General features: G+C 43.4%; 3 protein-coding genes and 1 long non-coding RNA gene across 12 annotated transcripts; 1 reads left to right on the top strand and 3 right to left on the bottom strand.

The window, feature by feature from the left end:
• Positions 1–6,901: 6,901 nt before the first annotated feature.
• Positions 6,902–20,956, bottom strand: LOC111837738 (vitellogenin-like). 2 transcript variants are annotated; one of them, XM_023800050.2, is made up of 35 exons: positions 20,927–20,956; positions 17,464–17,484; positions 17,191–17,342; positions 16,768–17,019; positions 16,244–16,405; positions 16,013–16,161; positions 15,774–15,924; positions 15,331–15,488; positions 15,040–15,205; positions 14,828–14,953; positions 14,484–14,702; positions 14,157–14,374; positions 13,970–14,067; positions 13,704–13,828; positions 13,514–13,615; positions 13,270–13,389; positions 12,963–13,152; positions 12,762–12,855; positions 12,492–12,677; positions 12,188–12,323; positions 11,858–12,077; positions 11,598–11,743; positions 11,126–11,473; positions 10,968–11,012; positions 10,218–10,343; positions 9,913–10,119; positions 9,530–9,672; positions 9,291–9,429; positions 8,983–9,109; positions 8,490–8,670; positions 8,305–8,399; positions 8,077–8,171; positions 7,827–7,992; positions 7,582–7,743; positions 6,902–7,432 (listed from the first exon to the last, which is right to left on the bottom strand). In XM_023800050.2, the coding sequence occupies exons 5-35, from the start codon at positions 16,277–16,279 to the stop codon at positions 7,329–7,331; spliced, it is 4,578 nt and encodes a 1,525-aa protein (XP_023655818.2). In that variant the 5' UTR covers positions 16,280–16,405; positions 16,768–17,019; positions 17,191–17,342; positions 17,464–17,484; positions 20,927–20,956; the 3' UTR covers positions 6,902–7,328. The 2 variants fall into 2 exon arrangements, with proteins under 2 accessions (XP_023655818.2, XP_023655817.2); XM_023800049.2 differs by lacking the exon at positions 20,927–20,956 and adding an exon at positions 17,822–17,861.
• Positions 20,957–26,864: 5,908 nt separating this feature from the next.
• On the bottom strand, positions 26,865–54,444 carry LOC111837698 (evC complex member EVC). 4 transcript variants are annotated; one of them, XM_023799981.2, is made up of 19 exons: positions 53,990–54,444; positions 53,165–53,278; positions 51,636–51,722; positions 43,795–44,018; positions 42,379–42,463; positions 41,022–41,120; positions 40,033–40,170; positions 39,012–39,173; positions 38,599–38,815; positions 38,314–38,462; positions 38,057–38,155; positions 35,806–36,018; positions 35,498–35,607; positions 35,222–35,420; positions 34,474–34,686; positions 31,029–31,170; positions 30,693–30,795; positions 28,249–28,375; positions 26,865–27,938 (listed from the first exon to the last, which is right to left on the bottom strand). In XM_023799981.2, the coding sequence occupies exons 1-19, from the start codon at positions 54,155–54,157 to the stop codon at positions 27,864–27,866; spliced, it is 2,724 nt and encodes a 907-aa protein (XP_023655749.2). In that variant the 5' UTR covers positions 54,158–54,444; the 3' UTR covers positions 26,865–27,863. The 4 variants fall into 4 exon arrangements, with proteins under 4 accessions (XP_023655749.2, XP_023655748.2, XP_023655746.2 ...); XM_023799980.2 differs by having other exon boundaries at positions 30,693–30,801; positions 35,222–35,417; XM_023799978.2 differs by having other exon boundaries at positions 30,693–30,801; positions 53,990–54,443.
• A 9-nt stretch (positions 54,445–54,453) lies between these two features.
• On the top strand, positions 54,454–127,106 carry LOC111837697 (limbin). 5 transcript variants are annotated; one of them, XM_023799975.2, is made up of 24 exons: positions 54,454–54,691; positions 55,019–55,183; positions 57,178–57,232; positions 57,458–57,630; positions 58,854–58,910; positions 59,768–59,954; positions 60,673–60,773; positions 60,903–60,968; positions 62,165–62,290; positions 70,494–70,645; positions 75,234–75,558; positions 78,461–78,700; positions 79,378–79,553; positions 90,091–90,250; positions 98,656–98,832; positions 99,055–99,326; positions 99,418–99,589; positions 101,171–101,314; positions 103,555–103,782; positions 106,082–106,284; positions 107,205–107,292; positions 112,176–112,348; positions 114,370–114,468; positions 123,679–127,106. In XM_023799975.2, the coding sequence occupies exons 1-24, from the start codon at positions 54,557–54,559 to the stop codon at positions 124,070–124,072; spliced, it is 4,068 nt and encodes a 1,355-aa protein (XP_023655743.2). In that variant the 5' UTR covers positions 54,454–54,556; the 3' UTR covers positions 124,073–127,106. The 5 variants fall into 5 exon arrangements, with proteins under 5 accessions (XP_023655743.2, XP_023655742.2, XP_023655741.2 ...); XM_023799974.2 differs by having other exon boundaries at positions 54,564–55,183; positions 59,771–59,954; XM_023799973.2 differs by having other exon boundaries at positions 54,564–55,183.
• Positions 117,292–118,134, bottom strand: LOC140593605 (uncharacterized). Its single transcript, XR_011994014.1, has 2 exons — positions 117,799–118,134; positions 117,292–117,550 (listed from the first exon to the last, which is right to left on the bottom strand). It is a non-coding gene; the product is annotated as an uncharacterized lncRNA (long non-coding RNA).
• Positions 127,107–144,179: the final 17,073 nt, after the last annotated feature.

Here is a 144,179-nt window from a genome sequence, read left to right as displayed (position 1 = left end):
GTACAATTCTTTGTGTATGGTGAGTCCAGTTTTCTTGAAGAGGCATTCCAGTTGGTGTCCTTTAGCTTTAGGATGGCACAAGGTGGGAGTGAACCATGGTGCTGAGCGGGTGAAGGAGACTGATCTCTGTATGGAGATATGATTTCTCCACCATGTTCTGGGTCTGCCCCAGGGTGTCTTCCTGGTTGTTATTTAGCAGTTATTCTGACCCCCCACCTAGGACCAGTTTATTGCGGGAGTCCCTACCAGGGGAAAATAGCTTCTAGGATCACCGGGACACAGAAACACCTCCACGATGATAAGGTGGCGATTCATATAGGGGATATAAGCTCAAAATGACAAAAAAAATGTTTTAGTGGTAATATGAATGTTGTTGATTCAACTACATGATACAATGGAGATTTAAACAGGGGGGTATTCCAGAAAGCTTGGTTAACTTACCATTTGGTAAATCTTAACCTCTGGGTTGATATACCCCAAACCCGCATACCATGAGTATGTCGGTTCCAAAACACCTGAGAAGAGTAAGTTCAATCAACCTCCTATTGCTTACCCAGAGTTAATGCGCGTGCACCGTGCATACATAAAGACGTTTTCAATTGATCGCCGATTTCACGAGTCAGAATGGAAAATCAAAGTGAAAAAAAGAGAGCGGCATACTTCACAGAGGCGGAGTTGGAAGTTTTAATGCACGCATATGAGGAATTCAAGCCAATAATAATGAAAAAAAGCAATACGGCTGCATCGGCTAAAGAAAGAGTTGGCTTGGCAAAAAATAACGGACAGAGTAAATGCGTGTGTATTAAATTGCAAATTTGACATCGCCTCCCCTTTTATTATAATGCAAAATAATTAAACACATAACCCTTCCGCATCCTTTTTACTGTTAAATCACTATGAAAGCATTTACTTTTCCTGCCATTCATTTCTTTAGGTTAAAATAACAATGTGTATCGACTAGGAATATATGGTTTCTTATTTAATAAGGTGTAATCCTTCTGGAGACAGAAGAACTTTGAGCCAAGTCAAAATGAAACACAAAAACATTCTGCAAAAAGGTAATTGTTTACACGATCACTTAACTATTTATTAAACACGATTTAGTATATTCTTTCTGTCATGTAGCTAATAGAAAAAAAGCTGAAGCCCGTCTAACTGGCGGGAGCCCACCACCACCTCCCCTCACCCCATCTGAGGGCAACCAGTGGTAACCAGCATTGTACTGTCCTGTAATGATTACCTATAGTTAGTGGAAAAAAGTAATGAGTTTGATGATTTTAACAAGGCAAAAAATTAAGGATACAAAATCAAGTTACCTGCACATTGATACTATGAATAGATTTCCTCCGCTATCTCGCTGTACTTGTATAGTGACAATAAAGACATCTATCTATCTATCTATCTATCTATCTATCTATCTATCTATCTATCTATCTATCTATCTATTAACATAGTCTCCCTCATTTATTGAAGGAGCTTTAATAGGAATGTAGGTGCCATCAATGCACCTAATTATGAATGAATGAATGAATGAATGCCTTTTATTGTCACTATACATGTATTACATGTATTCCAAATTACATTTGGAAACCCTGAAATAGAAAGTCATATAGGGAAGTATCAAGTGTGTGTGTGTGCAGGATGAATACATGTAGGCTATAGATATAAATAGTATGACTATATATTAAATATGCATCATAGATTTTACTACAAAGGACAAACCTACCACTCTGTGGAATTCCTCTTTAATAACACGCAGAGCTCTATGGACAGGGAACTGTACAAACGTGTGTAAGAAGCGTTAAGTACCAGACATACTGTGCGAACGGCTCTACACACAGTTGCCTTTCCTATATGCTCTGCGTCGCCCATATTGTACAAAAAATGCCCTGACGCAAAAAACCGAAGTGCTATGCACAGAATGTTTTCTGTGCTAAGCGCAGACCCGCGGTTTGGGTTTGTGACATTTGCAATATGCGGTTTCAAGAGATGTTAAGTAAATGAACGATTCTTTTGAAAACTGAACGCTTTTTCAAATAATCATTAGGAAATTAAAAGACATCAATACGCGGTCTTATAACTCTCTCCCGGCGAAAAAAACCTTGTATAATTTATGCCTCCACGTTCACAGGATCGTCATCAAAAGGGCACGCCATGCTCAGTAACCTTCTGCAACAAACTTACCCTGGAACATAACCTGATCAGTAGCAGGTTATCTTCAGAGAGGAAGCTGCTATGGTTACGTACATACCCAGAAAGTTAACCTCCGTTTTTGGAACCGAAAGTTGAGGTTATCCACTAACTTACCCTTAAACTTATCCGGGTATGTCACATAACCTGCTTTCTGGAATACCCCCCAGGTATCATTGTGTTTGATTAATTCATAAAAGTATAATTTAAATAATGGTCAGTGAAAATCTTTTCATAATATAAACAGTGAATATAATAGTGATAAATACAATCTATTAAAGATTCAAGATTTGGAGCGTTATTGTAACGTGCACAGAACACAATGTTCTAAGTAATAATACATTTGGTAATAATAATAATAATAATAATAAATTTTATTATTTTATTTCTAATGCACTTTTCATTAAAACAAATCTCAAAGTGCTACAGAGTAAGTAAAAGAAAAAAAAACATCAAGGGAAAGCCTTTTTAAAAAGGTGGGTTTTCAGGCCACGTTTAAAAGTGTGCACGGTCTGTGGTGCCCTCAAATGGACTGGGAGAGCATTCCAAAGGCGGGGAGCGGTTGAGCAGAAGGTCCAATCCCCCATTGTGCGGAGTGTAGTCCTAGGAGTTTTAAGGAAGTAGGAGGAGGAAGAGCGAAGGGAGCATGAAGAAGAGGTCTGAACAGTGATGAGATCTTTGAGGTAAGAGGGGGCAGTTCCATGAACACATTTATGGGTGAGGAGTGAGACCTTATATTCAATGCGGAGTGAAACAGGGAGCCAGTGAAGTGTCTTGAGAAGAGAAGTGATGTGGTTGAATTTTCGGACCCTCATCAAAATTCTAGCAGCCCTGATCTGGATGTGCTGGAGTTTTTGAATGTTCTTACTAGAACATTCAATGAGAAGTGCCAATGAGAAGTGCATTGCAATAGTCCAACCTGGAAGAGACAAAGGAGTGGACCAATCTTTCAGCATCTGCTAAGGTCAATGAGGGACGTAGTTTGTTCTTGAGATGAAAGAATGAGCTGTTGGATGTGGGCTTCATAAGTGAGGTGGGGGTCCAGTTTTACACCAAGATTGGTTATAACTGAGGATAGTGGAATATCTTGATTAGAGAAAGTGATACCAGTGACGTTGGAGGTGCGAACCTGGTGCTGAGTGCCGACTGCAGATTTAAATAGTCGAGTAGATGGAGGAACTCAGCAGCAGAGTGGCAGGAGGGGGTGTCAACATGAATGTTAAAGTCACCGAGTATCATAATGTTGGCAGAGGTTGTGTAGAGTGTGCTGAGAAGGTCCTGAAACTCCAGGAGGAAAGCTGAGTTGGGTTTAGGAGGGCGATAAACAAGAAGAAATGTTAATGATAAAGGAGGCTTGCATTTGAATGCAAGGCATTCAAATGTTGAAAGTACAGGTAGTGGAATGGAAGATAGCTCTAAGTCCTGACCAGTGCTGCGTGCCTTCTCAAGGTAAGAGTAGCCAGGGGGGCAGGATTCATTTAAGGTAAGAAACACTTCTGGCTCATGCTATGTTTCAGTGAGGCACAGGAGATCTAATCTATTTTCAAGGATATGATCCTGTAAAAAGGATGCCTTTTTTGACATGGACTGTATATTGAAGAGTTCAATTTTGACCAATGGAGGAACAACATGTCTCTGTAGGGGGTGCAGTACAGTCCAGTCCGCTCCGCGAAACCCACACTCCGCCGTGTTACATGTATCAAGCGCGACAGTATTCTGATGACGTCTCCAATGTGCGCCGGTTACTGACCAGAGAGCCGGGATTTTTGAAGCGAAGCGTGGATATGGAGCACAGTGGTTGGAGTGATGATGATAGATGAATTTTCTCCGGGAACTTCTATGGATGTAACGAGGTCGGCGTAGAAGTCCAAGTTCCCCGATGATGGACATACACACTGGACGAGTATATGTATCGAGGCTAAGTAGCTGTGCGGCGGTGTACGTGAGCGTCATGCCGCCAGCCGCTGAAGGGGTCCGCCGGCGAGAGGTACGGGAATCTAGTATAGTATGGGGGCTGTTTTTTTTTATTCACCTCCACTCTCCTCACGTAATCTTGTTCCCCTGTCTTCCTGACCTGTCTACCCCCTGTAACGCCTGGCATTCATACAGATACATGTACTCTAAATGTGCAAACTGCAGGGAATGACAGGCTGAGAATAAAGCTGCCATTTCTATGGCTGCACAAGGCAAAGTCAGTTGGCAAACATCCAGTTTTTCCTTAGAGTCAAGTTTTGTTTCTCTCATTAAAGAATACTGCACCGAGAGCCGATGCTGAACCCCATTTGTAATTAGCAGTGAGGTATTTACAGAGACAGGCATCAGAGCTTAAACACAACGTGACACCATAAACATGCTGGAGCTGAAGATTGTGAGCAGTGAGGATTTATTCAGAATGCTGGCGACAACTAATTTTAACAATGCAAACAGCAAGCAAAGGTAATTCAGATAATCATCAAACAATGTACAAATATTCACATAGGAAGTTTCTGAAATACTGTCCCGAAACAGTTCACTTAATAACTTTCCAGTAAAACATTGTTTCGATAAGCAGAGTCTCGTCAGTTTAACAGCAGCATAGTATCCAGAGTTCAGTTCAGAAGAAACAAGATGACATGAAAGACTCTGTATTGATCTTCATAGTTGACCTTATCCTCAGGTGACTGACTATAGAAACAACATACAGTAATGGTCCGTCCCAGGGTGCTGCTCTGTAGATGAACATCTGCTTATATGCATGTGCAGCTGGTCCTAGAAAAGCTTATCTGCTACCCAGCAAAGTCCCTCAACTCTTCAGATAGTTAACTATAAAAGATCATCAATAACCTGATGACTGCTAACAACAGTAACTTGTTGATTCAACAAGACCTGGTAAACTTGGGACTGCAGGTAAAAATCTAAAATTAAACGCTATAGATCCTTCAGACTTCTGTGTTCTTCACTCCCAGTATTACCTCCTCTGTGTTTGGTTCACTGTGATCAGCAGGTGACGATGCCTCCATCTCCTGATTGTCATGTGATCCCTGCAAAAGTGTGTAGGTAATATAGTTAATATTCTTTCTTCATCAAACTAATAATGTAGTCACTATGAAATGGAAGTTATGTACTAGGCTAGAGGACTAGTTTTATAGTGAATCCCAACAATTACATGAAATACTTTAAACCCCCTTGCGTGCAGACTTTAAAAAAGCTAACTTCCTTATTTCTTTGAAATACACTGTAAAAACTGACAGGTAACAGTGTCCTTGGATGCAAAGTGCAGTAAATGACAGGAACGCTGAGAATCACAGAGTTCTTGTTTATCTGTTTACCTCCTCTGTGTTTGGTCCTTTGGAATCAGCGGGGGACAATACTTCAGTCTCCTCATTGTCATGTGATTCCTACAGAATGGGTGTTAACTGATTAATTATATATGTACAGGTGTTAAACCTGTTGCAGTGACCATACAGTGATATTTCCTGTTTTTACACTAACATTTACATTTTATTCTGCATGACCATGACCAGCTTTAACCTCCCCCATTCCTTTTACATTTGATTTCTGTATTTCCTGTGAGACACTTAACGTCTTACATTTAAATCAAACCTGTTTGTAGGATGGACGACTGACACAAGCAGCTGTATCTGTTTTACAGGGTACAGGTGAAATGAAAACTTGGTGGTTGGAAGCCATGAAAGGACAGTCTCATTCGAAGGAGAGTGACAATCAGCCCTGTGATCTGCTTGTACCTGCCAGCAACTAGTCTGTGTTTATCTGATTTTTTTATAGTACTTTGCATACATTTTTATATGAGAAGATATTTTTTCCCAGTTACCCTCAGTGTAATTGTGACTCTTAAAATAATTAAATTTATACCAATTTTTTTTTTTTGCATTGAGAGACCAGTTACTGTCTATTGTCTAGCATTCTGTGAGTGTTATTGATTTTCGCCTGTAGATGTGAGTAACAAGATAAAGTAAAATGTTAGGGTAATATAGTGTAAAACTTTATATTTCAAAGGGTTTAGGTATATTTGGTTAATTTGCCATCCATTCATCCATTCTCAATATTGCTTGTCCAAAATCCAGTACAGGATAGCCTTCTGACCTACCTGACATGCTAATTCTCCTCTGCAGAACACTGCAAAATATTAAACCTTGACTGGAAGCAGAACCAAAGAACCCATGTGTGTGTATATGTCACTGAGTAGCCACGTTATGTGGAAGAGTATGTAAGTCCAAATTGCTGCTCCATAAATGTTTTATGGGTAGATGTGTTGTGTGTTGAGAGAAGCTGTTTTGCTTGTACACACCCCTGTTGCACCAAGATGTAATTTTGAATTTCCTCACCCTCCTTTTAATCGGACTGGCTATCCTCCTCTGATGTTTCATTAACAGGGTGTTTTAGCCACAGAATGGATGTTTTTGTTTATGATAAAATTCTCTGTGAACAATGGATACTGCATTATGTGAAAATACCAAGAGACTGGCTGTTTCTGAGATGGATCCACCAAGTATGACAAAAAAAGATCACAGCACATTCAGAATAGTGTGCATCAAGCATATTAGCTGTTGTAATGCTTAGTTGAACAAGTGAACCTCTTGACTGATTGTCCATACTGTATATATTCTTTCTTTGTAGACTGTTTGTATTAGCAAGCAGATGTATCAAATAATCTCCCCATTGGTTTGCATATTATGTATGTATAGTATATACAAACACACAGACACATATATGTATTCATTTGTTTATTCATACATTCATTCATTTGCCTATTTGCTTATTCATTTATACCTATGACAGCCATTTGTGATATTCAAATATTAAGATCTTATGGAACTTCTTCAACCCTATCTCTTGAATTGTCAACAATTCTTAATGCAAATTGTTACATGGTTAAATAATGGAAATTTGTGGAAATTATGGATTCTAAATGTGATTTGAAATAAAAGTACAAATTTTAGTTTGGGACGGAATTACAAGAATAAGAGCATGTCCTCTGGGTCACATTGTAAAACTTACATAATAAATAAATGATTAGCAATTGGGCAATGATAAAATTCTGCCACAACTATACCTCCAAATCCTATTTAAAACTGATTAACTGCAAAATTAAATACAGATTATACATTATTTAGATGAACTGCAGACATTCACAATCATTAAGCACATTGGTGGGTACAGTGACAGGCAACGTGAGCTTGAGTGTTCGCTTTGAGGTCCACGCTTTTCTCCCAAAAACTGCTAAGACTGTTCACATTAGAATCTGCAAAAGGGAAAATAAAGCACTATGTCAGACATTGCAAATGCATAAGTTTAACTGTCTTCCAGTATCTACGAAAGTGCACAATGGTATTCTTTTGCCCCTCAGAAAATGGGCCTTGCTCTTGCCTATGGAATCGGTGAAGAACATACCGATGGGGAGGCAGTGGAAGCCGACAGTCACAGGGGTCGTTTTCAGTGGGTTGCAGCCTGGTAAACACTGCAGCACAGGCTCAACGGAGTAGCACTTAGATTCCTGGCCGTTCAGATTAATCTGCTTCTCCAGCTGAACGGACTCTGTCTTCATAAAGCACTCTGCATCGGAGAAAAATTTCTCAGGATTAGAAAAAGCCTTTTGGGTACAACTTTTGTAAAACAGTTCAAACAAAAACACTCACGGTGAGCATCCCGGCAACTTTTTGCAGGAAGAACCCAGGAGTGGGAAAAGCTGACGGCGCTACTGGCCAGGCGTCCATTGGGGGTGCGGAAATCCTGTTTCACTTCCCCGTCGGCCGTTCCACAAACTCCACAGGTCTTGCCCTTCATCCAATCAGCTAGCAGAATCTGAACAAAATTCAACACAGAGTTAATCGTGTGCAATACGGAAAAAAATGTCAAAAGCACATTCATTAAAAAGCAGTTTCTCACCTTCCATGTGTTCTCGTCGAAGTAGACTTCCTGGAGACCAAGGTTAGGAGCATATAGTGACACACCATCACCGTTGAGTTCGACTCGGATTGACCCTTAAAATATTATGAAACAAAAAAAAGGTGCACTTAACGTCACAGATGTGTATACTGTATATATATATAAACAAATGTGTGCCAAACATATCTGGGATATTGCTTTTAATCCGACTTGGAGCTGAGGAGGCACCTGAAGGATGTTTATATGGGAGGCTGCTTCTGGGGACTCGCATTCCATTGACATTCACCCGAATTTTGTCGTCTTCAATGAACAGGTCAATATCTCTGAAGGGAAAGCAAGAGTAAAAAGTAGCAGTGAGCAAAATTTTACGAAACCTGAAAAATGAAACAGAAGTTAGTGTGGCGTGTACTCACACATTAGAAAGCTTGAGAATGGCGTGTGGATCAGATGAGCTGCTGTTTTTTAACAGAACCATAAACTTGAGCTCAGGGGTGCAGTCCTGAGCCAGAACTTGGTAGCATGATTCAGGCATTACGCTTCTGATTTTTCTTCTGTTGAATGTTGTCAGCATGTCATTTTCCATATTGCAGCGGGCTGGATGGATGAAGGAAGAAAGTTTTAAAATAATGTTTGACATTTAGAGCATGGTGTTGTCCGCATTTCACCTTATATTGTTTTTATTTGTAACTCACTTGTACCATTACAATGTATGATACAAAGAAGCCATTTTAAATGAAAAGAATTCAGTAAATATTTAATTCCTGTGGTTCGTTTTATTTAAAGTAGTAGCACAGACTACACTGACAGGAAGGAAGATAATGGTACTAGGATTTAGGTAGCCAACTCTCAAGATTTATCATGCTAGTTACATGGTGAATACTGTAGAAACTTTCTTGTTCTTCTTACCTGCACTGGCTTCATTAAACATGTTGAGAATTCTGTCAGATATGCTCTGGTCCCACTGTATTTGAGAAGCTGCATCTCCAATAGGCAGGGCGAAGGGATTATATACAGCAAGCTTGTAGAACGTCATCTAAGATAACACATGGAGCAAGTCAATGGGAATGTGTACAGCCAGCTTACAGGGAGTTACTGTATATAAAACAATGTATGCAGAAACAGTGAATGTAGTTATCAATGGGGTTAACTCATTATGGAGTACTTCACTCATTCATTCAGTCATTCATTCAGAAAAGGCGTCATGTGTTATTCACCCTTGGTGTTTTAACGATAACATTCAGTAGGCGGGGGGCAGCAACAGCTACAATCAGTTTAATCTGCCTCCCTGTGTTTTTGTCCCTTCCACCTCTTAGCCCAGCCATGAAAGCAGCACCTGGGATGTACTCAGCGATCCTTTGTGGAAAAAAAGACAACAAAAAGACAGATTCCAACCGGTAATTCAGGTAATAGAATTTTTAAAGAGTCATTGTTAATGACGGGAGGGGAGACGTACATATTTGCAGAGTTCTTAAGGGCACGAGGAATCTTGTCCCATTTCAGCTTCAAGCGGGCGGCAGGGTTTGTACCCATAAGACCAGTTTCTGCTGCGATATCTACTCTATATTGCTGGCACTGTTCTCCCCAGCCAACCTTTGCCTATTTGGAAAGAAAAGATATAATGATAATTGACACTGAGCTTGCAATTGGCTTTAGAAAAAGAGAGAAAGCTAAACACAACACAAAATCTTTATTTATATTCAGCGATCTTTTTGGTATTTAGCTTGTTATTCTTTAGCCCAGCTGCCCTTAAATTACTGCTCCTAAATGGCAGAGTAACTCTGTTGCTCTGGTGAAGCGTTTTGTGACACACTCGCAAAGTCAAGTGCTGAATCTCACCTGGACTTTGTGCGTGCTGAGCAGGATACCATCAGCACACATCTTCCAGTTGTCATTCTCGGCTAGAGCGGCCATGATGATCTGCAGCCTGTTTGTGCCCCTGTCCAGGTAAGCGGCAGCCTGGTATCCCTGCATTTTACCATCAGTCCTCACTGCACGGATGATGACGGCCAGTTCTGGAGGGATGGAATCTCCAAGCAATCTTGACTGTACCACAGAGAGACAGAGGTAGAAAGCTCAGAAAATGCTTAATTCTGCTATGACAATATAATGTAGCTTACAGTCACGCACAGCGTTGTTTATACCTTCCTGTAAATGTCTTCAAAGCTGGAGCCACTGCTGCTGCTGCTGCTGCTACTGCTGCTGCTGCTGCTGCTGCTTTCAGAACTTGAGGAGGACCGTTTTTGGTCAGCAGCTTTGGATCTGGTTTGCTGTAAGGAAGTGGAAGAAATTTTGTTAAAAGCCTGTACAGTTATATACATACATTATACATATACATTATGTATATACATTATATACATTAACACAGTGGTTCTCAAACTTTTTCAGCAGGAGGCCCCCTTGTGTAGGGTGAATCCTTTTGTGCCCCCCCTCCTCAAAAAAAAAATCATGACGCAAAACATCCTCAAACTTACAATTTTACTTAATTTTAGATTTTAGATTCTGTTTGTAGTCTTTATTTCTCTGGTTTGTTAAATTTACATTTCACAAAATATAACATTGTATTAAAACAGTTTTGACACTAAAACTAACATTGTCTGAAAAGTGCAACAAAAGTACTGAATACTGAACAGTAATTTATGATGTCCATAGCAGCGTAGTGTGCTACAGTACGTAAAATGTATATATTTAAAAAAATTTTATACTTCTATTTTTTTTTTTAATACATTATATTTTACATAGGTTGACAAGCTTGATTTACATACAGGTAATTTTTTTTTAGATTCTACAATTTCGATGCGGCCCCCCTAGCGCCATCTGGTGGCCCCCCAGGGGGCCGCGGCCCGCAGTTTGAGAACCACTGCATTAACATAAATATAGCCAAATCGTATTACCTCCTTTTGGTGGTTTTTGATGAATTTGTACTTATAAACTTCTTCCTGTACAGGAAAATAAAAACATATAGTCACAAATATGTCTAGTTTGAAATTTTATGGCTTAAACTAAACTGGGACCTCCCAGAAGAGCTGGAGGGGGAGTGAGAGGGCCTCACCTCAGAGCTACTTGAACTGGAAGAGCTGTTGCTGTCAGAGTTGCTGCTCCTGCTGCTGCTGCTGCTGCTGCTGCTGCTACGCCTCTTGTTATCCTTGTTTTTAGCCCCCTGGTCCTGATCTTTTCTTTGGCGATTTGAGGGAGAAGAAGAGGAGCTGGAAGAGGAGCTGGAAGAAGAGCTGGAAGAAGAGCTGGAAGAGGAGCTGGAAGAGGAGCTGGAAGAGGAGCTGGAAGAAGAGCTGGAAGAGGAGCTGGAAGATGAGCTGGAAGAGGAGCTGGAAGAGGAGCTGGAAGAGGAGCTGGAAGAACTGCTCGAGCTGGAACTGGTGGAATTCTTCAATCGCTGTCTCTACAAGAAGAGGAGAGTGCAGGTACAGGTCAGTTCTTAAACTTATGCTTCCCAGTTCTTTGATATTGTTTGAAATATCATTTGATGTGAAGGTTGGAGAAACATCTTAAATAAAATCATGCACCATGTCAGTCTGCAGGATTTTCTTCAGTTTTGATACCACGGGTCTTTCGTTTTCTTCTGGCAGAGTGACCGTTTTAATGAGCTTTGATGCAGCCTTGGGTCCAACCTGTATTTCAACCTGTATTTTCTCAATGCCTTCATCTGAAACTATAAGAAATTTTAAATTTCTCAGATTCATTTAGGTTTGGCTAAAGAGCACTAGAGAATTATGACTTTGACTTAACAGATCATGAATGCTTGTTTCTTGTTCAGATAACGTACCGGGTTTCATAGCAATGGTTATGTTATGATCTCCAATAAGCTTATAAAGAGGGGAATTTCTCATGAAGCCAGCATTCTGGGAAGCTATCTTAACACAAGCCTTTAAACCAAGTCTTTCCATTGTGATACACAGTTTCCTGTCAATTCTGGCTGAAACACGAGTGTCCATTGGCTGGTTCGTATCGATGGCACCAGAAGACATAATTTCCGATGACCTTGACTAAAAATAAAAGAAAGATTGAGACAGGCATGAGAAGTCAGAAATGTATTATACCATATCATAAATGCACTGTATAAAATTAGCAAAAGCAAAGCAGATTGGTGGCTTACCAAGTCACTGTCAGAAGATTCTGCAGGTGTAAATTTCTCCTTGGATATCCGGGCTGCTAAAGCTTCTGGTACGATTGGAGTTCTCTTAGCAGCTGAAAGATTTTCCACGTTTCTTGCCACAGCTAAGGCATCAGCACTGTTGATGAAAATGTTTCATTGAAGGAGCCACACTTACTGTTAACCGTTAGTATGCTTTTAGTGTATCAAAACAATATATTCCTCATTTTCTACTTTTCCTACTTTTACAAATTTGAGAATATTGCAAATATTAATTTGTTTTGTAACTGAAAAAAAATCTTCTCACTCCAAATCCAAAACATTATCCAGATCTTGAATAGGCTGAGTCTCAATCTTGAAGTGTCCTTCAGCAATATTAATTCTTGCGTTGACTTTCATAGGAAGATTGTGGTGCACCTTGGCTTTCAGCACTATTGCAGCCTGAATCAAGGCTGTGTTTACTCCCATCACTGCAAATGTGTGCATTGCAACACTGCAAAAAACAAAACAAATACTGGACTTAGTAGCTCTATGTTTCAATATAAGCCATTTTTTAAAAGCTCATCTGTAGATTTACCTTGGCTCAATATGGGCTTGCAGTTGAATGTCAGTGTTCTTGAGTTGAGCAATATGGAAGTTCTCAGCAGGTGATGGAGTCAAGGTGGCCTGAGCTGTGGGTATAGGCATTTGTGAATAAAAAAATAAAAATGCATGATACATAATATTAAATAGCAGAAGGCAGATACTATATAAATTCTCTGTTGCTGAGTATACTGACCATTAATTTTGGCAACAGCCACTGCAGAAGTGTACAGACTCAGCTCCATGGGGACACCTACACAGGTGGGGAAGATGCGACGCACCTCAGTGGCCAGCAGGGATTTTGCCCACTGGATCGCAAGGCCAGACTGCAGTGCACTGAGCACATTCCTTACAATTGCGTGCTGTGCTGCAGGTCCTGCGGCCAGCTTCAAAAGAACAAGAGAATGAATAAGATTGAACATCCACACAATGCTAACAACATTGACTGATTTTCTTCAAAAATCCATTTCAAATAAACAACAAAATGACATGTTTAGGAGTACCTGTACTGCTTGTTCAATGAGGTCCCTGTCAATGTTGGCAAAGGCAATCTCCTGACCGAAGAGTTTCAGGTACATGGAAGCCAACGGTTGGTCTGTGGGTAATGCCTTCCAGTTTGTCAGCTTTATGGGAAACAGAACGAAAATGAAGGGCTTATATCATATAAACACAAGAGCCAAAATATCCAGATATTTTTCTATTAGTTTGCTCATAAATAAAATTATGCACCCAAACGCATTGACTTACAGTACTGAGAACACGCCTTATCCTTGTGATTCTGTCAGCATTGGCAGGTACAGCTGGAGCTTTCAAAAGGGCCTCCTGAATTCCTTCTGTTCTTACCCCAAGCTGTGAGAAAGAGTGGCTTAATCAGCCTGATAGGAACCCTCACTTATCATATGAATTATACTCTTATCTTATGAAGACCACTGCGCACCTCCACGACATCAGCCGCCACCCCAACCATGTAGGCGCGGACTTTGGTCACAAGCGCTCTGGGCAAAACGGTGGCAGCATCATTGATGAGGAAAGCGCTGGCGGCAGCACCAGCCATCAGGTCATCTATCAAGACAATTCGATCCATAAGTTAGCAGAATGAGCAAAATTAGCAAAGTAAACAAAATATAAGTTAGGTGGGGGTTGCATGACTATAGCTGATCCAGACACCCAACACCAGCACTAGAAATGGTAAAATGCTCTTACTTTGGAAGAAGTCCACACGGATGGCTTTACTGAAACGATAGCTTAGTCTGTCCAGTTTGGGGCTCAGCATCTTCACAGCAACATTGCATGCAGCAGCGCTAAATAGAAAGAAGATAATTTGACTCAAAATGGAAAATCAGCAAGCAAGAGAGTATAATGTGCTACTAGAAGGAGATTGCTGTCTTACACTGGAGCAAGATCAGGGGCTGTACTCCTGGTCAGGGCCTTCATGTGGGAGTAGGTGAAGCTGGCCACTTGCAAGCTGGTCTCCTTCTGCAGAGTTTGAGCAACAGCAGCTACCAGACCCATGGAGGGTTTGGTCTCAAACAGCACAATACAAGCAACCATCCGTACTTCTGGGTGAATGTCTCTGTCCATAAACAACTGCAGGGCAATTTCCTGAACCTGAACCAAAGCAACAGGCACAGATGTCAGTGGAAGGTCATGTAGTAAATCACCGGAGAAAGAAAACTCCCGCTACTCTTAATAAATTTGGGCTTAATGGTAAACACACCGCTCTGCGTTCCCTTTTGGCGATGTTCCTCAGGGCCATGACAGCATCAACCCGGACTTTGACTGGGAGGGTAGCGGCTGCAGAAGCAAACCCTGGAAGCAGCTTCAGAATTGGCTTAATGCTGGCAGGGTGACCAGCATTGCCAATGACTTTAACAGCTAGGGCAATATCTGCAACATCTGCTTTAGCAATGGCATCTGCAGCAAAGTCATGGACGGGCTGTAGAGGGGAAAAAAGGTATAGCATGGTAAGAACTATTAGAAAAAAAATAGAACGAATGATAGAGGAAATTTATAGATAAAACAGAAAATATGAAAATAGTGAAAAAACATCTTTGCGTTTACCTTTATAATATCTGCAGGACAGTTGGGGTTTTCAGCACAAAACTTAAATACCATGGAACCGTATACAAGCATGGCAGTGCCTCTGACAATGTTGTGTTGCTGAACTTTGGGATGAAATGCCAGAGCCTGGAGATGGGAGAGATGTAATACTTTACTATTTACCCAACAACAATGAAATTATATTATTAAATGGAATGAAGAGGACTACATACCTTTGCTAAGTTCATGGTGTCCTGATCAGCGTCCACCAGGTGCACAGCACTCAACAGAGCCTGCATGACTTCAGGTGTGGTTAGGTCACCAGCCAGGAACTTTTCCTTGATGAACTTCATAGCGTCTGCATCTCCAATTGCAGGGACAGCATCCAGGATCCAATGTCTAAAGCAGAACATTTTTTTCTTGTGAAGCCACAGCCTCAGTGTGCAGATTTGTAACCATGCCTTTCTGCAACATGTGAGCTTAATGATAATATTAAAAATAACTTTTTAAATATAGATATGTACCTGTAAGCTGGTTTAGCCTTGAACTGAGCCCAGATGGTCTCAACAGTCTCAGTTTCTGCATCACGCATTAGCTGGACCAGCTGGACAAACTTTAATGGGGCATCTTCATGAACCCGGGCCACATTGTTTGTGGCTAGATGAGTCAAGGTTTCCACAATCTGTGAACATAAGCAGAGTATAACTATGGGAAGATAGCATCAACCAAGCTCTTTTTGTATAAAACAATCAAAATTATAACATCAATGGTAGTGATACAAGAGTAAAGGTAAACTGTAATCTCTGACTTCTGTACTCCCACAAACAAGTTGAGCATCTCTAAATTGCTTATAGTCTGAGAATGTATGTATGTACTGTAATAAACTGGCATCCTACCCAGGGTGTCCCATGTCTGGCACCCTCTACTGGATAAGTGACCATAAAAGATAGATGGTAAGAAGTAATACCTGGGTCTGAGCATTATTGATTTTAATGAGTTGAATAGGGGTCTGGTCAAGTTCAGTAGCAAATTCATATTGCAGGGATCCACGGGCAATATAGTCGGCTTGTATGGGCTGAACTGGGACATTTTGGATCTCAGAAAACCGCAAGGTTTGTCTAGGAAACAAAAATGATTAATTGGCAAAGGAAATATGAATTCTATTTGGGAAGAACCTTTTAGCTTTGATATACAGACGTGCACTACCTTGCTTCCATCTGGCCAGCTCCAGTCATTTCGTGGAACGGTGTGAACTGGTGTACCTCCTGAACAGTCGCCTCAGTGATCAGACTCCCAGTACCAGTTGGTTTCATCACATAGTTGTATGATGCAGCTCCTCTCAGGTTCTTTACTCTCTGATCAGAAGAAACAACTTCTTGAGACCTTTACCGTGATGAAGGAGAACTGACCAGGAGAAAAAGTTAAAGTCCTCTTTACCTGCTGGCATCGGTCACATGATTCTATGTATTCCATTCCCACATCGGTAACGATCGGCTGGTGGCAGTTCTGCAGATCCTTGGACTTAATCACGTAAATGTGTTCACCCTTTGTATCCTCACCTATCACATAGTCAGTCTTACATACTCCCTGAGTTCCAGCCTGGGGAAGACAAGACATGGCATCTTTATTCTGCTTTATTCTTACTTCAAGCATTGTAGTCTTACTTATTTAATTCATTTTGGTTATTTGCTGACATTTTACTCGATTTATTTGTTTTATTTTTAAATTCCCATTCCTTCTTTCTACTTTCTTCGAGTTGTACCTTGGTTGCATATTTTATACATTTTCTCTGTCTTTGTCTCTTATTTTAATCCTGTATGTGAAGCACTTTGAGCTGCATTTCAAGTATGAAAAGTGCTATATAAATGAAGATATAATAATAATAATTATTATTATTATTCATCAGTGGTAAGATAGAACACTGGGTAATGTTAAGTAGTTAAATGAGTGGAATGCCTCACCTCCTGTAATTCATATACTTTCTGTGTTTTCTTGATGTTGAGCTGGATGATGTTGAGGATTCCTCTGTGGATGTTGAGAACAGTTGTAGACACTTCCGCAGGGGCAAACACCTTACCCACCACGCCATTGGTATACTCGAACTTAATGGGGGTGCGCAGCTGGGCAGACAGGGCCTCAGTGAGCTTTTGGGCCGGGGTGAACTGATCTTTTGGCCAGTTGCCGCTGTATTGCAAGATCTCGGGGTTCGAGAGCTAGAAGTGCACAGAAACAGGTTTAATGGATAAACCGATCTGGAATATTAGAAAATAAAGAGAAAATAAATGAAGGAGCTTATTGAGTGTATCAGCATTATGTATTTTAGTCCTAGATGTTATTCCACAGAAGGTGCTCAGGACACTCCCGATGCTTTGATAAAGGCTTACTTGAAGCAGGTAGGTGTTCTGGGCAATTCCGCTGATGAGAACCTTGCTGACAATCTTCACTCCGGCTCTGGCCAAGCCCTCATTAGGGAGTCCGCCAAGGAGCAGAGCTTCATACTTGTACACGTAGGTCTTACTTGTACTAAAATCTGGTGCTGGTATAAGAACAATTCAGTTTTCACTGCAGACATGCAATCATTTAGATATTTCAAATAGTACATGTTAAAAATCACAATTATTCAATGAGATACTAAGAGATTGTCTTATCATACTCACTTAGGTTTATCTGTTGACTTGCTGAAAGGTGAAAAAGATTGCAATGTCTGAATTGATAAATACTGACAAAAGTAATTAGGAACATTATAGGAAAAAAATGCAATAACCATGTATAAAAATGTGCTTTTTGATGAAATTTGGATGAAAATACTTTAACAAGACAGAAACACTAGGAATGCTGCATAAAATATTAAAATACACACACACAGATATATATATATATATATATACAGTATATATATATATGTATGTATAAGTATTCCTATTATGATTCTTTGTATAGTTGCTGAAAGAATTAATTCGATTTAGCATCTTGCTTGAAAATGTCCCCATAATGACAAATGAGTAAAGTACTCACCCACAAGGGCTGCAACGAGGGCTAAAATGAGTCCTCTCATGGCTGCTGTGGTGTGACTGGTAGGGCATGCAAGGGGCCCTTTTAAAGGGTTTTTTGTGGCCACACCCACTACAAATCATGCACTTGATTAAATGTGCCAGATCACATTTTGATGTCACAATGACTTTTGCTAGGATAATGAACTTGCAGTGTATGACTTAAAAAAAGCTTTAAACAAACAAAATGGACAAATAATCGATACAAAGTTATCTGTTATCGGTTATCATGGTCGTATCCAGGTCAGGTTATCCTGTCAATCTGTCTTTTCCCTTGTTAGATAAGAATCAATGTCCAAGCCTATGGCTTACTCACTGGGAGCTTTGGGTGAGGATGCTGAAAAGCACTTTGAGACAATGTAATGTTGTAATAATGCGTTATACAAAAATAAATTTGTTGTTATTTTAATATGCATTTCATTTATTTTGAGAGAGTATTTATTTTTTGTAAGATGAAAGAGATTTGTGCATTATATTTCAAAAAGAATGTACCTTTTTCCATATAAATAAAGTATAAATCTTGAAGAATGTTGATATATTTTATATGATACAAATAATTATTGAACCGAGAAAATTCTCAGAAAAATGCTAAATTACTATTTTGTAGGACTGTACAAATTTCTATATAAGAATTCATTCATAGCATGCACTGTCATTTAATTTCTTTTTTTAAATTAATGGTCAGTTTTCTTAGTTCTCTGTTAAATAACTTGCGTGGCTCAGAAAGTTTTTTTTAGAATTTTTAAGGTGGGAATGCGGAGATGATAAACAGAATACAGCATATACGTATCTATTAATTAATGTACCCTTTTTTAGGTAACAAAACAAATGCATTTCTCTCAAAAAGAAACTTCTTTTTGAACATCAGGGTTTTGGTCGTGCATTTCTTTATGTTTCAAAGTGTTCAGGTCATAGCATATTGCAGATTAAGGAAAAAGCTCTTGCATTTCCTAATCCAGAGATATCTGCAAACAATTCCTGCTCATTATCTCTGAAGATTAAAGGACAAACTATTTCTAGTTGCGTCACGTACCTTTCCGCATGATTAAAATGTAAGGATAAAGTATTTAACATAACATAATGAAATGCTATCATTAAATTTAAAAATTAGCTCTACAGTAACAAAATATATCACATGGACCTTTGTAGATTTTTTCCAATTTAAATGAACTATTTTTAATTGCTGTGGGGCCTTTATCTGGGTGTATTATGAATGGTAGTTGGTTGCTTCACTGCATTGTAAAGTAACATCAGAAGTTGATCAGCAGGTGCCATAAAATATTAATGGGTACATCTTAGCTCCTAAATACAGTATTTCTGCTATTCCATTTTAATTGGTAATACAGACACTCCTCTACTTTTGAACTTTCAACTTACTAAGTTTCAGACATACGAACGAAGAGGACTGTAAGTCCAAATTGTGTTTGTTGGGCTCCCGTTTCCTGTCTGCAACATCAATTTTTTTATGTGTGCTAATTCCGCCTAGTATGACTTCTGGCTGCTACTTCCTCCACGCAGCAGTTTAATGTGCGTACACCCAGCATCCTACTTCTTTGTACTTGCGTATACCCTTAAAATGATGTTGAATAACGCCTTACGGACATTTCAAGTTACGAACAGCCGTTCAGAACGTAACTCGTTCCTAAGTAGAGGAGCTTCTGTATAGCAAACACACTGAATTCCATCCCCATTCTGTTGGTCCAGCACTTACATTGTGGGGTTACCCACACTGAATTTCATAGTGTTTCATGAGTAGCATACAGGTAAAGGCTTAGGAACCTAAACATTTTTAGCTCGAGGTACAACACGGACAGACATGCAACTTCCTACATTAAAATAATTCTAAAAAAATAGTTTGCTCTTTTATCTCTGGAACACATAGATATATTTAGCAGATACTACTATTGAAAGTGGGGAAAATTAAACCATACGTTATAATAATAGAATTATCTATTCTAAATATGTAAGAAAATGTCCATTCAATTCTCTCAAATAAGAAAATATTGTTAGAATATTGCATTAACCCTTTTGGTTAAGAGTAATTCATGAAGTATTGTGAAATAACAACAAGTGCTAATTTGACTTTAAAATGAATGTGATGGGCTTGTACAGCTCTTGATTTTGATAACCACTAATTCTTTAAATCATATTAAATCTTGGTTGAGTATCACCAACAAAGTAAACTGCAAATAGCCAAGAAAGTAATCTATGATCTATTCATAGATGCATGGAGAAATGTGTAGTTTTTATAACATAGAGAAATAAGGTACATTTTCTATCCCAATAGAAATAGAAGGACTAACATGCAGTTCAGATGATTAGTTCAATAATGATACATTGTTTGAAATAGATATCTGTTACATTTTTTACAATTTAACATCCCACAAGTGACTCTTAAAACAGCATTGACACCAGATTGTTAGTTCCATGTCTATAAGCACAGCACATGCAGTAATTTGAATGACCACCATGTGGCACTATTCTCCTTTCTTTGAGATGAACCTTGATCATCAGGGCAAAGGATTGTGTGCTCAGTTATACATTACTGTAATACACATTTTCTACATTCATTTTACATCGTCACTGAACAAATTTCTAAATAAATGTGTATATTCTGACAACAGATACAAATGGTTCAAGTCATTAACCAGCTTACAGATAAAATTTGATTACTTTTCAGAATAAACACATTTTCTAAAAAGAGAGACTCGGTTTGAGATACAGTAGCCTGTGCGAAACGAGAATCAAAAACATAATCAGAATACTTTCATTAATGTAATACACATTAAAAGTTGGACGTTATATCAGACTATTACCCAACAATCATAAGACCCATATGACACATCCTACTCAAACCCATTTTATACACGGAGACCGTTTGTAAGATGCCTGCTTTCTTCTGAAACAAATTATTTAAATGTGACGACCGTCAGTGTGTAACTCCGTCTACCGATACTGTGCCATATCCACATCACACTAGAGGGAGTCCCCTGCTCCGCCCTGATTGACACGAGGGGGGCGGGTGGGGGGGCACTGGTAAGGGAGCCGCCTGGATTCAGTTGGAACTGACCTCTGTGCAGGTTTGCGGGCGAAATTTGGTCAGAGCACGGAGCGGTCGCTTGTTTCACTCCAAATTCGCTCCGATACCGATCACGCTACGACTCTGAGGCGTGCGCAAATCTACCCAGAATTCATCTGTACAATTATCAAGATTTAGATCCACTTTGGAATCTAAAAATACCTTTCTCGGAAACATGACAGTGTGCTACGCGAACACGCGGAGGCCAGAGCAAAACGTGAGCAAGTTTTATATGGTTTGTATCATATGAAGTCTATAAAGTAAATAAAAGTATAAAAGCATATAATTTGGTAATCAAATAAATTAGTTTGTCATTCAAATTAGATCTAATAGGATTTTTTAAATTCACGTAACGCTGTCAGTGAAATTTTATTTTATAGAGAGAGAGACAGAAGCAGCATCAACAGAAAATAACTGAGGAATTTAAAACGTGGATGCTTAGCCTGTATATTCTTTAGGCTAAATCCACTGATTCCTTTATTTTTAAGCCTATTTTGTGTGGAATGCCATTGCCAAACCTGTCCTATACATTGTTTAAAAATAAATATTTTCTGTTCTGAGTGCCGTTGCTCATATTTCTTTATGATATAAGGCTTCGGTTTAAGGTGACATTTGTTAGGCATGCAGATTATTTGTCCCTCTTTTAAATTGGAGCGAGCGTGGAGCGATTTGACTGGAGCGGGAGGAAATTTTAGTGGAGCGAAGAGCGGTGTTCAGCGGAGCGGCTTAGTGCGAATTAGAGCGGGCGGAGCTCACATGCTCTGATTCCCACCGCCCAGAATCAGCTCCAGAACTGCCTGGGCCTAGCCTCCTATTACAGGTTATCCTGTAATATACCTATACCTGTCTGGTATTTAGCCAGAAATGGTTGAAATGCTCGTGATAGGGCCATGAAAAAACGTAGTTTGGCCAGAAGAAGGGGATCCATTCAGGCTTCACAAATGCAGTCAAAAGAAGATGTTGCTGGGTTTTTTTTTGTTTTTTTTTTTTTTACCTATTTTGACTTAAAAAAGTCCACATATTTCACAATAGAGGGCCAGACTTCCAACAGATGGGAAATTTTTGAGCCACTGATGGCCACAGAAACATCATCTTGAGGATGATGTTGCAGCTGTGAAATCTTCTCTTCTGGCTGGTGCAGAGTGGAAAAGAAAATATAATGCTTTGAGCACCTTCTCCACCATCCACACTTCAAAAGTGGATTACACAAAGTACAGTTTGTTGAAACAGCATAAAATATGCAATAATACAAATGTTAATAAAAAATGTTCTAAGAATAAAGTAGACACATAATTCAGAGTGTGGGAGAGATAAAGTCTCCTCCTGGGTTGTCATGGACTCCTCTTCAGACAAAGTTTCAAAAAACATATTCTGCGGTAAGCAGAAATTGATACATAAACCCAGACATACATAAAGTCAAGCTTAAACTAACCTGGGAAGGCTCCAGGTGCCTCCTTGGCAATCTAAACACTGGGTCAGTCTCTCTTCGCAGAAGAGCATGAGCCTCTGCTGTCCAGTGAGCAAATCTTTTTCCATGCCTTGCAGTAACAAATTTCCATTAACTCTGTTCACTAATTGAGTACAACAGCTAGACAATATAAGAAAAAATAATGTTTTTGAGGCAAAGATAACTATACCTTTCCAGTGCCAAATTCTCCAAAAGAAGAATATACCACCATTTTCTAATCTGAGGCATATCATCCTAAATAAAAACAAAATATTATAAAAATAAAATAACAAATAAAATAGTCTGGAATCATGGAAATCAACTTACAACTGTGAGGTCAAAAGGGGCATCAACAGCAATGTATAGACAAGCCTGGGACACAAAAAAAAGAACAACAAAAATTTATGAACAAGCCGAGCCTTTAAACTCTGTGTGATTCAAAGTCATTAATGTCCTACCATCAGCATAAAAATCCTACAGTCATTCCCATGTGTCTGTACTGGAAATGCCTGTAACAAAATCAAGAGCAAGAAACGAACTGTTTTTCAGAAGTAGGTTAATATACTGTATTTAACCAGACCCGGTTGTAGATGTGATCCACTTCTACCTCCAAATCAAAACCTGTTTTCTCTACCCAGTGGCCAGGCTGGATGGCCTGAGCTATACTTCTGTCAAGTAGAATTGCACATACAGTTATACAAATGCAAAAAAAAATTATATAGGTTTTAGGCCAGGTTTATACTCAGCTCAGGAATGTGTCGCTTTTATGCTACTGTTGTACATAATTGCACACTTAGTATAATTCATGTGGAGGATTAAAAGCTAAGTCCAACAGGGGGCTGTTTGAGAAGTCGTTATAGCACTCTTAGGAACCAGCAATTAGCACAGATAATTACAATTACTACATAATTTTTAAAATAAAACTACAAAAAGTTTTATTTCATGCTTGGGATGAGACACATGATGTCACACATCATGAATCATGTACGCATCGTGTTTTATTTGGAGCAAGCAAGCATTGCAGAAATCAAGTATAAACCAGCCTAGCAAACAGATAGGTCAAAGAACGTGACCTGTTTTTTGGAACTGACATGCAGAAAATGACCAATAGAACTTAGTCACATTAATAATCATGGAACTGGACCAAGGAACTCAAACTCCTTTGATCTCAAGCTTTAACCTCAACAGCTCCATGTACTGGGCAACAGAAAATCCAAATCTTTTTTTTATGGTACAGTGAGTCAAGGAAAAAGATCTCTCTCTGATTAAGATCTCTGATTTTGATTACAAAAGTAATCAAAAGTCACCAAAATTTCATCTTCTTGTTCTTCTTCGTCTTCATCTGACTCTTCTCAGTATCATCCCCTGAAACATTCACATTGGATGATACTTCTTCTCCGGTGTTATTCTCGACAGCATTAGCATCTTCTTTTATTTCATCTGCCGTCCTCAATTCAGTGTCTCTAACCATCTTCTGGTTATATATGCCGCCATGTTTTGCCATCTGTCCACTGTGGCAACCTCAGCGTCTTGTGCCTCCTGAAACGCCACATCGGTTTCTTCCTGGATGGTTTCCAGCCATGTTCTGCCTCCTTGTGACACAATATATCCCAAAACATTCCCTCTTCTTCTCTCTCCTTCTCCCTTAACCTCCTCCACATTTACTCCCACCTCACATCCATTCTCCACACCTCCATTTACCATATTCATTACATTCATACCAGCCTCTGTCCCCTCCATCTCATTTCCCCTCAAATTCTCCCCTCTCTGGTACCTCTACATTTTCCACATTTATCTGCGCCCTTACGGCCTTTCCGTCCTCACTTTCCATTTTTTGTGAAGGTAGTGTACTTGATAAATTTCCCCGTCTTCAGGTGAAAGGCTGTAATTGTTCTGAAGACTTTCGGATGAACTGCTAGTGCTGGTCAGCAGTCCATCCATTCCCACACTCTTCCCTCCATTACTTACCCCTCCCTTACCCAAATCAATGGCCCCTCCCAATCCCTTCTTATCCCCCCACAACCTGGGCAGTGGGGGGTGTCGTTGGTGAGCAGTCCTCCACACCTTCTCCCCAGTCGATCCCACAGGTTCCAGGCTTCCCAATGTTGGGTGTTGGTCCAGGCAACAAGTACAACTCAACAAATTTGCTTACTGAGGAATAAATTAGGGACAATTAACCAGCGACGATTTAAAGTAATAATTAAATGATAAAGACCAGACAGATCTTCAACCACACAGAAAATATAGTTGCTATAATTATTATAATAAATAATTATGGGGCTTACAGAAAAAAACTATGTTGGAAAGATTGGACAAAATTGAAAATACATCATAGGCACAAATTATAACTAACATCAAATAGGACACAACAGTACTCCACAACAGACGAATACTACCAAGAACTGTGCTAACACTGATGAAACTAAGAGTATTTGAAAGCTTTATTCTAACATTTTTTAATAAGCATCTAGCTTATTAAAGTACGTATGTAGTAATTGGCTGAGTTGTATTAAGCTACATGCGTATTGCGTCACAATTTGTGCGTAGCGGCCATTTTACCAGGGAATGTCAAAGACGTGCTATGTAGCTCTGATGCAGAAAGTTCTGCATTTCTTTTCAATGTTAAAGAAAGTTTCATAAAAAAAAAATTATAGTTTATGTGAGGACCATAAAAAGTTTTATTTTGTTCAGGGAAAGGGGCTGAGGCATTTCTTCATAACATTTGAAGAAAATAATCTTCCACCACAGTTCACCATAAAGTCTAAATACATGAGCAATGAAGCACAATACCGCTTTCTTAAATTAGTTATCATGATGCGTGAATTTCCTGCTTTGTCTTACAATAGAGTACCGAACATAAAATCAAAGAGACTTTTAGATATGCACTCAAAAAATAAAAATGGGACCAACTGCTGTGAAGCGTATAATATGTAACATCCGTTCACCTGTTTACACAAGCTCGGTGGGTATAAACACTCCTATTATTTAATAATACCTAAATTTAGCTGATAGAAATTAATTTATCATTCGGAACAAAATCGCTAATGAAGGCTTCCATATATGACAAACCACAAGATGCCACTGCCTGAGCATGTCTGTTGAAATGAACTAGAATGCCACTAGCAGGCTAGCAAGTTAATTCATATGTTCTTGAGCACAGCACTGCTGTTTGCTAATCGCTCTAATTTTCTGTCCTATACTGACATTCACCTGTTTACACAAGCTCGGTAGGTATAAACACTCCTATTATTTAATAATACCTAAATTTAGCTGATAGAAATTAATTTATCATTCGGAACAAAATCGCTAATGAAGGCTTCCATATATGACAAACCACAAGATGCCACTGCCTGAGCATGTCTGTTGAAATGAACTAGAATGCCACTAGCAGGCTAGCAAGTTAATTCATATGTTCTTGAGCACAGCACTGCTGTTTGCTAATCGCTCTAATTTTCTGTCCTATACTGACATTCTGTGAGCAATACAGGTCTACTTTACTACATAATTTTTGCCAAGGCAATTTGCACCGATCACCAATAGCAGCTTCTTTCTTTGGAATGTTGCCAAAGATGGTGATAGGCTATATTGAATCTGTAACCCTGGTGATGAAGGTTCTTAAAATGACATTTCTTAAATATTTTAAATAGATTAAATACAATCAAAATATATTTCGTTACAAACTACATCTGATTTTTTTGCCGCCCAGCAAAATATAATTCACGAAATACTCATAAAGTAAATAAATACATATTTTAAATACATTTCGCTGAAACACAGCCCATCTCAGCCTGTAAGGAACTGCTCAGAACACACAAGGTGCTACTTCTTGACAGTACCATCATTCAAATTATTTTGATTGATGGCCTTTAGCAAAGCTTTCCGTTGCCTTTCCGGTTGTTTTTTTCTTTCTTCGCCTTGATACTTTTGACGTCAGCTTAATATGACCCATAGATCCCCATGCAGTAAGTGGCCAAAGACCTCTTTTTCGCGTACCACTCTGGAGATGTCCCTTCAACGTCTCAACTACTACACCCCTCCAGGAGATCCCACTGACAGGACACGCCAGCTGTTCGGGGAAGCCCGGTCCATCAAGCTCAGTGATGACAGCGGTGGTTCTGCTTTGGAACCACGTCCCTCCCATCTGTGTTCAGTCTTCCCTTTGTCAGTCTCCTTTTTCTGGGTGAGCCAGATGCGAGATCTTCATGGTTTTTCCTGTGTGTAAGCGTTTCCCCCTCTGTGTGTTCCTGTCCTCCTGTGTACCAATCTATGCTTCGCCTCCTAGACTCCGGGTCATGCTTAGTGCTCCTACTGCCATAGACGATCAGACGACCTTCGCCTGGATTACCGACAGCGACTACCGTCTCAGCCCCCTCTGACAGCCAATGCTGGACCCCCCGCGACCCTGAATGGGATAAGCAGTTACAGAACATGGATGGATGGATGCTTAGGTTTGAAATATAAACATCGCAACAGTTCTCAGGCAAGAGTTGGACATATTTATTTTTCAGCCTGGAGCTGTCTTGCTCTAATATGCGCAGAATGCGGTATGGCATTGTCTTGCTGAAATATACAAGGTCTTCTCTGAAAAGGATGTCTGGATGGCAGCATGTCTCGCTCCAAAACCTGTATATTTTATTCAGCATTAATGGTGCCTTTCTAGCTGTGCAAGCTACCCAAGCCATGGGCACAAATGCACCCCCATACCATCAAGGATGTTGAATTGTCTGCCGATAACACGTTGGATGTTCCCTCTCCTCTTTAGCCCGAAGTATGCGGTGTCCATGATTTAAAGAATTTGAAATTTTGATTCATCAGATCACAGGACAGTCTTCCATTTTGCTTCTATCCATCTTAAATGAGCTTGAGCCCAGAGAAGTCGGTGGCACTTCTAGATCACTTTTAGATATGGTTTCTTCTTTACCTGGTAAGAGTTTAATCCAGCATTTGTGGATGCAGAGACAAAATGTGCTCACAGACAATGGTTGTTGAAAGTGTTCCTGACCCGATGCAGTGATTTCCACTGTAGAATCGTGTCTGTTTTTAATGCAGTGCTGCCTCAGGAACCAAAGACCATGGCTATCCAATATTGCCTTGCCCCTCGCGTACAGAGATTTCTCAGGATTCACTGAACTGTTTAATGATATAATGTACCATGGATGATAAATTTCCCAAATTCTTTGCAATTTTACGTTGAGGAACATTATTCTTAAATTGTTACACTATTTGGCTACACAGTCTTTCAGAGAGTGGTGAACCTCTCCTCAACTTCACTGCAGAGACTCCGCCTCTCTGGGAGGCTCTTTTTATACCAAAACATCTTACTGACCTGTTACCAATTAACCAAATTAGTTGTAACATATTCAACCAGGTGTTTTGTTTTAGCATACAATTTTCCAGTCTTTGTCATTATTGTGAAGGACTGCCAAAGTCCTGCTTCATCAGATGCAGGTGACCTGGGTGAGCCTCTGTTTGACTCAGCAGTCAATTGCTCCCCATGCTGGACGGTGGCACTTTGGCCACTGCAGCCAGCCGTGACATGAAGGTCTCTTCAGCTTCCTATGAAGAAAGAACAAGCCCTTTAAGATCAGTCCTATGCACAAACCCTTTCACACATGAAACCATCCCACGGGAGAATGTAAAACATCATTTGTAAAACGGTTAGTGATCTGGCACAATTGCCTGTTTTAATCTAATGTCTTTTTAAACATCTCTAAATGTTCTGGGGAGAGTTTCCTAAAGCCTTCTTAACGCTATGTTGTTCGTAAGTCCTATCTTTTAACATAGAACTTATGCAACGACGTAGCGTGAAGAAGGCTACTTACCCCGGGCCATTATTGTGGTATTTACCACATATTCTGGTTGTTACCTGAAGTCTTCCTTCAAGAGTGTTCATCACATAGTTGATGACAGATTTCTTCTTCCTCAGCTTGTCGTAAGCAGCCTTAAATTCCAAATCATACTGGTTCAAAATCTTCATCTTCTGACTTTCCATCCTGACATTCCAAAAGTAAGGGGAAATTAGCAAGTCATTGTATTGAATTACCCATTCATCCATTTTCCATTATCAGTCCCCCAGGCTCATGGTTAAGCTGGAGCTTCTCCCCCTGGAATAAAAGGGCACATCCTGGATAAATGAAGGGAAACAGTCCAGGGCTCCAAAGTGCCACCAATCTGGTCGCACATGTGACCAAAACTTTGTTGAGTGTGACTAAATTTTTTCATTGGTCGCACTGGTGCACCTAACATTTCGCAGGTCTATCTGTTTTTTTTTTTTTTCCAGGGTCAGAGCCAATCAAAGGCAGACAAGGGGCGGGTCTTCGCCACTGTAGACCAATGTTTCTGAAACTATATGTTTAACAATGTTATAAAAGGGTATATGTTTATTATAAAACCATTTGCATTTAGTTTTATAGTATAATCAACATGTTGTATTAGATTATTAATGTACATTTAACTTGATAGCAATATGTTGCATTTATTATAACTATATATTTAGTTTGGTAGCTACGTGTTTGCTTAACCTGCAGGATTATAGAATAGAATAGAATAGAATCTTTATTGTCATTGTAGCAATGAGACATTGTACAACGAAATTAAAGTGCAATTCTCCAGTGCTAAATAAAAACACAGTCACTCTGAAAGAGCCTGAACGCTACTTTCTTTCGTACCTACAAACAGTTACAAACAAACTACGTATTGCACTTGTTTCCTTAGCCAGTTTTGGCATGAAACACAAGGCTGTAATGTAAACAAAATAACACTGTAGTAATGTAAACATGAACGGTGCCCTGGCTCAAATTGACCACTTAGCAGTGTTCAGCATGGTGATGACTGAGGGGTAAAAACTGTTTCTCAGTCTGTTTGTTTTGGTTTTTATGGATCTGAAACGTCTGCCTGAGGGCAGGCGTTCAAACAGTACATGTCCTGGGTGTGATGGGTCCTGAAGAATTTTCTTTGCGTTCCTGAGACAACAGGAGCTGTGAAGTTCTTCAAGTGAGGAGAGAGGACAGTCAACTATCCTCTGAGCAACCTTAATGACCCTGTGATAATCGGTATCAGCACCAATCCAGACCTATTAGACCAGGGGTGTCAAACTGATTTTAGTTCAGGGGCCACATACAGCACGATTTGATTTCATCTCGGCCAGACAAGTAAAATAATAGCAACCTACACATAACAAGAACTCTATAATTAATTTTCCATTTGTTTTATTGTCAGTGGTGGCAATTTCAGGTCCAGAAAGTAAAAATCCAGACCATGATTTACTTTCACTTGACCTGTTTCTTGATAGGTTCGCATGTTTGAAGCCTGTGTTTTATTGCCAGCACATGGTGAATGATGAAAAGGAAAACTCAGTAAATGCATTTTGAAAATGAGAATGTTGCAAAGATTTGGTTTTTCCTTCTTTTCTGTCCTTATTTCATAGGTGAAATTAACAAGTTGGAACAGCATGAACAGTCTAGCAGGTTGTATATGTCACATTACATAACATGGACTGGGAAAGGGTTATTTTTACAAAACACCTGTTTTTGAGTTCAGTGGGTCTTTATGATCATTTTAGCCAATGGACATATTTTTCCTAAAATGATAAGGTGGTCTGGGTTCCCCAGGGTTAAACTAAGGAGAACAGGGGCCTGTGTCATGAAGCTGGATTTCTTGCTACATGGTAGTGATTGCCAAAGGAAGCCTCATGAACCATTTGCTGTATTTTTTGACCTCACTAGATAGTGTCTTGGTTTACTTTGGGGCATGTTTTGAGCCCTTTTTTGAACAGACAGCGCCGTCTAGTGAGGTCAGAAAATACATCAAGCGTTTATGAAGCTTTATCACTATTAAGCCAGATGACTTATCGGATAAATGGTAGGCTGGGCTAAATGTAAGTGAACGAAGATAAAGTCGATTTAAACTGGGGTAACTTAAATCCGACAAGTTATCTGGCTTGGCAAGAAATCCAGCTATATGAGACATACCCCTGTTTCCTGGTTAGTTCAAGGTACCTCAGTTCAAATGGATTCTTTCTTTGTTCACCTATGTTTAGGCCAAACTACCTTAAGTCTCACTAGTTATCGGCCAATCATGCCTTGTGTTTACATGTAGTCAGCCAACAGCATTCACTTTACCTGCAAAAAAGTTAGCAGATTTAAAGTCAGCAGAATATAGCAGAAGCTAATGGTCCGCTGAAGGTTTTCAAAGTTAGAGGAAACGCTACAAATGAAAAGTTAGCTATGCTAATTAGTGGTTAGCAGACTAGCAGAACCTTGCCCACCACTCCCTAATGTGATCTTTGACAAAAATTACATAAGGTAGTACCTGTGCTGGAATTCGCTAGAGATGGGTTTCCTCTCCCAGTTCGTTAGCTCTTTCTGTAGCGTCCACATCAGCTGGTTCCTGCCCATCTGCTTGTCACTCCCCTCTGAGACTGACATAGCAGAACTGTATCACAGTTCACATCACAACATGACCATAAGATTTACTCTTGGCTAGCTGAAATGCTCTTTGACACTGTACATCTGAAGCAAATATTTATATATAAGAAATAAAAGCTAGCACTTTTTATTAACAGTTCAGCTCACCTAAAGCCCTGACTGATATCGCTACTCCTCTCTCCCTTTGAGAATCACTGGTTACAGTATTATTGCTTCTCACCATGCTGCAGGATGTGTTGCTGGTCTTGCCGCGATGTCCTGATGATGCTCTGTATCTCGGCATAGTAGTCATGGATCAGGACGTTTATGGAGTCCCGAGTCACATAGACGCTCTCAGAAACTGCTTCCACCAGGTCCTGCTGCTTCATCACAACAAGAATTATAATGAATCTTGCAACTTCAGTTGCTAAAAAGATTTTGTGGTGGCATATTGTCACATTCCGCTCCGTACGATCCCGATGTGTGCCACGCCCCCCTCATTACCTCGTGTTCAGCCCTGATGGTTCTCACCTGTTGCCTGTTCCGTTTACCTAGTCCTGTGTATATCAGTCCGCGTCTCCCCTTGTCTGCCAGATCCGGCATTGTATTGTCATGTGCTGTGCTTCGTCCGTCCGTCTGCCGTCAATAAACCCCGTTTGCCCGTCAGTCCGGCTGCTTTCGTCTGCTTCCCTGCTCGCCTCCCGGGCGAGCGTGACAGAATGCCGGATCTCTGTAGCAACACGACGCGGGAGACCGAGCACCACCGGCTCGGTCTCCTGCAAGACTTCGTGTTCTGGCGCTCCCAACCAACAGTACTGGAGGATCCTGTAGCCCTGGAGCTGGCCACCCGGGGCGCGGACCTCCTCGCAGAAGAGCGCCCGCCAGGACAGCAGTACCCGCTCGAGCGGGCACGCAAGCTCCTACGCCGTCTCAGCAAGCGCCTCGCACGGCTGAGAGGCGAACGCGTCGCCCGGAGCCAGGACGAAGCATTCGCGGTGACTCCGCTTTCACCTGCCAGCGGCAAGAAGCGGCGGACCAGAGTGCAGCAGGAGGAGGCTCCGTCGCTCTTCATGGGGGCTTGCACTCTGCTCCCCGTCTGGGAGTTAGCCAGGGAGCATGATGGCTCACCGCTGCCCTGGGATGACTTCGCCGCTACCCGCCTGCTCGGCGTCCCGGGTGAGCTGCCGCCACCGCGGGAGGCGTATCCGTACCGGCCGGAACGCCTGCACGGCAAAGGGATCAGCCCGGTGAGAGACGCCATTCCCCGGGTCTCTAGAGCCGGTCTGCCCGCGGCTGCGCTGCCGGCTGCAGCTGCCGCCGCTCTGCCCGCGGCACCGCCTGTCCTGCCTGTCCTGCCTGACCCGCCTGTCCTGCCTGGCTTGCCTGCAGTCCCGGTGGCTGGCCGCGTGGAGGCTGCGCCCACCGAGGCGCCCCCTGCTGGCCGCGTGCTGGTGGCGCCCGCCGAGGCGCCCCCTGCTGGCCGCGTGCTGGTGGCGCCCGCCGAGGCGCCCCCTGCTGGCCGCGTGCTGGTGGCGCCCGCCGAGGCGCCCCCTGCTGGCCGCGTGGTGGCGACGCCCTCCAAGACGCCCCCTGCTGACCACGGGACGGCGGCGCCCGTCCTGCCGGCACTGGAACTGCCTGTTTCGCCCGTCCTGCCGGCACTGGAACTGCCTGTCTCGCCTGTCCTACCGGCACCTGAACTGCCTGTCCTGCCGGCACCTGAACTGCCCGTCTGGCCTGTCCTGCCGGCGCCTAAACTGCCTGAGGTGGCCGCGGTTGCGCCCCCTGCTGGCCACGTGATGGCGGCGCCCGCCGAGGCGCCCCCTGCTGGCCGCGTGCTGGTGGCGCCCGCCGAGGCGCCTGCAGTGGCCCCTGCTCTGCCTGCAGCGCCCCCTGCTGGTCGCGTGCTGGCGGCGCCCGCTGAGGCGCCCCCTGCTGACCGTATGCCCGAGACGCCTGCAGTGGTCCCTGCTCTGCCTGCAGCACCCCCTGCTGGCCGCGTGATGGCGGCGCCCGCCGAGGCGCCCCCTGCTGGCCGCACGATGGAGGCACCCGTCCTGCCGGCACCGGAACTGCCCTTCTCGCCTGTCCTGTCCGGCCAGCCCTGCTCGCCGGTTCTGCCCGTCTCGCCTGTCCTGTCCGGCCAGCCCTGCTCGCCGGTTCTGCCCGTCTCGCCTGTCCTGTCCGGCCAGCCCTGCTCGCCGGTTCTGCCCGTCTCGCCTGTCCAGCCGGCCCAGCCCTGCTCGCCTGTCCAGCCGGCCCAGCCCTGCTCGCCTGTCCAGCCGGCCCCGCCTGAGGCCGCCGCTCTGCCCGCGGCCCCGCCTGAGGCCGCCGCTCTGCCCGCGGCCCCGCCTGAGGCCGCCGCTCTGCCCGCGGCCCCGCCTGAGGCCGCCGCTCCGGCTGCCCCGCCTGAGGCCGCCGCTCCGGCTGCCCCGCCTGCGGCCACGCCCGCGGCTCTGGCTGTCCTGCCCGCGGCTCTGACTGTCCCGCCTGCGGCCACGCCCGCGGCTCTGACTGCCCTGCCTGTTGCCTCTGTGAAGGCCTTGACTCCCTCACCCTTACCCCGGCAACGCCGACGCCCCTTAGGACCCCGCCTGTCAGTGTCCCGAAGGGGAAGGGGCCATAGGCGTGGGGCCCGGTTCCCTCCCGCCCTGCCCCCTGGCTCGCCCTCGCTCGCCTTGGCTGGGGCTCCGGGGCCGCCTGCGGGTCCTCCGGCTCGGGGTCGGCGGTCGCCGTCGGGTCCTCCCCTGGATCCTCGGTGCCGGTCCTCGGTCCCTCCTCCGGCTCCATGTCGGTCGCCTCCGGGCCCCCCTGCTCCGGCTGTGCGTCGGACGGCGCCTTCGCCGGCTCCGGCTGCGCCTCCGCCTGCCGCGGCTTCCCCCTCCTGCCCGCCTTCACTGGGGTTCCCTCCTGCTCCCTCCGTGTCCCCTCCGTCACTCCCTCATCCCGTTCCCTTGGCCCCTGGGTGGTCCCCTCCTGCTCCCTTCTTCCTCCCGCCTGCGGCCCCTCCGGCCGCTGCCCGTCGCCCGCTTGGGCTCCCTCGTGCTCCCCTTGTTCCTCCTCCCTTTCCGTTGGTCCCGCCTGTCTCTGCTCCTCGTCCCTGTGTTCCTCCTTTGTTCACTCCTGGCCCTTTTGTTCCGCCTGTCTCCCCTTCGGTGTCTCCCTTCCTTGTCTGCCTGTCTGCCTTCCCAGTTCTGTGTCGTCTCTTGTCTTTCGTCTCGTCCCTGTTCTTGTTCTGCGTCTCCGTTCTGTTCCCTGGTTTTGGTTGACGTTCTGTTTTGTTTTCCAGGTCCTGTTTTCCCGGTTCGTCTCGTCCGTCGCCTCTCCTCTGGCGAGCCCGGTGTGCGCGCCTTTGGGGGGGGTTTTGTCACATTCCGCTCCGTACGATCCCGATGTGTGCCACGCCCCCCTCATTACCTCGTGTTCAGCCCTGATGGTTCTCACCTGTTGCCTGTTCCGTTTACCTAGTCCTGTGTATATCAGTCCGCGTCTCCCCTTGTCTGCCAGATCCGGCATTGTATTGTCATGTGCTGTGCTTCGTCCGTCCGTCTGCCGTCAATAAACCCCGTTTGCCCGTCAGTCCGGCTGCTTTCGTCTGCTTCCCTGCTCGCCTCCCGGGCGAGCGTGACACATATACACAAGTGAAATGCACACTTCTTTAAGTTGCATAAAGCAGCCATCTTTACCTTGTTGTGATCAGAATGTTGTTGGTGGAACTTTGTCGTACTATGCTGCCGCCGCACACACTGAGCAAAGGTATGGCCCACCAACAGCTGGGCATGTTCCTGAAGAAATTCTGTCCCTGTGTCCAACTCCGAAAGAAACTCCTGCTGAAAGCCTTGGCTAATCAGCTGACTCTCTGGACCCAGGCGTTTCTCTGCCTCACTGGAGCATGGCTCCTATTGGTGCCAAGGATGTAAGAGGTTTGTTAAGGCAATCCTCTGCTTGGTGCAGTGTAGTGCATGTATAGATAAAAGAATGGCTGATCCCTTAGTGATGCTGGGCTGCTAGCTGTGAGTCTTGGTGGACAAGACCTTTATTATCCATGCGTTACGTAAGTAGTGTCATACAGATCTGCTTGCATGCTGGCTAATATGCTACTTTGTTAGACATGCTGATTAGTGCTCATTTTCAGCACATTAAGCAGGTCTTTACTTGTCATTGTTATTTGTTTTTTTAATTGCATATTTATTCCCTCATTTAAACCCCTATTTTTATCTACAGCCAGTTTGTGTTAATCTGAGGGGGAAGGGATTATGGGGAATAAAAGAAAAAATGTCATTGTATCACTCTGTAATGTCTGCACTACCTTATATAAATTAAAGCTTGGAAAAATAATAGTGCAGGAGTATATTTGGAATAAGGAGGTCATGTTCACAGTAACAGTCATGGATCACAGTAAATGGCTGGCACTGTTGTGAGACCAGGCAGTACCTTGAGGCCACCGCGGGGCATTTGGTGGGCCTGGCTAGAGCTCTCCAGCTCCAGAGCTCCAATGTCACAGTGGGCGTGCTTCAGCCGTGATAGTCTCATCTCCTTCAACATCCGTAAGCTAAAATGGCGTGCAGCGAACAGCCTCTGCACTGCCATAAGGAGAAGTTGCTGCTTTTCCTCCACCAGAGTGCCAATACTACTGTGGAAGGGAGGAGAGTCAGTGTTATGCAGTTACACCCACTTGGCCACTTGAGCTGCTCATATCATTAGTCTCACCTTTCCTGCATATCCATTTGTCTCACCAGCATCCCTCTGAGGATCTTCAGTTGCTGTTCAGCCAGGTGAGCCAGACTGGCTGACACCAAGGCCTCTTCCTTAGCCCACGTCTATGGCACAATCCAAAGGTTTGAACAGCTCAGGCAGGAAGATCTCACCTGTATTATGCTAAAGGGATGTTTCGTAATTTTTACAGATGATGGCACCTACTTTATGGTAATCCCTGAGGATGAAAGGACCTGCTAAGCAACTGAAATTAATTCTGCTGCTTACGGAAAGTGCCCAGTGATACCTTCCCTTCCATGTACCTGTCTGTCCTGCTCCAACTGTTCCCGGATTCCCTCCAGATGTTTCCGGGTGATGGACTCCTCCTGACGTAACTGGGCGCCCAGGTCCTGCTCAGTCTCCTGTCGGAGGTGCTGGCAGCACTCCCTAGACAGACTGGCCTGCTCAGGCACAGCTGTCTGGAACAAGTCCCATACCCGTGCTGCCAACCTCTCAGACCAGGACAAGTGGAGCCTCTGGAGAAGCAGAGCAAATTGTTAGTCCTTTACCTCACATACGTTGCCTCCTTGTGCCATGTGTGACTCATAGGACAGCAGGAAGGGAAGATATATAAAAAAAACAATTCCTAGGCACTTGTACTGGTGGATAATAATCTTGCCACACAGCTCCAAGGAGACCCATGAGCTGAACAGCATAGAAATAAACAAATAAGAGTGCACCAGAGTTACCAAAATATTTTCTTACAAAGGACCAAAATTTGTTACAATACACACCCATTAACTAACATTAATTGAGCAGCAAATTTAACACCGAAACACTCACCTCATTTTCCTCCGCTATCTGATTAAATTCAGTTCAATTCAATTTTATTTGTATTGTGCATTTTCACATCAACATTACAGTGTCTCAAAGTGCTTTACAGTATCCCTGTCCAAACTCCCCAGGGAGCAAGCCAGAAGCAATAATGCCAAGGAAATACTCCCGAGAAGGAAGAAACCTTGGGAGGATCCAAACTCAACAAGGGAGTCCATCCTCCAAGGGCTGGCAGAGGAAGTCAAATGAACAGAATTCTAATGTACACAGTTCAAATGCTAAGCCTTGAGTCTCAATGCGGAAGGCAGGCAGGGGATGGTATGTAAGTGTTAACCACCTCCAACTCGCCACCAGCTGGTGATCTGAAGACAGTTCAGCGCCTCTCTTTACCTGAGTATCCAAAGCATGTGGGCACAGAGACAACAATAATGATAACAAAGTCGTTCACTGAACTGCACCCGATGGTGGTCTGGTGCCAGAGGCACTTATGAATATGCCTATGTTTGAACATGGTGTTCATTACAGACAAACTGCGGTCAACATAGATGTCCAATAACTGAGCACTGGTCAGGCTTAGATCGGACAGGGCATTCCTCCTAATGGCAGGGGAAAATGCCGGATTGACCTGGTAGACCCAAAAGCATAGTGAGGGTGTGTGGGGAGTGTCTGGCAGAGCCCCCCCCGTCTGGGAGATATTCAACTCACACCTCTAGTAGAACTTCTCATGCATCCTGAGGGAGGCTGGGGACATTGAGCCTGAATGGGAGAAATTCTGAGCCTTCATTAATAAGTGGCTGTGCAGAGCTGCGGCCGTAAGGTTCTTGGTGCCTGTTGCACAGTGGCAATCCCCAAACCTGGTACTGGACACCAGTGGTAAAGGGAGCAGTCAGGCTGAAAAAGGAGGCCTTCTGAGCTTGGTTAGCTTGTGGAACTCCTGAAGTAGCTGACAGATACCGGGAGGCTAAGTGAAATGTGGCTTTGTCAGTAGCTGAAACAAAAACTTGGGTGCAGGAAGAGTTTGGCTTGGAACAGATTCTGGCAAACCGTCAGGCAACTCAGGAGGAGGTAGCAGGGCTTTACGCATGCGATTTACAGCAGGGATGGAGTGCTGTTGTGTTGCTCAGAGGGCTAAGTCTCCGTGCCTGTGATCAGAAAATCGTAGGTTTGCGCAAAATAGAGTAAAGAGGGTTTCCCTACAGGGATTATTAAGGGATATAAAGTCTGGTGTTGGAAGGAATACTTCGAGGACCTCCTGAATCCTACTGACATGCCTTCCTTGGAGGAAGTGCTGCATGCTGCCGTAACTTCATGTGTCTCAACTAATAAATCCTATGCATGGATATCTGCTCCATTTTCATGGAGACCTCATTAAAGTGAAAGTTGGTCTTCCTATGTAAATGGGGACCATCCATTCATTTCTATGGGAAAAACCATAATCCCAATCACGACACCCTTAACCTCTACCCATCCCTAACCTTAACCATAAGTAACCAACCCAAATACAAAACTTTTGGCATTTTTACTTTTTCGATTGCATTCACAGTTTTTTTTTATAAAACTGAGGTTATCCAAATGGGGACCTCAAAATATATCCCCAAAAGTAGGGAAATTTCAGGTTTTACTACACTTTGGGGACAATTTGGTCCTCAAATGCGATCTATGCACACACGCATACACTCACACGCGCACGCACGCATGCACACACACACACACTCACAGACACACACACACACCCCTCACCTTCCACAGATCACACACAGCCTCTGTCAGTTTCCAGTCTTGCTGCTCCTCCAGGTCAGTGATCTCCTTTCGCTGCCTAACCAGCAGAGCCTGGTACACCTTCACAGGGAGAAACCCAAACATCATGGGATATCCTTAGTTAGGCTTCATGGGTAACAAAAAAGCTGACCCTACCTAAATGTGTAATGAGGGATACTACTATAGATGCTGAAGTAGTCTAAACTGAAGACAAAAATCTGAAAAGTTCTGTAAGGCACCTTGAGAAATTCCTGGGGGTCCCTATACTGGACCACTGTATCCAGGATGCTGTTCCGCTCTTTGGCCTGGGCTTTCAGCTGACGCCTCCTCTTAGCATCTATCTTCCTTCCCCGCTCCCTTACCAGCTCCTTCAACTGGCCAATGCACTCTGAGGAAAGACCACAGAGAGGAAAAGATGAATTTGCAGTGTATGACAGCAAGATACTATGGGAAGCAGCTGCTGCAATAGAAGTTACAGTGTTATTGTACAGCAGTGGTCAGATAAAGCATTCGTATGGCCTCACCCTCATTGCACTGCTGCAGCTCATCTCGCAGCATCCCCTTTAGCTCAGACAGCAAACCCTCCATGTGGGAGAAGCTGAGCTGCCCATCGCTGGTCAGCTGCTCCAGGGCCTTAGCTACTAGTCTCAGCCTGCACACTGCCTCCTGCCTCAGCAATGCTGTCCGGGACTGCAGCCAGGCTGCAAGCTCTTCCCACCACAGCAGCTTCTCCTGAATGCTCTGCACAGCAGACATCACTTTCAGTATGATGGCTTTGCAGGTGGGGCTATAAAATCTTAAGGGACCAACAGGCAATAACTTATGTACTGTGAGGACGTGGCTGGTGTGCTGTAGAGTTGGGAGTTTGAGTCAAAATCATTTATAATCATGCCAAGGTAAATATATCAGCCAAAACAATAGGATGTGTAAATCTTACCTTCATCTGAGAGTTCTGAACTTCAGCCAGCTCCCTCTCAACCAATAGGAGGCTGCAGATGAGGATGCACATCATTTGCCCAGCACCCTCTGTTGGGGGAGCACCAACTCTGCCCTGCAGGTGTTGGCACAGCCGTTCCAACTGCTTACTAAAGCCCACAACCTGTAAAAAGAGAATGATTTTCAGATTAACAGATCCATACAGTGAAATGAAGAATTAATCTCTCTACTAATGAATAATAAAATTAAATGCCAAAATGAACTGCCTGGTGCCAGGGATTGTCAACCTGTTGAAAGACGGACAAGCGACTGTGGAAAAATGTTTTGCTAAAAAAACACAAAAGCAATACGTAGGCTACATTTTTAAATGCCATATTGATGCAGAATTTTTTCAGAATGTGCATCTGAATTCGCCATGGTGTTAACTATATTCTGGTGCTACAAGAAAGTCAACCCCCATAGAATCTTTTTCACTACTAGATTAAAACGTAGAGACAAATCCTCACACATTTACAGATTTCTGTACACATTTGTGAATCTCAGTACGCATTTACAAATTTACACAATTTACATTTGTACGCATTTACACACATTCTTTTACAAATCTGATTACACACACACGGACTGACAGTTGGACATTCCCCATGCTGAGACTAGGACAGGAGAAGGTGTTGCCAGATTGATTTTGCTCCAGCGTTTGCTATGGTTCATACCTTTGTACTATGTTTTGGATACTTCACAGAACTGAACTTACATTCTGGACAGATATCATCCCTACATTTCTGAGTATAGCTCATTTGGTAAGTAAAATAAAACTTCTGTTTATAAAGATTGATGTATTTTTGTGTGTAATATGCTACTTTTGCCCAGCTAGACCTTGTGGTTCAAAATGCAACCCTAACAGGCTGATCACTGAGGCCACAGAACCCACAAGAACAACTGGCATCAGATTACTGAAAGTGGACCCATGACCGTGCTAATAACGCTAGGTTACAAGTGGCATTGGCCACAGAGAAGACTACCATCTGAAGTCCATGCTCCAGCCTGTCCCTTCCAGCTCTTTCCATCTCTTCCAGGGTGGAGCAGCCTGAACTGGCATCTTCGTTCCTTTCTGCATTTAACAGTTTCACAGATGCCTCCTTCTTCAGTTCTTCCAGCTCCTGCAAATGAAATAACCCATTACCATAAACACTCTATAACCAAGCAAATTAGAATAAACAGTGTTGCTTCATTTGTAAAAGTACATAGGAATTAGGTTTTAACATGTCCCATCTTTCGCCCCAATGAGACTGACATACAGAGGTGAGAATGAAACTTGGACTCAGAGATCAAGGTCAGTCATTTATCCAGTTCCCCTGCAACAGTTTTCAGGTTTCAGGGTCTTGCCCAAGGGCCCAACACTGATATGACCACTCTGCCACTAGAGGTGGGCGATAAATCGATTTATTCTAATTTACAGTTCAGGACGATGTGTTTTTATGAAAATTGGTTTTATTACTTATTTTACACGCAAGCGCCAAAAGCGGAACTAATGCGACAAGACATGGTGCTCGTATACATACTGTTTTAGCATTAACATGCTAAAACTTTTTACAAGTTTCTAAAAGTGTTTACAATGGCGTGGTCTGCCATCTCACAAGCATATTTTTTGGCTTGTCAGATTGCACTTTAACTCTAAAGTAAAAAAACAAAACAAAATAAAGTTAAAACTCGTGTTGAACCATTTATTTGTCATCTGTAGTTTGATTTTGAGTAGGGGAGGGGAAAATCGATTAAAATCGAAAATCGGATTTATTGTGAAAAAAATCGGAGATTTTATTTTTAGGCCATATCGCCCAGCTCTATTTGCCACCCATACCTTCAACCGATCACAAGTCCTGACCCAAAGAGCTGCACATTACCACAATGAGCATTCTAAATGAATTTCAGGAAAATATGAACTCTAGAAATCATCTATTACCCAACATCCATTCAATGAAACAATCACAAAACTTGTCAGAGACAGTTTCACCTTATGCTGCATCAGAAGGACATTGCTGGAAAAGGCTGAATCCATTTTCTCCTTTTGAAAGCATTCATTTAAAATAATTCTAAGAATCTGGAGAAAGCTCTGCAAAAGAAAGAATGCCAGAGAATGGACAGGTGATCAGAGTACATTTAATAATACTACATTTGGCAGCAACAGTGTATGGTAGTTTAGCACTGCTGTGTCACAGCTCTATGGCTGGGGGCTTGAACTTGCTTTTACTTTCACTATGTCTGTAACTTGCATGTTCTCCCCATTGCATTTCTCCTCACAGGACAAAGACATGACATTACCAGTTAGCATCAATGTGTGATGCTGTGCATGTTACTGTGATAAGACTGGCATCCTATCATGGGGGCTCCCCTGCCTTGTGTTGTTTATGATAGGCCTCAGGTAAAAAAAAAAAAAAAAAAACAATCTGAGGATGTCTATATAAATACTACATTTTTATATGGGTTACAATGTTCAAAACAAACAAATTGAAACAAAGACAAATAAGTAGATTAGGGCTGAATGATTTATCGATTGCAAACCAGAATCGCAATTTGAAACAAAATGATTAGCAAATGGCAAAGACTTATTATTAAATTATTATGATTTAGGAAATGCATTATATAGCACGTTTGACCCAGGGCTTAAAACTGTTGTGATAATCATTTTACAAATTCATGTCATCCTCCTTGTGTGACAGTCATTCTCACTAATCAGAAATGCCGTGCTCCTCGCATGCCAGTCATGCTCACCAATCAGAAGTGCCGTGCTCCTCTCATGCCAGTCATGCTCACCAATCAGAAGTGGCCCAAGGCCACTGAGTATACACCCAAAAACAACAACCATGAAACCCAAGGAAAATGTTACATTTCCAAAAAATATTGTTCCCGCTGCTGAGCTATAAGTGAATTACCTACATATTTCATGGTCAGAGATTGTTCACAGGATGCTCCTATTATAAGGCGTACAAGCAGAGTTAGCTGCAGCATCCCTATTGTTTTTTTTTTTTACTATTTCTACTTTAACACAGTCACAACTTTTGTGATACTTGCTTTATATTTGTTTTCTGCTCATTTAAAAAGTAATAAATACATATTGCAAGTAATTCATATCTTTAAGTTCTCATCCTTTCATTAAAATATGGACCAGTTAATATTTTGTTGGTATCTCATGTGGAAATGCTGTGATATATGTTTTAAATATATTAAGCACTGAATATTGAACTGAAGCTTGTCTTTTAAAAAATATCGCACATCAAAATGCAACCGCAGTATCTGTCAGGAAAATTGCAATTAGATATTTTGCCCAAATCATTCAGCCCTAGAATCAATAAACAACTACGCAAACCTACCGTATGCCTCTCCTCCTGAAGTTCAGAACAGAACTGCTGAAAGCTTTGAAAGCCCAAACAGTAGAGACCAATCCGGCCTTCAAAACTAAAAAACAAAGGTCATCAGCAAAAGGGTTAAGCTCAATGTGTAGAGCTGTAATGGTACACATATTCGTCATGTACCATTCAGTCACATTATTTTTGGTTTGTAATGCGAAATGAAATGAAAGAATACATGTCTTGACACGGGCAGAACCAACATTCACAAGTAGATGTTCAACACTGAAATTATTGCGGCTATGAGTTGGTTATGACTAGTGCTAGTCAATCATTGTGGCAAACAGGAGCTGCTGTCATCACATCCAACATGCTAACTCATTTGCAACGACATCATCCAAGTGTGTGTAAACCAGAGAAAGGCCCTTTTTTTGCTTACATCCTATGTTATTACCATTTTGCACCACTACTGCGTATTCTGTATGATTTATGTCTATGTTATGTTTACATTATGTTATGCTGTTTTGTTATGCTGTCAATCCCAGAGCTTCTAAACGATCTTTTGTTGTTTTTAAAACAATGGCAATAAAGATCTATTCTATTTTATTCAAATTAGCCAGACTATAAATTAGTCTCCCTGTGACATTTAAGCCATTTCTGCCAGGAAATTCAGAACAGGCCAAAAGAGTAGCTGAGGCTATTAGGGATGTTTATCACCACAGATTAGGAATGGGTGATATGGTAGGTTGGTATTGCCCCGACACTGATATACAGTGCCAACCCAACCCTGACGATAACATTTTCCTAGCGGACAAGGGGGGGCTGATTGCTTCTTCAATCTACCGTACCTGGTAGTAGTTAAAATTGTTAATGTTAGTATTGATACTCAAAATGAAAATATTTCGAAAGAATTTCTATTTCACTTTGGATCTGCAGATCCCAACTACAGATATGCAACCACAGTAGTAGAGAACAAAATTTGGATGTGATTTAGTTCATTATGAGTCTTATTTTGGAATTTATTTTATATTTTTATTTTTTAGTTCCAATAATTGTCTTCTAAGTTTTGTTATTCAGACATATTGATAGATTGTTTTTGGTTTAATTGAGTTTACTGTTTTACTGATAAATTATTTCAATACTGATTTCCCTGATGTACTGAAATAGCACCAAACCATAAACCCAAAACCAGGGTATGCACCAAACTGTGAATTTTGTGTACCATTACACCCGTATCAATGTTCCAAATGAACTGCGAGAAGTTAACTGTTGAGTCAACTGCTTAGTGTTAACAATGACAAAGGAAGGGGTGACATAAATTATCACTGGAAATTAGCGGGAAGTACAACAGAGTACTCTAGCATTTAGGTTTAATGTCAGACAACCTTTGAAGCAAAGGGCCTCGTGTGCGACCTGCTGAACCCTCTTTCTCCAGCCTACCCGGTGCAGCAGAGGGTCTCTGGAAAACGGCTGACCCTGACGAATCTTTCATTCTGGAAAGTCTTGGGGACAGGGGATGAGGAAACAAACTGACTGCTGTCGTCATCGTTGTTGTCCTGGCTCAGGGACTCCAGACTTGAGGAGGACAGGGATTCTGGGTGGTGCATCATCATCAGCTTGGAGTTCTCGTGCAGGGAAGGGTTGGAGGCGCCATCAGCCAGGGGCTACCCATGATGCAAAGCAGAGAACAATGGTTCTGAAGATGTATGAAAGTATTGCCAGTATGAAATCATTGGCAATAAATTCATTGTAACAGATTTTTTTCCTTCAAAATACCAAAACAGCTATACAATGAGCAGAATGTAACTTTGCAAATACCAGTAAAATCCCTTTCTACTAGACCAGGGGTGGGCAATCTTATTCGCAAAGGGCCAGCGTTTATGCAGGTTTTCGCTGCAACTCCCTAATTATATTACTAATTAGAGGACTGATTGGCTGAAAAGTCCTCACACCTAGGTTTGAACAGCTGACCTACAGGTTATCCCAAAAACCAGAGATGGCCACACAATGGTAATGTGGTAACCCCACCTTGACCCGCATGCACAAGTACTACTGGAATATGTTTTACCCAGGTTTCATTTATATGCATTTATACATGGTTTGGTTTTTCATCACTATTCTCATGAAATACGCAAGACACATATAATCAATTTTATTTGTCAGGATGTTCATTTAACAAGGTACGGTTGTGTCTATATTCATGTGTTTATATTCTTAAGTTGCAGTTACCTGGAGGAGTGAAACAACTGGAATTGGTGCATGCATTTTTTCGGTCCGACGGGCAAACCCGATTATCATGGTTCCCTTTAAATTCTCATCGGCGGTACCAACAGGTGCCCACAGTAGGGGGATGGGGAGTTGGGTTTTAGCATAATTGTTTATTATATTCTTGTTAACATTTTTGATTTAGTTTTTCTTTATAAAATTATTTGTATAATTTGATGGGCTAAATATGTTATTGGGTTTATGGAGTTATTGGCATGTAGGTATACAGTAAATGTTATGGTAGTGTTTCCTCCTTGTGTGTGTTGCTGGACTGATCACCCAGTATATATGTTCCCCCGGTGTGTTATTTGGGAGGTCAGTTATTGTTGGGTTATGTTATGCTTTAATTTTGGTTTCATTCTGTTTGGTTGACCTCATTTTATTGGGCCCAGCATTTTCCGTTGTTAGATATTCTTTTGTATTTTGATGATTTTTGGATTTTCAGTAAGGTTTTGGTTAGTAACACATTCTGTGCCCCTGTGTCTGCTTGCTGGTCCCTCACAATTGCCCACCCCTGTACTTGACCTTAACATCATATGGCATATCTTTTCCGATTCAATCAGATATTTGGTTATACAAATAGGACTGCTCCTCGTTTACAGTGAAATAGATAGTAAGTATGCTGTCGCAACATTTTCCCCAGACAGCCCAGTCACCCCCACCCCTTATATAATCCCTACTCCTCCCATACCCCCCAATGACTAGTTTCTAGAATTACTGGATGGCTCAACTATAAATGTGGAAGCCAACAAACATGTTTTTACCCTAATGCTTTGTGTCCCAATTGTGACACTTAACTCTGAAAGTACATCTATTAATTTATTGCACATTTCACATTGCCAATTTGCATAATTCTTCCCCATCAATCAGGCAGTTAACTGTATTTATCTTAAAATGTCATTTTTATTATTTTCTTTATATATCTAAATGTGAATGTTACATTTATTATTCTCATTTGCACTGTGATCAACATTTTTGTGACATAACAGTAAAAGCTCCCCCTCCAATAGGCTCACCACCTATAGGAGGGGTCATAGGGGTCAGGTGCGATGTGAGCTGGGTAGTGGCCAAAGGCGGGGACCTTGGTGGTCCGATCTTCAGCTGCAGAAGCTAGCTCTTGGGACATGGAATGTCACCACTCTGATGGGGAAGGAGCCTGAGCTGGTGCGCGAGGTTGTGAAGTTCTGGCTAGACAGAGTTGGGCTCACCTCGAATTCTCTCCGGGTCGGGGAGGGGGTCCTCCCCCAAGTGGAGGAGTTTAAGTATGTCGGGGTCTTGTTCACGAGTGGGGAGGCGATGGAACAGGAGATCGACAGGCGGATCGGTGTGATGCAGGCGCTGCATCGGTCTGTCATGGTAAAGAAGGAGCTGAGCCAAAAGGCAAAGCTCTCGATTTACCAGTCGATCTACGTTCCTACCCTCACCTATGGTCACGAGCTGTGGCTAGTGACCGAAAGAACGAGATCGTGAGTGCAAGCGGCCGAAATGAGTTTCCTCCGCAGGGTGGCTGGGCTCTCCCTTATAGATAGGGTAAGGAGCTCTGTCATTCGGGAGGGACTCAGAGTAGAGCCGCTCCTCCACATTGAGAGGAGCCAGATGAGGTGGCTCGGGCATCTGATTAAGATGCCTCCCTGGTGAGGTGTTCCGGGCGTGTCCCACTGGGAGGAGGCCCCAGGGAAGACCCAGGACACGCTGGAAGGACTATGTCTCTCGGTTGGCCTGGGAACGCCTCTGGATTCCCCCAGAGGAGCTGGATGAAGTGGCCGGGGAGAGGGACGTCTGGGTTTCCCTGCTGAGACTGCTGCCCCCGTGACCCGACCTCTGATAAGCGGGAGATAATGGATGGATGGAACAGTAAAAGCTGTAACAAAGACAGCACTGGTTTTACTAACTACCATGTACTGTGAAACAGGCTGACAGAGACCCCATTGTGATTTTCTTCCGAGATCAAATGTTACTGCTGCCTAGACTGTTTTTGATTTTACACACACCAGCTCCAGTTAGAATGTCAACTGATGAAATAAGTCCAGTTTCCTTTTACATTATGTGAACGGGTGTGTGATGCATTTCCTCCAGGAGCAGATACACTACATTTCCAAATGTATTGGGACACCTGCCTTTACACACACATGAATTTAAATGACATCCCATTCTTAATACATAGGCTTTAATATGGAGTCGGCCCACCCTTTGCAGCTATAACAGCTTCAACTCTTCTGGGAAGGCTGTCCACAAGGTTTAGGAGTGTGTTTATGGGAATTTTTGACAATTCTTCCAAAAGACCATTTGTGAGGTCAGGCACTGATGTTGCAAGAGAAGGCCTGACTTGCAGTCTCCGCTCTAATTCATCCCAAAGGTGTTCTATCGGGTTACGGTCAAGGCTCTATGCTGGCCAATCAAGTTCCTCCATACCAAACTTGTTCATCCAAGTCCTTATGGACCTTGCTTGGTGCACTGGTGAGTAGTCATGTTGGAACAGAAAGGGGCCATCCCCAAACTGTTCCCACAAATTTGGGAGCATGAAATTGTCCAAAATGGCTTTGAATGCTGCAGCATTAAGAGTTCCTTTCACTGGAACTAAGGGCCCAAGCCCAACCCCTGAAAAACAATCTCACACCATAATCCCCCCTCCACTAAAGTTTACACTTGGCACAATGCAGTCTGGCAAACCCAAGCTCGTCCATCGGATTGCCAGACAGAGAAGCATTTGTCCAGTGGTGGCATGCTTTACAACACTGCATTGGATCCTTTGCATTATACTTGGTGATGTAAGGCATGGATGCAGCTGGTTGGCTATGGAAACCCATTCCATTAAGTTCTCTATGCAATGTTCTTGCGCTAATCTGAAGGCCACACGAAGTTTGAAGGTCTGTAGCTATTGCCTCTGCAGACAGTTGGCCACTTCGTCATACTGTGTGCCTCAGCATGTGTTGGCCCCACTCTGTGGTTTTACGTGGCCTACCACTTCGCGGCTAAGTTGCTGTTGTTCCCAATTGCTTCCACTTTGTTATAATACCACTAACAGTTGACCGTGGAATATTTAGTAACATGAAGATTTCATGAATGGACTATCAAGGTACCATGCTTGAATTCACTGAGCTCCTGAGAGTGACCCATTCTTTCGCAAAGGTTTGTAGGAGCAGTCTGCATGCCTTGGTGCTTGATTTTATACACATATGGCTATGGAAGTGACTGGAACATCTGAATTCAATGATTTGGAGGGGTGTCCCAATACTTTTGGCAATATAGTGTACACCAGGATGACCGTAGGAAGAAGACTGCTGGGGTGAGTGTGATGCTCTGAGAAACATCCTGTTGGGTCGTGGTTGTTTTGGCAGCCTCCCACAATGAGGAATCTTGGCTCTGACTATTGTGGTCTTTCCCTCCTCGGACCACTGTCGGCAAGTACTCACCATGGTGAACCATGAGCATCCCACAATATATAAAAAACACTAAACTAGTTCTGCATACAAACAAGCTGACAAAAAATGACAACTGTATTGCCTGGAGGGCCCCACCATCCCCTCTTCCATCCAATTACCACTCCTCTTACAAACCCAAAACCTCTATCTCTAGCCCCCCTTATAGTACTCTTGGGCAGTATTGCACACGATAAATTTTGGCAAATAAAAATCCCAAAGTAAACTCAAAACATTACCGTAATACTCACCCTACAAACTCTGTCCACCTCTTAAAACTCTTTATTAAAATTCCAACTTTGTGTGATTTGCCTCAAGGCAAATTCAGACACCTGTGCCTGCTCTTTCATGTGCTGGCAAAGACTAGGACTAAATGAGAACACTAGTAACGAATGATGCATACTCCTCCAAACTGATGACCATAGGTTAAACGTCTCAGTCTGTGCTGTTGAAACAGTTTTGCATTGATGAGGCAGTGCCTGCTGGGTAGACCCTGATCTGTCTTTGGACTTGCTTGGACATTTCAAGCAATGTTTTGTATGCTGGTAAAAGTTGGTCAGAGTTGGGAGCAGGATGCAGTGCATCAGATGTGTTTGTGAAGACCAAGACCAGTTTGGTCTCCCTACTTGCTGGAAAGTTCACATGGTGGTAGAGCTTGTGTAGAGCTGTCTTCTGATTCTCCTGATTAAAGTTATTGGAAACAAAAAAACCATCTAGGTGTGCCATGTCCAGCTCACCGATGGCCCCATAAAGCCCATACAGAGCCTCCTTATCGTTACCCCTCGGGAGGGATGTAAACAGCCGCTACAATCACAGCAGTAAAAAGGACCAAACTTTACAGATAAACTCCACTGTTGGTGAGCAGCGGCTTCTGATTACTGTAGCACGTCTGCACCATTCTTTGTTAACATACACAGACAAACCTCTTCTGCAGGTCTTTCCGCATGCTAAAGTAATGCGGTTAGTCCACCTGGCTAAATGACTCTGTTGCGGATGTTATTATGTCTCCATATAAATAAAGATGCAGCAGCCCCTCATTTCATGCTGGGCAGTCAGCTGGAGTCTCAGGTTGCCCAGCTTGTTGTCCAATGAGCAAAGATTCACCAGCAAGATGAAGGGAAAAGTAAGCCTGGTTGGGTTTGCTTTAAGCCTGTTGCAGATGCCGGCTCATTTACTATGCTTCTATTTCTACTCACAGCTCTTGTGGCAAATGCTCATGCAGGCAGCCGCTTCAGGATAGGATGCAGTCATGTGACCTAAAACTGTCCAGCTTCTCCCTTCATGCCGTGTTTAAGTGGTGCACTGGGCTGTGTTCATCGATATTCTACCAGTCTTTGGCGACTGTATGTGTGCCAGATGTTTGTTTCTTTCTAATTACACTGCAGTGTTTCTGCTATGTACATTTTGTAATGGTGGCCCTCTGCTGCAAAATTATTGCCGCTCTGCTTCAGAATTTCATGAAATGTCAAGTCGCAATTACTCAACTGTGCAGAGGCAGTCAATTTGAAATGAAGGATATAGCAAGTGGAGACATGAGCATCCATGCAGGCACCTGAACTAGTCGGATGACTATGGTCTATTTGCCCAATGAGAGAGTAAAATAAGAGAAATATTATGTTAAATATGATAATGTGTGATATTGTGCTGCTTTAAGAACATGGTAGAAACTAAATATATTTTTACAGCTTCGTGATACGAATAGAAATAACAAAAGTGACTGACTTAAGCGTCTGCGTCTCGAAGCGGCTCTGATCGCCCAACCACTTGCAAATCGCGCTATTCGCATGATAATAACATGATAATCAGACAGTTAGTATTGGGTAAAGAAATATGTGAATACGTCCATTGTGATTGAAATAAACAAGAGCACATGTCTGGGTAGTGTTTACACTGATCAGCTACAAAATGGCACACGGATACGTCTCTGCCACTGAAGCTTTGCGCCAGTGTTGCCACTTTCAGCAGAGAATCTCATACCTGTGTTCATGGCTCAGTGGGCTAAGCCTGTAATCACAAGGTCGCCGCTTCAAACCCAGCCTATTTAGAATGTGAATAGCGATCTTCAGCTGAGAGTGGTACTATACGCCCCCGATGCAGGTAAAACAAAGAAAGCTGACATGGTTTGCTTTTTTGCAGATTTAACCTAACTTTAAAAACTTTAATACTTCTGACAATGGAGGTTTTGAAAAGAAGACAGATTATGGATTTAGTCAGTGTTTTTTCATGATTCTACATAATGATTTCAGCGAGATATAAACTGAAATACACGAGAAAGATATGCGATCGACAATGCCCTCGTCCCCAGAGCGTTAATTATTTTACTTCCGTCAACTCTGCATAGGCACTGCATCATATTTATATGGTCACAGTTTTTCATTCCACCTACCATTAAACTGTGAAAAGAATTTTATTGTTGCTACTTTTCTTGCGTTTCAAAGTACCTTTCCAAAGCGATGGGTGTGAGGTGCAGTGACATTCCAGACTGATGGGCCATTGACAGTATGCAAACTACTACAGGTGTGGGGACACCTATCTCATCAATATTCATTGTGCAGGCCACTGACTTTGAGAAAAAGAGTGTCACTCTAAAGTGCTAACACTTTAGTAATCAAACCACATAAAATTTCAGAATGTCTCACATATGTGTAGCCAACCCCTGTGTCTATAAGCTTCAGAGCTCAAAAGTTTTCGCTAGAAATGTCTATAATGTGATTTTTTACAATTTCTCAGCATATCTGAAAATAGGTTTTTGAAAAGCATATGTTTAAAGTTGATTTTAACAAAAAATAAAAGAATAAATTAATTCTAAGTGGTCTCAGAGTATTGGTGCTGAGTTTGTGCTGAATAAAAGCAAATGTAACACTTTGGGATAAATGTTTTTTAGATGAATTTTTGTGAAATATTTTAAAATGTCAAGGCATGTCAGACTACCCCGAAAGTGGCTGAGAGGCCTCAGACTCCCAAGGGTTAATTTTGGTGAGAACCATTTCAAAATTTAGGCACTTCCAGTTCATCACCCAAACAATCTGTCTGCCAAGATTGCAAAAGATCTATCAAATATATTTTTAATTATCTTGCTAATGATAAAGTATCTTTGGCAATAGCAGATTGGCCATAGCCAAAACTATGTGTATTCCAAGTCCAGGAAATTAAATAATTGTCATACTAGTTTTTTCTCAAATTGAGAATTTCTTACATATTTACATCTTGGAAATTTGTTGCTATGGAAAATAATTGGCAGTAACTGATCCACTGGTGTGTCAGGATTGTTACGTAGGGTGAACAAAAAAATGCAAATTAGAAACAGATGGCCAATTTCCTATCCTCTTGTCCTCCAGCCTACTTATCTGTTTTTCAGTTCATACTAATTACCATTTTACAAGTAATTTACTTGTAACAGATAAACCCATTAAGTCAATCAAGCTATGGCTGTAAATAAACAAGCCCATCATATCCAACAGCCCTAACAGATCATTATCCATTTGAACCTGTCTAAAGTGTTATGTCCCAATACGTACTTTTGCAATAGATATTAAGTGAAATAGAACAGGAAAATGTTTAATTAAAATGAGAATTTGTGAAGCAGGACCATCTTACCCTGTATCTTTGGTTGATGGGGTACACCACCTTTGCCTTCAGAGCAAAAGCAGCGACATCACTACTGGCTGGTGGCTGAGGTTTCTCCTGTTAGAGGGTTAAAGGCTGAGTGGCAGAAATTTATGCATAATTTAAACACATTACTTGTATTAGTTTGCATTGTTCTGTGCCATCAGAGATCCATTTTTGTTGTCATCCTACCATATGGCTTATACAATTGAAGCTTATACAATATAAATCATCAATCCTGGGAGCTGCCACTCCATTGTTACTAGAAACTAGGGCTGAGACGATTATTCATCGTAATCGGCGAAGTTGATTATAAAAATGCGTCAACGAGGAATTTTAGTATCGATGCGTTGTGTAAAACTACGTGAATGTTCATTAACTGCAATGCACTAAGTGATAAGCTAAACGTACTGTATTGTAAGGGAAAACATTTTATCCCCTCGGGAGTACGTTAACGCTGTCCTTTTAAGAATCCTGCAATGAAACAGTCTGCTAATAACTGAACTTTACTGTTCACCTGATGATCTCTTCGCCACTCGAGAGCTAGAATATTTTCTTTATTGGACCTGCGGCATGGTTTTCATTTACAATATAAAGTTATTCCACTAATAAGCTGGCTAGTTGTTTCATTGCTGGCACTGTTAAAACTATATCAATTATAAACTGAATTCCAATATAGTTTTGTCTAATATCGCCGGAGCCAGGAGTGCCGTACAACTACACTCAGGTAGCACTTCTTTCATAAATATCAATATCAACACCTCCTACCACTCTGCAAAAAGGAAATTTGCCACCCGCCTCGCCCTGCCCTGCTCTCCTGCACACGAGGCAACATGGCTGTGTGTACCAGCAAAGTTCCGGAGCCTCTGGAGAAACAGGCGGCAAAAAAGGCTTGCACGCGGTCTTCTGTCACTTTTCTGCACCTCTACTATAGCTGACGTTAATTACGCTGTTTCAGCCGTTTTATATTTTCTGTTTATTTATTCTGTCATGTAAGAGTGAGACAAATTATCATTTACGAATACTCTTACACACTGTAACCTAAATTGTTCCTTGCTTAACTATAAGCTACCTTTGCTAGTGTTTGTTAAAAACATGTTTCTCTAGTTATGAAATCATTCCACATTTTAGCATCTATTTCAACATTAAAGTCAAATTGGTGTACTGAAATAATTAAGTAAAAACTATTGCAGTGATTATTAACTTCAGTCTAACATATAAAAAACCTATAGAATATCTTAAGATTAGCCTTTTTTGTTAATATGGCTCTAATGTTTAAGAAATGTTTTAATTTAATTGAAATGTTAATGAGAATTTCAGATTTGTGTGTGTGGGGGAGAGGGTGAATTATATTAAATGACTAACTTGAAAATAATTGCTTATCAATGAATTTATCATCAGATCAATTGAAAATTAGTTGTTAGATTAGTCGAATAATCAAAAAGATAATCGCTAGATTAAATCGTTTAAAGAATAATCGTTTGGGACAGCACTATTAGAACCGCATCAGCCTCACATACCATCTTTTTTTGGTCTCGACGAGCCCTCCTTCCAGTGCTTGCACCATTGCTGCAACTGTCATCTTTGTCCTCCTCGCTGATCTCAAATAGACTTCTGGGGTTACAGCCCTGAAACTGAATTTAGGAGGTTTATATCATCTAACGATAAACAATTAAAACAATATACTAAACTAAAGGGGGTAAGTCTTTTAAGAACCATAATAACAACATAAAATGGGGAAACATTAAGAATCCAGAGCAGGTTTAAAAGCAATTTATCCACCCATAACTAACAGAGTTATAGCGATTTGATCTATGATATAGAACAACATACATTAACAATTGAAACGAATGCTAATCGATTTCCATGCGTCGAGTCAATGAATCCTTGGATGGAGTAGTGCACTTCTTTTTAGTTGTGTATGGATATAATAATTTGCTTATATGTCATCATTTGCTCTTGCACAACATTGTCTGCACTGTGCACTGCCATTGCACTTTGTTCTTAGTTTATATCAAGGGCGTAGATTTGGGTTTGGACGGTAGCGACATGCCCGTACCAGTAATGTTGGAGTACCGTGTGTGTTTACGGGGGTCGGAGCCGATTAAGTCCCTATACATGTTAAAATTAAACCGACACCCTTGCTGTACGCCTGTATCTGTGCACTTTATGTTCCTTTGCTGGGAGCAAATTTTCCCCTGGGAAGTACATCTTAAAAAGTAGCAATTTCGTTAAGGTTTATATATATATATATATATATATATATATATATAAAAAACAGTTTTTATATATATATATATATAACAGTACATCTGCAACTGTCTGGAGAAACAAACATATCCTACCTTTGAGGTTACAATTTCAGGCTTCAAAAAATGTCCGTAAAGCAGCAACACGACAACAAACCCCAAAAAAACCCCGGACACGACGGCTACAGCAAGCAGCCCTGGGAAAACTTTCAAAGATTCAGCAAAACCTACTAAAATATCATTTGAACATTCAAGCGTGTCCATATTTTCCACGGTTCGTTAAGAGGTTCCGGGATTAATGCTGCACCCGTTTACCTCAGGAATCAAAAGCTCACTGTTTCCATAAAACGCTTCACAAACCCGAAAAAAGTTGCGAAAGTTAAGACCACCTCTAAGTTTCTCCTACTGCCAATAAGGCATCTAAGTTAAATGTTTTAGGGAATTAAATGGCACATAATCATTATTCCGGATATGGGTTTGTTGGTACTCATCTTCACAAGATCATCCGATGTACCGCAAGGCTGATGAAGGGGACACTACAACTACCACAACAGAATTCCAAAATCTTAAAGGCGTCCAAAATAACTCCTGAATGGCAGAGGGCTAAACCAATAGAATGGCGGAATAAAACGCGCGTATGACGCAGTGCCAATAGACAAGCAAATGCAAATCGAGGAGGGACTTCAGCAGTTAAGTGAAAGAAAATCACCAAGGAAGCGGTGGAGTCTACGTGAGTTTAAGGGAAAAAATGAGGCTTTGTTTATGCACATCTGGATTAGAAGGGACAACAATATAAAGGTACATTTTTATTTAGCTAGTTCATACTTAAGTATGACTTTTTCTTTTTTGAAAACTATGATCGAAAAATCACGAATACATACGCATTTCTGTTAGCGTAAAGTCTACGAGACGGAACTACAAAGAGAAAATTTAGATGAGTTTCCTCTGGATAACGTTTTCACTCGAATGCTGAAGTCCAGTCCTCGCGCGGTACTGGTATCGGTGATCACGTTGGTACTTTTTTTTACAACCACATTCACATGTGGGCCCAAGTGTTATTCTCCTATAACAGGCGCTTGCCATAATGTAACCATTCCTGTGCCGCGGTCCTATCTCGCCGACAAGGCGAACTGGGGGAACAAATGCTCGGCCCCGATGACCAAGAGTCTCCTGGAAGCCGATTGGTTGCTTCCGTCCGGCGTGACAGTTACTTTCATCAGGTGTCATCAGGAGCGAGCCTGTGCGCGTCCGCCAGCGCATCATTCAGCACTCGCATTTTGTATGCCTGAGGTATGTAGAAATTCGTGTAGTAACCTGGCGGCTCTCTTGCGATTGTTTTGATGGGTTTGATGTTGTATTAGGTTGCTCTATAAATGTATTATATAAATATAATAATATCTTCAGGGGGATGCTATTACTGTGTGCTTTATTTGCATGAACTACTGTTTTTTAATTTAGTTTCAGTCCCCTCTGGGTAAACTGATACATTTGATGTTATTTATCCTGTACCTATGCCTTCGTGAAATATAACTGCAATAAAGCACTTACTGGGTATGAACAACTCCAAAATATACAGGGGGTGGACTAAATAAGAGAGGTCACACATAGAACAGCACTTTAAAGTAAGTAAGGCAGAATTACAGATGCATTTTTTCAAAAAGGAACAGTGACTGCAAGGCAAAGATTTGCCACTCACTGCAGAAATTACCACAGAACTGAATTGGCGCTTCGTTGATTCAGTATCTACAAAAACTGTATGTCGTAAGTTTCACCAAACTGGAATTCATAGCAGGGCTGCCATTTGGTAAGCACTTGTATCCAAGGCCAATGCACCCATATGTATAACCTTGTATGTGGAGCACCAAATCTGGGGCCTTTGTACTGGAGAATAGTACAGTACCCTGGGCTGGCTCTAGCTATAGGCAGAATAGGCAGGTTCCTTGGCTCCCTGAATTACCTGCCTACCTGTGGAGGAAGTTTTTCTGTTAGGGCGCCGCTTTGCCTTGGGGCCCTGGAAAGGTACAGACAGCCCCCATAATACCTTCTCTTTTATTTATATAAGAGAGAATTTCCTAGTTACCTGAGTAATTATATCAGGGGTGTCAAAGTCCAGTCCTGGGGGGCTGGAGCCCTGTGTTCCTTAGTTCTTTCCCTGTTCCACCATAAATGATTAAGCTCAAGAGCTGTGTGGTAATGAGCATAAGGAGTTTTATCAGGTGTCTTAAATAAGGGAAAACCCAAAAATGTGCAGGGCACCGGCCCCCTGATTTATAATATAAGGCCGTTTACAAAAATACAATTGTAGACTGTGATTTAGAATATATTGTGAGTAAACATGAGTATATGTGTTTAGATACAGTATTTTGTAGTGGCATTCAACATTTAGATAACTGCACTAAGATGTAAAACACAACACCATGGATTACGGTAGAGAGGTTAATTCAGACTGCAGAATTGGAATACAGAATAATTCTATGAGAGCCCTCTAGCGGCCACTCTTGGAATCAGCCACCAAAACACAAGTCACAATTTTAGCTAGATTAGGGGGTCTAACTTGCATTCGAAAAAGTGACGCTGTTCTGAGTTTACTGTTTTTTTGCATCATGTTTACGAGCAACTACATTGTATTAAGATCTGATGAAATATCTTTCATTTTTCCCCACATTCAAATGGGTTTGTGATTAGAGAAAGCAAATGGATGCTCTTCTGGGTGTCGTTAGGTCCGATGACTGATCTATGCAATAGTATAATAGCCAAGGATTTTAAGGCCATTTTACAGGATCAGTCTGCCATATAATGCAAGCACTCTGCTCCCTCCTGATGCCCCCATGTTCCATGATGATAATGGCTCTCTTCGCACTGCTAAATGGATTCAAGAGTGATTTCATGAACACCCTACTTTAGTTATAAACCTTCCCCAATCATCAAATCAATCTGCCATTGAACTTTTATAGAAAGTTCAGGAGCACAGAATGCAAAGTAGGTTTCCAACACTTTCTTCTTGAAGAGTGGTACAATATCCCAATACACAGTCCCGGACAGCATTCCAAGAAGGATGAAATTCCATATTTGGCAAATAACATAAAAATATTCTTAGACGATTCTGTTATCTTGTCCACCCCCTGTAAAAACTTTGTGCTGATTGTGAAGTGAAGAGAAAAATAAACTCTTCCTGTCAGCCAAGCAAAATGCTACGGATAAAGTACAATACAGAAGCAAATGCTTTGACTTATTCCATAATTTTTTGTTTAATGTATTGATAATACATACTATTTTTATAATAGGTCTGCTTGGTTCCAGTACAAAGGCAGCAGAATTTCAGCAAACAGTCAGATGAATGTAAGTGGCATTATGTGTGGGTGTTTTCGGCAGGGTTGGGTTTATCTGTTCAGGGAAGGTCACCCAAAAGCGCCCTAGGTAGCAGACAGCTTATCGGGTGACCGAAACAAGAATAAAGCGTTTATTTTAGTAATTATGAACTGCTTTCTATGAAACATGTGACTGCTGTTTGTGTATCTCTTTTCTCTCCATAGCTGTTGTTTAACTGCCTTGTCACTCTTCAAGGGCAAAGAGACGTCCCAGAGCACGGGTCAGGAAGCCATTTCGTGGAAGACCGCCCCCTTTGCTCTTCTGCGCCTGCGAGTCTCTGGAGCCACTCCCTTTACGCCCTGATCACCCCCCTCACTGGCGGCATGCTGCCCCGAGGCAGACGGCACTCTCCTGCTCAACACAAAAATGTATGTTTCACACCTTCTGGAAGGACCCCTCCTGCAGGGTATATTCTGGCCCACAAAAGCTGGAGGGAAGGAAGCCCAGTGGCCAGTGTGGAATTTTAGTACTTCTGACATGTTAAAACATTCTTCCTACCATGTTGGTTGGTAATCTGATCACCAAGTGACATTTAATTTTGAGCTTATCATCACGATAATCCACATACTATATTTCTGCCGTGGGTGGTTGATTTGTGTAAACAGAATAGTTTTTTATGCTGCTTTGATGGCAACAACACCTGTTAAATGGGGTTTTATTATTGAATCTCTGTGATTCTAGCCAACAGGCGTTATGACGAGGTAGACAGTTGACGTCAAAGTTAAAAATAAAAGAATAAATCCTTTATTTGCCTCGTGCATGGGTAAAGGTACATTGGCATTCTTCTCTTTGCCTACTAAATCTTGTTCTCCATGGCTTGGGGGTCACAGCGCACGGTCAGCCAATGTCTGGCACCCCTGGAGCCGGGGGATACTGACCTTGCGTAAGGGCCGACGGATATGTGATTATTTTGCCAGGGATGGGGCTTGAACTGAATATCTTCCCATCACACACGCAGAGACTTTGCTCACTGAGTCACTCACTGCTCTTCGAGTTACAATGGATTTACGTTCCGATAAACCCATTGTAAGTGGAAAATATCCTAAGTCAAATATGAATGAAGATATGTTAAGTAAATAAATAACTACAGTCACTGAATAAGTAATTAATTACTTTAACCAAAAAACAGTATTTGGAAAAGTAAATAAAGGAATACAAGTTTTAGTTAAACGAGAATGACACGTTTTTAAACACTGTACGAGATCACTACCGAGACCGGCATTAGTAAAAAATATCATGTGGTATTTTGCTAGCCTGGAAACTGATCAAAATTCAAGAATTCAAAATTCAGTTGACTGCTGAATGCTCTCTGTCTCCCCATCGTAAGTCGAACCAACATAAAGAAAATAGCAGCTGTAAGTTGTGAGATTTTGTCCTCATGCTTTATTTATATAGTTTGCTATTTGTTTTTCTAATACCTAATTTGTTTCCTGCTTTCATAAAGGGCCATTGTACCATTTTTTCACTCACAGTTGATGAATTCTAAGGGTTTTTGCATGTTGTGTGATTGCTCTCACTGCCCAGTTGACCACAATGCCTATATAGTATGAGGTGCTGCAGATGTTAAGACCCATCGTCTCTTGTGTTACAGATAAGAAGTTTGGTGAAGCCACCACCATTTGGGCTTACGTTCCGTAAATGTGCACAGGTAATATACATAACCTATACAGACTTATATGCAGGCTAGGGTTTTGTTTAAATCATACTAATCATCTTAACTCTTATTTTGAGTAAAAGTTGTATGAATTATTAAATTATTCAGGTTATATGCAACTGCCGAACTTTGGTCCATGATAATGAAATTTGCATTTTAGCAAACATTTTGAAGCAAACATCCTTCTTAGTGTAAATATTCAATAGTCAATTTAAGGGTACATTAGTTATTAGTTATTGGTGGCCCTGTTCGTAAATTAAGAGAAGAGAGAAAATTCCCAGAATGCAGTGCACAGTAAACATGTTTGGTAGCAAAGGTAGGCTTAAGTCCCCACCAGCCCTGCACTCAAAATTGATGTGGTTTTTGGTAGTTGGCAGCTTATAGAGCTATTATTATTATTATTATTATTAATAATAATGTTATTACATTATTATTAACTATTGTGTTATTACGTTATCTATTACAGTTAGAGCTCTATTTTGTCATGTAAACATTTCACGTTTCTCTTTCCAGACCTCAAATTTAATCATAATTTGTTACCACAGATCACAGAAATACATTTAGAATTGAGAAGGCAACTTTAAATTTAAGCATAAGTAATAAAGTCTTTGTTATGCGGTATTGCTAATTATTAATTTTATGATTATTCATTTATGACACACGTAAGGCATTGTTTGATGTATCTGGTATTTTCCATGTCGATACTGATTAGAACTGGAACATCCAATTATTCCCTTTGCCCATATTTTTTAGCAGGGAGGAAAAGGTCTCATTCTTAAATTTGCTCTTCTCAGAGCCTGTGTGTGGCCGGAATGAGCAGACCGCTCTGTATTGTGCTGTCCTCCCTGGAGCAGGTGGAGGTTGGCCTGGAGTTCCCCCGGGTGACCATCTACTTGCTGATTAACAACACAGGCACCCCCGCCGGCCACCTCACCCAGCTCAGCATCCGAGACACCGTGTCCGGCCTGTCGCTCCTGGAGAACCACGGCAAAGTGCTGGAGAAGGGCTTCCTGACTTTTGCTGAGGATTCCCTGTTGGGTATGGAATACCACTCAGATACCAAGGCAGTGTGCCATAGACAGTACTGCATACGCGTCAGAAACACGCAAACAGACCTTCCTTCCACAAAGGGGTATTTTTGAGGCACACAAGCAACAAAACAACTAAACAAATGTTGGGTTACTGTTCAATTTATTCTTTTTAGTTTCTAGGAGGTTGACACCATCTGAATATCAAGTAAATTAGACACATGCATCCATGTCTTATCTTGGCCCTACACCAGCAGACAGCTGAGTCATTCTCTTGCATGCTTCTATTATTCTCTATTCTGCTAAGAATAACATTCTCAAAGTGTAAGATGCACTAAACTTGACAGTGTTAATTAGTGACATTTCATCTGAGGATCATAGCTAACATTCAGATATTCAGCTATTTATGTTCCGGTTTATTTATTCAGTATTTATCTAGCTGCATCAGATTGTGTGCGGATCAACTTTTTAGTTGCGTGGCCAATACCTGGTTTATTAATGTTCATGCAGCCATATCTCACAGAAACATCAAACAGCTCTTCCCAGCATGCCGCAGGAAATGGATCTGATATTGCAATGATTCTTAACCTTTTCAAATCTGCTTGGCTCTCTGTGGAGACTGTTTACGGATTGTGTGATCTGGAATGTTATTTGTATATTATAATAAAAAGATAATTTGATTTTAAAAAGTATATGCTTGAGGTTGTTATTATTCTTACTTTTTGCAGCTGGTTTGCACTACTCACTGAATTACAGCGCCATCATCAGAGCCCACAGGGATGAGATCCTGGAACTGCCTGCCTACCTGACCTTTTCCAACGCCTCTCAGGTAAACCCCAATGTCCTGGCGTTCCCAACCCTATGAGTGGTCTCCAAGCAGGACTTGATATCTAATAAAGTGAATTTGCGGTACTGCATTCCTGTGTTCAACAGCATGTTCCTATGTTTCATTTTCTAGAATGATATCAACTTGTTTGGTCCTGTGGTTGCCAATCTCACACTTAGGATCAATTCTACTGAGAAGGTAAATTCCCAAATTTACCATGTTTCCATCATTTTTGGTTGGAGTTTGCTAATTTAATTTGAGGTTTTCTGTGCTTGTTTAAGAATTCTTAATCGAGAACCACTATAATGCAAAAATCCTTTAGCTTGCTGTAGCTTAAGACAGGGGTGGGCAGTGTTATCCAGACAGGGCCATTGGGTATGCGGGTTTTCACTGCAACTCCTTAATAAGATTACTAATTAGAGGACTGATTGGATGAAGCGTCGTCACACCTGGGTTTGAACAGCTGACCTAAAGGTTATCCCAAAAACCCGCATACACACCGGCCCTTTGTGGATAAGATTGGCCATCCATGGCTTAAGCTTAACTGTAAACTTTAGCAAAAGATTGTAAGCATACAATACATTTTGTACACCAGGGGGCAGTCTTAAGCTACTAGTACTTCGAGACATTGTTTTGCATGTTGTACACTAGGGCACATTGCTATTCTGAGGAAAGGATTAGAGTGGACCCATGAAACATAGTTATTATTTAAAAATATTCACCTCTTTTGTAGTTTTTCATTTAACATTAAAACTCTACTTAATTGAATGCATGAATTCCAATTCAGTGCCAGTTAGCTGCTTGATTCCAGTACACCCTGGCTGCCGTTGAGGAACTCTTATGGTGTACCGTATCTGATTGTTAGTCTAAAGCAGCTGTCTGATTTTCTGATTCATATTCCGCATGGCATACATTTTAAGTTATTTATCTAACCTCCCCTTCTGAAGTGGTGGATTTTTCAGAGCGAATCCCTTTTTCTTAAAGCTATTTGATGCTAGTTCAGGTTTTTTTGGCCCAGAATTCATAGCGTTTGAACTCGGTCGATGGCTTTTTGAGACGAAAGGTATTTAAATAATCATTTTCCTCTTCCAAACACTGTTGGAGTGAGATTAGAGGATGTCTGAATCCCCCTCTTCTCTCAGAAGGGACTCGTCTGTGGTGTGAGGGCTGGGTGGTCTTCTCCATACTGTATGAATTGAAGCACATAGTAGGCCAGTGGTATTTATTTCAGTAAATGCCCTGACATTTGCATGTGTTCCAGTCCTGTCCATGACAAGGCTGAATCTAGAAAGCTGCCACAGCAAACCCACACCTCAGCTTCTTTGGGATTATTCACGCTTTCGGTTAAAATGATTTCGACGTGACTTGTTTCCCTGTCACCTTCATCTTCTCAGGTATACCCAAACCATGGCATCAACTTTGCCGGCTTTCTGGGCTCTTTCATGTTGGTGGTGTTTCTGGGCCTTCTCCTCATCCACAGGCTGTGCACTGCTGCCAGGAGGAACACGCTGCAGCAACGGGTAAACCCGCCAGGGGGCGCCGTGTTGGGAAGCTCTGCTGCACTTCTTTGTGACAGCAGTGGCTGAAATGCAATGAAAAGGTACAAACCAGACATGCATCACAAAGGGCAGCTTGAGGAAGGAAGGGAGGAGTCTTTGGAGATAGCAACTCTCTCCTTTCCTGCCGCAGAAGGAGCCTCCCATGACTCTGACATATAAACACTACCAGATATTCTAGAAAAAGTTAGACAATTTGTAGAAATGTTTGAGTAAGCAGCTGTCCAGCTGAAGTTAAGCAGTTTTGGGCCTGGCCAGTACTTGGATGGGAGACCAACTAGGGAAACTGCTTTGCTGCTGGAAGAGGTGCTGGTGGCCAACAGGGTAGCCCAGTGCCCCAGTGCAGTGATGGGGACACTGTGCTATAGAAATACTGTCGTCCTTCAGATGAGGTCCTGACTCTTGGAGGTCATAAAAGGTACCTGGGGATATTTCGGAAGAGTAGGGGTGATTCCCAATTCTCTGGCTAACATTTCCCACTGTGGCCCTATCAGATCTGGCTTTCTGATCATCCCCTGCATCTTATTGGTGAATTCTCTGCTGCTCCCTCACCACCTTAGCTATTGTCTAGTGAGCATATTGGTGCAGAAAGGCAGCTGTTGCATCATCCAGGTGGGTGTAAAACAGTGGGGGCAGTTGAAGTGGCCCCTTATTGAGTCTGTAAAGTTCATTGGGTATCTTGAAAAGCGCCATATAAACGTAACCTTCCTTCCTGCATTTGATCTGTAAAATCTATATGTATAATCTTATTATATGGGCATAGTATGTAGTAATTTTGCTTATTTTTTCAGTAAAAGCTGTTTGGAGGTTCATCCACTTGAAAGAGATATTCTATTCTCTGGAAAAATGTAAAAATGTTCTGCCTCAATATTATTGACTTTATTAGCTTTAACAGTATTTACATACAGTGCCTGACAAAAGTCTTGTCGCTTAACCAAGTTGTAGGAACAACAAATAATAACTTAACCTGTAGTTAATCAGTTGGAATCAGAAATGGCTTATAAGAAAAGGCAAAGCCCTCTAGATTATGCTTATTATACCAAAATAAAGTTTTGCATCATTCATTGAGTTTTGTCATGTAATTAGGACAGAAAGGTCAACTTTTGCCTGGACAAACGTCTTGTCATATGCAAGAATAATGTAGAAATTATACATATACTTCATTTAGAATACACAAACAAGCTATAATAACATCAGAACATAAAGTCATGGTGCCTTGGAAAAAAAATTATTAATGTGTATGACTCCCATGAGCTTGGAGGACCACATCCATACGTCTTGGCAATGACTGAAATAACTTGTTGATGAAGTCATCAGGAATGGCAATGAAAGCAGTTTTGCAGGACTCCCAGGGTTCGTCTAGATTCTTTGGTTTCATCTTCCAAGCCTCCTCCTTCATCCTACCCCAGACATGCTCAATAATGTTCATGTCTGGTGACTGGGCTGGCCAATCCTGGAGCACCTTGATCCTCTTCAGTTTCAGGAACTTCAATGTGGAGGCTGAAGTATGAGAAGGAGCGCCATCCTTCTGCAGAATTTGCCCTCTCTTATGGTTTGGAATGTAATGGGCAGCAAGAATATCTTGATACTTCAGGCTGTTGATGTTGCCATCCACTCTGCAGATCTCTCGAACACCCCCATGGATGTAACCCCAAACCATGATTTTTCCTCCACCAAACTTTACTGTTTTCTGGGTGAATTTTGAGTTCATGCGGGTTCCAACAGGTCTCCTGCAGTATTTGCGGCATTTGGTATGTAGTTCAATGGATGATTCGTCAGAAAATTCAACCTTCTGCCACTTTGCCTCTGTCCATCCTTGCTGCAAGCTGTGGGCCTTGGCAAATTCAACATGCTTTTTTTTTGTGTTCTTGTTAATGCTGGTTTCTGAGCACTAATTTGGCCATGGAGACCACTGCATGCGAGAATTCGAGAAACTGTTCTTGTAGACACAGCGGTGTAGCTCTGCTGCAGTCGAAAAAGGGTTGGCCCTGGACTTTCGAAGCAACAAACGGTCCTCTCAAAGAGTTGTCTTACGGGGTCTGCCTGACCTGGGCTTGTCATGAACATCACCAGTTTCTTCATATCTTTTTTTAATCCTCTCCACTTGACGTTTGGATACATTAACGATGTCTGCCACCTCAGCAGCAGACTTGGTCTGTGGTTGAATCTTTGGCATGTTGTCAGAAGTTAGGTTGCACTTCAAGTAGGGCTGGACAATAATTCGATATCAATATATATCGCGATAGAATTTTTTCGATAACGGTGATACGATTTTTAAACACATTTCCGATATTTCGATATAGATTTGAATATTATATATATTCACCGGCTTTTAAAAATGTATCACAAGTGCTAAACAGCGCGTATTCAAATCGCATTCGCATGGTAATTTGCTGAACAACGCAGCTGTGAAACGTGATCCAGGTAAAACTTTTTTAGACAGCATAAATAATATTGAAGCATTTGTTTTCAAGCAGACTGTTAAAAGCAAAAGCAACAAAGCATTTTAGACTTTGTAAAGAAACCATAGTAACCACGTGTATGATACTTTTCAGAGCTGTGTCAGAGAGAAATGACTCGTGAATTTAATTTTGACACTGGTTAGCTTTTTGTAAAAACGAACTACAGTACACCCCGCAGGTTTTTTGTGATTTTGTGAGCGATCTTTGTGTTTTCAATGTTGGAGAATATAATTAAAGGTTTGTATCAAGAAACGACGGTGGTTTTTATTGTATACTGGTAAATCTCTGCTGTTAGTTGGTGGTATGCCTTTTGTTAGCCAACATGTATGTCGGGGCCGGCTCTACGCTGGGGCAACGCCCCCTTAAGCAAACGTCCTGCCCCCTTAAATCAAACTTTTAGAAGTTGAGGAAGAAAATAATAATTACCCACAAACTGAATATGGACAAGATTTACTACAGTAGCTGAAAAATCCACTGAAAAAGGCACAAACGAGATGATAAGTTTCACTTCTTGTTCGCTCTTTCCCTCCGCGTTCTGTTTGTGCGCGGGCTCACGCAGCACTCGGCAGATCCCCCACTCACCCTCCCCCCAGCTAAACATCCAATCACTGTTAGTATGCAAATGAGCCAGTTTCTCAGTAGGCAGGGCAGGGCGAAATGAGCTGCGTGATTGCGGAAGGTTTAGAGGAAACAGCAATCTCTCTCGTCAAAATCATAGTGACTAGTGAGATCATGGTTCGAATTATTTTTGTCTATTTGGAGGGGTCTTGATCGGGGGGTACTGTACCCCCCAGTACCCCCCGATCAAGACCCCCCCCAAATAGACAAAAATAGCAGTTTGGGGGGGGGGGGGGTATTAACATTTTTCTTGTTGTTGTTTTTTTTTTTTTTTTTTTTTTTAAGAAAGATAACCTCACCTTGTAGGAAAATTTTATGTAAAACGATTTCAGACACCCCTAGTGTGGATCGTACCATTTGAACCACCATGGCGCTAGAAGCAGCTTAGCCAGTCGGTTACGTCATTCATTCTCATTGAGCGACTTGTTCGTTGTGATTTCAAGATTCTTTATTCGTCACATACATAGTTATAACATGTAGTGAAATGAACCCTGACCGATCCTATTTTTCAGTTTTATATTTCAAGACTCGGTGAATTGATTTTTTCTTTTTCATAACTTAGCCTACCCTTTTTAGTTTTGGTAATATTGGCAATAGTGAAAAGTGTTTTGTTGGGTTCAAATATGTTTGATATAGGCCATCCAATTAAGGTAAATGTCTTGTTTTTAAACTGATGAGGAATATTTTATTTTATTTTTTGTTTTACTTTTCAGTTTTCCCCCTGAGGGATTGCCACCTTACTGTGGTCAGGGGCTTTGTGTGCCTCAGTGACCCTAAGAGCTACACCAGCAGAAGCTTAGCCTTCAGCTGGGACACCCAAGTTGGACAGGTCTTAGGGTAGAGGCCTGACAAAGTGCAATCCAATTACATGACAAAAACAGTTATCCAGAGCACCACCCCACCCCTTTCCCGCCTTTGTCACCACCATGTGCCCCCTTCACATTTCTGTCTGCCCCCTCATATATGCATGTCTAGAACCGGCCCCGATGTATGTACATATTTATAGCATGCCGATCGCGTCAAACAAATCGCGGCAATGCCAAAAACCCGTGCATGTACATTCTCAGTTATTAACGCACATAAATACATTTCAAGCACATGCTAATATATTGCTGCCATATTGGTTTTCGGTTATCTCGATCATCGGTTATCTCGACGCTTTTTGGCAACCCCCTAGGCCGGCGACATAACCGGGTTCGACTGTATATGAATAATCAGCCTGTTCTAGTTTAAATGGAAATATATTATTGTTAATAAGCTGAGTCTGAGAGTTTTATTTATTTGATAGTTTATTTCACATTTCTTGTTTGTAAAGGCTAAATACAAATAAAAAGTGAACCTTTTTTTTTTGTACTGTTTTTATTTTAAAAAAAAAATATATAATTTTAATAGGAGGAGCCTGGAGGTATTATAGACTTTGCAAATTCAGTTTGCAGACAACCATTGTGCGTGTCCTCGGCAGTTTTTTCCTGAGGCTTTTTAATATTGTCCATATCGATATCGGAATTATATCGTATCGACCAAAATTAAGAAATATATCGTGATATAAATTTTTGCCATATCGTCCAGGCCTAACTTCAAGTGAAGGTCTGGTGTGCTGGGGTTCTTTTTATACACACCTGGGATTATGTTCATTACAATATTTGTCACAGGTGAACCTCTAATTTGTGATTGGTTGAATAATTAAAAGACATGACAAGACTTTTGTCCTTGCAAAAACAGGTGTTATGGACTTTAACAAGCTGTGAACATCAGGACACTTTTTGACTGTTTCATTTTGCACCCAGTTATTAATATGAAAGCCCTTGGCATTAAATTGATCCATTCAATGTAACAATTGATTGATTAGAAATAAAGTTATATGCCTTTTTAAGTTACTATGTCCTTATGTGACAAGACTTTTGTCAATGACTGTACAGTACATTGTGATAGAACCAACAAAAATATTATGAAAAGTAGGCAATGAGACAGTGGGGGATAAATGTATCAGAAGCCAGCATTAGTGTTTACTGCTGCACAGACAGAAGCCAGCATTAGTGTTTGCTGCTGCACAGACAGAAGCCAGCATTAGTGTTTGCTGCTGCACAGACAGAAGCCAGCATTAGTGTTTACTGCTGCACAGACAGAAGCCAGCATTAGTGTTTGCTGCTGCACAGACAGAAGCCAGCATTAGTGTTTGCTGCTGCACAGACAGAAGCCAGCATTAGTGTTTGCTGCTGCACAGAGCAGTTGGCTTTTCAACGAACAACCTTTCCTCACTCCAGAATCTCTTTTGTCAGAGAAAACAGAAGAGGGACAGTTGCGTTTAATGGCTTCTTAAATTCTATAAATTTAAAAAATGAAATGCAAGGTTGTAAGCAAGTTCAGCCTGTTAATGCAATGTTGATGTAACGTGTTTCATTCCCAGCTACTTGACAAATTGCCATGATGCAGGCAGCCACTTAGCCATGTTAGCTTATGTGAACTTTGCTGTCACACATGTTAGCCGGCTGCTTGACTGTCTTGGTTTGCTTTCTTTCAGTGAAATCTGTGGGTTCTCGTGTACTGTAGTTGAAGTGAGCCTTGAGCTTTAGCACTTGAAGGTAATAAATTGAGTATTTTCATGTTTCACTTTCCAATGTGTTGGTAGCAGTGTCTATCTTGAATTTTAATTGCAATTTTTCATCAAAGTCAAGACTGGGTGTGTCGGCACCCATATTAATGATGTATATTCTTTGTGTAATAGAGAAACCTGAGGGGAAAAGTCAATATCCTTTCTAACATGTAACAGATAAGCCATTCATTTAATTTCCAGGGATGATAGATTAATCTGTTTACCTCCATTTTGGCAGCATTGGGTGTTTAAATGGAAGTGCAACTGACTCCATTTGTGGCTGTTTTCACAAAGTTTTAACACTGGATTTGTAGTAGGGCTGGAGGGTATGGCAAAATATTTCAATACTGACCAGAGTTTCCCCTACCATTATATTAGGGGGGTGCCCCGCCCCCCCTTGAAGGTCAAGTTAATTTGATTTAATTTTATTTTCTGTATAACGCCAGATCACAACAGAAGTCATTTAATTTTTTTTTTTTTTTGGAGAGGGAGGATGCGGGGGCTGGGGAGGGAGGGTTGGGATCTGGGCTTGGGGGAGGGGGGGTCGGGGTAGCCAGGGGCGGGTGTGCTTGGTGGCTCTCGGGGCGTCCCCCTGGTCCCCCGGGTGGGGTTCTTGGGGGGGGACGGGTCTCCCCGGGGCTGGCGGGGCCCCCGCGGGGTGTGCGGGTGGTCCGGGCTCTGTGGCCGTGGGGTTCCTGGCTCGTGCTCGCCGGTGGGGGGTTTCAGGTGCCTCCCCCCCTGCCTTCCTTGGGTGGGCGCGCAGCCATCCGGTGGCGGGGAGCCCGGGTAAAAAAAAAAAAAAACAGAAGTCATTTAAGGTTCCCTTTCCTATAGAACAGGTCTATATATTGTCCTTTTATTAAACAAACTAAAAAGCCTTATGTTATTTATCTTATTTACACAACAGCTTGTCATTTTTGTCTCTACACGGTCGCGCGTTTACTGCTCTCTGTAAAGTGCATGGTGGAGTTCCGCCCCGACACACAGGTGAGCACACTCCCACCATTGGACAGAGCGCGCATCGGAAAATATGTCACGTCAACCACCTGAAAAGCAGACAAAAATATATGCATTTTTTAATGCTCCCAGGGTGATGAATTGTCATAAAGAGAAATATTCTGATGTTTAGTTAAGTTGTTATATTGACTGCTGTCATTAAAAGAAACACATGAACAGCATGAATCCTGTCGTTGTCCGCCTGCCCCCCCCAAAAAAGCTGTAAACCTAGGGGAAACACTGCTGATAATTATCACAATATACAGTGGTACCTCTCAAACTCATTAGAACGTGAACAACAGTATTATATTGGGAATAACAGTAATTTATTATTATATAATAAAATACATTTAAAAATAAAGATTTTAAAATTATTTTAATATTAATAATAAACCATCAATACATTTAATTATAATAATATTGTGCCGAGCGAGGACTGAACGGAGACAAAGGCGCAGACGTCAGGGTATCGGGGAATACGGGGTTTAATTACAGGTAAGGCAGGCAAAACGCATACGGACAATACAATGACCGGACTGGGGAAACAAACTGAAACGCGGACGAAATACAGAGGACTAATGACAATAACCAGAAACAGCTGATCACACTGGGATTATACACGAGGTCAACGAGGGGGTGTGGCACACGGAAGGAGCGGACGATTGGGGCAGGACACATTGTTTTTTTATTTTAACTTTACACATTGTTTGGATACATTTATTTTCTTACTTTACAAATTACTGTTTTGATAAATGTGCTTAGATGTGTTTAGTACAGTATATGCTCTTCTTGTTTTATCCGGTTCATTTTGTGTTTAAATGCTAAAAAAAAAAAACATATTTAGGTGTAATTTTTTTGGGGCCGGGAACCAATTAATTGATTTTCCATTATTTCTTATGGGGAAAATTCGATCAGAACTCGAACTTTTTAGGATTCGATCCGGAGTTCTGAACGGATTAAGTTCGAGTTCTGAGGTACCACTGTATTTCAAGTTGTAATTTTTTTTTACTGCCACTTCAAGTTTGATGGTCTGACATCGTTCACTTGGGTCCCTTGTGTTCGTGATGTACAAGAACACAGCCAGGGGGGATTCTTGTTTCTTTAAAAGTGGGGGACAAGAGAGCCTGCAATTCATACAGAGGGGCCAACCGTATCATAAGCCAATGATATGTTTTGAGTCGGTGAGTGACAGTGGAGGGTGATCTCTCAGGGCCAATCAGCTTTCAGCTAGAGCCAGTGGCCCTATCGCTGCGCCCGTATATGTGCCTTTGGCTAAGCTCTCCCACTGATAAGCGGAGCTATGAAGGTGCCCATGTGATCAGGTGGATAAGGGGTGCAGCATAAGCAGTAAGACTGCAGGGCATTTTTCTTCACCACCTGTCTCTGTAGAGCCTGTTTGTGTAGCTGAACTAAGGATGTTTCCTGTGTCTCTGCTTCTGTGACTAGCTGTGTAATCTTATTGTGTTGTTTCTTTTCTTAATGTTTTGGGTTCTCACAGAGAAGGGCAGGAGTTCTGAACGGCGACCCAGATCCAGAGTATGCCGTTTGCAACATCAGTGAGACCGCCAAGGAGGAGGCGGCCTTTGAGGACAAGATAGTGGACATCATGGTACTGGAGGACCCCCAGAACATGCGCCAAGCCTTAGAGAAGTGAGTCGGTGACCTGGACATGACAGGTTTTTATAAACGGCACTTTCAGGTTCCCCTGCTGTGGTTCGCAGAGATCCAGGCAGCCATGATGAATGTTTCTAACAAAATTTCATTATGTACATTAGATCTCAAGTTTTGTTTTCATAAGTTGTAATATGAAATCCAGTAGAAATCAGACAGGCAGGATGGGAGGATGCCCACCAGGGGGCGTAGGGTAGCAACATCCGGGAAAGCCTTGTGTAACTCTCCATAGTGTCACTACTATGTTATTAAACACCAGCTGTTCAAAATGAGTTGACTGCACATAAACCGTGTGGTGCATCCAGCTTAATATTGAAGCTATTCTTGCTGCCAGTGCTGGAACGACTCCCCTCTGATGTGAAGGCAGTGTTACTTCTGCCCTGGCCTGTGGGCTTAATTAACGTTTGCAGGTAGTCTGCTTGCTTCCGAGTCATGGCCTTGCAAGTGGCGATTCTACTCCCCCTCCCTTTCCCTGGTGGTTCTCCTTGGTTCTGCCGAAAGCATAATTATTCCAGGACTGATAGTTGGGCGACTCACCCCCAGAGTGAGGTTTACTTCCTCTCCTCTCTCTTGGATAATTACCATCATTACGCTCATCTCCTATAGGGCCACGTTCCCCCTTTTCTTGCTTGGGGCCTCGGGCTGGGAGGCATGGAACATCCGGGAGCGTAGCAGAGCTGCCTTCCTTTCCGGCTCCGTGTGTGTGTCAGCCTTGCTGGCTGAAGAAGAGGGGGCATGGGAGACAGACCAAAGGGGCGAGGGGTGAGGGAGGAGGACGGGGAGGGGCAGGTGGGGGGGGGGGGGAGGTGGACAGGGAGGGGCATGGAAGGCGGAAGGGAGGTGGACAGGGAAGGGGTGTAGGAGGAGGACGGAAGGTGGACAGGAAGGGGTGTGGGAGGTGAATAGGAAGGGGTGTGGGAGGTGGACAGGAAGGGGTGTGGGAGGTGGACAGGAAGGGGTGTGGGAGGTGGACAGGGAAGGGGCATGAACTACCCCCATAATTATGTAATAATATTGAAGAAAAACATTTCTTAAAATGAACTGAAGTGTTTTAGAAATAATAAAGGTAGTTTAATTTAAAAAAACGATGTGGCGATTTAAAATACTGATGTTGACGCATTTTCAGTCGTCTGTCTACTCATCACGAGAGCCCTAGATAGGACACATTATGATGTTGTTATTGCGCATAAGGCGTAGACAAAGACCTGGCAAAATGAAAACTGTAAATTAGGTGTCAGTGTTTAAGGAGTGAGTCATTGGTGACTCAGGGGGAAGCACTGTTGAGTCTCAGCTCCAGGGCACGGAGTTTGAATCTCACCCTGGCTCTCTGTGTGCCGTTTGCATGTTTGCCCCGTGGCACGCTGGTCTCCTCCAGCCGGCCGAAGCCATGCCGTTTGAGTAACTGGCATTTCTGAATTGGCCACACAGGATGATGTATAACGAGTCTACTATGTATTGGCAACCCATCGCGGGTGAACCCCAACCCACGCGGTCCAGCCCCCCTCCCCCACGACCCTGAGTAGGATAAGCGGTTGAAGACTGATGGACGGTTAGATAAACCCTCATACTTCACCCTGAGCTGCCAGTAGCTGCTCCTGCAGGTGGGGGAAAGCCGTCCATCCGTGTCTCTGCAGGCGGCAGACAGCAGATCTCCTCCGCTGGCTTGTGATGAATGGCCGCGAGATGTCATCCTTCTCTATTTCATTCTTTAGAAAGGGTCCACAGCTCGCCCTCCCTAGGCAGTGAAGCTTTTCCACTCTCACTCTCCTTAGCTCTTGCCCCCCCCCCTTGGTCCCTCCCTCCTCCCTCCTTTCCCCATCCACATTCAAATTCAGTCCGAAATTAGCTTCACCGGCAGGAAAAAACAAACTAATCAATTAGAATGACAAAGATGTACTGTAGATGTGAAGATCTACATCTTCACATCCACCCCCCACCCCCCCCATAAGGATAACATTTCAAGGATTGTTTTTCTTCCCGCCCTCTGACTAACTGGGCCATGTGGGGTGCATTTTAATTTTGCCTATGATGCAAGAGATGGGTGATACTCGACAAGAAATGTACATCACAAATCATGCCGTGTGGATTATTTCTGGCATTACATTTGACTTTTATGATGCCAGTTTGAGGTAATTACACTGGAACCAGTAAAACCAAAAATATAGGTAGATGGTTTTAATACATTAGTACATGTTTAAGTAAAACCGTGGTTTCTGCTGGGTGAGTGTTGCGGACGGGGACCCAGGGCCCAGGAGACGCATCGAAACGCAAAGATTCAAAGCTGAATTTTTCTGTTTGATTCTCAGATTCAGGCTTTTCGGGCCCCAGGGAAATTACTTGGAAACCAATAATGAATAATTGGGGAGGTCAGAGACATCATGGCTGCCTGTTGAGTTGCCAGTGGAGGTCAGGCAGACATGCGGGAGTTTGGCGAGGTTTCGTTTCTGCCAGCATTAGCTATTGGCCCCGGCACAGAGAGCAGGTAGTAGGACACCTGGGGTAATCAGTAATGTTAGATCTGCTGCCTCACGTTCAGCTGTGGCCATGGAGATGGTCCTGAATGAATCCTGCTGAATGGAGAGGTGCCGCCTTCTTGTCTTTTGACATTTGTGTTTGTAAGGAGCCCGACGGAGGAGCTGTGAAAGGTGGGAGGGAAGTGGGAGGTAAACGAGGTGTAGCGGTGAGATTGACTGGTGGATGAGGTGAGGTGTAGCCAAGGTTGGGGGTGGGGTGGGTGGAGAGTGACGGTCTGCCTCTCAGCCGTATGCCCCCCCTGATGCCTTCAACCCCGTGGTCACTTTTTATTCCAGTGCTGATGCTTTTCATCCCCATTTTCCTGTGCTTATTTTTGAACCGATTTTCCATGTGACTCACCGGTAATAAGATCCATGGGTCCCCTTGTCTCCTGGTCATACAGAGGTAGAAATGGGCCCGGTTCTGCCAGTTCTGCCTGACCCAGGAAGCCCTCCAACACAGTACAAAGTCACGCAGCCAATTGGGCTTGTGTTCTGTGCCAGCCTGGTAGGAGCGTGGTGCTGTATGCTGCTGTTGCTGTGGATGCAAACGAGAACTCATGCAGCTGCTTTTGGCTCAGCTATTCTGATGTGTAGTATTGCACCTCCCTGCTGCCCGGCTGAAATGCAGTGGGTTTGTGCAAGGCTTTTTGGATTGTGTTTGTTTGTTTGTGTATCTGAGGGGCTGGGCCTCTCTTAAACCCATGGAGCTGGATAACTCTAAAGGGCACACTTTTGTGAGCTTGGTGTCAAAGTGGAAATGAGACTCAAGGAGAGCTGACACTGCCAGTGTCTACCTGCAGGGGTCGCTGTGTTTTAATCACCCATAATGGGCTAAAACAGCCTTTAAGGGCTTTCATTTGTTTGTTTGTCTTTTTCTTTTTAGACCTTTAAAAATCTACCACAACTTTTTGTTGTGTAAAAGCATTGTTCGAGTGTTAAAGCTCGTTGTGTTTTTGATCTGATGTCTGGGCCATTCAGCTGCTTAACCCTCTGAGGTCTAGGGGTAGGGAACACACTTTTATTGACTGGGGCATGGTCACACATTTCATTCAATATCATAAACTTAATTCATGGCAAATAAATTATTTCTTATATATTTGTTTTGCCATTACACTCATCTTTATTTTAATGTATATTGTGAATATGTCAGATTTATGTTAAGTTTGTAATCTGACATCAAAGTATAGACATTGCAAAATGCAGTTTGGAACACTTGCAGAAACATCATGAAAGTACATAGTTAGCAATGATGGCAGTTTGTTTTGATCCCAGATATCTGATCACCAAATGACATGAAGATGACTAAATGGTGTAGATGCAACATTCAGTTGGATAAATAAATAAGAAAATCCTAACTCGTGTTAGTATTTCTGGCTCCTTCCATTGAATATGTAGGAGCTCTCATGTGTATGAATGAGCCATTCACACCTGGTCACGTCCTCCCCCCCTTTTATGGCGCTGAAGGGGATGTATCTGGATCGCGTTTCACGGTTGCGCTGTTCATCAAATTACCATGCGAATGCGTTCTGAATATGCGCTAATGCGGCTATTTAGAATGTGAATAGCGATCTTCGGGTAAGAGCGGTACTACACGCCCCCGATGCAGGTAAAACAAAGTAAGGTGACATGGTTTAATTTTTGGCCTAATTTTAAAAACTTTAATACTTCCGACAATGGACGTTTTGAAAAGAAGACAGATTGCAGATTTAGTCAGCAATGTTCGTGTTAGTCAGCAGTTCATGTTTCTACAATAAGATTTCAGCCAGTTATGAACTGAAATACACAAGAAAGATACACAGCATCACCGACGATGCCGTCGACCCCAGAGGGTTAATTTCTGGGTTTCACTGAGCAGCTGGGAGTCTGCACCTGAATATCTGAGTGTATATAGTGTCCGTTTTTCTGATTCTGTTTCATTTTATTTTTGCAGCTATTCGTTTGATACTTGTGTGTGTCGCGTGCATGTTATGCATTGTGTATTGCAGGGTAGTCGGTGTAGCTACACGTACCCGTACTTCCCCACCTGACGCCCCCTTGTGTTCACCCCACAGCCTGCACATGTCTGACCTGCTGCGAGCGGCGGCCGGCCTGGAAAGCAGCCGTGTGCAGATCCACAAAGACCTGGCGGCGGCGTTGCTGGGTGGCCCCCGCCTGCAGGGACAGCTGTCTGCCCAGGCCGAGGGCCGGCTACTGGGTGTGTTGCACGGGCAGCTGATGGGCATGGAGGGCAAGCTGAAGGAGGAGCACGTGGCACGAGTGGCAGCGCTGGCGGCCCAGTGTGGCCTGGAGACGCGTGAGGAGATGGAGGCCGAGCACCGGAGGCAGGCCGCCCAGAAAGCCCTAGCAGAGCGCCTCTTACAGCAGGCCCCGCGGCAGGTGAGGTGACTCCGCCTCTTCCCCATAGCTTCCTGCAGTCCAGGGCTCACCCCACCTACTTCACCGTTTTATAACTGCTAGAGCATCGTGGGTATTTAGCTCAAAAGCTAAGCAGTGGAGGTCCTCTCGGGATCTGAACTGGCAACCTTCCGTTTGCAAACATGTGACCACCTGTAGTCTCACTTCCTATGTTGTTAGCATTTAGAATGACAGTCTGGCGTGACCCCTGTGACCCTGCCAGCTGTTTGACAGAAGCCCTCTACAGTGGAGGTTTGTTAGTATGAGTGGTATGTACTCATGCTCTGTGGTGTACAGCAATTACAAAGTACACCTTACATTGTAACTGCTCAGTTCTTGTTTTTACCCCAGTAGTTTTAATAACCCAGTGATACTGCTGGATATTTCTAGTTAATTGCCTCGTATTAAGATGCTGTGGTAGGATGTCCGCAGGACCTGAACCAGCATACTTTAGGCTAAGAGTTTAACCAGTTATTTAAATTCTGTGAATGTAAAGACTATTTTGCATTTGTGATAAAATCGAGGAGACAGATACCTGGCACGGTTCTCCATACACACATCAGCCGTATAAATACCTAATGCAGTGATGCATAGGGGCCCCCTGGTGATGTCACATCTTAATTGGGGACAGGAAGGTGGACGTTCATGGGCGTCCCATGGGTGGCTGTCTGAGACAGCTATGCGAGCTGCCACCTTCCCGGCTGCTCGTTATCTCTCAGTGCCAATCTAATTGACAGAGTTTGTTTGGAGGCTCAGCCCTGATGCCTGTTAATTAAACATCTTGGGGAGGCTCACAGTCACTGACAAAGGGCAGCTTTTAATGCGGCGCGTAGCGTCCCAGCGGTGAACGTTACTCACGCTGTCCGGTCTCGGGAAACGCCATCAGTCAGGGGGTTTCTGGAACGTGTCACGGGCGCTGAAGATGGATTCTACACTGAAGATTCTCCAAACCGCTTTTGCCTGTAAAGGGGATCACATGACATTTTGAAATTAACGAATCATGACAATGGGATGCTGGTAATCCATCATTTTAATTAATTTTTTAATTTCCTTTTTTCTAGAAATCATTTAAACTCATTTAAAGTCTGTGTCGCGACTGGGCAGCAGTCTGCGTCGTGCCCAGTCCCCTCGCACCGGTATTCTGCCATTGTTTCCTAAACACCAGCCACGCTTGATAAAAATAGCCTTGGCCCCAAGCCCCCAGCCGCTTTGTTCGTGTGACAGCCGCTATGCGGTGGCAGCAGGGGACAGGGGCCATGAGGAGACCTAGCTGCCGGTCAGCTGTCGTGGCCGGTCCCGGAGACTGGAGCCGTTGCCGTGGAGACTCCGCTCCGTGACGTCTCTCCCAAGGGAAGAGAATCTTAATGGAAATGCCTGTCGGGCAGTTTCTGCTTCAGAAGTGATGTTGGCTCTGGCTGACTGTACATTTTAATGGAAGAGAAACTTATCATTAATCATGTCAATGCAATGGAAGATTTTACCACCCTAAGTCAGAAGGACATGCGGCATGGGCTTACATAGGGTGAGTGAACAAGGGAACAGGTAATGTAATGAGCAGAGGTCTACCAGTAAAGGAAGATGCGGGAATAACGTGACAATGGAACACACAAAAAGCCAGTTTTCATGGGGTGTCACAAAGTCAGCATGGACAGTTTGCGACTGATGTAACTAATCGGTTCCCCAAACCCTTACGTATGTCAAGTTTTACATGTTAGATTTAAACCACCCTCCCCATGCATTCAAGTCACTTACAGCAAAAAATATACTAGTAATATGTACTGAAGAACACAAATAAATTAAAAGATGAGTGAGATGAGTGTAAATTTACTTTCAAAATATTTGAAACTTAGAGAAGTGCTACAGAGAAGTGCATCTTGGGGATTTTTTTGCATGCATCTGAATCTACATGTGTGGTGAGCTGCCTGTAAATGTCATTTTCCCAACTATTAACTGGAGATTTTGGTTCCTGTGTCACGCGGTTCCTTTATGCATCCTGCCTGGAGCACTTCTCTAAGCGATTAAATGATCTGTTATTTCATAGGTAGCAATATAACAATTTATATTAACAGCTGCCCAACCAGTTGCAATCAATTTTTCTACAAGCTGATTCCTTTTGAAGAACCTAAGTGACTATAATAATGGTCGGTACCTGTTCTTCATGGAGTGGAAATGCAGAAATCAGTAGAATTTCTGCCATCCGGGAAGCACTGGAGAGCAGACAAGTTTATAGATGGTATCTGAGTCTCACAGGTACGGTGGGACTGAGCTGTTAATTGTCATGTCTCTTTTATTACATAAAATTCTGTCATCAACAGACATGGTGAGAAACTGAATGTATCCATTCATCTCATAATTAATGATGATTATTTATGTCCAGTAAATACTGATGTAAGAGTCAGTGTGAGCAGTTGCACAGTTTATGGGCTAATTTGATGGTCCTGATTAAAGTGGTTGCCTAGTAATCTGGGAGTTTTGTAGCAATTGGTAAAATCTCCTCATTGCACTTAAAGCCACTGAACCTGCTGTGAGACACTGACCCCGTGAGACCTGTCTCTTACTGCACCCGCAGCCCTTTTCTACCGGGTGCCCGTCTGCTGTAGGGAGAGTGTCCTCTGTAATCAGGCTCTGCGCTGCCCATCTGTCCCCTTGCCACTTTGTTGCCAGGCTGTTTTTCCTCTAGATTAATTACTAGCCATGAGCTGCATGTACCTCATGCCTGTGCTCTTCTTGCCGGGGCTGCCGCCCCCCCCCCCCCCCCTTTCCAGACTGAGAGTACATGCTCTCATTTTGTCATTTTGGCCTCTCCTGCTCCTTGCAGGCTCTAGGTGGCTGGTCTGTTTGTCGCGTGGTTTGTTTCCTCAGTTTCCTGCTCTCTGGTCCACAGCTGGCCCTGGAATGCGGCGTGCTGCTGGACAAGCTTCATGAGCTGGACCAGGACCGGCTCAGGAGGGGTCTGCTGGGCCGCCACGAGGAGGCCTCGGCCCGCGTTCAGAGGCAGGCCGTGGTGCAGCGACGGGCCGAGCTGCACAAGATCTTCTCTGAAGAGCTGGAGGAGGCCACCCGGATGGGGGAGATGGACAGGGGTGTGGCCAATGGTCTTCTGCACACCTACTTCACCTGCCAGGTGGGGTGATGCCCTGAGATCCCTCTTGCAATAGCTAAACACAAGCCTGTTTTTCACTTGGATATGTAGTCCTCTGTTTCTCCAGCTTGATTCACGAAGAAAACCTTTGAGCAGTCAGCAACAAAGCTAAAAACAATTTTAATAATGTTTCGGTAACTACAGTAAGTATGCACTCACTATTTGTCTGCCTTGTGTTCCGACAGGAGCTTGTCTAGTGTTATGGCTTCATAATGCTCTTTGTGTGATGTTTATGGCTACAGATTTTCTTTCTTGATCACTTAGTGCTAAAATGGCTTCTGAGTCATGCATCAATTCTTCTCCATGTGAATGGCGTCTGCTTTTATTGAGTGTGAAGGCTAGACTGCCTGAGATTGTTTAATATGAACATCGAGGTACTATGTCGATAATATAATTCATTAAAATCAGTTAAATTAATGAAAATTAATTTATTAATACGTTTTATTAAATGTTACATTTTGCAAATGTAACCTTAGTTGTTGCATCTGCTTGTGAACAGGGATTACCAGAGATGCTGATGCATCTAATGTTGCTTTTTAAATATCTCCTTTGATTGGTGCAAATCGTTTTGTATGGCTTTGCTTCATAGTGACACACCAATGCCGACACACAGCCTTGAACTTGAAATTGAGTTGGATGGTGTGGTCACTGTCCTTCAGGATCAGCTGGAGGAAGTGCTGGATGTGTTCCTGGCCAATCAGAGGAGCGTCCTCGGGGAGCGCCACGCCCAGAGACAGTTCCTTGTGCACAGCCTCCAGAGTCTGAAGAGTCTAATGTGCGAGGTGTTTGCCAAGACGTCAGCCCACATGGAGAACTGGTTCCGGGAACTCAGGAAGTGAGTGACCTGCTCTGTTTAGAGTCATAGTCAGTCTCCCCAAGGTTCCTCATGCTCTCAGCATGTTTGATTGAACTAGTGCCCAATAGTTCTTTGTCCTTCCAGTACAAACACATCTATTCTTACTGCAAAGCGAATTTGACACAATTTATCTGTGCTGTGAAGTTGTGGTATTAAGTAATGTACAGCATTGCAGTGTGGCTGGATTAGAAGTGTGAAAATTTTGTTTTGAAATCTCATGTTTTCTAATCTAATGTTTTCACCATTTTATAGTGTTTGTTTTAGTAGAAAAAAATAGCTGCTAGACATCAATGCTTATAGACATATAATCTTGAACATGTGCGATACATGTGTACCTATTTTTATAGTCAAGCTGAAAGGGTGTAAGACTTACCCAGAATTGGATTTATTTTCTGCAAGTATAAAAAGTCTAGATATTGACAGTCATCCCCACATTATGGAAAAAGCTTCATGAAGCTTCAAGACAGAAAGAGACACAGCTCAGCTCTGCAAAGCTCGTTGTGTTAAGTAAATCATGTGCTTACCTGTTGAAAATATGTCGTTATATTTGTTTTTTCCCTTAAGTTGTTTCACTTGATCAATAAATAACCGAGATTTATAAAAATGGCAGCCAACTGTTCAGTTGTTCACTTCAAGTCTCAGAATGACACCTGTTCCATATTCTTAATATTCTCAAACTGTGGGCTTCTCTCTGTTGTGTTAAATTTGGGATAAATTTGGATGCAGTGTAACCCAGAGCTTCCACATTGTCATACTACGTTGGACTCCATGGCTGACCTGCTTGGTCACGGCTCCTCAGTGCAGGATCCTTTTTTTTTTTTTTTTTTTTTTTTTTTTTTTTTTTTTTTATTGCCCACCACCACCCCCCCTCTTCGGAGGGCAACTTTATTTTACATTACATTCAAGAGTAAAGATTGTGGCCGCTCCGAACTCACCAGTACCGTGGAAAAGGAGAAAAACAGGGGGGGTACAAAAACAACAGCGTAACAATAACAGACATCAATCACCATGGGGAGAGGGGGAGAGAGAAAAGAAAAAAAAAAAAAAAAAAAAAAAAAAAAAAAAAAGGTATACAGAAATAATAACACTAATAATGTAGGCGGGATGGAAAAAAGATGAAGTATAGGGGAATACAGAATACAAACAACCATAAGAAACATAACACTCATCAAACAACAAGAATTATAACAACATCAGTGATACTAATAATAATTAATACAAATCGGTATTATATATATGTAGCATACACACACGTAATCGTACCGTTATATATGTATATTTCAATTCCTAAATCTATAACATACCCTAAAAAGTAATAATAATAATGATATTGATCGCTCAACCAGTCTTGTATGCATGTGCAAGTGTAGGTGTGAGCTGATTTGTCATTGGATGTGCTGGCATTTAATGCCGTCAGGGGAGGCGGCAGCAACCCCCCCCCCCCCAGGCCCAAGGCGAAGGCAGGAGAACCAGGCAACCGAAGCCACCCTACTGCCCCCCCGGCACAAGGGCCCACAGCCACGCATCCCAGAGACAACCACCCGCCCAACCCGAGAGGGAGCCCGCGAGGGACTAAGGGGGCGCCAACCCCCGCACAGGGAGGCCCGCAGAGGGAGGACGGGCGGCGAGCCCCCCAGCCCCACCCGCAACCACCCCACCGGGGCAGGCGGGTCCAGGGCCGAAGGGCCCCACCCACCGGGACCACCCCCCCCACCCCCCGGCGGACGGCCCCCCACACACCGGGGGAGCCCCAGCCCCCCCAGCCCGTCCCCCGGGAGGACGGGCCGCCGCCCACCGCAGCGACCCGGCACGCCTCCCCCCCAACACTGCAGGATGATCCAAGGGGGGCCCATACAAAGAGCCCCCCCCCCACCCGGGAGCGGACCCGCGGCGACCGGGGAGCGGCAGACACCCCGCCCAGCCCAGACCGAACCCCCCAATCCGCCTAGCAGGGCCCAGAGCGTCCCAAGATTCCCCGGACCGCCCGCCAGGGCCCCACCACGGCGCAGCAGAGCCAAGCACCACCCGGCCCGCGGCCCAAGAGAGGAGGCCGCCCGTACCCGCCAGGGCCACCCGAACCCCCCCATGATGGGTCTTCCCCCCGGCGGGCCACCCCACCAGCACAGGGCCAGAGACAGAGAGTTAGGGGGGGCCCCTCAGCCCCCATCCCCTCCCTGACCCATGTTGGTGTGAAGTGTGCATGTACATGTGTGAGAGAGTTGTGTGTTTATGTCTACTATGCATTAAAATTAGTGGGTGCAGTTCGGGTATGAGGGCCCCACCACTGGCAGATGGCAGAGTCCCCCATCCCCCTCCCCGCACCCCCAAGGCCCTAATGTAATATGGACTGCGTATATGACTAAGGTGCAAAAAGTGGGCGAGCAGTTGAGGCATGGGCACCCCACCGCTGGCAGACGGCAGAGCCCCACCTGCCTCAACCCACCTCCTCAGCCCTAGTGTCATGTGGTGTCTAACATGTAAGTAAAAATTGAGGGGCAGTGTCTCGGCGCACCTCCCCACCGCCCCTCAAGGCCCTAGTGTTGTGTGAAATGTGGTGTTGGACCCAGGGGAGCAATAAGGGCGTGCCAGGAGTGGGCCCCCCCCGGCACCGGGGCCAGATCCCCGACTGGCCCCGATTAGTCCCCATCCCTGACCCCGCACAGCCGGCAGGGACGGCCAACCGAGGTGTTCAGGGGCGGCACAGGCAGCCCAGCAGCAGGGAACGCCCCCCCCCCCCCCCAGGCGCAGACCGGGAGAGACCCACCCCACCACGCCCGATGAGACCCCAGCTAGCGGCCAAGGACGGGACAACCCCAGACCCCCCCGGCAAACGGGGAGCCGGACCAGCCAGGCGGGGTGACCCCCGCCCCCCGGCCACCCCAGGCCCCCCCCCAGGCGAGGCAGAGGCTCCCCCCACCGCCCCCCCCAAACCACCCCACAGCGCCCGAGGGCCCCGCGCCGGAATCGCCAACGGCAGACAACGACCCGTCCCCACCAGGCAACGGGCCCGGGCAGACCAGGCCCCCCAGCATGCGGGCGACCACCCGCCCGGGAGCCGGAGCAGCGGCCCCAGCAGATAGAGCCCACCCCCCCAAACCCACGCACCCCAGCGCAGCGGCCCAGGCGGAACCCAGAGGCCCCACCCCCCGATCCCCCCCCAGCACGCCACCCACCCCGCGGGGGCAGAACCCCCCCACCCCCCGCACCGCCCCCACCAGGCCAGGCCAGCGGCCACCCAGAGTCACTGACCACACGCCCTCAGCCAAGAGAAACACCAGAGGACCCCAACAACCCAGCCCCCCCACCCCCAGCCCCCAACCCGGGACGGTGACGGCAAGGCCCCACCACCCCTGACGACATTACGTTAAAAAATTCATTATTGGAGTCCAACTGTCTTCAAAATCGATCAATTGATTTTTCTTACAGGCAGACATCCTCTCCATGGAAACATGATCCCAGAGTAGATTTTTGAACAGATTTATGTTTAAATTCTCTTTTGACTTCCAGTTCAGAAGGATTGTTTTCTTAGCAATGGTTAGTACTGTGAGAAGCATGCAAGATCTATTCATGTCCATATTAGTGTCAGTGAGGTCCCCAAGCAGGCAGAGTGAGGGGGAGGGTGGGATGGGATGCCCTAGGTGTGTCGATAAGTCTTCACAAATCCTTTGCCAGAATTCGTTGACCGGTGTGCAATACCAGAAAGCATGCAGGTAATTATCTGGTGCATCCGTCTTACAAGTTAGGCATATGTCAGTATCTCTGATACCCATCTGGAACATCCTCTGCCCTGTGTAGTGTGTTCTGTGTAAAATTTTGTATTGTAAAAGCTGCAGGTTGGAGTTCCGATTCATTCGAAAGGTATTCAAGCAAATTTGCCTCCAGAAGTTAGTGTCTTGATTGATAAGTAAATCCCTTTCCCATTTGTGGGTAGGGAGTGAGAGAGTTGTATCAGATTCTGCTAGATGCACGTAAATCCTAGACAGTAGTTTTTTAGTTGGAGTTATTAAGAAGTTTGCTATTTTAGGTGAAAGCTCCAGATCTAATTGCTTACGGCACCATCTATTGTGTATTATTGATTTAAGTTGAAGATATTCTAAGTATTTGTTTTTCTCAATGTTATAAGTTTCTGTAATTTTGTCAAATGATATCATGCAATTGTCTTGGATTATATGTTCGAGGCGCTTGATTCCTTTATTATGCCAAGCCAGGAAGTTTATCACTTTTTTATTTAACAGGATGTCAGGGTTGTTCCAGATGGGTGTCAGTTTGCATGGGACCACTGAAGTTTGGTTTATTCTAAGAAATTCCCACCAGGCTGTCAGCGATGTGCTGATGTTGATGCTCTTAAAACAGCAATGTCGTTTAAGTATATGACTGATAAATGGCAGGTCCTCGACTCGAATATCATTACAGAAAGTTTGCTCAATATCCAACCAGTTAAGGTCTAAGTTATTTTGCGTAGTCCATTTTAGGACATATATCAATCTATTGGCAAGAAAGTAGTTGTAGAAATTGGGAAGCTCCAAACCCCCACAGTTTTTGGATTTCTGTAAAGTTTTTAAACTTATTCGTGGTGGTTTGGATTTCCATAGATATTTTGAAACTAAGGAGTCCAATGATTTAAACCAAGTCCGCGGAGGTTGACTCGGAACCATTGAGAACATGTAGTTAATTTTTGGTAGGATCATCATTTTGATTGTAGCTACTCTTCCCAGAAGTGATGTGGGTAGATTGTTCCACCGTGCAAGGTCATCTTCTATCTTTTTAAGCAGCGGACTATAATTTAATCGCGTCAGATCTGACAGCTTGGCAGAAATGTTAATACCCAGATATCTAATGTTCCCAGATTGAAGTGGGATAGTTGGATTGGACTGGAAGTCACAAGATATTGGAAGAGTAGTCGACTTGTTCCAATTAATAGAGTAATCTGATATGGAGGAGAATTTATCTATAATTCTTATCGTCTCCCTGAGGGAACCCTGTGTATTTTGAAGAAAAAGTAATACATCATCTGCATAAAGACTAATTTTATGGGATATACTTGCTGTTTGAATACCTTTGATATTATTATTATTCCGAATTGCTGCTGCCAATGGTTCAATAAATATAGAAAATAGTGATGGAGAAAGTGGACAACCTTGCCTAGTGCCCCTTCTGAGAGTGAAGCTTGGGGAGATTTGATCATTCGTTTTTACACAGGCTTTAGGTGAACTGTATAAAATTTTAATCCAGGTTACGAAGTTCTCACGAAATCCAAATTTTAGTAAGGTTGCCATTAGAAATTTCCAGTTGACCCTGTCAAAAGCCTTTTCTGCGTCCAATGACATGATTATGGCTTCCTTATTTTGAATGTTGCAGTAGTCTATTACGCCAATTAGTCTCCTCATGTTGTTAGTGGACTGTCTGCCTTTAATGAAACCCGTTTGATCTGGATGTATTATATAAGGTGTCACTTTTTCAATTCTACTAGCCAGTGCCTTGCTTATGATTTTAAGGTCCGCATTTATAAGTGATATTGGTCGGTAGCTAGAGGGGAGAGCAGGATCTTTGTCAGGTTTGAGGAGCAGGTTAATGTCTGCACAATTCATATTTGGAGGGATGCTGCCAGTTTCTTTAATTTCTATAACCATTCTATGGAAGAGTGGTGCTAGCAGAGGCCAAAATGTTTTGTAGAATTCTGCTGGAAATCCATCTGGACCTGGGGCTTTCCCGTTAGGCATACATTGTAGTGCATCATGAAGTTCCACTATTGAGAGAGGTAACTCTAATGCCGTTATTTGTTCATTATTTAATATTGGTAGGTCGATGTTATTTAAGAACTCTTCTATTTCAGAATTGGTTGGATTAATATCAGGTGAGTATAATTTTTTATAGAAGTCCCTAAATATCCTATTTATCTCTCCTAGGCTATGAGTTGCCTTCCCATTGGGGTCTGTAACTGAAGAGATTGCTGCCTTCTCCTTATTCTGTTTTAGTTGGTTTGCTAAAAATTTACTTGATTTATTACTATGTTCAAAATTGTCCAAGCGTAATCTCTGTATGTAAAACTGAGTTTTTTTGTCTCTTAATTCTTGCAATTTAATTTTATTTTTTCTCAGGTCATTGAGAAGGTGTTTTTCTTGGGAGGCAACATGTGCTGATTCCAAAGTTTTAATTTTCTGTTCTAGTTCAGTTTCGAGTGCTTTTTCTTTCTTCTTTTTATGTACTGAATATGAAATTATTCTGCCTCGTATTACAGCCTTTGCTGTCTCCCAGAGAATGCACGCAGAGATACCTGGCAGGTCATTTGTTTCAATAAATGTTGTCCAATCTTTTTTAATAACTTCTAGAAACTCTGAGTCCGTTAGTAATGATGTATTCAGTCTCCACCGTTTAAAAGGTGGTGCACTAACTTTTACAGTGACCGTCATAGTGACAGGTGCGTGGTCACTGATTGTTATAGGGTGAATTTGTGTGTCAGATATATCTTTCATAACTGTATTGCTCGTAAGAAAAAAGTCTATCCGGGAGTAAGAATGATGGACTGGTGAGAAAAACGTGTATTCTCTGAGCGTGGTGTGAAAAGTACGCCAGACATCGCATAGGCCGAAATCATTCATATATTGTTTTACTGTTTCAGATGATTGGCAAGTACGGTAACTAGCTGCTGTACTACGTCTGTCAGATTCTGGGTTAAGTACTAAGTTGAAGTCCCCTCCCAGTATAAGTTCTGTGTCTGAGTTCGATGATATTTCAGCAAAAAGGTGGTGGAAGAAGGAGGAGTCATCACTATTTGGACCGTATATATTGGCAATACATATCTCTTTGTTATATGCTGAAATTTTAATAATTATGAATCTACCTTCTGGGTCTGCGATAGTGTCTTTACAGTTGAAACATATTCTTTTGTTGATTAAAATTGCTACACCTCTCTGTTTTGAATTATAACTAGCTAAGTATACGTGTGGAAATTCCGGTGAATTTAATGTACACTGTCCTGTTTTGGCTAAGTGAGTTTCCTGCAGTAGGACAATGTCTGCCTGTAATGTTGTTAGATATTCTAAGATTTTATGTCTCTTAGCAATTGAGCCAATACCACGCACGTTCCAAGTGACAAAGCGTAGTGAATTCATGCTGTCCTAACTTAGACCCCCTGAGTGCAATCTAATGTTAAAATGGATGGATGTGTGTGTATGTGAAAGACTCTTTGTGAATGAGTCTGAATATGTCAGGATTAGTGTGTGTGCAAATATCAATGTGTGAATGCCTACATGTGTGTTATTAAGGTGAGGAGATCTGTCTGAGCTTGAGTGGGCATGTGTATATGTGAGTGTATGAATGCATACATGTGTGATGTTAAGATGAGGGGGTGCGTGTATGTTTGAGTGGGCATCTATGCATGCTAGTGTGTGACTACCTACGTGTCGGTGTGGGTGTATAGTATCTGGTAGACTGCTTCCAGATAAAACATTTTTGAGCGTCAATATCGATATGCAACAATTAACATAACAACCAAATTGACAATGATGGCCATAACAATAACAACAACAACAACAACTGCGACTGTAGTGAGACATTAAACAAGGGGGTTGAGGAACAGTAAGGGATATAAAGTGAACCAGCCTTAATAGTCTTTAGACAAAGCCGTCTAGTGTGCGGCGTGCGCTAAAAACCTGTATTAACTGCCAAACTTTAAAGTCAGTTTGTTAAATGCGTGTTACCTTAGTCGGAAGTGGTTTCAGTAGAGCCAAGCAGTGGTGTTCTGGTCGCGAAATAGTTGTCCATTAACATACAGTCTGTCTACCGCGATGACAGCTCGGGCTCCCTCCGCAATGAATTTTTTCCTGAGCTGGAACAGGATTCTGCGACGATCCAGGATTTCTTTGGGAAATTGGTCGTTGACGCTGAAGTCCGTTCCTCTGAGCTCCCTGCCTCGGCTTTTCACCAGTTCCTTTTGCTTGAAATGTTCAAACTTGGCCACGATAGGTCTTGGACGCTGAGCTTCTTTCCTCACCCCTCCTATGCGGTGGACCCGATGAAACGTGATGTTGTTGACGGTGTCCCGAGGAAGTTTAAGTTCTTGTTGCATGAAGTTTCTGATGGTAGCTTCTGCGTCTTCCTCTGCGCGCTCCGGAATTCCGGCGAACACTAAATTGTCCCGCATACTTCTTGCTTGAATATCAAGCAGGGACTCTTTCATGCGCTTATGTTCTGTGGAGAGTTTCGCCATACCTTCCGTGAGGGATGTTACGGAGTCTCTGAGAATCTTGTTTTCAGATGCTAGCGATTCCACCTGTTGTTGACTGTACTCCAGAGATTCCCGTAATGCTTGAAATTCCTTGTGTAGGATTTCTACAAGTGCCAGTCGGGCGTCAAAACTGGAAAGTTTGTTGTTAATGGACTCTAGGATATCTCCGTATTCCTTATCAGGCGATGAAGGGCTACTTGAGGGGCTGTTTGAGGTACAGTCCGAGCGTGTTCTCTTCGTGGACGGAGTCGCTTGGTTCTTCTTCATGATGAGTCGTTCGTAACACTCGTCCACGTAATCCTGTAAATCTTCCAAGCTTTCTTCGTCCAGGATGTAAATGACTGAACTTATTTATCCGATAAAGTACTATAAATACTATTATTAATATTTTGGCTTGGTTAAGTTGGCTATCGAAGTAAGTTTTGTTTTGTTTTTTTTTTTTTAGTAGGACGCTGCCATGTTGGATTACGCACAGCTCTCGCGAGATCTCACAGCATTACTCTGAGCTGCTGATTTGTGACCGGTGCATCGTGCAGGATCCTTAAGGAATTATCCATGTGGCTCAGAAAGCAAGTATCCTGTGCTGGTTGCCCTCGCCAGATTACCTGATGAAAGGTGACACCATGATGACTTGAATGTGTTGAAGATGGTGGACAACTGAAGGCTTTGGTGGGGCATCCTCCTGCTGTCTGGGGATTAAATATTCACACACTTTTAAAGTTCAATGATTGCTATAGATCATTGGTCTCCACTCAGTGGTTTTCTGTTCTTTTCATATGAATACAAGCATTCTATTAAGACAAACATGTTTGGAGTAGTTCAATTGCAATAGCAGATGTACTCCATCAACCTTAGAAAATCATTCTGCAAGGGAAGCATGGAATGTTTATAAACAAGCCATATCGCAACTTCTACAACTTCAGATCATGCTGTCATCCATAGTAAAAAAAAACTGTTTGTCCACCCAGTCTAGTCTGTTTCACTTTATCCATTTATCTGTTTATTTCACTTTATTGGTTCATTGGTTTTTTGCCCCATCCCAGCCTTGTCCCTACATCCTCCAAGATAGGCTCTGGGCCCCCCGCAACCCTGAATAAGATAAGCAGTTACAGATAATGGATGGATGGATGGTTTCTGTATTCGGGTCAAGCAGTTTGGTGGCCCACTCGGCCCAGTCCCTGCCGAGTAGCAAAACTCCCATGCTTTGCAGGACAGTGCAATACAGATGAAAAATAAAAATTCCCTCAGAAATCCTCCTGCTGCTACAGCTTACCTGTCTAGAAACAACCTTTTCTGGGTAACAGCTTGACCACCGTCTCTGTTCACCGTCTCATTATCTCAAGTGGACACTGCTGTTGCTGACCCATGATTCCAGTATGAATTCTGTGGCTGGCAGAGAAGTCGTATTACTGTAGGGTCCTTGAACAAGGCCCTTAATCCCACAATCTGCCCCGGGGTGCCAGATAAATGGCTGGCCTTGCTGTCTGACCCCAAACTTTACTACCACCTGCATATGTGTGTCTCATGGAGGGCAGGAAGGGCTGTGTGAAAAATCAGTCTTTGTTTTATGACATTTCCGCATTAATTAAAGCCAGTGCTTTCTGTTAAGCGACAAGGTGCACAGATTTGTAAAGTGCCCTTTTTATTGTGTATGCCTTTTGTTAAGTGACATCTCATAGATGCAAAACATAGGAACACGCTTCCCTGCAAAGGCTATACAGAGCAACGTAGGGGCGTATCTTTATTTCATGATGATGGATTGTAATGAAAACAACAATAAACCATGATTAAGGGGCCTAGCTCAAGGGCCCACAGCCATGTGGTTATTCTGCTTGAGGCCAAGTTTGAAATGGCGGCTTTCCGATCACAGGCACAGAGACTTAGCTTGCTGAGCCAAAAATCGCACCCAGCTCGTTGGCTGGAGGCCTTGAGTTTGAAAATGAGACAAAACGGACTAATGTGGTGATGTCATACAATGATGAATGTGATTGGTTAATGAAATGACCCACCCCCCGTTAACCCAGGAACACAACGAACCCCAGAAAATCAGGATATCCAGATAAAAATCAAGGAATTTCTATGTACCTGTATTTGTACAAAATGCAAATGAAAGAATCTTTTCTTCTACCTACAAACACTATCGTTCAGTTCTGCAGGGGGACTGTAATCAGAAGCAGCCTCAGTGTGGTACATCACTAAGATCGATAACCCTGTGTGGGCTTGGAGCTGAACCCCTCCCAGCTCTGAATAATCATGGCTGACCCTATCTCCACCCTTCTGCCCCCCCAGAGAGGCCTGTGCGGCTGAGGAGCAGTTGGAGCAGCTACTTGAAAAGGCCAAGAAGGAGCTTCTGCTGGTGAAGCAGGGCCTGGATGAGGTTCTGACGCAAGAGCGCAGCTCTATGCACTGTGAGCTAGTTAAGAAGAGGAGGGGCCTCATCTCTGACAAGGTGGGTCCTTGGTCAGCAGAAACACGGGGAGGGATCCCAACAGCCCTCTGCACCCACATTGGTCCTCCACCTGCTACTCAGTGGCATGACTTTAGAGATCCGTTTAATCACATCGTTAAGCAGATTCATAAAAAATCCGTATACAGTGGTACCTCAGTTCTCGAACTCATTAGAACTTGAATTTCAAGTCGAACCAACCAGTACGAAAAAAAATTGAGCATTGACGTGACCCCCACAGCCCATCTCACCTCGTACCCACAGTAATCCACCTCCACGTCATCCCTGTACACATTGAGCTCCATGTTATAATAATAAAAAGAAACAATGGACCGCATGGTATAGTCTAGTGTTGGCACAGTGTTGGGGCATGGCTTGGGGTTGCCACGATCTGCCGAGCCAGAACCGGGGAAGCAGGGACAGGACTCGGGAAACACGGGGGTTTAATTGAGAACAGGCAGAACAACACAATGACGCAGCAATGACTGAACTGGGGAAACAAACTGAAACGTGGACTAAATACAGAGGACTAATGACAACAACCAGAAACAGCTGATCACACGAGGTTAACGAGGGGGCGTGGCACACGGAAGGAGCAGACGATCAGGGCAGGACAGGGGTAGTGTTGGGGTACATTCTTTATCGTTTTGGAAGCCATTAAGAAAAACATGCTCTTCATGTTTTATCCTGTTCATTTTGTGTTTAAATGCTAAAAAAAAAAAAAAAAATTCGATCAGAACTCAAACTTTTTAGGATTCAAACCCGAGTTCTGATGCACCACTGTATGTGATTTTGCATCCATCTGTATAGCAACACTTAGGGTGTCTGGGGGCCTGTACCATGTAGCACAGGGTACTAGGTGGGGGGATTCTCTGCAAGGGATGTCAGTCAAGCACAGGGCACATACACAAAATTAGAGGTGCCAGTTAACCTAACCATGTGTGTTTGGACAGTGGGAGGAAATGTACACAGCACAAGGAGACCATATGAACTGCGCGTGCAAAGAGCCAGAGACTCTTCAGAGATCTGAGCTCTGAATGCTAATGCTGTGGCACCCCTGTATTTGATCATGCAGAATGAATTTCAGTGTACTTTACATCAGTATTCACTTCAGTGCAGTTCAGCGCAGTAAATGACTTTTCTCTAATGTATGTTTAATTATCTCAAAGTATCCGGTTTTCACTCTGCCTGCTCCAACAAAGCATTTTAACATTCAGCTCAAAGCAAGCCATCACAAGAGTGTTTGTTTTCCAAATGGTTTTCTTCCTTGAATACAAACCATTGTGTTTCAGGATAGATGATTTCACTGAATACATTTAATTGAAATTAGTTCTGAGGGTGTTTTTTTTTTTTTCCTTTCAGAACGTAGTATTTATTTTTTGAATTTCAGTAAACCTTAAATACTACTTGAAAATTATGGCCATGATATATTCTGTACATTCCCATTTATTTCCACGCTACACACATACACGCACATATACACACAAACACACACACACACACTCTCTCTCCCACACACACGCACACAAATGCACATATACACACACAGAGACCTGTACTCATATTTTTGTGGGGACCGTCCATTAGTTTCTATGGGGAAAAATCTAATCCCAACAATAACAACCTTAACCATAAGTAAACAAATAAAATACAGTGGTACCTCAGAACTCAAATTTAATCCGTTCAGAACTCCGGATCAAATCCTAAAAAGTTCGAGTTGTGATCAAATTTTCCCCATAAGAAATAATGGAAAACCAATTAATTGGTTCCCGGCCCCAAAAAATGACACCTAAATATGTTTTTTTTTTTAGCATTTAAACACAAAATGAACCGGATAAAACAAGAAGAGCACATACTGTACTAAACACATCTAAGCACATTTATCAAAACAGTAATTTGTAAAGTAAGAAAATAAATGTATCCAAACAATGTGTCCTGCCCCGATCGTCTGCTCCTTCCGTGTGCCACACCCCCTCATTAACCCCGTGTGGAATCCCCATGTGATCAGCTGTTTCTGGTTGTTGTCATCGGTCCTCTGTATTTAGTCCGCTTTTCAGTTTCTTTCCCCAGTCCGGTCATTGTATTGTCCGTCTGCGTTTTGCCTGCCTTACCTGTAATTAAACCCCGTATTCCCCAATACCCTGACGTCTGCGCCTTTGTCTCCGTTCCGTCCCCGCTCTGCACGACAATATTATTATAATTAAACGTATTAATGGTTTATTATTAATATTAAAATAATGAATAAGAAATCTTTATTTTAAATGTATTTTATTATATAATAATTACTGTTACTGTCTTTGTCTAAATGTATTTTTACTGTCAAAATATATGTATTCAGCTAGTGTAAACATGCACGATGCTATCACAGCGAATGCGAGGCTGAGAATGAAGCATTACCCTTTGTTTCCGCTGAGAGACGTGACTCATTTCCCCGCGCGTACAAGTTATCTTAGGTCGGCGTTCACGGTTTCACTTCTGAGATTCAGATCGAGTTCTAGGTAAATTTTTTTGGAACTGCTTGGTTTGACTTTTAAGAAATTCGAGTTCAATTGAGTTCAAGAACTGAGGTACCACTGTATAAGACTTTTGGTATTTTTATTTTTTTGATTGCTGATACTGATTTTAATTAAATTGAGTTCCCACAACGTAAGAATGACAGCTTTAATCACATTGTGGGGTCATTTGGTCCCTATGATGTACTATATACATCACCACACACACACAGACACCCATATACAGATATGTATGTGTGTGTGTGTGTGTGTGTGTGTGTGTTTATATTTTACTTGTATGTCAATCTGTACACATCAGCACACATCCATTACAAAGTCATGGAAATAAATGCTAATGTACTGAATATAGCTGAATATGGTCATAATGTTCAATATGTATACACACACACACACACACACTCACGCACAGTTAAAGCATGACTCACCCTTCCATGTTCCAATTAGAGCTGGGCGGTATGACCAAAAATTTATATCATGGTATTTTTCAGTTATATCGGTTTCACAGTAAACGATGGTATGACTGGGCGTTTACCACATTTTACAGGATTTTACAGGACACATTTTTGTTTACGTTTTTGCATTTTTCCCACATTAACTATATTATTTTATTATTAGCCATTGCGCCTATCAGCTACCTTAATGATGACATACGGCTAACATGTTTGTTGGCTAACTGCTTATAGATGAACAACTAATGTTAAGGTGTGTGGCGGCCAAGTTAACATTTTTGATAAGTGTTTAATAGCTGAGTGTTGCTTTACTGACCTCGCGAAATTTCTCATAAAGACCGGGATGTCGGTCTCTAAGATGCTTCATCAACTTTGACGTGCTACTTGACTTCATCGCTATAACTTTGTAGCGCTGTTTGCATAGAGGCTTATCGGCATCCAAATGGCACTTTTGCGTTTTTTTTTTTTTTTTGGACTAAAGCAGCTTGCCAAGTGCCTTCAACTGCAGCATATGCCATATTCGGCCAACTCTCGGTATGTGAGCGTTAACCAGCGTGAATGCATTCAGCGGCTATTGGGAGGAGGGGAGGGGCTGTGTGTGTGTGTGTGTGTGTGTGTGTGTGTGTGTGTGTGTGTGTGTGTGCGCGTGTGAGCGGGTTTACCTATCCTTATGGGGACACAATGTCCCCATAACGTGATAAATATCCGTTTTTTTTCCCTTATGGGGACCGGTTTCCTGGTCCCACTACGCAAAAAGCAATCATAGATGTTTGTTGGAAAGATCTGCTAACATACACAGCAGTCCTATAGGTACCACTGGAAGTTTACAATGACCCCTGCAAGTCACCAATTAGCCATCTCCACTCAGTCCTCGTCTTGTCCTTCTTTTCTTTCTGTTCTATCCCTCATACTGTTTTGATGTCTTGAGAATTATTTAGGCTGTTCATCTTGTTTTATTATAGTATTTTATTACAATATTTACGTTGTTATTCCTGTTAACGTTCATGATGATGAGATTGAGTATGAAAATGACATTTTTGCCATGGTGAGTTAAGTCTGAAAGAACTACTGATTTTTTTTTTTTTTATGGATTCTTTCCTATTGCATTCAATGTGTTTATGAAAGTCTATGTACTCATTCTCTGTGATTTCCCTCATGTAATTTTATTTAGCTGTCACCGAAGCAAAATGTTCAGGCTTCTTAATCAGCATAAAACCATATTCACACACACACACACACCTCTCCATATATTCCTATTTTCTGTCATTGCTTGAACGAGAATACTTTTTGCCTGTCTGTCTGTCTGGTTTGTTCTGTACTTGTTCCCCCGGCAACAAAAGGAAGCTTCCATTTGCTGCAAGTTCTGTGGTGATGAATGCAGGGAGGAAGGGATGCTGTCCGAGCAAATTGAAAATGGTGTTGCAGAAAGCTGTTTGTCAGTTAACCTTATTCACAGCAGTGGTCAGTAATCATTTTATTGTTGATGATGATTTAGCTTGCAAAGTAGGTTCTGCTTGGTTTGATTGAATCACAAATTGACATTTTTGCTTGCTTGGTGTATTCTTATGTCTGCCTAACTGACAGCGTTCATCTTCAATGGTAGTTTTCTAAACTAATGGGATAGAGATACTCTAAAATGTATGTGCAATTTTTAACTCCAATATGGCAGTGGAAGGTTATAAATGTTTAATTACATCTTCATTATTTATGTGTGTCATTTAGTTAATAAAAGCACCAAAAATCAAGAATTGGACAAACCAAGAGGAGTCATAGATCATACAAGCTAAGCATTGTGAATGTGGGGCACCAGCAGGGGGCAGCAGATGACCTCAGCATTGGATTAGATTAGGGGTTTTCAACTTTTTTTTGAACCAGGGACCTCCAAATGAAAACAGAGCAAAGCTAGCTACCCCCTACCACAATTGTGTGATCACATAAATCACGATGGATAGTGGGGGGAGCTTTAATACTTTTTTGCAGGGTCAGGGCTCCTGTTGAATGTTGAATGCAAGTATTACGGAACCAGGGGGTCAAGTATGGGAGGAGTAGAATAAACCATCATGAACTGATTCCAGAACCTGGACATTTCAAATTGTGTCCTGATGACACCCATTGCCATGGAAAGCAGAGGTTGATAAATAAGGAAGGGTAACTTCAATATTAATTTCTATGTCCTATCATCTTTTACAGCAAATGGCTGGTAATTTAATCAAGGTGAATGGGGGGGACTGTTTGTCAAAGTGGAGGGCACTGTAATGTTTGTAGTGTGTGGGGGGTGGCCGTCACCTTCGGTTCTGTGTTTCCAATGGAAACTGAATACAGTAAGGTAGAGGGTCTGATGGGTGGATGAAGCAGGGTGGGCAAGGTGGTTAGCAAGACCCCACACCTCTATAACCTCCATACAAATGAACACAGAATGCTTAAATCGCCCCTTATATAGCCTTTGTTATGGTCTCTGTCCACCCATGTCTCCAGCCTCTATCACAGGGGTGCCCAAACAGTTGATCGAGATTGACCCATAGATCGCAGAGTGATTCTAAATCGATCGCAAAGTGCGTTGCAGGCGTCCATGCACTTGCATTACAGTACACTAATCGTATACTGTAAACATGTAGCACGCAAACATGTCAGATGCCAAAAGATCAAAAACATATCATTTTTATTCAGAGTGGGAAGAGGATTAGTTTTTTGCTTACTCAAAGTCCATATGTCTTATATGCAATGCGAGAGCGGCATTTCAAAACGATGCACAAAAGCTACGAGAGCGAGTTCCCTGCTAAAACAGCCATACGCAGCCGAAAACTGCGAAAACTGAAAAGTCAGTTAGCAGCTCAGCAGTTTTTACCTGCTGCATCTTGCCAGCGCCACTAAGGTAGAGAAATATATTTACACTTTTTAAATTTGTAGAATTACCTGGATTTGTCTGGATTTCCTGTGTCCATGTTAACTATGTATAAAGGCAATAGCTGGAGAGTAAAAGAGAAATAACTATGGCTCCCTATTTGAACTGGTAGATCTCGGCACACTGACCACTTGAAAAGTAGATCTTGAGTTTAAAAAGGTTGGGTCAGGGTCATCTGGGGGGGCTATGGGCTGGTGTCCAGCCTGCATCCATCACAAGGCATATAGTCACACACAATCACACACTAAAGGCAATGTAGATACATCACAGCCTAACTGCATCTCTTTGGACTACAGGACACCTACACAGGCGGAACCTGCAAACTGCACACACACAGAGCAGGGCTGGGACTGTAGCCCCTGACCATGGAGCCACCGTAAGGAATACATGAAATAAAATTTATTGCATCATCTGGCAGCCCAGTCACCTGTAGCTAAATGTGGCTACAGAGGTTACACTGCACCACCACCACCCTGACAGTTGTTTTGTCTACGGTCATGACCTGATGCAATTGATTCTGATTTATGTCTCCCCCACGAGCTGAATGAATTATGAGCAGAATAAATGTGCACTGTTTAGATGTTAGATGCGTACGTTTATAATACCAGAGTTTTGGTTTCTGCACTAATGCATCAAAAATAAATTACGGTAGGATCTTGTTCTGAACAAGTCTACTTTGTTTGTGAAACAATAAAAACATTTGGATCTTAATCTGCATGTAAGTCCATTTCCTAACTTCCTTTTAATATGGGGGAGGGGTGTCACATTCATTCTCAGCTTGATAATATTTACAATGGATGCTGCTGGATTCCTTAGAAAATGCAGCATTTCCATGAGATCTTTGCTCAAACAGCCTCAATCTTAAAATGTACTTTGTCCTGTAAGGCATTTAAATGATGGGGGTAATTAACAAAAGGGGGGGGGGGGTTCTGAGAAAGAGCCGTGGGTCTTCATGGCCAAATCCAGAGAGACAACGAAGCTGTGAAGATGTCAGTGGAGTCTTACCCCCTCCCAACCCTAATTGCTCATACTTCCATTTTTTGGTTGAATGAATAATGAAATGTGCTGCCCATTTCACATTTAGGTGTTCTTTTAAAGCCTTTGGTATTCGTCAGTATAACTGCTCCTGTCCCAAATGCTATTGTGATTGCAAAATGAACCCAGATGAACCCAGTGAAAGCTCGGCATTGAACACTGATTGTTGCTTTCAGTGCCCAGAAAGAACATGTCCCCCATCATGTTTTAGAAAAAAAGAAACACCTTGTTTCCACTTTCACTTCACCCTCTGACAAGGCAGTAGACCTTTAATTGTTACCCCAGCAAAACTTCAGTATCTTTGCTCCAGCCTAAAATGTGGCTCCATCAGCGGTACAAATCAGGCAGGGGGTACGGATTGGGCAGTGACACAGTGAAAGAGATTTCGCATGGCAGTGCCAGTTGCCAAGTCACTATCAGACGACTGACAAGGAGCTAAGGGCTCAGGTTTCTTTGCGCTCATTAGGCCAAATTCATTTGTCAGGCGTCAAATGCACCAGGTATTCTAGGGATCCTCTGACTGGGATGAGACCCTGATTGTCAAACGTAATATCTAATGAGTAATATGCTGGATGGTCCTTTGATCCAACCACACAGATCTTCGGCCTGTTTAAAGTTTGCTGATCACTGATCAGTTCAGCTGCATGTAGCTATTAAAATGAAACATGATCTGTGAGAAGCACTCGGATCTGAATGAGAAACAACTGTGTGAAATAAGGACTGAGCAGGGAAAGACAAGATTATGGCACGGAGGGTAGGGATGAGATAAACACAACACACGCAGGACGAACCTGGGAGGGGCTGTTGTGGATAAATGATTGAATTACACAGCTCTCAGTCCAGACATGGTTCAGGGTCCAGTTTACTGAGGGTGAAAAAAAGCAGAACTCGACAAATTATACATAATGCAGGAAATTATGGCCCAGCAAAACTAATCAGTTTGACAAACTCCAGTAATCTGACTCTCCCTCTCAATGTGGATGCTAACCACGTCCCTCTCCATAAGGGAAACTGCCCCCCCAGCCTCTGTACATCCATCCTACATACTTGGATGGGAAATTTAGTTCCAGCCTCTGCTCTCAGTTAGAAAGTCAGCTGCAGAATTTTTGTATTTGATTATTTAATTTTTTTTACAGTATATATTTGCGAACTCGTCTGTTTTGCGCTGTCTTTAAAGAGAAATGACATCCGGTGTTTTCAATGACGAAGCTGTTGGTAACTAGACAATTTCTCACTTATCTGAAAGAAATTATCATGATGGACTTCCTGCAGGAAGCTTCTCTTATGCACATAACTGAAATAGATATAATTTATTATTTTGTATCAACTGCTAGTAAACAGCTTAATTTTCTTATACAAATACTGTATTCAGTTTTTAATATTTGGATTAGTAATTTATGTCCGTATTTATACCTGGAGCTTTTATATGAGGGGAATGGTTGGATTGGTCATCAGTGTACCATGTCTGTCCTGCTCTATAACCCCTCCCCCCCCCCCCCCCCCCCCCAGCTGCAAGAGCACAAGCGCAAGCAAAAGGAGCTGTCAGCTCTGGGACGGGTCTGGGCGGAGGGTGCTGACCTGGCCCCCTACCTTCTTCGCTGGCACAGCCTGCTCACCTCGCAGTGCCTGGAACTGGGCGAGCTCATCAACAACCTGGACGAGGAGGCGGCCGCTGACATCCGCAAGGTGTTACATGGGGGTCACATGGGGGTCACATGGGGGTCACATGGGGGTGGTGAAGAAAGTCGTGGAGGAGTCAGTGGGCACATCTGCTCAACATTTACCTCTGAACCTTTAGATATGGAGGTCGTACTGACTCTGAGGCTCGGAAACAGAGCATGTGCTGTCATTCAAGAGGGGTACGATGAAGTGAGGAGAAACAATGGATATGTCCCATGTCGGACCCAGGTGACGATGCGGGCGATCCACAGCTCCATGGTGGAGGTGAAGGCCATCCTGCCAGCGGCAGCCGGCGCGTTGCTAGGCCCGGGGTCGACACGCTTCCTGCCGCAGCGGGAACCGGTGGGCGCTGCCCTGGCTGAGGCCCAGGAGCGGCTGCATGGTGAGGGCAAGGCAGCACAGCGCCTCCTACAGGCTACCCGTGATGACCTGCAGCATGGACTGGAGCAGGAGCTGCATGAGCAGCGGGAGCTCCGGCTGCATGCCAGGAGATACTTCCAGTGAGTGCAGCCGCTGCCGGCCTGATTAGCTTCCCAAAAAAAGGCAGCCGCGCTTTCACACATTCCCAGCGTGTGATGCGTTTCTTCCCAGGACCCTCTGTGCCTCCCAGCTCACTCTGTCCGAGGAGGAGTCGCTCCGATTAAAGCTGGCATTCCAGAATTGCCTGTCCCAGATGGACCACTGCCTGGTGCTGCCTCGAGCCCATTCCCGCTGCCGGCTGCAGGCCTTGCTTTCCCAGTGGAGGCGAGAGAAGCTCCTGGAGGTTGGTGCTCGTTTCAGACATGCTGAACCACCCCTCAACAATCTTTTTTCCAGACAGGCAAACGTCAAGATATAGTTTAACATACACCCCACAATTATTGCCATACTATGTTATGAATGATAGCGTAATCTGTAATCCGCAGTATTATAGCTCAGGAGAGAACTGTGGTCTTTTATTTCCATAATCCCCAACTCCCGTAAAGCTTGATACTCACGCGTGGTAGCACCTGTTCCGCTGGCAGGCCTGCTAAGCCACACAGACGGAAGCCGCAGTCGTCCTTCTGCAGGCAAGAAATTTTAACAAGAATCACATTCTTGTGTTAATTTTATGATCATGTTTAATTAATTTCAGTTATTGCTTAGAGCTTTACTTTAATCTTTTATACTTGTTTATATACTTGTTAATATATTATTTTTTAGATCTGTTACATGGGCTTGCCATGTACTCCCCATGTTCAGAAAGGATTTTTGCAGCAGTCCAAAGCACTTTAGGCAGTTCTGTGACTGTCTCTTGTCCTTGAGCTCACTGTGAAATGCATGGTTGTTTCGAATGATTTGTTTATTGGCTTTTGTAGGAAGGCTGATCATTGTCTGAATCTGTTATTACATCAGTGAAGTATACAGTAGATGCAACACCCGGTAATGGAGGTTGTTTTGTCAACCAACCTTTGTTCATTGCTTTGTGTGTTGAAACATAATTTGTCTGACATTTAGTATTTGTTTGCCATACGATGTGCGACCAGGTCACCCACACTGTTAGGCTTTCAATGGTATGATATTTTCACGGTATAACCATCTCGGGGAATATCACGTTTTCACAGTATCATGGTATGTAGTATTCCACAGTTATTGTTATTATTGTCCATTACAATGACCCTTAAATGAATGAAAACAAGGGTCATTTTGGTTAAAAAATGCTTTTTCATACTTGAAACCGTTTTTTTTCTCTCTTTAAAAAAAATGTCCCTTTTTTAAAATTAAATACATTTTAAAATCTCCTGTTTGAACAAAAGAAATTAGGAGGGAAAAGGAACAGGATCTTCAGATAAATATCAATAAAACATAATGCTATCGAGCTAAATATACATTAATACCATAATACCAAAATACTGTGTCACTGGATTGCAATAATTTCAACTGAAAAACTGAAAATAGAGTGAATGCTTAAAATGACAAGCAAAGAAAACAGATTTTTTTTTATTCAGCAGAGTCATTAACACTAGTTACTCTAGTTTACTGTTACAGTAAAACAAAATGTTTTACCGTAAAATGGAAGTATGAATTCCCTGGGGGGGGGGCAGTGCCACAAAATGTAATGCGGTGTACACATGCTTGAAAATGCAGGGTACAAATCAGGCAGGGGGTACGGATTGGGCAGTGACACAGTGAAAGAGATTTCGCATGGCAGTGCCAGTTGCCAAGTCACTATCAGACGGCTGCTCGCGTGCAGGTGAAATTCACCGTTTGGTTGCAACGGCGTATACCAGTAATAAGCCGATGAACATGGTATGAACCATCAATTTTCATCCTGGGGTTTACCATGAAACGCCTAACCCAGCTGTCCATGTTGTTCCACCATTAGAAAAGGACTCAGCCTGTTGGTGTGCCGGTGGAGGAGAGATGGGAAACGTGTCCATCAGAGCTCCTGGCACTCAGGAAGCAGACCGAGACACAACTTCAGATCTATGAGCAGGAGGAGGAGGAGGAAAGCACGGCCATGAAGAAGGTGAGGAGGAACCATGCTGGAAAGGAGAGAGTGACAAAGAGACAACAGATGAAGGTCGGGCAGGTTGAGTGATAGAGGAACATGATGGGAAAAGACAAGGACATGGAGGAATAAGGTTTCTGAATGATTAGCAATACACTAATAGTGCAGAGTCCAAGGCTGCTGGCATTACGCTCCAGGTTCATGACTTTGATGGAAAATTATTACATCTATGCCTCAATCTGAATTATTGTGATTAAAACATCTTTATTTCCATGGGAAGAAACTGTGTCTTGTTCATCTACTGAGCTCTGTGGTTCTTTAACTAATCCTGCTCAATCTAGTGGGTGTAGATGAAAAGCAAAGCTTCCACCATTAGACTTCTTGCAGTGGGACCGTGAGTCTTTTGTAAGCAACATTACTAAGTAAGTGGCCAGCAAAAGAACAGCAGGTCTGATTTTTGCTGATGCCCAGAAGCTTCTCAGTATCTAGGATCAGCTCCCTGTGCGCATTCAGAGGTCAGATCTCACATGATTCACATGTAACACAGTTCGCCTGCCAGGGAGAAAAACCATTAGCTGCTAGTCATTAAAAAATAGAGCTAATTCGCGATATACTGATGCATGAAGTAGGCCCAGTTTGCTAGGCAATAATGACGTGCTCGTGAACCACTGACCTGTGTTATGTACCGGTGACGGCCTCACATGGGCCTTGGCTGGTGGAGTCGTACTTTGTCTGAGTCACTCGCTGCTCCAGTATGATCCTCGTACCTTGTGTCTGCGGTCTGGGAGTTGATGCATCAAGGTCATGTCTTTTAATGGTAATGGCTTCCTGTTCGGCTGGACCATCAATCAATCCTGCACAAATGCGGCCAGCTCGCTTTGAATTTGCACGGCTTATGTCCGAGGTCATTGCGCCCCTGCAGTTATTGATGCCCTCCTGCTCAACGGCATCTCTCAGAATCAGATTGCTTCATTATGCCCAGAGATTTTCTTATGCCATGTCAAAGGCCCGGCAAAAGTTATAATGTCATTTCCGATATCACAAGTGGGTGCAAGAACACTGAAAGGGGTTAAGATAGCAGATTAAAATCTGAAACTGCAGCCTTATTCTCCTGCTGACTGCTCAGTAAGGTTTCCTTGCTCTTTACCATGGTGTAACACTTTGAACTTTGCTGGAAACTGCACAGCTCTGAGAGGCTTATGTGGCTACAGTTTAATGGTGGATCTAATAAAGGGCTGTTTTATCCATCAAATAAAGTTTTCATGTTGACACACTGATGAATCAGCAGATCATCTATGGCACAGTACTTTCCATTAAGAGATTAAGTGCACTGGGTGTCCAGTCTCCTGATTGGTCTTGCCGAGTAAGAGGTTTCTGGCATGTGGGGTGAAAAAGTATATGCAGACTGGAAGCACCCCTGTTTTTGTCCCATGTCCCAAGAATCGAGATTTCGTCAGGTCAAACGTAGACTGTGGAGATTCAATGTAGAACTTACATGGCAGGTAAAATCTGCTTGTTAAAACAATCCCTTGTGAAATAAGTGCTTGTAAATAGCAGACTTTGTAAAGTAAGACAGCAGAAGGGCCAGTGAGACCGAAAAGCTCCTTTTCTGTGTTCAGCTGCCTGGCTGGTGAATCGGTTGGGGAATCTAGCTGGGATCGATCTGCCGGTCGTCTCTCTGAGCCGTGCCAGCAAGCTGGCAGCTGTGTGCCGCCCTGGATCGGCGTGGGCCGCAAATAAGGGGCTGCCCTGCTCTCTGCTGCACATCCCCAGGGCACCCCTTATCCACTGCCTGTTGGCCAGGCCTTTTTCCTGGGCAGGATGCCCTTGAACGCCTCAGAGACATTTGATCATGCTCCGGAGACTTCAGGCCTGTTCCTCCCTCCCCGAAAAGAAAAACAAAGCAAAAAAGAAGAAAATGATCAGCCAGGGATTATTTCACACGCAGCGCAGGCATGGGAAGAGGGTGGGAAACAGCGATAAACAGACTGCTAATTATGTTTGTTAGAGCCTAATGCTCCTCCAACCACAAGCACGAGGGAAATCTGCAGCCATGCTGAAGCTGGCTTTGGAGATTTCAGATCATTTTCCTGATCTGTGACGTCACATTAAAGGGTTATGTTGGACTGAAGTAGATTCCAGGGTGCTGGGCCTCCCAAAGCCTTATGGGTCACACTTCCAAATTAAAGGCGTTCACACTAAATGAGTCAAACTCCCCATATGACTGCAGTTATTTTTCCCCTCTTTCCGACCTCCAGGTGCTGGAGGAGATGCGTCTGGAGCGGGAGGAGGAGTTGCAGGTCCAGGAGGAGGACCTGGCAGTGCAGGCGGCTGTCGTCCACTTCCAGCGGGCAGAGAAAAGGACGAGGGCTTTGGAGACTTATGGGGCCGTACTCAAGCTGCAGGGCTGTCTGGTGGAGGAGATGCGTCCCACTGGGGCCCTGGGGGCCCCCGAAGTGGCCCAGAGTATTCGCAGCCACCGGCAGGTGAGAAGCTGCCACACACCTGTACGTACGTGCAAAGACACGTTCACATCAACATCACTACACATGTGTTTACTTCAGATTTTAAAAATGTGTGTATGTGTGTACATACACACATACACACACACACATTGGCTGACCTATTGGCTTACCTTCCATTCATTTCTATGGGAAAAACCCTATTCCCAGTCATGACACCCTTAACCCCCACCCAGCCCTAACCTTAACCATAAGTAACTAAACAAAATACAAGACTTTTGGCATTTTTACTTTTTTGATCACAGTCACCAATTTTTATAAAATTGAGGTTATCCAAATGGGGACCTGAAAAGTGTCAATAAAAGACATTTCGGTTTTTACCACACTTTGGGGACATTTTGGTCCCCAAATGTGATCTATGCAAACCCACATGCACACACTCTATATGGACAATAGTATTAGGACACCTGGCCATTACACCTACAGGAACTTTCATGACATCTATAGACATCAATATGGAGTTGGTCCCCCTTTTGCAGGACTTCTAGGAAGGCCATCCACAAAATTTAGAAGTGTGTCTGTGGGAATGTTTGCCCATTCTTCCAGAAGAGCATTTGTGAGGTCAGGCACTGATGTTGCAAATGAAGGGTCTGGCTCACAATCTCATTCTAGTTCATCCCAAAGGTATTCAGTGGGGTTGAGGTCAGGGCTTTGCGAGCCAGTTGAGTTCTTCCTCACCAAACTCACCCAGCCATGTCTTTATAGATCTTGCTTTGTGCACTGGGGCACAGTCATGCTGGAACAGAACAGGACCTTCCCCAGACTGTTCCCACAAATTTGGAAGCATAAAATTGTCCAAAATATCTTGATATGCATACCCAATTTCCGCAATACTTTTGACCATGTAGTATGTTTCAAGAGCTTTGCTAAATTATGTTGCCACAAAAACAGTAAAACTGTAAATGCAAAGAGTTTATACTTGCATGTCAATAAACAGATATAGATCAACACTTGTGGATATGGGTGGGCAGAAGCTGACCGGTGATTTTGCAGATCTTTGGAAAATTGACTGAACGAAAGGATTATACACTAAAGAATGATCGTGCCTGGCCTTTGAATACAGATGCCTAATTGTTTTGTGTGTTTTTACACACAAGCAAGTCCCATAAGTAATTTTCACTGAGCATGTAGCATGTAAATTGATATTTTATTATTTACGATACATTTGTTGCTGTTCAGAATTTAGTTTCAGCCAGATATTCAGATTGTAAATGTCTAAATTAATAAAACACTAGCGGGAAACTTCTCCTTTAACTGAGCTATGTCATAAAATTTTTATCTTGTCTCCAAGGAAACGAGTAGGGTATCTTTGTGTGTTTGTGTTCGTGTGTTTTCCTGAATGAACTGCGTTTTAATTGAAGACATTGTGTGGGTAATACTGTGGTAGAAATTTCGAAGAAGTGGATTTCTTTAAGAGTCTGAGAAAACTTTATTAGCGCAAAGCTTTGGGGGAGCAGACACTCATCAGTATTTCATGCGTCTCGTGATCTGCTCTCCGAACAACAAGTGCATACATCTTTTATAGCTAAAAACGCGACAGTTTACAGACAGTTCAGGAAGGGGTCAGATATCTGTAGACACCAGCTACTTCTGCTTATAGAGGTCCAAGGCAGGGTCAACTTGTAGAAGCCGATTGTTGTCATGGATTCACTACCTCATCTCGACAAGCTGTTTTCTTCATCTTACTTCCTCTATATTCCCTTATGCCCCTCTCTAGTTATCCTTAACATATGACATCAGCACAGAAATGTCTAATATTGGTATCTGTAACAGTCCTAACTTCTTGGATCAGGTCTGCACCTTTATCCGGTCCTTTTGCAGATTAAGCTATGATATGTTAGTTCCTCATAAAATGCTTCTAATTTTAAAAGTGAAAAACCCATTACTTCAGCAAGCTTGCATTATTGCATTACATGTTTAGTATAATAACTATTCCAAAGCAGAAATTAATCATTATAATCATTGTAATTAAATCAACAATGTCATTATGAATTTCTTTGGTAATTACTGATTGAAATTATAATTGTATTTGCATTATCATTGATTTTTCTACCACAATACCTTGCTCAGTCTGCTTACCTGTGCAGTTATGCTTTAAATGTAGATATCTAAAAAGCAAATCTTTGCTTATAATTAATGTACAGCTACAAATATCAATAAAGACTGTATTTTGTGGAGCAAACGACCAGTGACTCCCTACAGTGTGCTTGGGCGGAGAGACAGCATCTTCTCTGACCTGCCTTCTGTCACCCTCTGCCTCCAGGGCCTTGAAGAGGCAGACCTCCTGTTGCAGAGGGAGAGGACAGAATGGGAGGCCTTAGCGACAGGCCACCCAGTGTCTGATGACATTCTGGACAAGGCGGGAGAGAACGGCATGTTCCACGTAGAAGAAGACTGCAGGATTTCCGTGGGCCTCCAGGAGGCGCTGCGCAAGTGCGAGCAGGTCACCACAGCACTCACAGAGAGGTGTGTTTGTTTGCCGTGAGCTTTCTGTGCTAATCTGCCTGAAGGTGGCACTACAGAGAATGGGGTTCAAAGGATCTTGGAAAGACAGCTGCTGGGATGCTCTGCTGGTTCTTACCCCCTTTGGTCTTTGGCATCACTCTCCCATGTTTGCTTGAATTATCACCATCCCACCTGAAATGTCACCATCCATTAGGTTTGTACCTTCCTCCTCAGCCTGTTCTGTCCCTGCCTCTCTGCTTGGCACAGCTCCCACCCAGGCAGAAAGCCAACAGCTGGAGCCTATTAGAGAGTCAGGAGAACAACAAAGGCCCTGGTGGCACCAGCAGGGGTCGGGGGGCAGAGGTACAGGCCGGGCAGTAAGTCAGTGGAGACTGAGAAGAACAAGGCTTCTCGCTGTTACATGTGGTGAAGCTGAGTTACAGAGGCTTGTATGGAGATTCTGTACATCATTCCCAAATAAAAAACATGGGCTTCCAGTAGGAGAATCAGACATAAGGTCATCTGAGAGTCTTCCAAGGATGAAATAGATGTGATGACTGTTTAAATTTGCAAGACATGGAGAACAAATTATACAGCTGCAGGATGTACAAGATAGAGATGACATAGCTCTGGAAATAGATGTGTGTTTACCCTTCAGCACATGTGAACGCTTATTTGATTCGGCTAACTCAATTAGATGGCTTGACGCACAACTTTGCCGAAAGCTGATTGGTGGGGTAAGCAGTCCTTAAGAGAATTCACTCTCGGCGATGGGAACAGTGTTAATAACGAGCAGGTTTCAGGGTTTTCATTAGACACTGGCATAATGGAATGGAGCGCCTGGGAAGGCCAGATAAACTTATAGCATTATGATTTTTCCCTCTCTAGAAAATAATACCTGGTGTTTACACCTCTCTCTCCCCATTCAAACCACCGTCTAGGTTGCGTGATGAGAATGAAAGAAGCCAGGTGATCGAAGATCTTAAGGAGCAGTTGGAGCTGAAGGGTATCTACACACATCTGGACCAGGTAAACATTGGTAGGCCCTCCAGAGGCACGCAGAGCTCGGTGGGTAGGGCTTGTGCTTGCAGCTATTTGGGTTGCGGAGCAAAAGTAACTTTGGCTTCTCCAGACTGGAGGAGTGGGCAGCACAACTGAGGTCTTTGAGCCATGAACGCCTCCACCTCGCTTTGGTACTGAAGCTATTTTATCAAGGAATCCTGAGGAAAGTGGCAGACGGCCCCTTTCTTCAGAGAACATCTGTGGGGGCAAATTCTGATATAGAGGCAGTCGCCAAGTTATGAATTAGATCCTAACTGTCTTTAAGTAAAATTTGTGGGTAAGATGGAAAAATAATAATACAGTATGTAATAATAATAATAATAATAATTAATAGTAATAATATGGTAATAATAAAAGTAACTGCATAGGGCTCTGTACTATACCTCGAAATGACGAACTGCTGAAGCCTCGCAATTCGCAATGTTTTTACGAGCATGACAAAGTAGTGGGTGCCTTCATTATTTCAAGCAATTTAATATTTGTGTATTTAACCTAAATTTTTGTATAATAGGCTATATGTCATAAGACATAAGACAGACATTCTTAACCTGGCAGCCGCCTGTATAGCCAGGGTGAGCAAGTCATCTAAACCAGATTTAGTCGGGCAAAATAATTTGATCATCTTAAAAATATCTTGAGTGAAATTTGTCCTTATTAGAAATTAGAAGACATTCTCCAGTGTGTGTGTGTGTCTGTGTGTGTGTGTGTGTGTGTGTGTGTGTGAGTGCGTGTGCGTGAGTGTGTGTGTGTGTGTGTGTGTGTGAGAGCGGGTTTACCTATCCTTATGGGGACATAATGTCCTCATAACGTGATAAATATCCGTTTTTTTTTCCCTTATGGGGACCGGTTTCCTGGTCCCCATAAGGGAAAACTCTTATAAAAATCGGTGACTGCTATGAAAAAACTCAAAATGCAAAAACTCTTGTCTTTTGTTAGGTTACTTATGGTTATGGTTAGGGCAGGGTGGGGGTTAAGGTTGTCATAGTTAGCGTTAGCATTTTTCCCACTGAAATGAATGAGCGGTCCCCATAAGGATATGTTTACCCTACATGTGTGTGTGTGTGTGTGTGTGTGTGTGCGTGTATAGTGGGGAAGGGATCGGAAGCTGTTTCTTGGTTTAACATGCTGTACTTCCATGCTTACTCCCCGCTGTACTTTCTGAGTATGTGTGAGCGGCAGTGAAACGGCCTAAATACAGTTAAAGCCCACTGACAAGAAGTATGGTGTGAGCAGCAGTCAGTCTGCGGCAAGACGCCTTCCAGGGAGTCGCCACAGCCCTATTGGTCAGACATGATGGATTATGGGAGCACAGATCGGAATTAATTAGCACATCAACATCTAAGAGTTGTGCCAAGACTGATGCCGAAAATCCCCTCCGCACAGCCTTCTCCGCGCTTCTGTTAGGTTCCTTATGGTCGTTCACTTTGTCGATTTTTAATGGATTAATAGTGAGTTTGAGCACACTGGAGAGTATATCTGGAGTATATCTTACACACTGGAGAGTATATCTCATAATATCACCACCGTTACCAGGTGTGAAGCGGATACTTCTTCGTTCACTTCTGCCTGTGGCATTCGCGTATGTCTTTGGTTGGTGAATAATGGAGCAGCCGCCTCAAGGGCAATAATTAAACCGTAGCCTGTGATTGGATGGGTGTATGGTCACAGGGCGATGCCGTCACGCGTATGGGTGTATGGTCACAGGGAGATGCCGTCACGCGTGTGGGTGTATGGTCACAGGGAGATGCCGTCACGCGTGTGGGTGTATGGTCACAGGGAGATGCCGTCACGCGTGTGGGTGTATGGTCACAGGGAGATGCCGTCACGCATGTGGGTGTATGGTCACAGGGAGATGCCGTCACGCGTGTGGGTGTATGGTCACAGGGAGATGCCGTCACGCGTGTGGGTGTATGGTCACAGGGAGATGCCGTCACGCGTGTGTGTGTATGGTCACAGGGAGATGCCGTCACGCGTGTGGGTGTAGGGTCACAGGGAGATGCCGTCACGCGTGTGGGTGTAGGGTCACAGGGAGATGCCGTCACGCGTGTGGGTGTATGGTCACAGGGAGATGCCGTCACGCGTGTGGGTGTATGGTCACAGGGAGATGCCGTCACGCGTGTGGGTGTATGGTCACAGGGAGATGCCGTCACGCGTGTGGGTGTATGGTCACAGGGAGATGCTGTCACGCGTATCCATGGCGTCTCATACAGGCCAGTGGGTCGCCGATTTGGTCAGTTGACAGCATTAGTCATTCACATGAGGTCCTGATCCAACACCATGTTTACCAGCATGGTGCCAATTTATTAAGCAGAGTTCACATATTCCTGGGTCTGTCACTGAGATGGAAAAAAAGATTCACTTCTTCCGCAGAAAGACTTGGAATTTGATAGATTATTTTCATAACATAGGAATAATTCAATATCGGTTAGCATATATATGTGTATATATATATATATATGTGTGTGTGTGTGTGTGTGTGTGTGTGTGTGTGTGTGTGTGTAACCTCCTGAGACCCAAGGAAAAAGGTGTCCTTCAATTTTAGGTTATTTGTCTTTGGAGGAAATAAGACATCTTACAATTTAGATTTTTTCAAATGTATTTTTATTTTTAATTTCACAGCATGTCCTCTTTAATGTACAACAGGAATAAATACGTTTCCTAACATCAGTGAAAAGATAGATGCAAAAATAAAATGTCCACTACAATGGACATAAATGAATGGGTGGTGTCTCAGGAGGTTACATATATATATATATATATACACACATATACAGTGGTATCTCAGTTCTTGAACTCATTAGAACTCGAATTTCTTAAAAGTCAAACCAACCAGTTCGAAAAAAAATTACCTAGAACTCGATCTGAATCTCAGAAGTCAAACCGTGAACGCCGACCTAAGATAACTTGTACATGCGGGGAAATGACTCACGTCTCTCAGTGGAAACAAAGGGTAACGCTTCAGTCTCAGTCTCGCATTCGCTGTGATAGCATCGTGCATGTTTACACTAGCTGAATACATATATTTAGACAGTAATAATACATTTAGTAATTATTATTATATAATAAAATACATTTAAAAATAAAAATTTCTTATTCATTATTTTAATATTAATAATAAACCATTAATACATTTAATTATAATAATATTGTCGGGCCAAGCGGGGACGGAATGGAGACAAAGGCGCAGACGTCAGGGTATCGGGGAATACGGGGTTTAATTACAGGTAAGGCAAGCAAACGCAGACGGACAATACAATGACCGGGCTGGGGAAACAAACTGAAACGCGGACGAAATACAGAGGGCTAATGACAACAACCAGAAACAGCTGATCAGACTGGGATTCCACACGGGGTTAAAAAGGGGGCGTGGCACACGGATGGAGCGGACGATCGGGGCAGGACACATTTTTTGGATACATTTATTTTCTTACTTTACAAATTACTGTTTTGATAAATGTGCTTACATGTGTACAGTATATGTTCTTGTTTTATCCGGTTCATTTTGTGTTTAAATGCTAAAAAAACATATTTTTGGGGGGGCAATTAATAGGTTTTTCCATTATTTCTTATGGGGGAAATTCGATCAGAACTCGAACTTTTTAGGATTCGGTCCGGAGTTCTGAACGGATTAAGTTCGAGTTCTGAGGTACCACTGTGTGTGTGTGTGTATATACAGTATATATATACACACACACACACATACACACGGATATTTGTTTTTTTTATGTTAATCATGTGTAGTATTTTCTTGCATACTTTTTTGTGTACTTCCAGAAAGTTCTTTTCAGGTTATAGGCATCAAGGAGTACATTGTTAACCATGGAATATGAATGAATTTTAGGACATGGGTTTCTCAAGTCGTATATGAACTAGTTGTTACGTAACAGTAACGGAAAGGTCCAGGGAAACTTTATGGGAGCATGAGCCGTCTGAAAAAATAAGAGTGCAGGAGAAATTTGTGGAAATATTTTCATTAAAAAGTGATGTAGAAGGGAATGTGTCGAATAGACATAAGTATTATGTGAAATCCTAGCAATGCAAACACAAGAGACCATTGCTCCTGACTGCGGCCATTTAGTCACATTTTGTGACCGTTTTTGGAGATAGTGCAACTAAATTTTATGACGAGGCACACCAGTGTGATTTGCCATTTATTTGTTTGTTTGTTTTTAAAACCATCATTGAATATCACATGTAGCACCAGGAGGGGCGAGGATTGGTGTGTAGGGTTGGGTATTGAGAACCAGTTCAAAATGATAAACTGTTCTAAATTTTTAAGAACCAGGAATTCAATAACATGTTTGAATTATGGACCCTCTTGTCGATTCCTACGCTCACATCAGCTATGTAAGGGTTAATGCACAACAACTCCTCTTACACCATTACAAAATACCGGAATAGCATTGCTTTTTAAAATACAAAATAAGGTTTACCTGAAGATAATGTCAGGACGGCATCAAAAATGAAACATCACCTATTACTATTAAATATTTTGGTTATATATGACCCAATACTCCATTGCTAAGATGGTAAGCCAGTCATTAGTTTGGAAATTACCTGCAGTTAAATCCAAAGGCCAGCCTTTACGTACAAGCATGTAAGCAACATGTGTAATACCCATGGTTTAAGTGGGCATTGTGCATTTTAAAATGCACGACTACAGAGGGGAATTGTTCTGCCGTTCCTGAAATCTTCAGTAAGGGTAGTTAGTCTGGAACCCAGGAGCCCCTTAAATGCTGCCGACATCCTGCATGCCTCAGGTTCATTCGGGCCACACCAGAGGTTGTGTGCTTGAATTGGCCACCTTCAGGCCTCAGTCCAGTCTCTGGCGATACTTTTCACCTCTGCAGGAGCTGGATTTCATGGCAGGCCTAGTGAAGTGGACCCAGGTGTCAGCCGGCACCCTCCTAGAGACCCTGGGGCTTCTACTGCCTGCCTCCCCAGAGGCCGACCTGCTCTCCCTGGTGGACATGCTGTATCCCAGGCAGTCCCTGCCCTCAGCAGCAGCTGAGCGGGACAGAGGGTAAGATAGCACATCCACTGCTCCCCTGATTCACTCCGACCACACACTAGGATCTTCTCACTCATCCATCCATCCATCCATCTGTCCATCCATCTCCTAACTGTCAGGGGACCCTGGTGCCTGTTCCTAGGAGCAAAGGGCACAGGGTTGAGGCACAACCTCAATGGGATGCTAGTCCATCCCAGAGCATGTACACAATGAGTAAAATGTGGAATATATGAATGTAGGTTTTAAATGTCATTCTGGCTTCTGTAAGCCTGCTTCGGCTTCAAAAACAGGGGGCACTAAACTGGGATTTTATGTGTCCTGCAATCTTTCATCCAGTAAGTTTAAACAAAAAGAAAAAAATCCTGAAACCCATCTGTGTCATCATTACACATGTGATCCAAGAACGTTCCCGGGTCACCGCTGCCCGTGCGTCACGTTTTCCTTTGGAAAAAGGAAAAAGATGATTGATGGTGAACAGCTTCCGTTCACTGCCGCCCCACGCAGATGGCATTTTGTTTAAACCTCCGCTCTGGCTTCTGCACAATCCCAGCAGACGGGCATCATCCCAGCTGTGTTTGCAGCCCTGTCTGGCACAGACATGCCCACCGAGGTGGGTGAACAGTCTGACAGCATACACCCCATTACACAGACCTCAAAACCATAAAGTAATGCTTTGCAGGCCCGAGTCGGGATCCCCCCCCACCCCCCCTTTGTGTGCCTCCAGCTGCCCCTTTGCTGTTAATTAAGTCTGACCCAGTGGTCAAATGAAAATTGGACTTAAGAACTCCTGATTTATGTCATACTTCAAAACAGCACAATAATACTTGGGATATGGAAGGGAACTAAATAATATATTTGACAGTCGCTGGAAAAGTTCCTGCTACCTTTTTTTAGGTTTTATGTGGGCTTGGGAGCTGGAGAGCTCATCCCAGCCTCGCCGTCTCGTTTTGGCTGAGGTCTCATGCTGTTATCCCTCCCCACATGTTCTGCAGCCATCGGCTACACGTCTGTCTTCATCCCCCATCTCTGAGTTTAAACCTGCTATTATGGCCTCAGGCTTTTGAGGGGGGGGGGGGGGTGTCTCCCACCAATGCGAGATAATCTCTTGACATGAGTCTGCCTGAGAAAGCCACACGGAGTAGCCGCTCTGCATCAATAACAGCAGTAACAGAAGTGCACTATTGTACTGCTGTAATTACTTTGCTAGCTAAACTGAGTATGGCGTTGTCTTGGGTGTATATGGTACAGCAAGTAGAGGAGAGTCGATACCAATATTTTGACCTGGATACTACATCGATTATGTAAAACAGTCCCTGTTAAAAATAATAAACAAATATTTATGAATTAAACCAACAGTAAAAACCTATGATACAACTTGAACATTATCAGTGAAGTACACATTGATTAATTAAACTATTCAATGCCTTGATTTTGATATTAAAATGACCTCACGGATAATACAGTCATGTTACATTTATATTTGTGTTTGTTCTGACATTTCGCCCAGCCTACTTTTTGTTACTGCAGGAACTCGCATGTAAACATGTTTTTAAACAGAAACATGATACCTAATATCCAGTAAATAGCACTACTGCCACATCTTACATCGGTTGTCATGCACTACTGATGAACTTTAAGCTCCTTATTTATACATTCTGGGGCTGTGAGCCTGCGGATTCACCCTTTTCTTTCAGTTTAGAACCAAAGGAATACCATATCTCACTGCTGCCGCTCTGCTTATCAGCTAGAGATGGGTAGTGGGCAACGATCCATCCAGCATTACCCAGCATTTATGAGTGTCCATTTTCTAAGATGACAACGATGGCTTTTCCCTCAAATCTCTAGGCTTCATTTCAAGTTGAACTATACAGCTTTCTCTGCTGATGAAAAAAAAAAATCAAGATTATCTTCTGCAATGAGCCCTCTGATACTGCTGCTCATGAATATTCATAAGGTCTCTGAGCCTTTAGCACCCCAGCCCCCCCCCCCCCCCAGCTCATTTTCTGTTACTATTCATTTCCTGTTTATAACAGGTGGGCTGACGGAACAAGAGCAGCTCTCTTGAGTAGACTGAGGGACGACATCATCCGTCGGAATATCCTAACACCTCCACAGGGCAAAGAGAGAGAGAGGTATGCTGGCTACCTCATTCCATGCAATATCAATCACCACATATCGCCTTTGGAACGCTATTCCTGCACTTCCTTCTCTGAATGCAGCTGGATGACTCATGTCGTGCAACACTGAGGGACCAAAGATTTTAAGGGGTTGTTTCTGAAACATGTTTAACTGAGGTATAAAGTTAAGGAAAAGCATTTCACTATACATAACACACACACACACACACACACGCACATACACACATACACGCACATACACACGTACACGCACACACACACATACACACACTCACACTAAAGGCCAGTTTGGGCCCAGACTCTGATTTTTTTTTAATAAATGACACACTGCTTTTTCTTTTATTTCTTTTAAGTTTTATTACAAGAAAATATTAGAAATACTTAAAAGAAATGTAACTGACTTTTTTTATTTACTGTTCATTGTAAGTGCAGTTTAATGAATGCGAGCGCCTAAGTATGAGTTTCATCTAAATAATGACTCCTTGCCTGCAGCACAGATTCACAGCATCCTTCCCAGCAATTTTTGTAAATAACTTGTTTCCAAACCCTTCCAGCACCATTTCAAGCATGCAGTTCTGTCTCATTTGCAACATGCTCATTTTAAACTTATTGGTCCAACTCGTCCCATGGATGGACTTTGCTCCCCGTCCTGAATACTCCAGTGTTTGTGCTGTTTAGCCTATATCAGTCTCTTTTTCTTGTTAACACCATGAAGTAAAGGTTTTCTGGCAGCAACTCGACCATGCAGTCCAGCTGCTCTCAGTCTTTGCTTGACTGTATTAAGAGATACAAGTTTCCCTCTGTTCACATTAATCGCAGTATTCAGACTATTACAGTCATCTTCCAATTTCTTTTGCACGCCACAACTAAGTGTTGATCTTCAGCCTTTGATGTCACTTTCCTTGCTCCAGACTGTTTCGGGTCACTGTTGCTTCCTGTCAACCTTTTTCTCTGTAAACAGTAGGTCACTCGATGCTTAGGAACATTTAACTTTATGATTATTTGCCGATGAGAGAACCCTTCTTAGCTCAAAATTTTGATAGGAGCCCTCCATTCATTCGTTAGCTGTGCCTTTCTAGCCATTACAATCATAAAAATAACAAATTTCAAAAATTCTGACATCAGGTGTGATACAGTACAACAGGAGATTGAAACAAGGAGCAGACAGTGCATTACACCTCACAAACTGACCTGGGACAAGGCAGACAAGTGGCTGTCATTTAATTTATTAAGACACAGTCAAGAGAGCCTAAGAGCAAATCAAGTTCTGACATAGTAAGTGGAATTCCAACACAAAGGGAATGTCAGTGTACTAAAGACAGACATGATACATCCTCTTCAAAACCAATAGTTTCAGCTTTTGTGGCTAAATAATGTGTTACTACACAGTAGTGTTATGGTACTCAAGACCGGTCTCAAGACCACTTTTTTGCAGTCATGGTTTCATCTTGCAGTTGACTTTATTTTGACTCTGTCTTGTCTCAGTCTTGGACATAAAGGACTTTTATTTCAAGACCAGTCAAGACTACTCATCAAAAGTCTTAATATTTATCACAACGGCTTAATATTCATATGTTTGGTAATCCCGCGAACCTGACAAAATGTGTTGATTTTCGCACCCATTAACCTCAGGCTCATAACTTTGGGTAGGTATATTGCACAGACATGAATCGCATATCTTTGCATTCGAAAGAACCTACTCGATTGGATTGTCCAGGTTGCAGCATTGTGTGCTAAAATATTCCAGAGTAGAACATTCATAATGCCTGAGAAACATGGCTATAATGTGTTATGCCTTTTTATGAATATCTGTAGCTGTGTCTATTAGGGATATAATGATACACTCCACTTACAATTTGATACGATTCACAAATCTGGGTTCACGATATGATTTTCTCACGATTTTTTAACAGAATGTGCTGCAGACAAATTTATTCAAAAATATTCCTTTATCTCTCTAAATTGTGCAAAATGTGTCCTCTTCTTAACAGTGCAACTGAAATTGAATAAAATAGTGTTAAAAAAATTCCAAATCAAAATAAATTAAAAAAAAAAATCTTCAAATAATCGGTAATGCTTTACATTAACTACACCTTCATAATGCTTTTATATTGCATTCATAAAACGTTCAGTACACCTTCATAATGTATTCATTAAGTATTCAGAAAACATTCATAAATATCATGCATGTATACCTTTACATCCTAACACCCTAGCAGCATGAAAGTACACTTTAACATCCTAACATCCCTTAACAGCTGTAATATACATTAATATTAGAGGTCGACCGATATTGAATTTTACCGATACCGATAGACAGGTTGGTCCGTACTTGCCGATAACCGATTAATTAACCGATAGTTTTTAAAATGGATACTGGATTAAAAAAAAAAAACTAAATTAAAACATAACACTACATGTAAAATAGTACTGAACTTTATTACAAAAACCAAACAAAAAAACAGTACTGAATCATGAAAATGTGCTATATGAAATAAATATGAATATATTAATAAATATTGAGGTAAATTAAAGACATGCTTTCAAACTGAAAGAAAAAGTAACACTGCAAATAAATTAAAAAAAAGTTACATACAAAATGAATTATAATAATAATTATATAATTATATAATATTATAATTATATATAATATTAATTATATAAATGTATATTATATGTGTAGTCTCCCACTATATTTGCTTCTATTTTGAAAACTTTTTTCTCTCTCCATAGGCAGAGGTTGACCAAACTGTTTGTGTAATCTGTTAACAACGCTCATTATATACCCGTCTTTTAAGGCAAGAACCAGATAATGAGTTTCACGTCATGAAATGGTTTTAATACGAAGGGAGCTGTATTACGTGATAACAAATTTAATAAAAACATCGTAAGTTAGGCCTATAATAGTAATGATTTCATTTCAAACAACAAATATATTATATAGAGAAGGTGAGCAAAGTATCAACAGAGCTTTTTGAAACTCCGAATCAGTAAAACACTGCGTCGCAAAAAGATTCACTGTTTCGAAGCGCTCCAGTCGGATCCCCCCATCCCCCCGGCAAATCGCACCCTGTGCCTGAAGATAAAAAGAACTGAAATAGAACGCGTTCCTGATGGTAACAATCATGACATTAAACATTTGGGTCGGACTTGCGTGTATTTTTGCCACATTATTTTAACCGCTTGATGTACTGCTAATGTTAGCGTCCTCTCAGCCTTGTCGACAAACATACTGCTGTTCTTTCTCCAATGCAGAATCTAATCAACAAATGAATTACTTTATATTGAGATGAAAACATGTACTGTAGTGTACTGTATACATACCTTTTCGCTGTCTGTGTTTTAAACGTGCATTTGAAGTGTCAGCGTTGTCCGTGCACCGCGCTCTCTCCAGGCAGCTTGCGCTCTCCTTGCAACTAACAGTATCACGTGTCAAAACAAAAGCATGTGCTTTACAGCGATTTTCGCCTATAGAGGCGGCTCTTGCCATAGATATATATGTTGGCTCTCGCACTGTATAAGGACAACGGACCGTTCTCAGCCGCTTCAGCTCTGACGCAACCCGGAAAAACTATCGGCGTGGATTTTTGCCGATAACCGATAGTTCCGGGAATCAACTATCGGTGCCGATTAATCGGCAAAACCGATACATCGGTCGACCTCTAATTAATATCAAACATTATTTAATAATAACAAACATTATAATTGCATAATCATGTAATGTTTGTTATTAGTGTGTATTAATGCTGTTAAAGGATGTTAGGATGTTAAGGTGTACTTGCATGCTGCTAATGAATGTTCTATGAATGCATTATGAAGTTGCACTGAATGTTCTATAAATGCATAATGAATGCATTATGAAGGTGCACTTGATGTAAAGCGTTACCAAATAAACTAAGGCTTGCATGTGCAGCTTTTTAGCGTGGTTTGCCCTTTTAATAATCTTCGCTCTGGCGGTGGTGAATTGAGCTCACTGTGGTGCCGGTTGACATGAAGCATGTTCATTGTGCTATTTGTGTACGTTAACAGTCTTTTACAATGTTTGCATGCAGTTTTTGTCGTCTGTGCTTTTCTCGCCATTTTCATTTGTGATTACCAGAAAATGCTGCCACACCAACGATTTCAGATTGGGGGGGTGTGTCCTCAATTTCAGATTCGCTCGCCATCTCGCGTTCGGTCAAAACCAAAAACTAACGTACAACGTCGATGTGAATACGCAGTGACATCTGACGTCAAACTGACATCATAAATTCAAATGTAATATTACCCCAGTTTTTCTGTTAAGTAAAATACTGTGAAGTACTCCTAAAGAAGTGATTCATTTTCCACATCAGCCGGTTTAAATTGTCATGCATTTACATCGATTTTTAACCGATTCGCGATTCATCGTTACATGCCTTATGTCTATAATACTTTATGAATGTTACAATGCATTATAAGAACAGCTCTTAGACTTTATGAATATAGGCTGCAGTGTTAGCAAAATATTTTTATATTTATTTTAGCAAAATATTTATTTTAGAATTTATTATAAGCCTATAAATAAATGGATAGAAAAACATTCAGAAATGGGCTGTAGTTCTAGTAGAAATAACAACAAAACACGGCATCCTTTATTAGGAAGAAAATTATTTTATTTTCATAATATTTATTCACAAAATTTTGTATATCTTTGTTTGAGGTCAACTGCATCAAAACAGTCTAAATAAAATGCGCCCATTGTGTAATTGGAACACTTCCTACATGTAAACATAATGATGTGCTACAGCATTAGTTTGTTGTTTGAGGGTAAAATGCTGACTAAAAGTTTCATTCTCAATTCACTTTATCAATCATAGTGTATATAGGCGGAAAAACAATAGCGATAAACATTCAGCATTAGACTCTAAAACCATCTGTTATGTCTGTGTTTATTCAGTGGATCAAACTGAACAATACTTTTAGTATTTCAATTCCTTTCAGATGTTATAAAGAAATAAATATATATAAATATGTAAAACCATGCATTGTCTATCGGATACTTTCAGCAAATTATCAAATGGATGCAAAATCAAAGATATTCATTCCCACCTGGCACTAACCATGTATTCCTTCATAATACTAAGCCATAGAAAGGTCCCCAGTAATACATTTTATTCCCACATCATAGAGACTTTAATCTCAACATTTATAAGATTATATTTGTAGTGCCTGCAAAAGTTTATATTAGATGAGACTAGGGATGCACCGATTCAGGTTTTTTGACTCCGATACCGATTCCGTTTTTTGGTGTATGTGGATCTGTCGATACCCGATACCGATCCGATGCCATTATTGAATTTACAAATCATACACCTCACTATACAGAAGACATCTAGCCTGGCTTAAATTTAGTTTTTCTAACTAAACTTACCTTCCCAAGCTAAAATAAAGCCAATAATAGCATATAAATGTAATTTAAAATTGTAAACCAATATTTTATTAACAATATAAATATATACACATTTCAAATGTATATTTCTTAATGAAACAACTTGAACTTCTTCAACAGTCAAAAAATAAATATATTATTACAACAACTTATGAATAAATAAATGAACTTGAAAAATAAAATTGAAAAATGTAAATAAAGTATAGCTGCAGAAGCAGAGCAAGTAGCTTCTTCAAAGATAAACTAACTACAATCATTCACTAATAACAATTGTAAAAGCAAGTATTTGTGCAAACAGTAGTCTGAAATATACAGTTTTACTCCAGAAGAAACAATTAACTTCAACATAGTAGCCTTTCGTGCAGTCTCACACCACTCAACCTGACTGCCATGAAACTTTAAATAAAATGTAGCAGCTGCACCTGAGAATACACAAGTGTAAAACATTAAATAATGAATCATCATTCATTAATCAAACATTGTAAACCAAGCAATTGGCCGGGGCCCTCAGTTGAAGGAACCCCCCCTAAGAGTCCTCAATGCACAGCAGGAGTGGCAGATTCTTTTTTGTGAAAACAAGCATTTCTGCTCTTTCTGCTGTAAGTCGGTTTCTCTTGTCATTCAAGATGTCAGACACAGTGCTAAACAGTCGCTCACTCTCCACACTAGTGCAGGGGGCACACAAGTATTTGGTGACAGCAGCTGTAAGACCAGGTAAGCGCTGCCTGTTGACTCCCCAGTATTGGTATGGGTTGTCTGAAGTAGCAATCGTTTTCTCTGCAAAATATGCATGCAGCTGCTCAACAGCAGGGCCTGAACTGGTTGCAGCACCAGGATCATCTGATTCCTCAAGAATTTGATCAAACTCTTTCATCAAGCTGCTCTTGCTTGATGGTGCTGCGGTCTCCATCCGTGGGGCCTTTTCTAGTGGCTCTGCAGCTTCAGATGCTTCAGCTGTGATGGCCGTAGTCCTACAGTCTCCTTCTTGTAGTTCCTTCAGTAGTGCTTCTTTTGCATACTTTGCAGTGTCTGGATTTGTAAAGTATCTAAAACGATAAGAATACATTGCTTAGACTGATATGAATTACAGATTAAAATGCACACCTCATACTAAATTGCCACTAAACAGATTTTAGGTTGAACAAGGCTATTATTTTACTTTAAAAATATTCTGTTCAACACAGCATCATATTACATTTATTGCAGAAAAATAATTATAGTTATAGAGTAAATTAAAGATTCAACATAGGCTTATATTATCACAGATGAATTTTAAATCTTACCTGTCTTTATATCTAGGATCTAGCAGAGTGGAGTAGGTATACAGGGGTTTGTCTTCCAGTGTTATAAAGCGCCTTTCGAGAGCTTGTAGCAGGGTTCTTTTCATTGTTTTAATGCCCGTGTCTTCATCACCTTCTCTGGCCAGGAGGCGCCTCAGGACAGTAACTGCTGGAATGACATCTGCTGTGGAGGCAGTGGATGAGCTCACCTTCCTGGTTAGCTCTTCAAACGGAGCTAAAACAATGCTTGTTTTTTCCATCAATGCCCACTGGTTGGCTGTCAGTGTTGATGGCAGGTCGTCATGGTCTGCAATGTAGGCACAGAGGGCTCGTTTCTGTTCCAGAAGGCTTTGGACCATTATGTAGGTGCTGTTCCACCTTGTTTTTACATCCTGTTGCAGGCGTTTAGGCTCCATCTGCATCTGCATTTGAATGTCTTGCAGACGTGAATATGCGAGGTTCGAATGTTTAAAATGCCCCACAATTTGTCGGCAACAGGCAAGGACCTCACTCACACTCCGTTGTGACAGCAGCCCCTCGTCCACTACCAGCTGTATTGTGTGTGCAAAGCAGCCCAAGTTTCGCACGCCCAAAATGGCCATTGCCCTTTTCATGTTCCTTGCGTTGTCCGTAAGGATGACATGAACGTTACACAAAGGAATACGCCATTGATCAAGCATTTGTTTTATGGCAGCCGAAATCGTCTCACCGGTGTGTGAGCCGTGAAAGTTTTTGGCTTGAAGCATGGCACTGTGAGGAGTGCAACTTGTGTCCAACCAGTGAACTGTTAAACTTAAAAGAGACATGGGACACACATCTGAGCTCCAGATATCCGTTGTGAAGCTCATCGCGGTCACATCTTTTATTTGTTTTGCGATGTGATCACGCACTCTCTTGTACAGTTCTGGCAGAGCGGTTTCGGTGAAATACTTTCGCGATGGAATGGTGTACCTGCTTTCAAGGAATTCAATTAAACGACGGAAGCCTGTTCTTTCAACAAGGGACAATGGTTCACCATCCAAGACAATACACTCCATAATTTTTTCTGTAATCTTGGTGGCTTTTACACTGTTTGCTGGGTACTTCTCCCGTCTCTGCAGCGATTCAGATAATGTCAGTTGTTGTTGCGCCGTGCCTCCTGCCCCTTTACTTGAAGTCGCCTGTTCAAACTCGGCATGCTCTTTAACATGGTGTTTTCTGAGGTGCTTTATTAAATTTGTGGTATTATATGTTGCCGTGCTACTTCCACCCCTTGACACTTCAGTTTTGCATATATTACAAACAGCTGTAGAACGTGCTGGTGTAGCTACAGTGAAATACCTCCATATCGCTGACTCTTTTCGTCTCTCCATCTTTGAACTGCTGCTTTGCTCAATTTTAGCGGCGTGCTGTGCACGCGATATGGACGCGTGACGTACCGCAGTGCAGCTCAACTAAGAACATGGATCGGCCCCGTGGATCAGCCGTACTTGCCGATAGCCGATCCACATATTTTGTCTGGATCGGGACCGATATCCGATCCAGGTATCGGATCGGTGCATCCCTAGATGAGACTAAAAATTGAGAAATGTCAATAGGCGTGAGTAGTTTTTCCTCATAAGAAAGACGATATCAAGACTGTGTGACATCAAATTATATCATATCTGAGTAGCACAGAATGTCCTGATAACAAAACCATAACGCATATGTGACTAACTCATGTACCTACAATGTATTAAGCCTAAAGGGGTTGAAAAACACTCAAAAATAGATTTGGTTCAAAGGGTAACACAGTACAAAACGTCCTGCTTCAAAGTGCAACCAATAAGATGTGTCTTATTTAAAAAAATATTACAATTCTACAGAAACATCTGTATTGAAATTTTAAGAAAAAACATGCATGGTTCAAATTGTATGGTGTGACAGATTTTAGGCCATATTGCCTACTCCAAGTTGGTGCCTATGCTCCACATTTTATAGTGTGTAGTGTTAAGTAGTCTGTTTCTGATCTTGACTTGGACTAGCCCTGCCTTGGTCTTGGCCTTGTCTCTGTCTCTATATATTCTGGTCTTGGTAATGACTTGGTCTCGGTTTCGACTACATCACTTTTACAAGCTATAAAATACCAAAAACCTGTTAGTTACATTTGTTTTAAGTATCTCTAAAATTTTCTTGTAATAAAAGTTTGACAAAGCAGTGTATCATTTTTTTTTTTTAATCACAGGATGGGCCCAAACCTCTTGCTTGTAGTGTGTGTGTATATAATATATACGCGCACACACACACACAGAGACACACACACACACACACACACATATATATATATATATATATATATATATATACACACACACACACACACACACACTTATTGTAAATAAAAAAAACTGCATGTGTGCTGTACATAATCCCGTACAAAGACTAGCAAGCTCAGGCTCTGTCATTGTCATCCCTGATGATCTATAGTTTGTTGTGTTTTGTTTGCTTATGCCTTTTCCTGCTATACAGTTATCTGCATTTGTGTTGAATATTTAGGATCCTGAAGAAGAGACAAAGCCTTCTGGAGAAGCTCTTCTCTCCTCCACGAGCCGAGAGTTCCGGAAGCACCCATCAAATTTTGGTCGAGGAGAAACCCCTAGAGGTGTCAGGCAGACCATCAGTGCCGCGTCCCGACCCAGCTTCAACATCGGAGCGTGAGATTGCAGATGCGAGACAGGCTTCTGGCCAGGATATGGAAGTGGATGTCAGTGTGAGCACACAAGCCACCCAGAGCTGGAGCCCCTCTGACACAGAGGGAAAGGTGTTTGTCTTCAAGCTGCAGCCTGAGGTGACTGATTTGGCAGGCACAGCACCGAAGAAAGGACGAAGGAAAAAGAGAAACTACCTCAACTTCAAGAAGGGGGCTGTAGCTCCACAGGAAGATGAGTGATCTAGCTGATCAGGCCAGATTGGTTCTGAAGCTGCTGAACACCACTGGCCAGACCATCCTGCTCTATACTTAGCAATCAGTATTATTCACATCTGCATGTCTACACTTCGAATGCTAATTTCATGGAATGTTCCACTTTTTACATATATTTTTATTATTCTTCATTTTTATTATTAATATAAATTTTTAAATGTATTATACATGTACCTTTTATACATATTTATGCGTAAGTCTGTTGTCTTTAGTTGGTTGTCTTAAGTTAGTTTTCTTTCTGGAATTATAATTGTAATATTGTGCTTTAATAATATTAGTTTTTACTGTTTATATTAGTACAGGTAAAATATTATTTGGATAGTCCGCCTACAGAAGGTACACAGAGTATTTGTAACATTTCAACGACTTATTAGTTACGATTCAGCAATTCATTTAACATTGGTTGAGTGACTAGTCAAAATGAATTAAATTATTCTAAGAATATGTAGGTACTCTATGTTCCTGTATCGTTACATATACTCAGAGATGGGGACTCAAGTCGCACAAAGACTTGTGACTTGACTTTAGACTTGCCCTCAACGACTTGAGACTTGACTTGGACATGGGTGTTGTGACTCGTGAACAATGTTCATTTCATGGAATTATTTATTTAATTATTTCATTCATTTCAGTTTTTCCAATGTGTAAATTATGGGAAAATCGGAGGTAGACTGAATATTTCCTTCCCTTGATATTACACGCAACGTAACGCATGTGTGCAGACACCCGTTTTATTTGATTAACGTCTCACTATGTTCCAGTCTAGGCTACCAGCAAGTAGCAGACCAGTAGAAGCCCTATACTCTGCCACCATTTACCAGATGGCTGCAGAGTATGTATGGATGTAGTCTATTGATGTAACGTTAATCCTATGCATTAATCGCTGTTTAGAATAGGCAGTATTATCTCAGATAGCATCTGATGAGAGAACGTTCATTTCAGTCATTTGAGACTTGAGACTTGACTTGGACTCGGACTCAAGTACAGACTTGAGACTTGACTTGGACTCAAGTACAGACTTGAGACTTGTCTTGGACTCAAGTACAGACTTGAGACTTGATTTGGACTTGGAAAAAATGACTTAACATCTCTGCATATACTCTGTATGCGGTGTATTCTGTTAAACATCTACAGACACAGCAAAAAAAGTTTTTCAGATGTTACAAATACTCTGTTAACCTTTTATAGGCAGATTAACTAAATACAGTGTTACTCCATTAAATAATAAACAGTTTTAGAGTAGTAATAGTAATCTGTTTGTTGCAGGTCTAAATTTTCTAGATGTAGAATTTCTTTGAGTATTTATTCTCAATGTCTGAATTCCTGTTTTAGTGAAATATACTTGGCGTTCAGTTTATCAGCTATACCTGCTTGTTAATGCACACAGCCCGCTCCTCTCTACACTGTGTTTGGAGTTATGTGGTTGTGACTGACAATGTTGAATATATCCAACTGAATCTATATTCTAGGCCTGGGTTCCCCTATTCCGGGCCTGGAGGGTCAGAATCCAATAGTGCAGATTTTTCTGCTCAAACACAGCTACTAAAGCTAGTGATTAGCTGATTAAGATGTGAGTGCAGCAGAGAGATCTGCAGACTGTGTTGAATACTGACCCTAAAACTGGGAACCCAGTTTGAGTGAGTTAATTTTTCTTTGGGGCATCCAGGGCATGTCTCCATGAAAGCAGGTGTGTACAACCATACAGTTATTCTCAATCTGTATTACAGTACTATTTAAGTCCTTTCAAGTCTGCCTATCAGACTCATCAGTATAACTCCCGTCACAAAGATTCCAGTTGTCCAGTAAGTTATACAAATCTGAAGCCCTTTACTAGTTCATCCTAATATGAGCAGTTCACAAAATAAATGTAGTATTTTGTATATTGTTTTCGTGGTATACAATCACACATACTAATCATTAAATTCAGCTGGATGGTCAGAGCACCTTCTTTGTGATGTCAAATCAAGAACAGTTTTAGTTGTTTGAGGCATCAGGAAATGAAGTAAGAATAACAATACTTTTTACTGCCTCCCTGAAATAGAATAATGACATAGTGATATCTGAGTCTGAAAGACTGACATTTGGGTTGGAAATAAACATGTCTGCTTGGATGGATAAGGTAGTCCTTTATGCACAGATCCCATTGTGCCCCTTTGACACCAGAATATTCAGGTGTGAGAATCTTTTTCCACGTTTCTTCTATCGCTGTGCCTTGTTTAGCGGCCATGAAGCTTTTCCCATCACCACTGGCACATGGCTTCCAGTGCCGATGCAGGCCACAGTCAGGAATGTGCTGTCCGTCGAGCACACGCTGGGCTCAAAAAAAGGAGCCCCACATGGACAATTGAACTCACAGAGGTGAGCAATTCACTTGTTCCTGGTGGGAGCTCCCGACCACTAAAAGGAGAGCAAGAATTTTTTTATATGTGCAAGCCGCTCCCTGCTAGGCCTTTGTATCTCTTCACATTGGGATTCTTTCCTCATTGTACTTTTAGGTTGTCATTTTTTTGATATGACAGGCAGTCCCAGCTATAAACGGAGTGCCTAATTGCCTATTGCTCAATGCAGCCATGGCCACACACTGTGGTCACATTAGAGACCCCAAGAGACTTGCAAATTTCACACAGAGAGCAGAGATGGGATTCAAACCATGAATTCTGGACATGTTCAGCGGCTGACACAGCCACTGCACCAAAAACCCTTTTCTCTTTGTTTCATTACGCTGAATTTTCTGCAGAAACTTCTTTAACAGAAATTTGCCTAAAACAAATTATTCAATTTTTAATATTCTGGATTGAAGTTTTTCACAATATCCCTTCATCATGTATCCAAAATAAGGGAGACTCTCAGAACAACAGCATTGTATTCCCCAGACAGCCCTGTCACTTGCTCCACCCCTCTAATCCATACTCATCCCAGACTCTCCAACCTGTACAATTTATAGAAGTACTAGTTAGATCAACTGTAAATGTGAAAGCCAATAAATATGTTTTTACCTAAATGTGTCCTTCTTGTAACATGTGAACCTAAAACTACAATTTCAACAATTTTATAACAAATATCTAATTAGAATCTTTATTCTAATGAATGTTACTTAACAGAAACAATATCAGTGCGTCCAAGTATTTCAGGCTGAGGATCAGAGCCTTTGGTCAATGATTAAATACCAAAATGATTTACTGACGTAATTTACTGATTTGTGTACCATCTCGTTTAGGCAGGTTAAACAGGGCTGTATGGTTTGACTAAAATGCAGTCAAACTGTACAGCCCTGTTTAACCTACCTAAACGAGATGGTAGGCAAGTCCGGTTTTAATAGCTTATTTTGTAAATAAATCAGGTTTTACCCATAATGCAGCTGAATGCCAGGAGGTCGATAAATTAAATTAATATACCAATGGCTGCTATATACATTTACATTTCTTTGCCTTAGCATCTGGCAATTTCAAACTAGCAACAGCCATATGTATAGTATTGAACCTTGGAGGGGTCACAAACAGTCTATTTGTTTGTTTGTTTATGTGTTTGTTATTGTTATTTTTTCTCCCTCTGATCAGGGATACAGGGTCTCAGCCACACGCTTAGCCCAATTAGCCATGCAGGGGGCCAGTAGGAAGAGACAAGGGTGCTAAACCTAAGGAAAGACAGAGAAAAGGACAGGATGTCCAGTGCCACCTTGGCCATATGGAGAAATGACAGATAAGGCAGGGAATGAGCCTGACATACAGGGGCCTGTTTCAAGAAGCTGGGGGGTATTCCATGAAGCAGGCTTAAAGGAAAGTCTGACATATTTCGACAAGTCAGTCTTACTTAAGTGAGAGTTCCGTTCCATCAACGTGTCTTAAATGAATCCTCGCTGAATTACCATGGTAATTTAGGCCTGCAAACAAGCCTTCAAAGAACGTCCGACGTGTGGGAACAGATTCCCAAAAGATCGTTACGTTGGACAAAATTCCGCGATCTTACTATTCATGTCATATAACCTGTTGAATTATATGTCCTCATCTGACATTGTATTTTACATTATCTGATAGAATTTTTTTGTTAATCTGTAAGGTGTACCAAAATGACATGATTTTGTTTGAGTTAGCGGGAGAATGAGTCTTGTATATACGTATATAAAAAACGGAACCCTGTAGTCAGTGCTGTGAGTAAAAGCAAGACGAGAAAGCAGAGAGTAAAAACCATCTTTTCTGAAGTAAAGCTCTGCGTGATAATTCCATAATATAGAGAACAGAGCTGAGATTACTATATAATCAATATAATAAAGCCTATAAAATCACGTCTTAGCATTCCAATTAATTCCAAAATAATTACAGTAAAATCCCGTTATAGTGGACTCGCTTATAACGGAATATCGTCCATAACGGACGAGGTCCGCTGGTCCCGGTGTTCTGACGAGTTGAGCTACATGTACCTATCGAAACGTGCTATTGAGCCTTTCGGCGCATGTGCAGTTCCACCGTCTTTGGAATTAGGGTTAGGTTTTAGGGGTTAGGGTTAGGGTTAAGGTAAGGGTTTTAGGGGTTTTTGGGTGGTTAGGTTTAGGGCTATCGATTAGCACTACGGTAGCCTAACTCGACAAAGTAGCTCAACGCAACAGAACACCGGCACCTTTAAGAACATGCAGAAAAAGCATCGGATATAGCGGACTCGCATATAACAGAATTTCGCTTATAATGGACAAACTATTTGGTCCCCAGGGCCGCTTTTAGCTGTAGTTTTGTTCGGCTATAACGGACATGCAGTTCCACCTACAAGGCTTAATTGTGGAGTGCCGGTGATATCCAGCGCAGATACGTACGTAGTCGGGATTATTAATAGTCCCTGGACAGGTAAAGTTGGATTACTACATGTACAATATAATAATCTATACCACAAGTGTGTCTGCTGAGGTGTGGCATGAGTCAATTTGGTGTCCTATATTTGTATTCTGGGCATACAGCAACTCTGGATGTAACGGACTGTTGTGCCAGGTCCCTTGAAGTCCGTTATGACGGTATTTTACTGTAAAATAAAAGCGTACGCATATTACAAAGGTGAAACATGAAATGCAATGACTGTACTTGGGAAAAAAAAATCCGTTAAAATAATATGAACAGGAAGATATATTTATATTTTAGTCACTGTCTACTTTGAAAGTTTACTACTAAAATAGCAAAGAAAACATACGGTTATTTGTGCAGATTTTTCACATGGATGTGATTTAAAGTATTTTACGGAGCTCAAATAATATTATACAGTAATAATGACAAGTGAAATCAACCCCGAAAGTTCCCTGTTGGTTATGGGGCTTGAACCAGCAACTTTCACATCATAAGGCGACAGCATAAATTACTGTGCCACCATGCCACTGTACTAAGCACTTGTAACGTTTACATAACTTATGCATTTATTCTCTCTGCAATTCATTGCCAAACCAACTCCCTGGCTGTGTTTATGGCCACAGTATTGCCTTTTTTAATGATTACATCTTTGTATTTTTCATACAGCTCCATCAGCAGCGTTTATTCTGCGGCAGAAAGAAACACCGCTCTCGTTTTACAGGCTTTACGACTCATTTGGTTGATCTATTGTTCATCCATTTATTTGGGCCTCTTAAATAGCACGGGTGTGCGCGCTAAGTGAGACTATGCAAGTCTGTCTTGAATGAACCTCGATTAATTAAAACTGAACTGCGTTCGTGGAACGACGTGAGGCTAAGTTTAGAGATGGAGATAGGTTGAGTCTGACTTTATCGGGAAAGTCTGCCTTTTTTTAGCTACTTTCATGGAATACCCCCCATGATTTCTTACTTAGCTGGATAACTTGTCATATTTAAGGTAGCCTGGGCTAAATGTAAGTGAATGAAGATGAAGTCTATTTAGCCCAGACTACCTTAAATCCGTCAAGTTATCCAGTTAAGCAAGAAATACTGCTTTGTGAAACAGGGCCCAGGTTAATATTATCTAGTAAACATTTAAATTGAATTATGCCAAGATGTGCACCAAAGAGATTTTACAATAATCAACACATTTTGTTTGCACAAAGCCATGCTGTCTTATATCAACGTTTAGCCGGAAGTACAGAACCTTGCTTTACACGATGATAGTCTCTTCTTACCAACTAATGTCAACTGATGGCTGTTTTTGAGAGCTAGCTAAAATCCATCTTTAGCATTCAAGGGTTTAAGTCCCTCCCACCCCAATAACTCTCCAGTTTGCCTGCTGAATTCAGGCAAACGGTTCTGCAGCCTTATGACCAGAACTGAAAGGTCAAGGAGGAGCTATTTTTCCCAGGTCATAAGGCTCCTAAACCAGGACAAGTCTCAGTGCCCCTAGGTCTTCCACCGGACTCTACAATGACTCTTCAGTCACTGTAACACTGACATCACTCTGTGCACACTGTGTACGTTTGCCCATAATCCTATGAGTACTGCTTACATTCAGTTCATACTGTCTAAATTGTCGGTACATTAGTCAGGTCCCTTGCACACTGCGCTTATATTGCACAGCACAGTCACTTTTACCTTATCACTTATGTATAGATTATGTACAGCTGAATATATTTTATATATTTTTATTTTATATTGTTGTTTTTATATATTAATCTATTATCATGCACAGTTGCTCGTAGCGACCAGGGTTACATTTCACTACATGTTGTATTTGTACAACTGTGTACGTGACAAATAAACCTCTTGAATGTTGAATCCATAAATAGGAAGATTTGGGTTTATCAATTGATTCACCTATAGTTAGATATACTTGCTTGTTAATGCAAACAGCCTGGTCTACCAACATTGAATTAGGTAGTTGAGACTGAATATGTAAAACAAAATCATCTAACCATTTCCTATACTCCCTTGTCCTATGCTGGGTATCGGGGGGGGGGAGCCTTTCCTGGAAGCTATCGGCACAAGGTAGGGAATAACCCAGGATGGGGCACCAACCCATTACAGGGCACAATCACACACAAAGCAGAATTGCCAGCACTATGTATGACACGCTTTCTGACTCTCACGCACACACAAGAAATCATACGGCAAATCTATATTATTCCATCATAAGCCTAAAATTAGCTGCGTCAAAAGCTAAATATATAATACAACAAATATAATGCAATAAATATTTTTAATGTTTTGGCCAGAGTGTTTCATAAATGAATAGTGCACTCAATGATATGTACGTAAATCTCTGTCCTCCAATCAGCCAGGTTGAATAGGAGACACCCCAGGAGAGGAAAATAATAACGTCCATGCTATTGCTGAGTTCCCAGGACCTGCTTGGCCTGGAAGCAAAGTTCTAGTGTCATGAATCACATCACCAGGGTGTAATCAGCTTAGTCTGTTCCATGTTCTTCTGGCAGGCAATCCAAGGCTTGCATGGAAAACTCCCTCCAGTGCATTGCTCAAATCGTGATTAAATTAAAGAAAAATATGTTTCTAATAAATGAAGAATACTCCACTGCTTAAAGATTAGAAATAGAGAAAATTGACAGGGATTAACTTGTATGTAGACAGTTGGAATTCTTAGCACTTTGCTGGTTTACAGTGAAGTGTGAGAAGGTGTCAAGCATCCACTTTTGGATGAATTATGAAAAGAGAATTGTCTCTGTTCTGTTTGCAAATGTCCATCCGGTGCTAATATGTTAAATCCCACTTTGTGTTAAACACAAATATACCGCAGAGTGGAACAGTATCTCCTGGCTTTTGGGAAGCCTCAGCCAACCTCACAGGCTTCATATTTGGGGTGGTGATTGGCACAAGTAGCTGTATTAGAGTCCATACTGCAGGGAAGCATTCTAAAAACATGGGTGCTTAGTCCAGTCTAGAGCTGGAAAACATCTGAAATTTTTGCAATAAATATTGTGATATTTATAAAACGAAAAATGAGTTGAAAATGTATTAACAATAGTCAAAGCCAAATAGAATGTTATTATCTACCAACAAAGTCCGTCAGATAAGTTGGTGCTGCCAACAGACACATAGCAGTACTGACAAATGACTTGCTTTTGCTCAGTATCGTCTCTATGGAATCCAAAATATTTCCATACAGCAGAAGATGAATGTCTTTTGTTGTTGAGTATCAACATTCCATTCTTTGAAAAAAATGTTTTTCATTCTCACTCATTTTTGTTAAATTTCTCACAACTGTGCCATAATGTTTTGAGTAAGTCTGACAGCAAGGAAAAAAATATTATGATTGGCTTGAGGAGTACATGCAGAGCTCACACACAGAGTGATTTTTTAATACGTACTAGATAACCTTGTAAAGGAATGATCAAAAATGCAAAACTTCCAAATGTTTGCTTCCTATGACAGTAAAAAATATTGGTAACACTTAAAGCAGTCATCATAATGCATTATAATACATTCATATAGTATTATAAACACTGTTATAACTATTTATAAAAGGCATAAAACATTCTAGTCATGTGTATTATGCATTATGAATATCTATGAAGCTCACATCTATAATGTACTGTAGATAACTTCATAATGCATTATAATGGTCAGCATAAGCCACTATAATGCATTATGAAGGTATCTATAATTCATTATACATGGGTGCTTGAAGTAAAGTGTTACCAAAATATTTTAGCATAACTTACTGTCTCAACCCAGTTGACTATTATGACCCTTGCAATGTGACAATTGCATGTTTATCCAATAAGGCAGGTGGAAGGAGTTAAAGGTCTGAATACTTGGCCAATCAGTGTGTCACTGTCACGGATCGACCCCAGGGAGTCCCCGACTGACATCACGACAACCACGCCGTCGGGGATTCCTCGCTCCTGCCCTCCCCGTTGTTTTTGATCTGTCAGTCAGACACCACTATACCGGGCAGTCCGGTTTCTCCGGTTCTCGGCACATCCACCCACCACCAGCTGTTGCTGCTTATGTTCCGGATAGGAGGGACTATATCAGCCGTCCGCTCTTACACCCTGATGCGAGATCTTCTAGGAGTATTCCAGAGTTCAAGCGTTTTCCTGTTTTCTGCCTCTCCGTGTTTTCTGACCGTTTTGCTCTACCGTTTTAGACTCCGATTTTTCTGTCCTAGCCCCTTCATGCCCGACGCCGATCGCCTGACCTTCGCCTGTTCACCGACTACGAGACCAGCCCAGCCCCAAGACCGATTCCGCACATCGCCCGACCCCAGCCCGTCCCACGACATCGATTCCGCCTGCTCCTTACCTCGTTTATGAGCGATACGTTCGCCAGTAGACCTCTCGGTTTTTGGACTTTGTCTTTGTCTTGCTCTATTAAAACTCCTTGCACCGGTTTCCGCGCCAGTGTCCTCTTGGCTCCTTACCGATACCGTCACAAAGATCTCGCCAGAGGAAGATGGACCCAGCGGAACCGGTGAGCATCCAGCAGCTGGCCGATGCCCTGACCAGGCAGGGCTCCCTTCTGAGCCGTCAGCAGACAGAAGTCGGTGCTGTGGGGGACTCTTTGGACTCCCTCCATGCGGGCTTGACAGCGCTGGCAACGGAGGTACAGCGCTTGCAGGAGACGCGGTCGACCGCTCCTAGTGAACCTCATATACAGCCCCCTGGTCATTATAATGGGGAACCGGGTTCGTGTAGAGCCTTTTTATCGCAGTGCTCCCTCGCGTTCGAGTTGCAGCCTTCCGCGTTCCCTTCGGAGAGGTCGAAGGTGGCTTATATAATTATGGCTCTGACCGGCTCTGCGAGAGAATGGGCTACGGCTGCTTGGGATGCCGACGCGTCGTTCTGTCACTCTTATGCCCGTTTCCAGGAGGAGATGAAGCGCGTTTTCGACCGCTCGAAACAGGGACGAGAGGCAGCGCGTGAACTCTTGCGGCTTTGCCAGGGTCATCACACGGTGTCCGATTACACCATCCAGTTCCAGACCCTTGCGATGTCCTGCGGCTGGGGAACGCAGGCTTTATTCGATGCCTATTACAACGGATTGGCGGAGGACATTAAGGACGAGCTCACGGCACGGGAACTACCGGACTCCTTGTCTGCACTGACGGATGTAGCCCTACGGGTAGACACACGGATTCGTCAGCGTCGCAGAGAGCGACGTCTACCGGAGGCGGTTCCGCGCACTCCGTTGTCCTGCCCAGTTAACCCCATCGACGCCGAATCTGAGCCGATGCAGGTCGACCGGACCCGTCTTTCTCCAGCTGAACGCCAACGGCGTTTCTCGGCCAGAGTCTGTTTGTACTGCGGACAGGCTGGTCATTTTGTTGCCCGATGTCTGGTAAAAGGGCACACCCACCAGTAGGGAAGAGGGTACTGGTGGGTGTGGTTCCGGTTAACTCCTCTTCGGTGCAGCGGACTTTTCTTCCAGCCATCTTATCATGGGGGTCCGTCCAGCAGTCACTGGCTGTTCTGATTGATTCCGGGGCAGATGAGAGCTTTATTGACTCCACACTGGCTCAACAGTGGGGAATACCCACCGCCCGCGTCCAGACGACACGGACTGCCTATGCCCTGGACGGAAGGAGAATGGCTACTATCTCTCGGGTTACCATTCCGGTGAGTCTGTTGATAGGGGGTGCTCACATTGAGACCCTTTCTCTTTTTCTGATTGACTCACCCCAGGCACCCCTGGTGTTGGGGCATCCTTGGCTTGTTCGACATAACCCTCACATCGACTGGGAGAGGGGCACCGTAATTGCCTGGAGTTCGTTTTGTTTCTCCCAGTGTCTACATACTAGTCGACCCCGTGAGGTCCCTACACCGATGGAGGAGGCACCGGATATGTCTGGTGTTCCGGCGGAGTACCACGACCTGAAGCACGCTTTCAGTAAGTCCCGGGCCGCATCTCTTCCGCCGCATCGGCCGTATGATTGTGCGATCGATCTGCTACCTGGGACCTCTCCCCCCAGGGGTCGTCTCTATTCCATTTCAGGCCCCGAGAGAAGGGCTATGGAGGAGTATATCAACGGTGCTTTGGCTACGGGCATCATTCGGCCTTCCTCCTCCCCGGCTGGGGCTGGTTTCTTTTTTGTTGGAAAGAAGGACGGCTCCCTTCGTCCTTGTATTGATTATAGGGGTCTTAACGAGATCACCGTTAGGAATCGGTACCCTCTGCCTTTACTGTCCTATGTCCTGGACCTCCTCCAGGGGTCCAAGATCTTCACTAAGTTGGATCTCCGTAATGCCTACCACTTGGTAAGGATCCGGGAGGGGGATGAATGGAAGACAGCCTTCAACACCCCGACTGGTCACTATGAGTACCTTGTGATGCCTTTTGGGCTAACTAACGCTCCGGCAGTGTTCCAGGCCTTGATAAATGATGTCCTTCGGGATATGCTAAATAAGTTTGTCTTTGTGTACCTGGACGACATCTTGATTTTCTCGCAGAATGAGCAGGACCATGTTCAGCATGTGCGGGCCGTTCTTCAGCGTCTCCTGTCCCATAGGTTATTCCTCAAGGCCGAGAAATGCGAGTTCCATAGAGACACTATCTCTTTCCTGGGCTTCATCCTTGCTGAAGGTTCAATCCAGATGGATCCCGAGAAGGTCAGGGCCGTGGCAGAGTGGCCACAGCCGAAGTCTCGGAAGGAGCTGCAATGCTTCCTGGGCTTTGCGAACTTCTACCGTCGTTTTATCCGTGGTTATAGCTCTGTAGCCGCTCCCCTTACGGCTCTGACCTCTTCCAAGGTGTTGTTTCAGTGGACAGATGTGGCCCAGAGGGCTTTTGTCGACCTCCGTGACCGTTTCACCTCTGCCCCAGTACTACAGGTGCCCGACCCATCGCTGCAGTTCGTAGTGGAGGTGGATGCCTCAGGAACCGGGGTTGGAGCAGTGTTATCCCAGGGCTCCTTCACGGACAACAAACAGCATCCCTGTGCTTTTTTCTCCCGGAAGCTCACCCCTGCGGAGAGGAACTACAACATTGGGGACCGGGAGTTGCTTGCCATCAAGCTCGCTTTGGAGGAATGGAGACAGTGGCTGGAGGGCACCTCCGCCCCTTTTCTGATCCTAACCGACCATAAGAACCTGGAGTACCTGCGGTCCGCTCGCCGACTCAACGCCCGCCAAGCTAGATGGTCCATGTTCTTCAACCGCTTCCACTTTAGTATCACCTACAGGCCCGGCTCCAAGAACGGCAAACCGGACGCCCTGTCCCGTCAGCACGACGCGGGTGAGGTGGAGGAGGGGACCAGCCGCGTTCTGCCTACGGCATGCTTTGTGGGAGCCGTCACGTGGGGGATCGAGGAGGCAGTCCGGGCGGTCCAACCACTCATCAAAGCACCAGAGGGGTGTCCTTCGGCATGCTTGTTCGTACCTGAGTTTTTGCGCTCCCGAGTGCTTCAATGGGGACACTCCTCTCTCCTGGCCTGCCATCCAGGGGTTCACCACACTCGGGCTCTAATTGGGCAGAGGTTTTGGTGGCCGTCCATGCTCCAGGACATTCGCCATTTTGTGGCCGCATGTGAGACCTGTGCCCGGAATAAGAACCCTTCGCGAGCCCCAACAGGGTTCTTACTGCCTCTCCCCATCCCTAGACGACCCTGGTCTCATTTGGCGGTGGACTTCGTGACCGGTCTTCCCTCCTCCCGGGGATACACTGGGGTCCTTACCGTGGTGGACCGGTTCTCTAAGGCAGCCCATTTCATCCCCATTCCTGGATTGCCCTCTGCTAAGGGGACGGCGCAACTACTGATCGATCACGTGTTTCGGCTTCATGGGTTGCCTGAGGATATCGTGTCCGACAGAGGGCCACAATTCGTGTCTCGTTTTTGGAGGGAGTTTTGCAGGCTGCTTGGGGCCACAGCGAGCCTGTCCTCTGGTTTCCATCCCCAGTCTAATGGTCAGACGGAACGGCTCAATCAGGACCTGGAACAGATGCTACGTTGTCTGGCCTCCCACAGCCCCGCCACGTGGAGTTCCTACCTGTCCTGGGCGGAATACGCCCATAATTCGTTGCCGGTCTCCTCTCCTGGCCTTTCTCCCTTACACTCCTGTTTAGGGTACCAACCGCCTCTGTTCCCATCCCTGGAGACAGAAGTCACAGTTCCTTCAGTGCACCAGTTTTTACACCGTTGCCATCGCACCTGGAGGATGGCCAGGACGTCCTTATTACGCTCCAGAGCCCGGATGGAGAGGTACGCCAACCGACGTCGGTCCCGGGCACCTTCCTTGCGGGTTGGGCAACGGGTCTGGCTGAACGCCAGGGATCTTCCCTTACACGTGGTGTCCCGGAAGTTGGCTCCACGCTTCGTGGGACCTTTCCCTATTACGAAGATCATTAATCCCTCTGCCGTACGACTTCGGCTCCCGGCTGCTATGCGTAGGATTCACCCCACTTTCCATGTCTCCCTGCTGAAACCTCATGCTGTCAGTCCCCTGGCTTCTCCTGCTCTTCCTCCTCCGCTGCCAAGGGTAATAGGCGGCGGAGAGGTTTTTACAGTGCGTCGCCTGCTGGCTGCTCGTCGCCGAGGTCGTGGCCTGCAGTACTTGGTGGATTGGGAGGGATACGGCCCGGAGGAGCGCTCTTGGGTGCCGGCTCGGCACATACTGGACCCCTCCCTCATCGCTGATTTCCGACGGGACCATCCTGATGGGGGGCTTGGTCCTCCGCCTGGTGGCGGTCGTCGGGGGGGGGGGGTACTGTCACGGATCGACCCCGGGGAGTCCCCGACTGACGTCACGACAACCACGCCGTCGGGGATTCCTCGCTCCTGCCCTCCCTGTTGATTTTGATCTGTCAGTCAGACACCACTATACCGGGCAGTCCGGTTTCTCCGGTTCTCGGCACATCCACCCACCACCAGCTGTTGCTGCTTATGTTCCGGATAGGAGGGACTATATCAGCCGTCTGCTCTTGCACCCTGATGCGAGATCTTCTAGGAGTATTCCAGAGTTCAAGCGTTTTCCTGTTTTCTGCCTCTCCGTGTTTCCTGACCGTTTTGCTCTACCGTTTTAGACTCCGATTTTTCTGTCCTAGCCCCTTGATGCCCGACGCCGATCGCCTGACCTTCGCCTGTTCACCGACTACGAGACCAGCCCAGCCCCAAGACCGATTCCGCACATCGCCCGACCCCAGCCCGTCCCACGACATCGATTCCGCCTGCTCCTTACCTCGTTTACGAGCGATACGTTCGCCAGTAGACCTCTCGGTTTTTGGACTTTGTCTTTGTCTTGCTCTATTAAAACTCCTTGCACCGGTTTCCGCGCCAGTGTCCTCTTGGCTCCTTACCGATACCATCACAGTCACGTCATCACCTGGCCTGAGAGCGACACCTAGAAGTAGGTGCTCCTTAAGCTTCAGGTCACCCCGAGCGGAAGATGTACCCACAACAGTCTCTTCTTTCTTCTAAGGTCCAGGAGTCTCTACTGCAGCCTGAAGTTTCTGCTCTCAGGTGGTCTGTATCCTATAGCTAACAGGCCACTTAATTCTATGTACCTTGTTGTTCACTTTACAGTTACCAATATCATTCGTTTTTATTTTTTTTTATTATTTTACTGTTTTATTTTTAAGGCCATTTAAAAAATATTTGAATCTTATTTATTGATCTTTTTATAATATGTTTCCTTTGTTTTCGAGCATTATTCAGGAAGCAGGTGGAAAAAGCATCTCACTACAAACATGTGCAGTATATGTTTGTGAATGTGACAAAACTTGAAATAAACCTGGAATATAACTTGGGATTGTTGCTGCATGGTCCCTACTATAGAGGAAGTGGAGTATAGCATGTGGGTAGCAGTTCAAAGGCCTCCTGGGAGCTGTACTATCAGAAAGGTGTCTCACCTGAAACATTTCTATTAGATATTCCACTGAATTCTGCCTTTGTCTGTTTTGGAAAAAAAATGTGTCCAGTGAGTGAAATAAACAGAGTAATTTTGTTGTGAATGAAACCATAGCAGGAGATGAAGTGGATTTTTTTTTAAAGAAAAAGGTTAAACAGTCAATTAATTCTAATCATTTTGTTGGGACCCAGTTTTTTATTGGTCATTGACTAAACTTCCATTAGTCATACTGCCACTCATCATAGCTGTGAGCTGCATTCAGCATGTAAAATGGGTTGCAAAGAGGCATTGTGTCACCAGGTGTGTTCTGTCCACCCATAACTGTGTAACCCCCGTGGCCACTGCTCCACTCCTGCACCATTTGGTTTATCGAGCTGTTGGTGCAAATTAAGTGCAATTGGCGAATGTCAAAAGAGGTCCCTCTTCACAGAGTTAAAATGTTACATCGTAGCCCCGTCCTGTCTAGGGTGTATCCCAGCCTTATGCCATATGCTGCCTGGGATAGGCTACAGGCCCTAAGCATGTAGGAGATGAAGTGTCTGGTTTTCATGGAAAAAGCACAGGAGGATTTAGTCCGCGTTTCCGTTTGTTTCCCCAGTCCGGTCATTGATGTGATGTGATGTTGTCACGGTGCGTGCTTGTTGTGCTACTATTAAACCTTGTGTTCCAGATCCCTGGCTTCCTGCTTGTTTGCCTGCGCTCCGAGCGCGTGCGCGCCGTAACAGAATGACCGGACTCCAAAAGAAAAGACCAGGTACTTCGCCGCCGTACCCGCTGAGGGACGATCTACCCGGGATTCCCAGGATGATCCCGGCGAATTTCGCTTTCTGTGACCCCAGCCTGTACTGGCCGGATGCCGACTCCCGCGGTGCCTGGCCGCACAGCAGCAACAGCTCGGGAAAAGAAGCGGAGAAGCGGAAGACGGGAGGACGCGCCTGAAGTCTTTCTGGGGGCCGTCTCACTTTCCGCTGCTTGCCCTGCTGAGCGCAGGGAGGATCCCTGCCCGATTCTCCACCCGGCGGTGTTTGAGGGTGACGTCACCGCTGCTTCGCCGCAGCGGACACCCGAAGACCGTCCACCCACCGCTTCGCTGCCCAAGCCAGCTTCTCCCTTCCATGGGACGCGCCTGGCCCTTAAAGGTGGCGCCCCCTGCTGGCCACGTGTCAGCAACACCCGTGGTTCCTGAGGCTGCAGCGCCCCCCGTGGTTCCTGAGGCTGCAGCGCCCCCCGTGGTTCCTGAGGCTGCAGCGCCCCCCGTGGTTCCTAAGCCACGGCCCCGCCTGGAGACAGCTAGGAGGTTTTTTACCCTCCAAGGGCTGTACTGGCGGGTGGTAGGGGAACCTGCAGTGAGAGACTCCCCGGAGGCGGTCAAACTCATGGAGCAGCTGCGGAGGGAGTTCGCAGCAGTGACCCCTGAGTCCCCGCTCCAGCAGCTGGTTATTCCAGAGGAGACCGTGAGGGAGTTGCTCCATTTACATTCGGAGCTGGCTCCTCCAGAAGCTCCTGCGTCGCCCCCAGAGGCGCCCATGGCGCCTCCTGCTGCTGCACCGCCCGAGGCCGTTCCTGCGCCTCCTGCCCAGTTCCCTGAGCTCCCCGTGACTCCCATGCTCCCCGTGCTCCCGGTGACTCCCGCGCCTGCTGAGGCGCCCACAGTGACTCCCGCACCTGCTGAGGCGCCCCCAGTGACTCCCGCGCCTGCTGAGGCGCTACCTGATGCCGCCGCTCTGCCCGCGGCCCCGCCTGATGCCGCCGCTCTGCCCTACGGCCCTGCCTGAGGCCGCCGCTCTGCCTGTCCAGCCCGGCTCGCCCGCGGCCTCATAGGCTACCTCGCCTGAGCTCCCCGCAGCCCCTGAGCTCCCCGCGGCCCCTGAGCTCCTCGCGGCCCCTGAGCTCTCAGCTCAGCCCCCTACGACTCCCAATGCTCCTGTCCCTGAGGAGGTCCCTGACTGCTGCCCTGATGCTCCTCCCTCCATAGTGGAGTCGGAGGGGGAGCTTGAGTGGGACCCCTCGGGGATTGCCTTGGTTTCCCCCGTGGCTTCCCCTGTGACTGCCCCCGTGACTCCTCCACTGTCACCCCAGGGTGACAGGCCCCGGCCGGGTCCCCGCCTCTCAGTCTCCCAGAAAGGGTGGGGGCACCTGCGCCGGGGCTGGGTCCCGACCGCCCTGCCCCCCGGCTCGCCTGCGGTCCCCCTAGCTGCGGCTCGGCGGTCGCCTGCGGCCCCCCTGGCTTCGGCTCGGTGGTCGCCTCCGGCGCCTCGTCGGCCGGCTGCGGTCCCGCCTCCGACGCCTCTTCGGTCGCCTGGATATACCCTGGTCTTCTGAGTAATATCACCCATGGCCACAAGGACATATCAATTTCCCTGAACAGTGGTGGGGAAGGGTCTGGTATCTCATCTACCCTCACCTAGGAATGAACCCTGAGTCTGCGCTCTGCATAATTTGTCAGGCTCTCACGGTGATGTCGTCCTGGGGTGATGAACCTGGTATACCACAGTCACGCCCACTATGCAGGGGTTTGCCACCACGGTACTGAGTAGTCCGCAGGGCTGTCACAACTCCAGTGGACGGCTCCTGCTATTCATCACACTGACAGTGCTGGCATGCTGAAGTTACGCAGGAGTGTCACAACAGAGCATCAACGCTGACATGGAACTGGCCAGGGAAGGATCTCAAAGGCATAGTCTTGAAGAACCACTAGCCACTGAGCCACCTGGCCCTCTGGGTCCTTGAAGTTGGGGAGCCAGGTGAGGGAGGCGTGGTCCATCTGCCTGGACCTGCTCCATATGGTATTCGAATGTTGCAGGGGCATTACAGACCCCAAATGGCACCACTGTGAACTGCCAGAGCCCCTGGCTGATGGAGAAGGTGGCATAAGTCCCACCTGTCAGTTGCTGCTGTGTATGTCTAAGAAGCTGAACTAGTGGCACCCAGCAATGTCATCGAGGGTGTCATCAATGCAGGGCAGTCGGTATAATTCTTTCCTGGGGCCTCATGTATAACGACGTCCGTAGAATTCACACTAAAATATGGCGTACGGACAAAACTAGGAATGTGCGTAAGCAAGAAAAAATCCAGATGCATAAAACTTTGCGTAAGCACAGATCTACGCACATTCCCATTATAAATCCCAATGAGCGTGAAATTTTACGTACGTGAATGAGCCCACAGCCACTCCCCCGACCCGCCCATAATTATGTTTATTTGCATAAACATAAACATAAACAGTAAATCTGTATAAATACCCGCTTTGTTCTATGTTTTTCTTAAACAACAATGGATAAACCACTTGGAAAAAGAAGTATTTCAGCGAGTGCGAAGTGGAGGTCATGTTAACAGAAATCGAGAAAAGAAAAGTGATATTATTTGGTGGTCTAATTATGCATCAGCAATAAACGAAGGTAAGAGTCTTGACAGCACAGGCGCGGAATTCCCGGTCTCACACTTTTTGAGCAACGAGTTGCTGCAATGATTGGGGACACTTTTATCAGGGGAGGGGGACGCCGATATCAGCACGGGTGAGTTTTTCTCGTACCATACTTGTTTGAATTACTTGCATGTTTATGAATAACATGTAGGGCACAGATGTGGTGTTGGTTTCGTTTATTCTTACAGACGATAGTACAACAGATGCCCCCAGTGCCGAGGACGACACAGGCGGTGTTGGTGCTGCTGTGGCGAGCACATCTTTGGGCGCTGGCTGCACACATTCCTCAGAAACCGGGGGGCGACCATCCGGCCGTGTGCTGACTGAAGCTGTGCTGCAGTCACAAAAAGAAATCGTGAATGCTGCAAGAGATGCTGCCAATGAATTAAAACATCTAAATGACACGCTGCGTGATACTGAAGTTGTAACGCTGTTCCATTTGGCAGAAAATTTGGTGGCTCAGGGTCAGGTTCATCGTGCCTAAGCTCTTCAGATACCGGCAAGCCACAATTTTGTGCCAGATTATGCAACATGCTACATGCGTGTACATTTTGAATGGGGGGGACACACTGGCATAAAACTAATGTTGTATGTTAAATGTGGGGGGGATCCAAACGAATAATTATGAAATGTGAGGGGGACACGTCCCTCTCAGATTTAATGGCAGCGACGCCCATTCATTAATGAGACACATGTTCAAATCGCACATAATAGAGTGAAAGTGCTTTCTATTTACATAAGCATAAGCAAATTCCTTCTCTGGAGGTGCCTTTATAGCAATGTGCGCGCAGCTGATGGCTCCGATTACATTGGGAAAAACGGACATCGCTGCAAATTGCGCTTTAATCTTTGCCTGTTCAACTGCAGTGTAAGACAGTGGACAGAACTAGTAAAGGAACAGGTATAGCGCAATTCCTCATCGTCTGCCTTTGTAATGCTGGCCCCAGTTCAGCACAAAAGGATTGTTCTTGGAAATCTGAATTGACTTAGAAGCCAGTCATCATCATGGACCATGTCTGGAGCTGCCGTAAGAATGTGTGTAGCTGTATGCCAAGTTTCGTTTTCATACATCTCCATTCGCGTGGAAACGGACGTACGCAACATTTTCGTGCGTACGCACCGTTTATACGTGAGGCCCCTGGTGATAGTATTGAGCCATCGATAGTCCAACCAAACATGCCAGCTGCTGTCCTTTCTTCTGACTAGGACAGCTGGCACCATTCAGGGATTACTGGACCATTTGATAACACCAGCCTCTGCCATCTCCTTGATCTTCTGCTACAAAGCAGCTCTCTTGGTGAGAGGCAGATGGTGGGGACAGAGGCAGACCCAACAGGTGGCCCTGGTGTCAACATCATGCTGCCTCAGATTAGTACGAGTACAGTCCTCATCCCTCGTAGTGAAGATGTCAACAAACTTCCAGTAGGCTCTGCATCTGGTGTCTCTGACTTCGCCCTAAGCCTTCGCAGTTCCTCTCATTCAGCTCTTTGAGGGACTGCTGGGTCTCTGCTGTCACTGGAGTAGTCATCTTTGGCTGCAATGGTGTACTGGGACCCTCAGCCGGCAGTGCTGGAAACAGTGGGGTGCTAGCCCACTGCATCCTTTCATCACTGGCGCTGTGAAAAACCACAGTTGCCATACCCAGGTGAATGCTCCCTCATGTGGTCAGGAGGTCCAGGCTGATGGTGCAGAGGTCTTCTAAGTGGTCCAGCCAGAACTGGTAGTCAATGCTGACTCCAGTAATTGTCAACCAGAGAGGCTTCCTTCTCCTCATCTTGGTGCACATACCCTTGACAATGATGAATGACAATATGCTGTTCTGTGGCATTTCATCCAGTTGGTTTTTTTGGTCGATGGTATTGGGAAGGATTCCGGAAAGACTGTGAACCACGTCTACTAAAACCTGGCAGTGGGTTCCATCACAGTCCAGATATAGCC

The sequence above is a fragment of the Paramormyrops kingsleyae genome, chromosome 12 (assembly GCF_048594095.1).
Source record: "Paramormyrops kingsleyae isolate MSU_618 chromosome 12, PKINGS_0.4, whole genome shotgun sequence".
Lineage (NCBI taxonomy): Eukaryota > Metazoa > Chordata > Actinopteri > Osteoglossiformes > Mormyridae > Paramormyrops > Paramormyrops kingsleyae.
Note: the sequence above shows the minus strand (reverse complement) of the source record. Positions and strands in the feature narration are given on the sequence as shown.

Bases quoted from the DNA above. Each gene is read 5' to 3' on its own strand.
- LOC111837738 (XM_023800049.2), bottom strand. From the start codon at position 17,861: ATGAGAGGACTCATTTTAGCCCTCGTTGCAGCCCTTGTGG. The intron at 9,110-9,290 runs GTGAATAACACA...GTGTTATCTTAG, and splicing joins TTATCGTTAAAACACCAAGG to ATGACGTTCTACAAGCTTGC. The intron at 7,744-7,826 runs GTGAGTGTTTTT...TCTCCGATGCAG, and splicing joins AAGTTGCCGGGATGCTCACC to AGTGCTTTATGAAGACAGAG.
- LOC111837698 (XM_023799978.2), bottom strand. From the start codon at position 54,157: ATGGACACGCTTGAATGTTCAAATGATATTTTAGTAGGTTTTGCTGAA. The intron at 53,279-53,989 runs GTAGGATATGTT...TCCTAAATTCAG, and splicing joins CTGAAATTGTAACCTCAAAG to TTTCAGGGCTGTAACCCCAG. The intron at 51,723-53,164 runs GTATGTGAGGCT...ACCCTCTAACAG, and splicing joins GTCGAGACCAAAAAAAGATG to GAGAAACCTCAGCCACCAGC.
- LOC111837697 (XM_023799973.2), top strand. From the start codon at position 54,860: ATGCTGAAGTCCAGTCCTCGCGCGGTACTGGTATCGGTGATCACGTTG. The intron at 55,184-57,177 runs GTATGTAGAAAT...TTTTTATAATAG, and splicing joins TCGCATTTTGTATGCCTGAG to GTCTGCTTGGTTCCAGTACA. The intron at 58,911-59,767 runs GTAATATACATA...TCCTCCCTGGAG, and splicing joins CGTTCCGTAAATGTGCACAG to CAGGTGGAGGTTGGCCTGGA.